The following is a 144,179-nucleotide window of genomic DNA, read 5'->3' as shown; positions in this document are numbered from 1 at the left end:
GGGAATTTTTCTCCCACTCCAAAGATTTTCCCATGTGTGGGTTGTTCCCGTGTGTGGGCAGACTTGAGGGGACTTCTCTTCTTTTATATCTCCTTATACATTACTATCATTTACTGCATGTTCTGTATGCAGACTATGTTGTGCTAAAATATTCTCCCCTAGCTCTCTGTAAATGGTGAGAGGGATTAGGTGTTGACGCTGACCATGTTCTGTTGCTCCCTTTCCTCTCAGCAGAAGCCTTGTGTATATTCTGTATAATGTACTTCTGTACAGACTTTCCCTTTCACTTCTTATGAAATGAAAATTTCAAAAACTTCAAAAGAAGAAAATAGAAAAACAGTTCAACAAAATCAACTCACAGGTCAATTGAATCTGACAGTACGCCATATTCCACACCCTATCTCTGCAATGAAGGGAGGAGGTTACATTTTCTCCTCTCAGGGGCCAGTGGGAACCTGTCTTATCTACATGGGGGAATGAAGATATCAGTGGATGACCCCATGACTTTGGGCATGTCACTTATCCTCTCTAGGTCTCATTTGCTAAAACAAGAAGAGGTGAATTAAAAAACCTTTGTGATCCCTTCTATGACTATGATATATCTGAGATTCAGTCAGTCAACTTGAAGCAAAATGACAACCAATTATAGTTGTTAAAAGCATTTAGCTCCTGTGATTTTCCCCCTACCCCCCAAAAAACCCCAACATTTTGGGGAAATTGGGGAAAAGGGACAGGGAAGGTACTAGAAATCATAAAGCTACTGAATACATCGTGACCAATGCTGGAAACTGGATAAATCATACTAGCTGAAAGTACTTCGAGTTCACTTAATGTGAAGCTAGAGTATCTGTTTCAAATCCACCCCCCACCCCCCCTCCCCCCGCTATTATGTCTGCAGGGCGCTTTACAAAGATCAAAGCTATTTTTGTGTTAGCTAGTGTTATGTACTCGCTCTGTGACCCTGGGAAAGCGGCTTCACCTCCGAGTTTGTTTTCTCCTCTGTAAAGTGGAGATGCTAACGCTCAGCACTACGGGCTAGGGAGAATGGAGAGGCGAGGGCTTCACGAATTGCCTAGGGCCCCGCTGAGGGCTCCGCTGACGACCCCGCATCTCCCCTCCACTCCAAACCCCGTTATGGAACCACACCTTGGGCCAGTGGAGCAAGGATAGGAGGAACGGGGAGGGAGGTTAGCATCCTCTATCCGGTCCCGGTGCAATTGCAGTTAAGCAAAGAGTGGCTGAGCCTCCGGTGCTACACCTGGTGGAGCCAAGGATTGAATCAACACACACACCCCAAACGCTGGGAGCCCCAATATCTATAGCACGTACGGTGCAGAATACATAATTATATTGTTTATGTCATAAAAGAAAAAGACAAAAGATGAACGAAAAGACAGGTAATTGACACAGGAAATGGGTAATTGTCTCTTGATAAAGATAAAACTGGAAGTAAACCTCATTTGAACGTGCTGCGATGGCCGAGTGGTTAAGGCGTTGGACTTGAAATCCAATGGGGTCTCCCCGCGCAGGTTCGAATCCTGCTCGCAGCGTTCAAGGAAGCAGCATTTTACATTCCCCCCAAGAATATAGGTCAGCGCGGAAACAGTTTGTCACTTTACTGTCAGACCTGCTCCCTATGCGGCCCTTTAGGTTCACAGGTGATTTCACAGAGACGAGCCGGCACCTCCTTCGCTCCACGGTTGGAGGACTTGGATGACAGCTTTGAGGTCGTACAATTTCCGTGTGTTGTCGTCGGCTGTTTGACACCCAGAAGATTCTGCAAGCCGGCGCAAGGACTCACTGGGTGTCTCCGCTTTTACATTGGTGGTGGCTGTTTAAAAAAAAAAAAAAAAAAAAAGTTTTGCCAAGCAGCAAAGACACTAGCTTTGAGGACAGAGGAAAGGAAGAAGTGGAGGTGGCAGCGCGGACACGGTAAGTCCAGCGCAAGTGGGAGGAGGAGAAAAGAAATGAAGGGGAGCAGTATCCCCGAGGCTGAAAGCAGCAAAGAAAAAGTTCTATGGGCTGCTCTTATTCTTTTTTTTTAGCAGGTGATATTGTGGAAAGCTCAGGGCTTGCAAAGAACCATAGTAACTTAACTAGTCTAGCCTCCGGTCACTTCTTTTGACCTCTAAACCCTTTAAATATATTTATTAGAGATTTCTCTATTAAAGAAAGATTTGCAAAGGCCTCACCCCCTCCCCCATCACAGCCTGTTTTCTCTTTCTTACCCTTCGAGTTTCGAATCCCAAGAGTGTGACCACTTTGCAAGTTAAGAATCGAAAGCTTGACTTCCTCAAGAGGATTTATGCGGTCATACACAAAGTCCCTGGGATTTTCTCCAGGATCGTGACAGTCTGTGTCTCAGACTTAACTGATAAATCTCAGACTTCGCATGAGGTACATCAAAGTGACTTGGCCTGGGTCATATAGCTAGCAAGTGTCAAGCCAGGCTTTGATATCTTCCAGGTTCAAAGCCCAGCACTGTATTCCTCCACACTAAGACACCGCTACATGCTATACCAACATTTAAAGCTAATAGTAACAAAAAAAAAAAAAAAAGGTAGGGAGGCAGTCCACAGTTAAACTAGTCTCTTCCATTTGTCTTATATGTCATTGTTACTATAGACACCCATTGGTAATGACTCACATTTTTATAATTGAGGGCTCTAAGGTTTACAAATTCATTTCCTCACAAAAAAACTCTGACATCGGTATCTCCATTTTACAGATAGCGAAGCAGATTCACGGAGATTCAATTCATTAGAAGGATTTATTGAGCACGTACTATGTGTCACACACTGTGCTAGACACTGGGAGAAACAGATAAAAATTAAACACCCCTCCACTCCTAACCCCTTTTTTTAGGAATTTATATTCTACTGGGCGAAAACAGCAAGTAAATAGGTAAGTACATGAATACTGATACATTTCTGAGGGTGGGAGGATCAGGAAAGGAGCATCTGAGCTGTGCTTTGAAGATAGTGAGGGGCTCTGAGAAGGAGTGGTGAGGAAGGCAGTGTATTTCAGCCCTGGAGGACAACCCATTCAAAGTCAAGGAGGCAGAAAATGGCAGGTTGAGTACAGGGAAGTGTTAGTAGATCAACTTGGCCTGAACATAGAGTGTGTAAAGAGAAGAAGGAATGTGAAAGAAGTCTGATGAGTTAGGTATAAACAAGATAATGGAGGGCCTAAATGCCAGGCTAAGAAATTTACATTTTATTCTAAAAGCAATAGGAAACCAGGAATCTTCTTGAGCAAAGAAGTAAACAAGGCCAGATCTGTGCTTCAGCAAGATTATTTTGGCAGCTGTGTAGAGGGTGGGTTGGAGATGGGAGACACTGGAAGCAAAGAGAGCAATTAGAAGGCTATTGCCATAATACAGTTGAAAAGAAATATGAGCCTGTAGGATATAGCAACTGTGTGAGTGGAGAGAAAGGGACTTGATGTCAGAGATGTAGAATCAACAAGATAAGAGAGGAGTAAGAGAGAAGACAAAAGTCCTGGAGACTCAGAGGTCACAAGCTTGGATGAGTAGAAGCAAGGGTGGTGCCTTCAACAGAGATAAGGAAAGCTGGAAGAGTGTTTGCAGGGAAATAGAATGAGTTCTATTTTGGACACACTGACTTTGAAATGATTGTCTATGTACCATCCAGGTGGAGATACGTCCAACGGGCAGCGGGCATCAGATAGAGTTAGATATATTGACTTGGGAGACTTCTATACATTTTATACTTGAGCCCATAGGGACTGATGAGTTCACCAAGGGAGAGAATATAGAGAGAAGACCCAGGTATACATTGAACACTCCCCAATATCTGAAAAAAAAAAATAATACCCTTGCCTACATGCCAAAGAGCCTGAAATACCACCATTGGAAACTCATATCTTTTGGGTTAAGTATTACATATCCAAGCTTCTTCTTTCAAAAGGATACATTCTCTAGGGAGGTATAAAACATTAAACCGTTCATTTAGCAAGTAGTTGCCAAGCCCCTGGTTTATAACAAGCTAGACTAGGTTCTGTGGAGAATAAAAAAAGAAGTATCTCAATTTTTAAAGAAGCATATAAATTTTTAAAAATCCTTTTAATAATGGATTTTTTCAATTAATAAGGATTTGCTTTCTCTCCTTCCCACCTCCCCCCTCCCAAAAAGAAAAAGAAAACCCTTGTAATAAATGTATATCATATATATATGTATATGTATATATGTATATGTGTATATATAGGCAAGCACAACAAATTCCCATATTGGCTGTTTCTAAAAATGTGTATCTAATTCGGCATCTTTAGTCTCTTACCTCTCTGTAAGGAAGTGGGTAGCATTCTTCATCATCATTGGTCTTGCCCAGTTTCATATTGCCTTTGAACTTTAGTATGATTAGAAACCAAATCTCTTAACTCCTACTCCAGTGTTATTGTCTGAGATCTCTAGCCTCAGGAATACTTTAGTGTGAATTAATTTCATTTTCTATCATCAGAGTCTAGTAAAGTGCTTTGTATATAGTAAAGACTTAAATATTTGTTGAATTGGAACAGAACACCTGGTAGCTGTAATCCTTTGCAAGCTTTAGACCCTTAACATTTTCCCCTTTATTTTTCCAGTTAGCCTGTTGTTGTTTAGTCATTTTTCAGTCATGTCCAACTCTTTGTGACCCCATTTTGGGGTTTTCTTGGCAAAGTACTGGAGTGGTTTGCCATTTCCTTCTCCAGCTCATTTTACAGATGAGGAAACTGAGCTAAACAGGATTAAATGATTTGCCCAAGGTCACACAGCTAGTAAGTATCTGAGGCTGGATTTGAACTCAGGTCTTCTTGACTCCAGACCCTGAATAGAAATTCAGGGAACTGGGAATTTAATTACCTGGAACTTTTCATCTAAAAAAGGAGTTATATAAGATCTTTTAATATTCCATTATAGTGGTATATTTAAAATGCAAAGAGCTGTCAGCCTAATGGAAAACACACCAGAAGACAGAAGAGGGAAAAACATCAGACATCTTTAAGTTGCATCATGGACACTGAGTTAGCAGCAGCAGAACAGAGCAGGATGATGGTTACTCTGCTTCTTGGAAAGGGGACTTCTTCTAACTCATTGGGACTAGAAGCCCCTTCCTTGCTACTTGGACACCAAGAAGACATGCTAGAGACCATGGGAGAAGACTAAGGTGGTTTCTGACCTTGGAACCTCCAGTGTCAATTCCACTGATCATCTAAATCCAAGAGTCACCAGGCAATTGGTCAAAAATCGAAGTCAAGGTAAATCACAACTGTCACATGAAATGATTCTCTACCCAGTTTGTGACTTGGGCCTCAAGGGATGCTGGATGGCTCTCCCCTCCAAACAGCTTCTGGATGTATCTGTTCCCTTGGTGAAAGTGAAGTTGATAACATAGATCTGAAGACATATGTGGCAGTCACAAGCATCAGAAAGTTGATATTTCAGATGCTTTCTGGGAATGGCTGCCTCTGCCACTCAGGAGTTTTAATGTTAAAACATGGTGCCACCTCTGATTGGCAAGTTTGTCCCTGGAACACCCATTTGAGGAAGTACTGTTGCCAGCCATGATGGCTCCAAACCAGGTTACTCCAGGTAGACACTTCCTCCCACTTTTCAGCTCCCTTGTATGTGTCGAATTCCTCTATTAGAATGTAAACTCCTTGAAGGCAGGGACTCTCTTTTTGAGAGCATTTGTACTTCCAGGCTTAGCAAAGTATCTTACACATAGTAAGCTCATAATCAATATTTTATCCATTTATCTAGTCCGTTTGAGTCAAGAGAATTCAAGGAGATAAAGACACTGTAGGAAAAGCAATATGGGCTTTTTTTGTTTGTTTAACTTTTATTTTGGGAGATTTAATAACATGGACAAGGAACTTAAGCAGAACCGGGAAACTATTGGAAGCCACATCTATGAAAGCCACAGGAACTTAGTAGGCAGCTGTGAGCTTGGATCGCCACCTGGTGGTTTATGAAGAGGTTGCACTCTGAGGAGCTCTGTATTCCAGTCCCTGCCCTCAGGAGGCACATGGGCTTTGACAACCTTTTCCTACCTGCCTTTTTCGTTCCAGTGACAATGTAGACTAGAGCAAGCGCTCCTGTAAAGAGAATGATCACTGTTGCCACAGAAATTAGAGCTCTAAGAGAATAGGAATGTTGATGAGGGAGGAAAGATAGGGATAAATGTAGGTAAGACAGTCATGTTGGTTAAGTTATGGGAAAATAGGCACTCTAATAAATTTTTGGTGGTATTCCTGAATTGTGCAAACATTTTGGAGAGCAATATGGCAGTTACAAGAATCAAAAAATTGACCATATGGTTTGATCTAGTAATTACATTACACATCATAAAAAGGATCACCCCACTTCATGTTATTTGACATCACTTCTATTCCTTAAAGGTATACTCTATTTAGACTCCACTGGACTTTCCTCTCTTTCCAAGCCTGAGCCTATAGTTAACTAGTTCAACATTACACCATTTCCTGTTGTGGTTTGTCCGTCATTCTTAAAGAGGATCATGACATCAGGAAGCTGATGCCATGACTTGCAAATCAGTTGGATTTAAGTGAGGGAAGGCTGTGCAAAGTCATCAGCCTCACTTTCTCCCCCAGAGCCATCTGGGTCCAGTAGCCAGATAACGGCCATCTCTCATGCCTAGAATATGCTATGTCCTCATCTTTGCCTCTTAGAAATGCCTTACTTTCTTCATGAGTTAAGCTCAAACAATGCTTTCAACACAAAACTTTTCCTGACCCCCAACCACAACTGCTAGTGAGATATTTACATGTTTATATATGTAATATTTACACATATATACTTACATACATGTGTACATACATAATTATATACAGAGAGAAAGAAAGAAAGAGAATCTCTCATCCTGATAGAATGTAATCTCATAGAGAGTAGGAGAAGTTTTGGCTTTTTACACTAGACCAGGGGTGGGGAACCTGCTCTAGACGATAAACAGATGCTCTTTGACTGTTGATTAAATCTCTTACTCCCTTTTCCTATGGCTATTCATGTCTTGCCATACCCCAACGCTGAATTATTCCCACAAACCACTTCCTCTACTCCTGATCACTGGAGGAAGTCACACCAAATACAAACTTATATTATCAAATCTCAGCTGCAGAAAGGCATTCCTTTTGTTCCTCTCTAATTGATTTCATTCCCCACAGCAGGTGTCCCAAACCTATTCTTTTCTCAAACCTCTCATACCACCATTTCCAAACCCTTTCACAAAGGACCTCCCCTCTTCTTTCTCTGAGAAAATAGGAGCTACTCGTTCACCATGAACTCCCTCTTCTCCCTTTCACTATGTCTCAAAAGCCCTTGACATCTCCCATTCTCACCTCATTTATTCCACTTTCTGATACAGAAAGATGGGCCTTCTCACCAAACTAACTCTTCTATATATATACCTGTTGTCAGAGAACAAGCTCTGGACTGAAAACATTAAGAAAGAAGTTTATTAACTCATCCAGTGGAGAAGGGGAGGGGGGGCAAAAAAGGGGTAGCCCACTCCCCACAAGTCTTTATAAGTTGTACATTGTACAGAGTTCAAAGGCACAAGGAAACAGTAGCTGATTGGCCAAGAAAGAGGCAGTTTCTAATAAGGAATGTAGGTTGCTTGAGATGTGTAATGGGAGGAAACTCCTTACATTCATTCCATCAGTCTTCAGCTCTGGCTCCCCTGGCAGGTTTTTATTTGTTCTGTTTTGCTTGAGGGGGAGGGTCAGCATAACCTGGAGTCCTGAGTTAAGCATTAAACCGGTCTGGTCTCTAAGCAATAAGTCTTGTCTCATAAGCAATTCAGGGCTAGGTTCAAACAGTGCAATAACATTTTCCCACATACCCTTAATCATATCCCCTCTGATCTCCACAACCTTTCTCTGTCTCATTTGGAATATTCTAGTTAGTTCCCTGCTGCTGACAAATCCATCTAGATCTCCCCAGTCTGTTCTTGACCCTACAATCCCTTCAAGCTATCACTCTACATATCTTCTCCTTTCCTCAACCAAACCCCTCAAAAAATGCTGTCTTCTCTTTGCTTCCATTTCCTCTCCTCTCATTCACATCTCAGTCCTTTGCCGAAAATGCAGCTTCCAACCTCATTATTCAAATCAAGGCCAGTCATCTTAACCTTTGTCTATCAGCCAGGGGCTCGAGGCCACACGTGGCCCTCCAGGTCCTCAAGTGTGGTCCTTTGATTGAATCCATACTTCACAGAACAAATCCCCTTAGAGATTACTCAGGCTGAACTTGAGGACCTAGAGGGCCTTATGTGGTCTCGAGGCTGCAGGTTCCCACGCCTGGTCTAGCCACTGGACTCGATGACTCTGGAGGAGATCCAGGCTGAAAACTTTGTGAAGCTCTGCCTCACTCAAATCCAACTCATGTGCAAATCAATGCATCATGTCTTCTAGGAGAAGGAAGGCTAATGGCCTTTTCTCAGTCTTCATCCTTATTGACATCCTTATTGACATCCTTACGGTATTAAACGCTGTTGACCATTCCTTCCTCTTGAATACGTTATCCTTTCTGGGTTTTTGTAGCACTGCTCACCCTTGATTCTCCTCCTTTGTAGCTGGCTGATCCTTCACAGCCTCCTTTCCTGAAATCATCATCTATATTATTACCCCCTAACTACTTTGGGTGTAGTCCAAGGCTCTAGCCTGGGTTTCTTCCCTCTTTCTCTCTTGGTTACCTCATCAAATCCTGTGAGTTTAGTGATCATATCTATGTATATCTATGATGACGACTCCCAGATCTATATATTCAGCCCCAGTCTCTCACCTGAACTCCAATCCCAGATCGACAACTTCCTATTAGACATTTTGAACTGGATGTCCCACAGGCATTTCAAACGCAACATGTCCAGAACAGAAGTCATTCTCTTTTCCCCAAAATCCACTCCTTTTCTGAACTTTCTTATTTTTGTTGAGGGTACTATCATCCTTTTAGATGTGTTAACTTGGAATTGCCCAATGACAGGATCAAATGATATAACATTATAAAGCATCTTGCAAAGTATTACATGTTGGATATTATTAATGCTATTATTATTATTATTATCCTTGATTCCTCATTCTCCCTTGTTCCACATAGTCAATTGCCAAATCTTGTCAATTCTGCTTCTATATCCTTCACACAGGTTACCTTTCTCTACTCAGGCTGCTATCACCCTAGTTCAGGCACTCATCACCTCTTAACCTGGAATATTTCAATTATCTCCTAATTAGTCTTCCTGCTCCAAGTTTCTCTCCACCCCTCACCTCCAATACACATCCAGGAAGCTTCCAAAGGGGCATTTCAACTATGTCACTCTCCTGCTCAGGAAACTCCATTGATTTCTTATTTCCTCTAAGATCAAATATTAGCTCCTGTCAGGCATTTATAGCCACTTCACAGTCAGCCTCTTATCTACCTTTCCAATCTTATCATACTTACTTCTCTTCACATATTCTATGGTCCCACCAAATGAACTTCTTGCTGTACAGGACGGGGTCGTCTGGAATGAATTCACAGACTCAAGCATTCTTTAAGCGAAGGTGGCAAAGACTTATTGTTACACTTTTCAGCAGGCAAGGATTCTTAAGGAACCTGTGAGAAGACTGAGGATGGAGCTAGGGTTTATATGGAAAAGGGCATGGTAAAGGAATGCCAGGGGTACTGATTAGGTAATCCAAAGGTCCAGGTGTCTTTGGGAGCTATGGATGGGAACGTACAGGGAGTATACCAGACAGGGAGGGAGATGACAGAGGTATAGATCTTGGGAGTCTGGCAGGAGGAAGAGTCCTTGAGCCAGCCAAGGACAAAATTCCTTGGGCTGGGCGAGGCATCCCTCTCTCTCTCTGTCTTGATGAGAGAATGCGCTGCAACAAGGGAAAGCTTTCTCACAAGACAGGAACTTACTAAGGAATTGGGAGGCTTCCAGAGACATGATCTGAGGGTTGGGGCCTGAGCAGCCCAGCACTCTCTCACTCAGCTTTGTGCAGCTGCAGCAGGGATAGAGATAAGGGTCTTGCTGGCGCCCACGCATGAGTAATCGCTAGGTACAGTGTCTTTGGGCTGGGGAGTGATTGTCAGAGACAGTGTTTCTAAGAGTAGGGAGAAATTAGGGTCCAAGTACAAGCACAAGCACCCCATCATTCCCCACATATAATACTCCATCTCCTACTCCATGCTGTTGTATAGACTGTCTCCCGTGCCTAGGATGTACTTCCTTTTTTTTATATCTTAGGGGATAGAGTTCTACAAATGTAATTATTGAGTCAAAAGGTACATTCAGTTTTGTAATTCTTATTGCATGTTGCCATATTGCTCTTCAAAATGTTTATGCAAGTCATAACTCTATCAAAAATGTGCTACAGTACCAGTTGTCCCACAGTCCAGCCAACAATGGACTTAGTATTTATAAACCAATCCAAGTAATGCTAGTTGGCATCATTTTTGCTGTTTCTGTCCCCTGTGTCAGAAACACCCTGATAAATTTTTAGTATTGGCTTAATATAGAATTTAACAAAGCAACAAAAGTTACTTCAGATAAATGTTAGTACAACCACCGAAAATTTCTGTCCATTATAATTAAGTACTGAAAGCAATATTTAATTAGATAAAATGTCTTCCTGGTCTTCAGAGAGCTCACAGTCTAGTATGGGGATAAATCATCAACAGAAACAGCTATAATACACGATTTCAATCAACAGATATTTTTTAAAATAAAGTTTTTTGATATCTTTTTTTTACATTGCTTAAATTTCCTTCTATATCCCTTCTCCCCTTCCTCCCAGAGACCACCCCAAATAACACAGAATATTTTTAAAAGAAAAAAGACAAAAAGAGAATCAGCAAAAATTATCAATATAATCAAAAAGCCCCTTAATAAAATACAATGAATGTTCTACACTTGCGCACCTCCTACCTCTACAGAGGACCACAGGAAGGCCTTTTCTCATATCTCTTCTTTGGGGCCACGATTTCAATAAGTATTTATTAAGTGCTTTCTATGTGCAGGGCGCTGGGCTAAGCACTAGGGGCAATAAGAAAAAACCAACCTCTTTATCCTCATGGAATTTGCATTCTAATGAGGAAGACACATGTACATAAATAGATATTTAGAAGATAAATATATAGTATTAATATAGTTAGCATTTACATAGCACTTGAAGGATTGCAAAGTACTTTACACATGATCTCTTATTCAATCCCCACAACAATACTACAATGTAGGTATGATTATCATCTCCATTTTACAGATGAAAACACTGAGGCTGAGAGGTCACACAGCTAGTGTCTGCGATAGTATTTGATCTATCCACTGCCCCACCTGACCACATCAATGCAGAGTACATACAAAGTAACCAAAGAAGGAAAAGCACTAATGTTGAGGATTAGAATTGGGAGAGCTGGTTCAGGTGTGAAAGAATTCACTTAGACCTTCTCTGTAACCATTGGGAGCTTTATTGATGCAAAAGCAGGGGGCTAGCTCTAGAAAGAGAGCTAGCAAATTTTACAGAGGGATAGGGGTCTACTTTATCTTACAAGATATCTTACATGACACAGAATGAGGAAGATGGATGGCAGAATAAGGACTCGGGATAAGGAAGATGGGAAATTTTATGACTCAGGATGAGGGAGACAAGGAAGTTTTATGGTCCAGGATAGGGGGGAAGTTTTATGGTATCTCAAGATAAGGGAAAGAGACTCTACGACGCCTTCAAGTTCCGGAGGGGTCTCACAAGGAGCTGGAAAAACAACTGTTAATTAAAATTTGTTTCTTTAAAAAGCTTTTAGCTTTTAGGGCACTATATGTCTTCTACTTCACTAACAGCTGGGGCCTCCAGGAAAGGCCTCCTCCTACAGGTGATTTTTGAGCTGAGTCTTGAAGAAAGCAAGGGAAATTGGAGGTGGAAGTGAGGAGAGAGAAAACTCCAGGCATGGGGACCACTGGTGAAAAAGAAGAGATGGAAGACATAGCATCATAGGTGAGGAACAGCAAGCAGACCGGTATGTCTGGACCACAGAGTGTATGGAGGGGAGAAACGTGTAAGAAATCTGGAAGAATAAGAAGAGACCATGTTGTGAAGAGCTTTAAATGCCAAATAGAGGAATTTGAGTTTATATTTGATTCTGGAGAAAATAAGGTTATTGAGCAGGGAATAACCCAGTATCACATGAAAAGTACATTAAGAGAGTTTTAAAATAGAGTGCTATGCGAGATGGGAGAGAGAACATTACTGCTAATATTCCAGGCACCAAGGGAAAGTTGGGGAAAATCATTGAGATGTGGCTGGTCAGGGAGGCAAGTGGGTAATTCAGCTTGGCTAGAACACACAACGCATGGAGGGAAGCAACAGGAGGTGAGGCTGAAAAGGGAAGGTAATAGTATAATGTGGAGGGTTTTGAATATTAGAAAGGGGAGTTTAAACTTCACTAGGGAGGAAATAGGGAGCCACTGAAGATTTTTGAGGAGAGTACATGACCAGATTATTCTAGCATTATGAGAAACCGACTGGAGGGGGAAAGGGTGGAGGTGGGAAAGCCTGACAGGAGGTAAAGGAAGTAAAGCAGCTCGAAGATAATGTGGGCTTGTGCTTGAGACGTGGCAGAGGAAATTGGGAGCATGAGTTGCATTAGAGGGATATGTTAAAGTTGCAATCAACTGGACCTGGTGACTGATTTGATAGGGGAGGAAAGAGTTGGGGGAAAAAGCTTGGAAAGCTACTTACTGCCTCCCAAGGCAGACCATCTCACTTTGGGACAACTCTTAATCATTAAGAATTTTTTTCCAACATCAAGCCTCAATTTGTCTCTTTACAAATTATACTCATTGCTTTTGACTCTCCAAGGCCAAATGGAACAATTTGACAACTTTAGAAGACAGTGCCACTATTATCTCCATTTTACAGATGAGGAACAGGCATAAAGAAGTGTGTGTAAGAATATTAAGGTCTATCAGGGACCATCATTTCCCAGTCTGCCCAACTTCTACATATTTATTAAATTTATTATGCAGCCCCCAAACCTTTTTATATACAAATGAGACTCCTGTTGACCTGCCTCCCTCCCTTGGCAGTACTAAGACTCAGTGCCCTCAATCCCTTGTCCCACCACACAGAGCTATGTGCTCCGTACTTGGAGCCCTTTGCACATGGTGGCATGAAAAAATCTGCTAGAGGTGGGCATGGTTCCTGAAGCCCATTGTCCAGTTATTCGTGACATGTTACTTGATTTCAGACTTCAATCCTCGTTCTATTCCATCTTACCCAGATGAAGAGTTTAGTGTGGAAGCCCAGTCTGGCCCTGATGAGGGGGGACCAAAATCATTTCAGTTACATTACAGCCTCCTGAGGTACCTCTCATCCTACCTGCTCCTTCTGTACTAATATCATCTGACCCCAGGCCCTGGACCAGTCCTCCCTTCCCAGACCACCCAAGTCCTATATTTGGTCTGGGTGTTGGGAGACTTTCCTCCTCCACATTTGGGACTGCAGGAATTGGAATAAGAGATTAGAAGAGAGGTCTGTGTTTTTATTGCTTTGTATTGTAATATACATGAGTTTTTATTGAATTTCAACAACTTTGGGGGAAATAATGCCGATGCCTTTTAGCTTTCAAATTCTACTTGTATGCAATACTGGAGTGCAATATTATCAGAATGTGTTGTAAAACTGGAAAAAATCTGGAAGCTACTTTGTTGCAGGAAATTTCTAGCTTCCTAATTTCGTTTACTTTTTCAGAGCAGTTGAAATGCATCCAGTACCGAGTAGCTAATATTACAATTTACAAATTCTTACTTTTCTTCCTGGGTGCCCACTATTTTGCGATTTTACTTTAAGAAGGCAAGAAGAGATAAAACTCAATTTTACTCTGACAAAAAAGTAAAACCTAAAGCTCAGTTAAAATCATGTTTTTAGATTACTTCAGCCACCCCAGTCAACCATGAATATATCTGAACTTTTAGTATTCATTATCATATTAATGGATTTATAAGTGGTTTTATATTCACAAAGTACTATCATAACAGCTATTTCTAGGTTCACAGAGATAACAGAACTCGAAATTCTTTCAAATCGTGAATCTGACACACAAAAGACCAAAGAGGGGAAAAAAGAGGTCTGAATTCAGTCCACTCAAGTTTTTTTTTCTTGGGAAAGTTATTCCAAATTGTATAGTTTTAAAATAAATATTTGCTTCATGATACTTTACTGATTAAATTTTTATGAATACAAACTACAAATAACTTGAAAAAACTTTACTCAAATTATGATTAAACTCACTTTAAAATTATTTAAATGTTAATTACAAACTCTAACATGCTATGGGGCATTTTCTCTGGCTCAAAATATAACCTTATTTGTGCATGTCCAACAAAAATAAAAATGAAAAGAAGAGAACTGATTGCAACCTAACTTAGATATATTTAGTTCTCTTCAGTAAAGTGTCAACTGCACTCTATTTTTAAAAAGTAAATCTGTGGATTCAGCTTAAGCCATTAGGCAACACTTCACCTGTTTTGTTCACTAGTTGTTAAGAACTTATGTTTGAAAAAAAAATTCCCACCTTATAAATGTATAAGGTCATGATCAGACAAATTTATATTTCTATACAAGTTTCAAGAGTATCAAGCAAGACAATGCCATACAATTTTTGGATACATAACCCCACCCCACCCCCAAAAGTTTGTACAACAAAATTTAAAAGACTTCATGGCCTTTCATTCATTTCATCAATTAAGATACACAAAGCAGCATCTTTCTCTATAATCTGGTCTCTTCTGTGACTAGAATTTTCTCGATGCTCATTTTGTCCAATACAATTTTTGCTGTCATCAGTATCCATTGGCTCAGTTTTTAACCTCATTCCTCCTTCTGTATGAGGCAAATCATCTGGTAAAGAAGCCAGGCAATTCTGGATCATTTCAATAACTCGTTCCAAGTGCTTCTGAAATCTTTCTGCTGTTTCAAGGCGCTGCCTTTTCTGTACCTCCATCATGACTCTGAGCGTCTCCCTTGCTTGGTGGGGTCGGTATTCATTTATAAGATGATGCACATGGACAAAAAGCAGCTTTAGGTCTTCTAGCTTTTCCTCTCGTTTTATGCTTCCAGGACTCCTAATCAAAATATCTAGAAGATCTAAAAAGTTAATAAGAATAGACATATTGAGTTTTCTTAGTTCTTTCTTATGATCAAACTGCATAGGGTGAAGTCGTTCAATGCCCTGACTTTCCAAAGGGCGGATGATAAGGTCATCACACTGGAACTGATTGCCAAACATCATATAACTGTCCTTTATTGGAGGTGGAGGCTTAGGAGCTAGACCTTTCCGGATGTTTTCATCTGTATATTCCTTGATGTACTGCATTGGTGGTGGAGGGAGTGCACTCACTTGCTGAGGTTCACCCATTTTGAAAGATCCAAGTACCTACGAATATGTAACAAAGATCAGATCAGAGTCACAAACTACTTACTGTCTCAACAGAGAAGAATAAAATGTGACAGAGATATCAATGCAAATAATTTCTTTTGGCCTTTTTTTTGGAAGCATGGGGACCAGAAGAAAGAATCTTTCATTACCAGATGTTCCTTGTGTACAAAAGGGAAGGAGTGGTTGAAAAAGTAGGGGCTTTCTTCCCGGGTTCCTTTTTTAACCAGCCATTCTTCGATGCTCAACACTCCTGGGCCAATTTTTTTTAACTCCACTACCCTGTCTAAAATAGTCCACTAAACAACTGAAATGGCAAGGATGGATTCAATTTGAAGTAGAATGACAGGCAAACTCTATCAACATTGACACAATCTTCTCCTTCATTTTCCCAAAGTATTTCTTAATCAAAAGGCTCCAAGGCCACAATTTAAGGTATTATTATATGAGTGAAAGAGTCGAGCAAGAGTCCCAATTAGGATTCATTCATTAAACACATATTGAGCCCCTTATTCTGAACAAGATAGCCCTTCTCCAATATGTACTTATTAGTACCTATAATATGTCAGACACATTGCTTGGTGCTAGGGGTACAGAGATATAATCTCTGCCCTCAAAGGGCTTATTTATACTTTCTAACAGGAAAATACAAGGTATATATAATTTAGGGATAGGTAAGAAGAGAGAAAAAGGTACTACCAGCTGCAGATACCAGGAAAGGTCTCATGTAGAAGATGGTGACTGAACTGAACTCTGAAGGAAACTAGGGATTCTATGAAGCAGAGTGAGAAGGCAGTACATTCCAGGTATGAAGACACAAGATGGAAGATGGAACAGAAAGTAAGCCAGTGTAGGGACTATAAAGTATGTAAACAGAGGTAATAAGTTTGGAAAGGTAGGCTGGAGTCAGATTACAAAGAGTTTTAAATTCCAAAGAGAGAAGTTTGGATTTGATCCTAGGGGCAATAAGGGGCCAAATGAAGCTTGAGCAGGGGAGTGATATGATCTCCACTTTAAGAATATCCCTTTGACAGTTGTGTAAAGAATGAATTGGAAAGGGGGAAGATATTTGAGGCAAGAAAACTAATTAGCAAGCTATTATAATCATTCAGGTAAGACAGAATGAACTGCTGAACTAATGATAGGCCAGATGAGAAAAGGGATGGATCTGAGAGATGTGTAAAGAGGGAAAAAACAAAGCAAAACAACTGACTAGATGCGAAAAGGCAACTCAGAATCATAGATTCATACATCTAGAACTGTAAGAGATTTGAGAGGCCATCTTCAGAGCCATCTAGGCCAATCTCCTCATTTTATAGATAGAATAAAGCCAAGAAAGTGAAGTGATTTATCAAAGAGCATATTGAGGCAATGAAGTGTTGAGAATAACTAAGAGGTTGTGAACCTTATGATTGGTGGTACCTTCAACAAAAATAGGGAAGCAAGTTAAGTTTGGGGAAAGATAAAGAATTCTGTTCTGGATATATTTAGTTTGAGGTGCCTATAGAATAATATCCAAGTTAGAAATGTCCGATAACCAGCTGGTAATTCTAGAATAAAGAATTCTAGAGAAGTTCCCTGACAGCAAAGGATTTTCTTTTTTTTTTTTTGTCTCTGTATCACACTAGCATCTGGTGATTAGTTCAGTGCTTCGAACATAAAAGGCTCTTAATGATCTCCTGTCAGGTATATTATAACGGGACTTCGGGGAATGAGTTGGACTAGATAGCCACTGAGGCCACCAGGTCCAAAGTTGAAATTTTCTTGAATCAAAATCAATCAAAATCCTAGTAATATATGAATTCGTATATGTGTATATGAAAAGGAAATAATGGAAGTTATGAAAAGAAGGAATCATTATTTTTTGTTTTTTTTTTTTTTTAGGATGGGGGAAAGGGATGAAGGTGGCTTTGAATGAGGATACAGAGGATAATATAGTGCTAGCTTGTGCTGGTTCAGCCTATGTAACTTGAAGAGTAGAGGCAGTGGACTCACTATTAGAATACACAGGTTCAAGGCCCTGGACTGCCACCTACCATTTGTGAGTCTTCACTCACCACAGCTCCTTATGACTACAAGGTAATGGCCTGAAAGCATCCTCAACCAGGATGATAAATTTTCTCACTGTCCCAAAAATAACATACCAATTCTAGTTCCCCTCATCTAGAATTCCTTGTCTCCTTACCAATTAGCCAAATAAATCCTATCTAGATAGAGTCTTACCTCTAAACGACAAGACAGGGCATAGTGGTAAAACCACTACCTTGCAAATTAAAAACAAACAAAAAACCTCCTAGGTTGTAATCCCAATTGTGCCTGTGTGATTTTAAAAAAAGTTGCTTTAAATATCACGAAGCTAAAGTTTCATACATAAAATAAGGGTTTTTGCAGTCAAGAGAATTAAACAGTTTTCATATCCTACAGCCACGGCTTTTCCAAAGACTGTCTCTCAAGGAGGGAGACACACACACACACACAACTATACATAAACAAGAGATGCACGGGGGGAAATGGTGCTGATCGGCAGCGGGAAAGCATTCGCATTAAAAGGCAGGGGGCAAGGCTCGCCGTGCAAGGTGGAGTTTAGATAGATCCGAGGGCCAGCACGCAAGGATGAGGAGGGGCAGCACTGCGGGCACGGGGAGTGAAAACGCACAAGATCACAAAACCTTCTAGGAGCCTCACTTTCCTCAGCTGGCCAGGAGAGACAAACCCCCAGGAAGGGGGGTGGGACACACCTCCCACGCACCGTCTACCGCTCCCAGAGGCCTCGGGGAGGCCGGCCTGCCTCCCACGGGGAGGGGCCGGGACCCCCGCCCCAGCAGGGGGCCGCGGAGGGGCGGGTAAACTGGCGGGAGGGGCGGGGATTTGTTTACAGGAGAGGGAAGGGGCGAGCACCCCGAGGGTCCTCCCAACAGCCAGGAGCCCGCGGCAAAACCGGTCCTTTCCCCGGCCGCCGCCCCTGGAAACCCAGCCGAGGAATCCCCCGGGAGAAAAAAAACGTGCCGAGATCCCACATCCCAAACCGAAATTGGCACTCACCTCCCACTACGCCAAGCAGTCTCTAGACCGTCGCGGATAAACCGCGTCTATGGCCGCCGACTTCCGGCCGCCTTAGCCAGGAAGAAGGGGGGGGCCCCTCCCCGTGCCCTTGATGGAGCGCCTTCTGATTGGCTGCCGGGGCCGTCCGTTAAAGCACTAACCCTCCCCACACACTTTCTGTTTAGGAGCGGGCTCTGCTCGCGGCTTGCCGCGCTCTTACGCTTGCGCATGCTCTCTGTGACTTTTGCGGGGCTTTGAGAGTTCTTTAGGGGCATTTTTCCAGTGAGAGGCGAATAAGAAACGTTCTGTCAAAAGTCACAGCTGATGTCGCTGCTCGTATTTAAAATCAGGAAGAAAAATAATTGGGGAATAATGGGAAGGTGATACTTTAAAAAAAATTCTCTAACAGTAATTGTTCATGTAGCTCTCAAGCTTGGTATGCACTTGACACACATCAAACTCCTTTGAATTCTATTGAGACCCGTGAGAGGCGGGTCCAGCAGCCACTATTCTCCCCATTTTATGGATGAGAGATCAAAGTCAGAAAAATTAAGTGAGTTGCCAGTGTTCACACATTTGGTGCCAAAGGCAGAATTAGACCGCAGCTTTTTGACTCAGAAATTCGACAGTCCTATGAATTAAAGTTATACTCAGCTCTCAGAATGGGCTCCTATAGATAGGTTGAGGTCTGAGAGGTTGAGACCCCTCAAAGACCAGAGTACAGGACAGGGTCGTCTGGAATGAATTCACAGACTCAAGCACTTCTTTAAGTCAAGTTGGCAAAAAAGTTTATTGTTACGCTTTTCAGTGGTCAAGGATTTTTAAGGAACCTGTGAAAAGACTGAGGATGGAGCTAGGGTTTATATGGAAAAGGGCATGGGAAAGGAATGCCAGGGGTACTGATTAGGTAATCCAAAGGTCCAGGTGTCTTTAGGAGTTATGGATGGGAAAGTGTAGGGAGTATACCAGACAGGGAGGGAGTTGTCAGAGGCTTGGATCTTGGGAGTCTGGCAGGAGGAAGAGTCCTTAAGCCAGCCAAGGATAAACCTCCTTGGACCAGACAAGACACCCCTCTCTTCTCTGTCCTGATTAGCAACAAGGAAAAGTTTTCTCATAAGACAGGAGCTTACTTAGGAATTGGGAGGCTTCCAGAGACATGATCTTAGGGCTGGGGGCAGTCCAGCACTCTCTCACCCAGCTTTGTGTAGCTGCACCAGGGAGAGAGATAAGGGTCTTGCTGGGACCCACTCATGAGTAATTGCTAGGCACAGTGTCCTTGGGCTGGGGAGAAATTGTCAGAGACAGTGTTTCTGAGACTAGAGAGAAATTGGGGTCCAAGTACAAGCACAAGCACCCAAACACAAGTACCCTATCAGATGCAGATTGTAATTCCTCATATATGTGGTCTCTGTCTTCAAGGCAGGGTGCAGTGGTTCAGTGGTTAAAGCAGGCCTGGAGTCAGGAAGATCTGGCTTCAGACACTAACTGGGCAACCCTGGGCAAGTCACTTAACCTCTATCTCAATTTCCTCATCTGTAAAATGAAGTTATTAATAGCATCTACCTACCTGGGTTGTTGTGAGGATCCAATGACGTACTTGTGGGGTACTTAGCACAGTGCCTGGCACATAGTAAACTATATAAATTTTAACTACTAATATTATACAATCCATTAGGTACCATTAGTGGTTTAAAAACCCACTGGTCCAGTGAGTAGTATATTAAGTTATCCTAGGGGGTCACAAAACATTTTTTTTTTGTTGTTCCTGTTGTAAAGGGTTCTCAGAATAAAAAAAAATGAGAACTACAATAGGAGAAGATGACTACAAAAATAAAATGCAATCAGATAATGGTGGTGGATCCAAAAAGATTGCACAGGCTAGAAAAACAGGGAAATTTAATAGGGGATAAAAATGTAGTACCCTAGGGGCAGTCAGTCAACAAAGCTGAGAGAAATGATTATCAATAACCAAGGATTTGGGGAGATCCCCTCTTTTTACTAAAGTCCTGATTTTAAAAGTCCAGTCTTTCAAAAGAGGTTACTGATAATGAGATTAGACTAACTTTCCCGTTCAAACCCCACCCAGTTGGACAAAAGCCATTTTTTACTGCTCAGGCTTAGGTGGGGAATAAATTCTTTGAATAGATTGCCCATCATTATGCCCTTAAGAAATAAATTATATAATCAAAGTTCCTGGGTGAGCCCCTCATTTAATCTTCATTCTCTCTTAAATTGTTAGCTAATCAAGAATTGACTGCTACCCTAGGAAACATTCCTGTTCCAATGGACATACAAGCTTGAACTGCAGCCATGATTATCTTTAGTCTAAGAGAAAGAGGCAAATGACCATCCTTTTGCTATAAATATGCTGGCATTATTAACAAAATGATTAAATTACCCAGAAATTATGTCTCTCAGACTTAGTCAATGCTAGGAACTATGCTACGCAGCAGACACACAAAGAAAGGCAAAAACCCCGTCCCTGCCCTCCAGGAGAGGATGGCACCACAGAAGTTTCAAGCTGAATTCCTAGGACTATGGCTAACAAACCCTCAACAATGTACTTACTTTCAATAGTCACCCAGAGTATACAATAAGCATTTGCTGAAATGTAATAAAAAAAAGTGGCAACTAAACATTTCCATAAATGAACAGGTCAAACTCTCCCACAAAGAGCCACTGACAATGGGAAAAAGAGGAAATACAAATAGAAATCACGAGTCAAAAAGTTCATGTAGGAAACATGTGTGAGACCAAGGCACCCATAGGGAAGTGAAGCCGAAGTACACACAAGGAAAGGAAATTTACCTCTCTAACAGCACGCTGCTCTGTTTGTTTCTGAGGTGCTCCTGCTGATGTTGGTCTTAAAGAAGTCTCTACTGGTTGCTGTTGGACTGTGCTAGATGCTGCTTTTCTGTGCCTTTTCCTACTGGTCACTGTTGAACACTGCTTAACTGCAACTTTCACCTTCTCCAGCCCCTGAATCAAAAAAGGAGGTACTTTGCAAACCTTAAATTGTTAGGTTAGTGCTATTGTTATCATTATTCTGGGCTCAAGTGAATGTGCTCTTAGAGAAAAAGCAGGAACCTTTGCCTGAGGATCAGCAAAAAGAATCCCCCGTGCTGCTCCCTTAGAAACCCAGGTCCAAGGCCTGCTATGTTCTGGGTAGGAGAACATAACCCCACATGCCAAGAACAAAGAACCCATGAAGCTAATGATAAGGGTTAGCACTTTGGGCCCCAAATTTTAGTGCCACAGGATTTAGTCCTTAATATTATCCTTATTAAGGCTGTTAATACACTAATATCAACCCCTCTAGAAACAAACCAACAACCTGACTCCGGGTCTTATGTCTCATCCCAGTGCTCATTGCAAGTTTCCTTCCCTCCCTTGATCCCGAGGAGGTGGCATTCTGGTGAGTTTCCATCAACCTGTAGTTTGAGCTGTTCTTGAGAGAGTCTGCAGACTGTCTTAGTTGAGACTCAAGAACAAGGTGAAGGCTAGGGTCTCTAGTGCTGCAGCTTTAATGGTTCTGGTGAAGGGGGTTCCCAAGTTATATCTATGTTCTGATTGGTCATTAGTTCCCCAAGCTGATGATGAAATTATCCATTATAGAACTGCCAATCAAAGCTTTAGTTTCCTAATGTCATTAGCAAGTGTTACCTTGGGACTTTTGGGAGATTTGGGACAGCATACTTAATGCCATTTGCAGGTACTTAACCATTGCTTACCAGATTTGGGGGATACACAGTCATTAATAATCATATAAGTTGTCGTTTGTCCTTTTCTGGAAGAGGACAATAACATCAAAAAGGTGATGCCATGACTTGCAAGTGAATTAGATTTAAATGAGGGAGAGCTGTGCAAGGTGACGAGCCTCACTTTCTCCTTCAGAGCCATCTGGGTCCAGTGGCAAGATGCAGATCAGAACTACTGGACATGGCCCCCAATCATTCAACAGATTTGTGGGCCAAGCTATATCACTCAAGTGGTATCTTATTACAGAGAGAACAAAACAGCTTACATATGAACTATTTAGTCGTAAAACAGAGGCTGAAAACCAAATGGAGTTGCTCATCCTAATATATTTATTCCTAATACATCAATATACTTTCAAAAATGTTTCTCTCAGCGAGTTAGGTTATATAAATCAGGTAATGGTTATTATTTGCCTAAAAGTCAATCAATCATTAAACATCTATTAAGCACCTACTATGTGCTTTTCACTGTGCTAATTTCTAGGGAGGAAAAGGAACAAAAGACAGTTCCTGCTTTCAAGGAGCTTACAATCTAATGGGGGAGGCAATATGCATACAAATATATATATATAAAAGCTATATATACAGGATAAATAGGAAATAATTAACAGAGGAAAGGCACTAGAATTAAGAGGTTTAGGAAAGGCTTCCAATAAAATAAAGGACTTTAGTTAAGACTTAAAGGAAGACAGGGAAGTCAATAGGTGAAGCTGAGGAGAGAGAGGTAGTCCCAGTGAAGACTTTAGAAGAAACTGAAGGTATGCAAAGTCTAAAAGACAAAGTCATGCCCCATCCTAGAAAGTGTAGGAGGTGTATGAATTCCTTAATTTAATTTGAAGAGTCTTCTCAGAAACAATGAGTGGGCCTTAGACTAGTTTCACTTTTATCCCTAGCTACTCATCCACTTAAGATTCCCGAAGGTATAGGGGAAGTGAAAATGACTGAAATGAAACTAATCATCATAAGGCTAAGCAGAGGAGTGGAAAGAGACATTTAAGTGTGGAAGAATTTGATCAAAGGTTAAGCTTTGGTGCCCTAACTGGAAGAGTTCAGTAAATTTCAAGAGTCTTCATGCCCTGGATCCAGATACCCTGCTCCCTCTTAGTTTCTTTTTGTGTGTCATCTTCCCCCTTTGGATTGTGAGCTCCTTAAGGGCAGGAATTGTCTTTTTCCTTTCTTTGTATCCTCCTCCATGCAAACACTTAGTCCAGTGCCTGGCACATAGTAGTTGCTTAATAAATGTTTATTGACTAACTGATAATGAGGAGCCGTCTTACTCAGCTGCATATAGTTCACAATACCACATCTATACTGCTAGCCATTTCTTTGCAGTCATCAATACTCATAGTCTCTCAGGGTACTGGCAGAAGCCTCAAGATGGAGAATTTATCTTCTTTTGAGCTCTGCACCTTTCGTCTTCTTTGTAGAATTCTCTGTGAGCTATTTATAGTCATGAACACACATGAATACACACAGTGCCTTATGAAAACATACATTTTTTGAAAATATACATTGCTGTGCATCCTGAGATTGTTTCACCTTATAGGGCAGGCTAGAGTTTCAAAGGTTTTTCTTTCTTTTTTTTTAATTGTTGCTGTTTTTAATTAAGGACAGGAATTAAGAAGTGAAGATTGGCAATGTGATTTTTTTTAAAAAGGCCATTGAAATATAGTTTAAAATGCACAAAAGAGAGCAGAAAGAACTTCAGAAGGAATCAGAAAAGTAAGATAGTTTGGAAACTAGTGTGGAATTTGTTATATACATTTGTGTATGTGTGTGTGTGTGTGTGTGTGTGTGTAATGCATTAAAATGCTTTATATCCTCTACTATGTGCTACAAATTGTATCAGGCATCAGGGATGCAAACATAAATTACGCGTACTTTAGAAACACCTCTAGTGGACAGGAATTGTAATGGAGGAGCACATTTACCTCAGGTCTGCATCTCTGTGCCTAACAGGTCCTCCAGATGGTGCTGTAAGTTGAGTCCTGGATGCTGCATGATATAATAGAAAGATCATTAGCCTTAGAATTAGAAAACAAGGAGTTCAAGTTTTGACTCTTCTACCTACTTGAAGGAACTAGAACAGCAAATGATAGTGGGAATTGGGTGAACCACACTGACTTCATCTTGTGACTCAATTCTGGATCTAGCTTCGTTCCCTTTCTCTTCAATTATGCTTCTAGTTCATTTTCTGTCCTGTGAGAAAACTGTTCAATTGTGGGAAGTGGGAGAAAACCTTATTGCATTGTTTGGACCTAGCCATGTGTGACTGGGAAGCTAGACCACCTTTACCTGCTGCTTAGAGATTCTTAACTAAGGACCTAGGTTATGCTGACAGGGCCATCTCCAGTTGTCCTGATCTATATCCGGCCACTGGACCCAGATGGCTCTGGAGGAGAAAGTGAGGCTGGTGACTTTGCTCAGCCCTCCCTCACTTAAATCCAGTTTATTTATATATCATTGGATCACCTCCTTGATGTCACGTTCCTCCTTGAGAACTAAAGAACAACAAGGTAATGCTGACCAAAAACTTAGTCAGGTCCAAAGATTGATGTGAGCAGTTTTCTCACAATTATACATCTCAAGCAACCCTTATGTCTTATGTGAAAACTGACCCTGTAGTGCTCAATCAATTATTGTTTCCATGTTCCTTTAAATGAAAACAGACACTTGAGGGAACTGGGATACCTCTTTTTCTGACTTCAGGGAATTGTACCTGTTCATTCTCCCCCTCTCAACTTGTAAAATCCCTAATCTTTCCTCCAATTAGAAATCAGATTACCTAATATTGTATCCTGGTTAATTGTTTTCTTTCAATTAATTGGTCTTATTTGATTAATTGTCTTTAATAAATAAAAATCTGTCTCCCCCTGTATTTGGCATCTCGTGCCAAGTTTGAGGGGCCTGGTCCCAATTTGTTGTGCAATTGGCATGCGTTGCTTAATATATCTACACACTCTGAAGCTCAGTCATTTCATCTTTCACTTGCCATACTACTAGCTGTGTGACTTTGGGCTGGTTACTTTTGCCTCCCTGAGTCTCTTTTCTCACCTATAAATGAGTGGAGTGACTGGTTGGTTTCCTTTTAAAAAATTATTGGTATCTTTTGTTTTTACATCACCCAAATTTCCCCGTGTGTCTTTGCCTTTCTCTCTTTCGGAGAGCTATCCCTTACAGCAAAGGTTCTCTCCAACTTTGATATTCTGTGACTCCATATATAAAATAATGCAAATTGGAAAACTTTGATAAAAAATTAGAATACAGGAACAGAACTATTTGTCACATTTTCATCAAGTCACTCAGTCCCTAAGAATTCTAGAGAAAAGAAAAAAGTGTTATAGCAGCTATGAGCAATATTCTCTGTGATAAGAAACAATGGCCCTTCAGGGGCAGGCAAATAATAATGACAGCTACTATTTGTGGAGCGCTGCAGAGTTTACAAAACACATAACTTACAGGATGTCATTGACCCTGACAACAATCCTCTGGGGTAAGTTCTACAGGTATTATTATCCCCATGTTGCAGATGAGGAAACTGAGGTATCAGAGAGCTTAAGTGATTTGGCCAGGGTCATTCAGGTAGTAATGTCAGAGGTTGGATTGGAATTCAGGTCTTCCTGAGTCCAAATCTAACCTCAGACTATGTCTATTATTCCTCGTTGATCAGTGCAAACACATTTGAAACAAACACATTAGATTTCTTATTTCCTGTTCTTTGGTTTTCATCTCATACTTGAATTAGCTCATTAATACCTTAGCATACTTTCATGACAAGGCCAGGGACATAGCTAATAGAATGTTCCCCATAGCGTGGAATTTGTTTTCCATTTTCAGTTACTATTCTTTTAATGCTTAATCAATATTAATGACATCACTAAGAACAACAACCTAGGTGGGAATGAAAGAAAGGCTAGCTATAGGAAATCACCTGTGGTTTTGGTTTTATTTGCTAAATTTCTCCTTAACAGTAGAGGGCAGCAGTGATCCTTTTTCCCCGCTTTTTCTGGAATGAGTTCTCTCTAGCCCGGGTTCATTTCAATTCAATTCAATAAGGATTTACTAAATTCTTAATCTGTGCCAGTCATTGTTCTAGGCCCCTAGTAATATAAAGTCAGCAATAAAACAAACAAGCAAAAAAACCAAAGTAAAAACAAAAACAATAACAAAAAAACCAGCCCTCATGGAATTTATATCTTTCTGGGAGAAATAATATGTACATACATAAGGAAAAAAAATTTTTTAATTGGAGCTAGTTTTGTGATTTCATCAGTCTACATATGTTCCAATGGTGAAACTCCCTCCGCTGATGAAGATTTGCAGCTCACCTGTAATTTTCAGTTTTAGAGTTAACTGGGGCACTGAGTGTTAATATATACAACATGCAGCCAGAATGTGTTCAAGGAGAGACTTGAAACCAGGTTTCCCAATTCTAAGGCCAGCCCTCTATATATTATGCCAGCATCGCTTTAAATACAAAATATTTAAAATAATTTAATATTTATTTTCATTTGTGGCTAGCAGTGACATAGAACTTTTTTTTTTTTAATATACAAATAGGCCATTGTGATGTCAGAAGGTATGGTAGAAAGCTCTGGAATCAAAGACTCTCATTTTAAATCTCTTTTCTGATAGTTCCTATGTGGTCTTGGCCAAGTCACCTAATTTCTCTAAGCCTCCATTTTTGCAGCTGTAAAATGAAGGAGTTGAATTAGATATCCTTCTTCCAGTTGTAGATCTATGATAGTATGATCATGACATTCCATGAATTCACAATTATGACTAGGACCAGGAGAATCTTGAGGTTAAAAAAAATCAACTTTTATGTTAGGGAGCAACTTAGGATCAATTAAAGTCCTGCACAATTTCCCAAATGTTATCTAGCATACTTTCTTCTCCAATTTTATTCTCAGGACAGTTCACTGTTCATCTGTAGTGCCTTAGAAAGCAACAGACAGCCTTTTCCAGACAATTTTATATAGCAAATTACATCTTCAACCATACAACTGATTGAAAGTTGTAAAGAATGTGAATCGAAGGGTGCTTGTTGTTTCTTGATTACTAGTGTTGTCTGCTTTAGATTGGCTTTTCTGGCAGCCCCATTTTGGGTTGTCAGTGGGCTGCTAGCTGCCTTTTTGTGCATTTCTTAGGAGGAAGAAGTCTAGTACTTTCTCACAGGCTTTCTTATTTGATATGTTTCAAATTTCAGATTTTTGCCTGAGTAGGTATGAGGAAGCTGGACAACTTTCTTCCATTCTTTCAGCCAATCTGGCTGGAAGTCTCTAACCAAAAATCCTAAACTACGCTTTAAAGAGCAAAAAGAATTTCTACAAAAGGCAATCCAGCATCAAGACAGTCTAATGACAGAGTTCAAAAAAATCTAGCCTAGTGGGAGAAGATTTTAGATGGGGAGATAAGGACTTCAGGCTCCAGTGTCCCATAGGGAGGTAGACCCTTGCTTCCATATTAGAAGGCTGAAAGATGGGGGGAAGGGTTGGAGAGGATGAAATCAGAGTAAGTATAACCTCTCCCACCCGTATTGACTATGTTATTGGAATGACTGGATTAGTAAAATGGCCATAATGTAGCTGGAAGCAAAGAAAGGAATAATGAAGACAAACATAGACATGGATACAGAAGTATAGACAGACAAGAGAGGAAGCAATTTCAGGAAGTGTGACTCCTCATGTTGGAGAAAATGCTAGCTATAGACTCCAGAAAGGCACTATCCTCCGTGCCCAGTAAAGTACTGTATCTAAGGTTTCTGTTTGTCCTTCATTCTCGAAGAGGACAATGACATCAGGGAGGTGATGCCATGACATGCAAGTAAACCAGCCTCACTTTCTTCCAGAGCCATCTGGGTATAGTGACAAAATATAGATCAGTGTGACTGGAGATGGCCCTGGATGTAGTGGGAGACCTTGGCCTTTTTAAGCTAAGGTCTTTAACAGCTCTGAGTCTGACTGAGGCAACGCCTAGGGAGAACTTCATGGGAACTCCAAAATGGGAGAAAGAGACTCCCAGTGCCTCTTTGCCACACATGTTCCTTGAATGTGTGTCTTGCTACTTTTGTCCTTTAAATTTAAGCCCAGTCTCTCTGGGGGACTTGTTTATTCAGGGGGAAAGTTGGCCTGTGATTTTCGGGAGAGGGGATTGTTTTTATACTAACTGTTCTTAAGATACCATCTTTGTTAAAAGTACACTAAAATGACTAGCTGACTATTAGTGGGAAGCTTACTTAGGGAGCTTTGTAATGATATCTCTCAGTACGACCCTCTAGCTCTAAGAGGGAAAGTCAGCAATTCACAAGATGTGAAAGTGAGTTCCTATTTGGGGGAATGGTCCCAGAAATGGTGCAACAGATTCAACTGCAGAGATAATTTCATTTAACAGTTTTCTGAGTGTCAGTTGTCAGGCTAGGCACAAAGTAGCTCTGTATGTGTTTATCAAAAAATGTTTCCATTCTCATGGAAATATCTTGTACAGCATAAAGAGGCAGCATGGTACGGTAGAAAGAGGGCCTAAGTCCTATCTGACACAAACTCTTGTGTGACTGGGCAGATCATTTACCTTTCAGAGCCCCAAGCAGTTTGCCAAGGCTCCAAGTCATGGAACAGTTGCTGATCTGCATGGATTAGACAGTTTCCTACACCAATGAAATAATAGGTCTGGATCCCACAAAATCATCCAGTATAGAATCAAAATGTGTTAGGGATTCACTGTAGACTGTGACATTCTCCATATTCTCTGTGGTTAACATTGTGCTGATTATGTACCTGGGATACAGCAGGATCTCCTCAATTAGATAAATGGACACTCAGAATAAATCATCATAGTAGTCTACTCTGGAAAAACTAAATAGATAATAATAATAACAACATCTGACATTTATATAACACCTACTATATGCCAGGCACTATGCTTAGCACTTTACAAATAATCTCGTTTTATCCTCACAACAACCTTTCAGTTAGGTACTGTTATTATTCCCACTTTACAGTTGAAGAAACGAAGGCAAATAGCAGTTAAGTGACTTGCCCAAGATCACAAAACTAGTACATCTCTAAGGCTAGATTTGAACTCAGGACTTCCTGATTCCAGGCTCAACACTCTACTGAATTCTAGGTGAAGAATATATATTGTCCGGGTTTATATTGTACCTGGATTGAGCAGAGAAATGAATTAGTCTGTTAGTTCATATTCTACCCCATAAGATATTTATTTTTATTCATCTCATATACTTCCAACTAAATAATTTCCTTGAGGGGATGGAACATATCATTTTCCATCTCTAGGGACCTAGCTAGGGATCTAGAACTGAGCACATTACACATAGTAGACATTTTAGAAATGTTTGTTGATTTTTAATTGATTCATCTTGCATTTACATTCATAGCTAAAGGTCTACTGGAAAGCAAAACTGACCATGCCCCTAGTTCAGATCCAAAAAAAAAAAATGTGATTGTTTAAAAATAAAACTTAGAGGAAGAAAAATATCCTTTATTAAAAGCGTGTGCCTCTGTGCAAATGTGGAAATCCCCTTCTGGCAATAACACTACTTTATCCTCTATGGCTTTCTTATCATTCATGACTGCCTTTTTCTTCCCATCCTTCCTTTGACATCATTTCCTTTGCCACAACGTGCATATTTTGGGGCTTCTTCCTGGAAGGCTGAAATTCAGGAAGAGATATCTTGATTAGCTCTCCTCAGCAATAGGGCATTGAAAGCAACATAGTGTAAGGCAGATTCTGCGAGTACCATGTAGGCTACTTTCCAATATATTTGGGAGCTTAGGGTATTGTCAGAGTTCTATGACCTCTGACTAGGAAGGTCCTTGATCTGTCTTGGGGCATGCCCAAAAGATTGGGAAAGACTGTTCCATTTTTATTTTTGTATTCTTAGGACCAGCATACTATTTTGTATATATTAGGTGCTTAATAAATTCGTTCAGTTCATCATCTTGTAAGGGTTTTCCACAATGAAGATACTGCTGACCTTGCAACACAGCATTATTGTTGCCTAAACCCTTTAATATATGTTGACTTTGGGCAGCTCATGGTTGAATCCGCTGTATCCAACAGGCAGTCCCTAGAGACTTGGTTATTGGTTGTTGTCCTTTTTTCTCAAAGAGGACCAAAAGGACGTCACTATGTCGGGGTCAAGGTACAGTGTGTGTGACTGTGGCTGATCAGACCAATACAAAATTGGAAGGCTCTACTACAGGTCAGGTACAAATAGTTTATGTGAAATTTGGAGTAGAGATGTCCCTAAATTTGCACATCTCACATCTTTTTTGAGCTAGATTATAGCCTACAGCAGTGGTGGGGAACCTGCGGCCTTGAAGCCACAGGTATGAAGTTTGGATCCAGTCAAAGGGTTGCACTTAAGGACTTAGAGGGCCACATGTGGCCTCAAGGCAGTAGGTTCCCCATCTCTGGCCTAGAGACATACATACAACATAGAGGCACATAGATATCAACAAACAGGGAAAGATCCCAGGTAAATTAGACTTTCCAGAGTTGCCAAGTCCAGCCATACTGAGATTTCATCTAGCTCTCCTTTCTGGCAATCAGCTTTGCAGCTATGGGGACCAGTTTAGAAACACAGAAAGCCCAAAAGTCTGTCCTAGCTTTGCATTTGTGTGATGGTTTCATTCAGCCTCAGTGGGGGCTAACATGCCAGTGCTCTCATCAGGTTTATTGGCAAAAGCTATCGGTAGCTATGCCTTTTAAAACCCAGTCTTCCTTCTTTGCTGCCCTGGGAAGATTTGTGTAACTTGGCCTCCTTTCATGTATCTGGATGAGAATTGATTTATATCAGATATGGGTCTAGACATTCTTTCTCTATCCTTTAGCATGATACATGGTTGCCAAGGTTTTTATAGCCACTGGTTGTTGGTTGGCCACCTTCCGCAGAGGTGACTGTTTCCTGTGACTAAGGACCACATAGCTCAGCATAATACAGCAGTCTGTTCTACTGCTTTTCTCTGGAAGGGTTGGTTTAGTACTAATGGTTACTCTATTTATTTCCTCTCTCCCTTTCATATTTTAAAGGCTCAGCCAGAAGGGTCAGACTGTGTCTTGCTTGCCTGAAGCAAGAACTTGAACTTAGAAGAGCTTCGTCAGCCCAGGCCTCCTTTCCTCCATTATAAACAAGATCAATTTAAAAATTAGAAGAGCCCTTAGAGATCATACAGTTGAATATCATTTTACATATGAGGAAACTAAGGCTAAAGAGGTTAAGTGACTTGCCCAAGGTTACACAGATAGTAAATGGCAATGGTGGACATAGAACTCAGGTCCTCTGGTTCCAGATTCATTGTTCTTTCCATTGGACCCTACTGCCTTTGGGGCAGTACAAATCCTGTCCTCCTTGCTGGGCAATTAAGTTTCTCTCATAGTCCCAACTATTACAGAGATCCTTGTGAAGTAATAGTAAGAGTGTTGTACTTAGTGTAAGGAGAGAACTAGGTTCAAATCCCACCTCTCCAACTGTATGATTGAATAACAACCTCTCAGCCTCAGTTTCCTTATCTGTAATATTGGAATAATAATTCCTGGATTTCCTACTTCACCAGGTTGTTGTGAGGATTAAATGAGATAATGTATGTAAAGTAGTGTTATGTAAATGCTAGGTCTTATTATTATTATTTGGGAGGATCTGAAACTTTATCCTTGTGAGCCAGATTTAGGGAAGGTTCATTAACTTGTGTTAGAATCAAGGCAGAGATGAACAGTTGTGGTCCAAACACTGGTTCCTGGGGTGATGGTGCTCAACTCCACCTCAAAATACCTTGTGTGAGTGACTACCTAATCCACCAAGGAATCATCCTTGACATATCGACTCTCCTCCCAAAGAAGATACTCTGGGGGCAGCTAGATGGCGCAGTGGATAGAACACTGGCCCTGAAGTCAGGAGGACCTGAGTTCGAATCCTGACTTCAGACCAAACACTTGACACATTCTGCAGATAGGCACATCTTACTACTTCAATAAACTGCAGGCAAGATACCTTGCTAAGGCAATATATCCCACCACCCTTATTCCTGTTCTGATATTAAATTATCTCCTTCACTCTTTTTATTTCTATTATAAATGAGGATCATGGGATAGTGGGATCACATAGTGAGAATTGGAAGATCCCTTAATGATTAAACCCATCCCCCACATTTTATATTATCGAAGACTTGTGTTATAGTTCGTTGAGTATTTGCCGTAATATTTCTTCTCCTCCCCTTGTTCCTATCAGAAATCAGGGTCTGTGATGGCTGGGACACGATCTTGTTTGATTTTTGAATCATCAGTCCCTAACAAAGTGACTCACACATCATAGACACACAACAAATACTTGTTAGATTGTAAGATCATTGAGGGCAAGGGACTGTCTTATGCCTCTTTTTGTATTCCCTGCACTTAGCCCAGTGCTTGGCATATAGTAGGCCCTTAATAAGTATTTATTGATTGGTTGTTGTTGAATTGAATGAAATGAATGACTCTCCAAAGCACCATTGGCAACCAAATGGACGTCAGCCATGTTGTGTCTGTGGTGTGCTTCGTACCCTCCTAGACAAATGTAGGCCATGAGTCAAGCATATCACCAATCCATCAGACTGCTGCCTTTGTGCCAGCAGAGCTGCTGCCATGGTGATGGAATCTGTTGTCACAAATATTGACTACAACTTGATAGGGCCTTCCCATCAGATGTTTCAGTTGATAGCCCAAAGGAAGAGGCAGCTGCTTGATGGAGAAACACTGGTACTTGTGCCTACATCTCTTGATGAATAGTCAAGATAGAAAAGGAAATGCAGAGAAAGTACATGACAGAGTTAATCCTGTGTACTTGGCATTTCCCACCTGTCACCTCCCTTGTTGACATAGTGGCCGTTATACAGGATGCCGAGTCGCTTAGCAAGCACCTTTTATTGATTGAATAAGTAGAATTTATGGTTAAAAAAAAAAAACAAAGAAAATATGCTTCATTGAGGCTTGGAGGAGAGAAAAATGGAGAAAGAGGGAATACTTTCCACGATTTTGAAATTTTACCATCTTGGAATAAATAATGAGTAAACAAATGAATGACTAGAACAATGAGAAATTTGGGGTCTCCAGAGCAAAGTTGGGCAACTCCTACCATGTGTACTCCTCCTTCTGACTGGTCACTCCCCCTCACCGGCTCACTAGTTAATGGCTCAGATTCCCAGATAGTTGTTTGGCTTATAACCCCCGAAAGCCATCTCAATCCCTCTCTGACTTGTTTCCTCTAATCTATCCAACCCCACCCAGCCTTGCCCTATAGAAACCACAAGGCAGGGTTCTGCAGCTACCCACCAGAGTCACTTCAGATTGTCCCCACCCCCCCTCCTCCCCAGCATCTCCCCTTCCCTTCCCCTCCAGATACCTCCACCCTTCTCTGCAACAGCTTGTTTCGTCATCAAAGTAGTTAGGCAGTGTTTTTTAAGCTCTTCTTCCCACCTTTGCTCTCCTCCCCCGTTAGAATGTAAGCTCCTTGACAGTAGGAACTCTGTTTTTGCTTTTATTCGTATCCCCAGGCTTAGTACGGCACTTAATAAATGGTTGTTGACTAACTGACTCAGCGACCCAGGCAGCTCTTTGAGACTAGAAGCTGTGGAACAGATGCTGATTGGCATTGGCTGAGGGAATTCCTTATACCAAGTCCTGTTTAAAAAAAAAAAATACCCAGGCAAGCGCTGATGATAGAAAGCTTAGAGAAGATCTGGTCTCCGACTTCATGGAGTGTTTCACACATACACACACACACATTGCTATAGGGCTAGGATCTGGTGATTTCACTGATTTAAGGAGCTCTGGATGGGGGACTTGACCAATACTTTACCAAAATATTGAGAAGTTAAGCAACTTGCCCAGGGTTACATGGCTACTGTGTGTTAAAGACTGGAGTTGAACCCAGGTCTTTCCTGGTTCTGAGATAGCTCTTCTTTTTTCACTACTCCACACTATCTATGAATCACACAAAAGAATTACAAAACAAAGAGCTACATGAAGTCAAGGGTTGTTACTAATATTGGTTTGACATGGCAGCAGTCAGGGCAAGCTTTGAAGAAGTTGTATTTGAGTTGAATAAATTCTTTGAGTTATGAAAAAGAAATATGTATATATGAAAGAGAGTAATTAGAGATAATCTTGGAAAGGTAGGCTGACACCCTATTGTGGAAAACCTTGAAAACTAGGGAAACATGAACTTTATTCAGTGGACAATTAGGAGTCACTGAAAACTTTTGAATAGAAGAGTTATATGATTAGATCCAGGTAATATGATCATGGCAGCAGTACACAGAAAGGAGAGAGATTGGGTAGGAAAACATATTATAAAGCTTTTGCAATAAGTTGGTAGTGATTAAGGGCTACGATTGAAAGTGACATCAGAGACTGCATGATACATGATTCTGCAATAATAGATGCAAATTTTCAGAAAGGAAAATGAAACAGTGAAGATATTTATTGTTGTTCAGTTGTTTCAGTCATGTCTGACTCTTGGTGACCTCATTTGGGGTTTTCTTAGCAGAGGTACTGGAGTGGTTTGCCATTTCCTTCTCAAGTACATTTTATAGATGAAGAAACTGAGGCAAACAGGGTTAAGTGACATGCCCAAGGTCACACAGCTAGTGTCTGAGGCCAGGTTTGAGCTCATGAAGACAAGTCTTCCTGACTCTAGGCCCTGCAATCTATCCACTGCATCACCTAGCTGCTCATCCCTCTTAGCTTCCTATATTAACCCAGCTTCTAATCATGATGATTAAAATAATTGACATTTTTATAGTAATTTAAAGTTTGTAAAATGTGTTTTATATGTAACAATCCTTTGGGATCATTCTCCCTAGCACTAACAGGTCAGGTCTCTAGAGGGGATGGCATTACTGCTTCTAGAGTTCTGTGAATTGCTATTACTAACACTTGTTCTCAAGTCTTTTAGAACAAAAAGAACAGTTAAGCCAAACCAAGCTAGATGGTGACCATGTCTGATAAGTTAATCAAGATTCCATATCCAGAGTCCCCACCTGTCTAAAAACAGGAGATTTATTTCCTCAGCTCTTCCTCTGGTCTAAGATAAGTCACTAAAAGTTACAGAGAATTCAGCTTTGTTTTAGCACTAATTTTATTTACGTTATGATAGCTGTTTTGTATATTGTTTTCCTGGTTCAGCTTATGTCACTGCATCAGTTCATACTAATTTTCCCATGTTTCCCTGAATTCCCTCGTATTTGTCATTTCTTATAGCACAATTACATTACATTGGTATGACATGATTTTTTTAGTCATTCCTCTATTGATGTTCATAGTTTTTTAGTTATCAAAAAAGTGTTGCTATGTATATTTTCTTATATCTTTCTTTCTGTCTCTTTCCTCCTTGGGTCATATGCTCAGCAGTGGTGATTAATGTTGGGGAAAACACACCAGAATACGTGATTGAGCTGATACCATTAAAAGAATCATCTTCATCTCTTGAGATTACCCTAAGAACCCAGGGGGGAAACACATAGCAACCACCCTTTGGAGACTCAATCTGACAGTGACATATAAGTTGGGAAAGTAAATCCAAAGTATAGCTACATATCCTTTGACTACTAGAGATAGATTGCTTTGTTGTTGTTCAGTCATGTCCAACTCTTTGTGACCCCATCTGGGGTTTTCTTGGCAAAGATGCTGAAATACTTGCTATTTCCTTCTCAGCTCATTTTACAGGCTCATTAAAGCAAACAGGGTTAACTGACTTGCCCAGAGTAGTTGTTGTTTGTCCTTCATTCTCAAAGAGGACCACGACATCAGGGAGGTGATTTCGTGATATGCAAGTGAATTGGATTTAAGTGAGGGAGGTTCTGTGCAGTCACCAGCCTCACTTTCTCCTTCGGAGCCAGCTGGGTCCAGTGACCAGATATAGATCAGGAAAACTGGAGATGGCCCAGGATGCATGGGGGGACCTTGGCCTTTTCAAGCTAAGGTCTTCAATAGGTCTCAGTTTGACTAATACCCAGAGTCACACAGCTAGTGTCATATTTGAACTCAGGTCTTCCTGACCCCAGTGCCAGAACTTTATCCACTACACCACCTTGCTGCCCAAGATTGCTATGACACAATTCTAGGCCCAAGAGGAGCTTATAGACTAATGAAAGAGATTTTTTTTTAAGAGTGAGAATCAAACCAATCAGAAGTCCACAGTTTGAGAAAAGATAACAGTTTGGAATTTTCAGGGCTTTCAGTCCGACTTCTGACCTCTAACCTTAAATTTCCTTTGAGACTCAGAATATAATTTAATGATCCATAACATATTTGGTATAAGTGAAAAGATTATGTTTTGCTCATTTTGTGGAAAAAATAAAATCAAAACAACCCATGGTGATTAAATTTGTGAATACTATATATAGCAGTGATGTATTAGTGTTAGGTTTGGCACCTGAGGACCTCGTTTTGAATTCTGGTTTTGGCATTGAGTGCTTTTGGGTCAATCATTAACCTCTTTTTTTTTTAAATAGGTATTTATTTATTTATTTATTAAGCAATTGGGGTTAAGTGACTTGCCCAGGGTCACACAGCTAGTAAGTGTCAAGTGTTTTGTCTGAGGCCGGATTTGAACTCAGGACCTCCTGACTTCAGGGCTGGTGCTCTATCCACTACATCACCTAGCTGCCCAGTGTCATCAACCTTTTTGAATGGAAGTGCCCTCATCTGTAAAGTGGAAGGCAATAGACAGACTAGATGACCTCTCCAAACTATTATTCTAAATCTATGATTTTATAATAATCCTATGTCAAATCTTACATTTTTTTTTCACTCTTCCTCGACCTCTGCTTTTCACATGCTGCTTACCAGAAGGATAGCCACTCAATAAATACTTGTTGATTAATTAATCGGCTTATAATTATATGGTTGGACTTTGAGGTGAGAAAAAATGGATTCCTCATTGACTGAGTGAATGAAAGAAAGAAATTTCTTCACCATTCATGAAGAAATGATTCAGGAGTCTGATTCTCACACACACGTCATCCCTACTCTGATATCTTTGTTTAGTTTTTTGGAAGGAGAAGAGGGAGCTTGCAATGTAGGGTTTCAGTTGGATCTGAAGCAATACTTTTGACTTTGCTTAAGAGGATGTTCCTACTTCCAAAGCTCCTGAACCATGCCTTAAATGATTCTGATTTTCTCAATGTGGGCAAGCTTTCTAGTGGTACAGATTAGACCGTATGCATACTTTCTCATCCTGTGTTATTCTCGTCCATGCCTTTTCATAAATCCTTCATAGAGAATTTGCCCAACCAAAGGGCTAGAGGCCCTTTCTCTGGTTTCTTTGATATTTTGTGGATTCCAGAGCAGAATCTGTTATCTTGTTATCTTTTATCTGTGAGAAGCAGCTATGTAGCACAGTAGATAGAGCACTAGGCCAGGAGTCAGGAAAATCCAAGTTCAAATCTAGCCTCAGACACTTCCTAGCTGTGGAATCCTCCACAAGCCACTGAACCCCTATCTGCTTCTGTTTCCTCATCTGTAAAATGGGGATAATAATGGTATCTACCTCCTAGACTTGCTGTAAGGATCAGATGGGATAAAAATTGTAAAATCCTTAGTGTAATCTCTGGCACATCATAAACATTATGTAAATGTTAGCTATTATTATTATTAAGTGCTTTGTAAACTTTAAAGTGCCATATAAATGTTATTATTATTATCCCTCAGTTTTACTATATGCTGGACCTACCTCCTTTTCCGCTGACGGATATGATGCCATTTCTTTGTTATGTATTTTTGTGAGGCAATTGGGGTTCAGTGACTTGCCCAGAGTCATGCAGCTAGTTAAGTGTCAAGTGTCTGAGGTCAAACTTGAACTCAGGTCCTCTTGACTCTAGGGCCTGTGCTCTATCCACTGCGCCACCTAGCTGTCCCAAAGCAAAGTCATCAAATGAGAGAACACTATGGTTTCAATAGAATCAAAATGTAGCTGAGCCAAAGGGCAATGGAAAACCACCTAGTAGTGGATCTAAGTCAGCTACTGCATCTCCATCGATCAGGTTTATTCCTGATGCTAACTTGTTAAATGAGAATACTAAGCCTTTTACTTATTTCTTTGGGGACAATTTAAAAGCAATGTCGGCAGTGCGCTGGAACAAAAATAGAGCCATAAGGTGAGTATGGGTTACTGCAACATGATCGATCTACCCAAATATACCCCCTTCAGAAGTCAGTAGTAAATCTGCAAGCATGTTTGGAATCTCAGGGGCTTCCCAGAAATTTTGAATCACCCTCTGCTTCCCACAGTGATAACACTTGTGACTTCATGTCTGTAACTCACATGATAAAGCTTTGACATTCTATTTCTTTGAAACACTTTTCATAGAAATTAGAGCAAGTGTACAAGATGGAGTTCTGTTCCTTGGCATAACATGATGACCCCAAATTTTCTCTGCTTCATTGAGAAAACTGTGCCACAAAAAATTAGATTTCGTTCACCACCACCATTCCCAATTGCCCCCCAAACATAGCCTGTTTCTTTATCACATATAAATGTCTCTTACCAGATAGAACTTAAGTGGTTCAGTTTCTATTTTAAAGGGATAATCAAGCACTAGAGATCAACAGTAAACATTAAACAATATTAAATTGTATAGTGGCAAAGTAGTTTTTGACCACACTTATTCTACATAGCTAGGTGGCACAGTAGATAGAGTGTAGGACTCAGAGTCAAGAAGACTGGAATTCAGATCCTGCCTCAGACACTTACTAGCTGTGTGACGTTAGGACAAGTCACTTAACCTCTCTGTGCTTCAGTTTCTTCTTTTGTAAAATGGAATTGATAATAACACTTACATCAAAGGCTCATTATGAGTTTCAAATGAATCATATGTAAAGCAGTTTGCAAACCTTAAAACACTATATACATGCTAACCATGATTTAAAAGCCTAGATTTTGTCTTCCTGGCAACTAGGTGGCACAATGGATAGATTGCTGGGCCTGGAATCAGGAAGACTCATCTCCCTGAGTTCAAATCTGGCCTCACACTTACTAGCTATGTGACCCTGGCCAAGTCACTTAACCCTGTTTGTCCTAGTTTCCTCATCTATAAAATGAGCTGGAGAGGGAAAAGGCAAACCACTCTAGTATCCTTGCCAAGAAAACCCCAAATGGAGTCATGAAGAGTTAGACATGACTGAACAACAACAATTTTGTCCTCCTGATTCCAGAATGCAGCATGGTATACTGGAAAGCACCCGGGACCAGGCATCAAGAGAGACCTGGGTTCAAATCCTGACCCTGGCACTTTCTAGAAATGTGATCATGGAGAAGTCATTGAACCTCTGAGCCTTATTTTCTATATTTGTAAAATTGAGATAATTATGTCTTCAGCACCTAGTTCACAAGGTTGTTGTAAGCATCAAATGAGATAATGTATGAAAAAGGCTCTGCAAACATGTTGTGGAAATATCCACTATTACATTTCCCCTCTGCAATCCGTGCTTCACTTTACATCAGAGTAATCTTCCCAAGACACTACTCTGATCACGCAACTTCATTATTCAAAAGCTTCGGTGGCTCTCTGTTATCAATTGAATGATCTATCTTTTGACTCTGCCATTCAAGGCCTTCTACAATCTGACTCCAACCTATTTGTCCAGCCTCATATCATGCCATTCCCTTTCATATATCTAATGTTCCAGTAAAACTGAACTTGTCTCCATGCCCTAGCTGAGTTTTGCTCTGTCCTGTCTTAGTGTCTTTTACTGCTTGTAATGGAATCCTCCTCCATTTCAATCTCCTTGAAAGCCTTCTTTTCTTGCAAGGTCATCTCAGATGTTATCTCCTTCATAAAACTTCCATGATTCCTACCAATCTCCCATTCTTCCCTTGCCCCCACCACACACACACACACACACACACACTCCAGATCAGAATGACCTCTCCTTTCTCAGATTTCTCATTTCTTATTGCACATTCTTGGTCTTCTCCTTTAATTATTTAAATTAAATTAAATTATATTCCCTGTCTTATCACTGCATCCTTTAGTTATTCCATCCCTCTCCTCTTTCTCCATCTATGAGCCCTACTCTGACCTTATTTTTCTTCCCTTTGAAATCTTGACATTATTGTTAAGCAGTTCAGCTTTATGTTGGCTTTTACCTTTAAATTCCTTGTCTTCTAGTCCTATCATGGTTCATCCCTTTCCAAACCCCAGCTCTGGATTATCTGCCTTCTCTGTCCTTACTCACAAGCTTTGAAACACTGTAAGGAGAAATCACACAACAGTTGCTGACTGGGTCCACTCTGAATTTGTTATCTGATCTCCACTGGTACTTCATTGCTGCTTGATGCCTAATCCAATTTCCCTCTCCACCAAGGGTCTGTCCACAACTTTCCCTTCCTTCCTCAAACCACCTTCTACCACTCTGTTACAGCAAATACTTTGCTGAGAGAATTGAGACTCTCCATTATAAGCCCCCTCTTCTCTCTATTTCTATATACCCCAAATGTCCTTAACATCATTCCCTCTGTTTTTGCTCCAGTCTGAGAGGAAGAGATGGTCCTATCCTTTCCAAGGCTAATTCCTCCATTTGTCTCACTTGGTCCCATCCTCCCCTATTTCTTTCTGAGGCTTAACTCTTCAATCATCTCCTTTTCCAATCTTACATCTCTATTTATCTAATAGCTCCTCTCCTTCTGCCTACAGACATGCCCAGGTCTCCCTCATCCTTTAAAAATTAAAAAAAAGTAAAAACCTTGATTTTACCCTCTCCTCCTCTCAGGTGATCATGATCTCTCCTCTCTTTCACTGCCAAACCCCTAGAAAAAAAACTGTCTATACTCATTGTCTCCGTTTCCTCACATCCCACTCACTTCTCAACCCCTTGCTGTCTGGCTCCCAACACCACCATTCAGCTGGAACTTCCCTCACTAAGGTTACCAATGATCTGTTCGTTACTAAATTCATTGGCCTTTTCCAGTCATTATCCTTCTTGACCTCTCTGTACTCTAATATCTGATGCTGTTAACCACCCCCTTTCTCCCGAATTCTCTCTTATCTCTGAGTTTTCATGACACTGCTGCCTCCTGGCACTCATACTGGTCTGGCTCTTCAATGCCCTTTGCTGGCTCATCATACAAGTCCCGCTCCATTTGTGTGGGTGGGTCTGAAGGTTCTATCCTGGGCTCTCTTCTTTCTCTATGCTATCTTGCTTTGTTATCTTCTAAGTTCCCATGCTTTACTTTTCTAAGTTGATGACTCCCAAATTTGACTGTCTGACCCTCCTTTCTCCTGAGCTCTAGTCTAGCATCACCAGTCACCCACTGGCAATGGGACACCTGGCTGTCCCATAGGCTCCTCAAACTCAATGCACCTAAAATGAAATCCATTATCTTCCCTCTAAACATTCCCCCCCCCATCTTTCTTCTTAACTTTTCTATTTTTGTAAAGGACATGAACATCATTCTAGTCATCCAGGTCCACAACCTTTTAATTCTCTCTTATCTCCCATGAACAATTAGTTGTAGAATCTTGTGCTTTCTACCTTCAAAATTCTCTCACATCTGTCCATTTCTCTCCACTCACATAAGCATCACTAGTTCAGGTATGTCCTCATAATCTATCACTTAAACTATTGGAATAACCTACCATATGATCCCCTTCACATTATTCTTTCCCCACCCTTCACACCATCCTGCATATGATTGCTAAATTTATACTCCTAAAGCACACATTTTCCATGTCACTCCTATGCTCAAAAAGTTTCCATGACTCCCAATTGCCTCTAGGATAAAATATAAACACCTCTGTTTGGTATTTAAGACCCTTCACAATCTGTCGCAAGTTTATCTTTCCAGATTGATTTCTTAACAATTCCCTTCAGATACTCTTTGCTCCCACCAAACTGGGCTATTTGCTATTCTCAGGCATGACGTTCCATCCCTCTTCTCCATGTTTTTGCACAGGCTGTCCTCATACCTGGAATACTCTCTCTCATACCCCTTAGAATTCCTAGCATGCTTCAAGGCTCAGCTCCAATCCACACAAGGTCTTTCCTGATCCCCACAATTGTTAATGCTCCTTTCCCTCCCCAAATTATTTTGTATTTAATTTGAACATTTTAAAAATTACATATCCATGTAGAGTTGTTTCTCTCTGATAGAATGTAAGCACTTTAAGGGCAGGGAATGCTTCTGTTTTTATGTTTGTACCATCAGTGCCTAACATAATACCTGACACCTGGTAGGAGCTTAATAAACCCTTGTTCAACTGAATTCAATTCATTTGTTGTTCCCCCATTAATTGATAAACTACTTGAGATCAGGGCCCTTGAACTTTGCCTTTCAAGACGTAGACACTTAATGCCTGTTAAATTGAATGACCAGAATTATGATGCCTTAATAATGCGTTTCATTGGCAAAACAAATTCAAGACTGACTGTAAAAAGGCCCTCTAAAATCCAACCAAAGAACAAAAACAGAAGAAAAACTGGAGAGTGGTCATCCACATTGATGATTTCTTGCTCCATTTTCTCAACTCCCCCTTTTCCCTTCTAGATTTCTAAAATACCCTGATATGAAAATAAAGTAAATGCAAGTCATCCAGGGCAAATCCTCTACCTTTTCTTCTTCCCTTAGCAACTTTCTGAAAATGTATCTTTTCTCTTACTCCCAAATTGCCAGAAGTGACAGATATTCAGGACACTCATTCTATTTCAGATTTCATACCTCTGATTTGATCAATATATATATTGAGTACCTGTTACATATCCAGCATTGCAGAGGATTCAAAAGCATAACAACAATAATAATTATAAGTAGCATTCATTAAGTGCCTCCTATATTCTAGGCAGTGTGCTAAGTGCTTTACAAATATTATCTCATTTGATCTTCATAACAACTCTTAGAGGTAGATACTATTATGACCCCCATTTTGCAGTTGAGGAAACAGGAGACAAATAGAAGGTAAGTAATTTACTGAAGGTCACACAGCAAGTGAATATCTGAGGCTGGATTTGAACTCAGGTCTCTCTAACTCCAGGTTCTATCTCTTGCTCTATCCATTGTGAATAATATATGGTCTCTTCCCTCAGAGAATTTATAATCTAGTTAAAAAGACAAAACAGTCATATTAAACAATCATCAAGCCGAACAGTGTGTGTGTATGTATGTGTTTAAAACATGCTTTATTGATATCCTTTTTACATCTTAATTATTTTCAGATATAGTCTTACCATCAGTTAGGCCTATCTTGTAACAAAGAAAAACAGTTAAGAAAAACCAGCTGATAATGTCCATATCTGTTGGGTTATACAGCATTCAGAACCTATAATCTTCACTCCTCAAGCAAAAGAAGGGAAGAATATTTCAACCACTGTTCTTCCAGACTAAGACTAAGATAGTATATAATTAAGTCTTCAGTGTGTGGTCTGTGAATGTTAAATAAATGAAGCCCTTCAACCTTTGCCATCATATTTAAAAGCTACTTGAAAATCCAAGGGTCAGAACATAGAAACCTTACATTAAATGAAAATGAAAATATTGGACAGAAGAGACTTCCCAGCTCTGGAATTCTATGACATCTATTGGGAAAAAAAATTACCTTTGTTAGAAAAGTCCACAAAACCACAGACCTAAAGATATTCTTAAATGGTCTGAGGCTAGAGAAATCAGCTCCAGAGAATGAAATATAAACTAACCCAGATAAACCTCAAGTGTATGTCAACATACATGATTAGAGATGATCAAAGTCCAGATTTTGTGGGCACAAATTATAAATCAACAGATTTTGCTGGAAGAACATTTTATGGGGAGAACTTTTTCTCTGGCTGTCTCTAATAGCTTTTGCTACCTTCCTGTCTTTTATTTAAAAGAAAGAAAAGGGAGAGCAAAAGAGAACATGTAGCTATTTATAACTTTTTCAGTGACTGCACATCAGGACGGCTTTTGAGCTGAGCAGGATGTGAGGGTGGGGAGATTTCCATCCTCTACACAGTAAGTACCTGCTGGGTAAATCCCCAGTTTATAACCAGGAGAGACAGGACTCTTGTATCAGTGTTGTACAGCGGAGGTGGCAGGGGCCAAGCTGTGGTTAGGCATCAGTCTATTAAGAAACCTGGCAGGGACTTCAAGAAGTAATTCTGATTTAAATCTTGAGTTGAGAATGACCACAGTCACCTAGATACTTCCCTTTTTAAAAAATCAGCTTGGGCCAACCTGCCTTGAGTCTCAAAGAAGCAAGCCAAAGATTGTGATAAACTCTTCATCTTCCCACTTGTTCTCTATTCTCCTTCTCTCCTTCCCTTCTTCTTTACTCTGATCCTTTCTGTTCTTCTTATTTGTCCCAACAAAATGACCTTTGACCTCCCCCCAGTACTCTGAGCTATATTGTGAATATGATCCATTAATTTTCCTATCTCAGTTCTCAGTTCCTTTTACTGACTTCTCTCTCACATTATTTCTATGTAGCAAACAGAGGAATACTTTTAATTTTTTGTATTTGCTAAGATATTAATATACCTCCAGCTAGTTCTAGCTTTGGGGAGACTTGAGTGAGGCAACAAGATGACACCCAGAACAGGATTTTGATGTCTGGTATCCATGGACAAAAAACACTAATAACTAGCTTTATGTGGAACTTTAAAGTCAGCAAAGCACTTTATACATGTATTATCTCATTTGGTCCTCACAACCCTGACAGGTAGGTGTTATTATTATCTCCATTTTACAGCTGAAGAAACTGAAGCTGTGAAGAGTCATTGTCTTGCCCAGGGTCACGGAACTAGCAAATAGCTGGAGCAGGATTTGGACTCAGGTCTTTCTGACTCCAAGTCTGGTACTCTATCCATTACTCATCTAGTGACTATATCTAACCATTCTTTCATTCATCCAAAGGTTATTTATTGAGTACCTAAAAGGCAGGTAGGTGGCAAAGTGGATAGAGGCAGGCATGGAGTCCGGAAGACCTGAGTTCAAATCTGACCTCAGACGCTTATAACCTGTGTTACCCTGGACAAGTTACTTAACTCCATTTGCCTCAGTTTCCTCATCTATAAAATAAACTGGAGAAAGAAATGGCAAATCACTTCAGTTTCTTTGCCGAATAGGGTCACGAAGAGTCAGACGTGACTGAAATAACTGAACAACAACAACGAAAGGCACAGTACTAAGAATAATTGTAGGGGATACAAGAATGAATAAGACATAGTTCCTGCCCACAAAGAGCTTATAGTTTAGTAAGGTAGATAAGATGGATATAAAAACTATAATACAAAGTATAAAATGAAAGTACAATAGAAGAGGGACAAATCATGGGCCATGGATGTTCAGAGGAAGGAGACCTTTAGCTAGGCTGCGGACGGGGCAGCTTCACAGAGGATGTAATGTTGAAGTTGGGCTTTGAAGAATGTGCTGATCAGTTGAACCAGTTGTTAAGGGGAGGAACATTTTCAGGTCACAAAGTGAACGAAGAGATGGAAAGGGGAAAGTTGACGACCTGGGAATATAGGAGAGTAGAGTGGGAAGGGAGGAAATTCTGAGTTTAGCTGGAACGTGAGGTACATAAAGCAAAGTAGTGACAGATAAATCTGCCTAGGTAGGTGAGGCCAAACATTGGACGTTTTTGTTCCCAAGGTTAAGGAGTCCGGGCTTTATTCAGGGGGCAGTGAGGAGTCGTTGAAAGCGTTTTAGGGGCAGGTTAAGGGGCGATATGATCAGATCTGTGTTTAAAGACTATTAATCTATATAGGATCTGTATAGGATTGGAGAAGGGAAAGGCTGGAGGTAAATAGGCCATACCAAGCTAAGCCATATGCCCCAAACCATAGAATTTACAGTGGATAGGGACCTTAGTCAGGAAGTATTTATTGAGCACTTATTATGTTCTAGACGCTATGCTAAACACTAGGGATAGAAAGAAATGCAAAAATAGTCCCTGTTTACATTTTATTGGGGGAGAAAGCATTCAAATAATTAGCTATATACAAGATACATATAGAAAGAACAAAGTTCATCTCAAAAGGGAAGGCATTTGCAGTTGGAGGGACCAGAAAAGGCCTTTTGCAGAAGGTTGGATTTGAGCTGAGTCTTGTAAGGAAGCCAGGAAAGTTAAGAAGCAGAGTTGCGAGCAGGGAGCAGGGCATTCCAGGCCTGAGACAATCAGGACAAAGGCAAGGAGGTGGAGATAGGGTATCAAGTAGACTAATATAAATATGTTTATTGTAGAGATTGAGGAGAGGAGTAAAAGGGAAAGATAGGAAGGGGTCAGGTTATGAAGAGCCTTAAAAGGAAAACCAAAGATTTTTGTATTTGAACATGAAGATAATAGAGAGTCATTGACCCTTAATGAGCAAAAGACAGCCATAATCAGACCTATCCTTTAAAATAATCACTTTGCGTTCTTCTTTCTCGTGGTTTTCTCCTTAGGTTCTAATTCTTCTGTACAACATGACTAATGTGGAAATACATTTAAAAAAAATAATCACCTTGGCTGCTGAGTGGAGATTGACCTGGAGTAGGGAGAGACTTGAGGCAGGGAGACCAGTGAGCAGGCTCTTGCAAAAGTCCGGATGAGAGGTGACGAGGACCTGACCCAGGGTGACCGCTATGATTCTATGACTCTTTACCTTGGCAATTGGCCAATGCCTCCCTTTTCCTCATCCCTCATATTTGAAGGAGACTAGCATTTCAAGCTGCAATGATTGGCTTAATTGTGGTACTATGAACACAAATCAGGAAATTAGGAGTAATGGCTGGTTTCAGGTGAAAAAGAATGAATTTAGCTTTAGGCACATTAAGTCTAAAATGATGACAAGACCATCACCTCAAGTTTTTGTCAAGCAGAAATATTTATCAAGTATAGTAAATGGGATATCCAATAGATAGTATGAAATTAAGCACTGTGGCTTCATGATTTAAATCAAAATAATAAACTTTTAAAGAATTATTTCACTATATCAGAGACTGACAATTTTTTTCTTCCTTTATTCATCCTATCCAGAACACACCTTCTCTGGTTCTCTAGCACCATCTGGTTTGCTGAAGCCAGGTTGAAATATAGCACCATGAGGTATTATATGTGACACATGGACAGCAAAAGGTATGTCCCACTTTTTTTTTTTTGGTTGGACAAGGGAGGTTAAGTAACTTGCCTAGGGTCACACAGCTAGTAAGTGTTATGTATCCGAGGTCAGATTTGAACTCAGGTCCTCCTGAATCCAGGGCCAGTGCTCTATCCACTGCTCAACCTAGATGCCTCCAGGTATGTCCCACTTTTGCCAGATCAATTGTATTAAGTTACCAATGTGTAGATCAGCAGCCATCTACTTTTGAAATACATTAACTTTATTAATTAAATGGCCCATGGATTAGCTAAGCTATGAAAAAAATGGACAGCCATTTACTTTTTTTAAAAAAATAAAGAACTAAATCCTTAGGATTGCTGTCCCCTTCAAAAATAATTTTCCAAAACATACGGTAAAGGGTATTTTTTTTCAGTCCATGGTGCCTCGTTTGGTGAATTTTGAAAGGATGTGGTTATGGCTTTTGACATCAGAAAGGAAGCCAAGCGATGCTGACTGAATGTAGATAGAAAGATAAAAACTGGAGGTACTTAGGCTGCCTTTCAATAGTGCGTTGAGAATTAACCGTCTCCCCTTCGCAGGCTTTTTCCTAAACTTGCTTCCTCCAGCTGTGCAGAGGGGTTATGTCCAAGGTGGTAGACTTTTTCAGAGCTGGACCATGAATAACTGCATCCTTCTGGAAGAACAACTGATCAAAAAATCCCAACAAAAGAGAAGGACTTCCCCCTCCAACTTCAAAGTGCGCTTCTTTGTTTTAACCAAAGCCAACTTAGCATATTTTGAAGACCGCCATGGGGTATGTAACTACTAATTTTTCCCCCCAATTAATGCTTTAAATAGAATGTATCCTAGAGAGGATGAACTAATACTCTGAAAATGTAAAATGCACTTAAGTTTTTATAAATTATCTATTCTGTTTTTGCCAGAGTCCTTGGGAATGTATCACTTAGTTATTGTCAAATTCAGGTGCCCCAAACTTTGCCTGTAGATTGGCAAAACAAAAAAAATAGTGGGAGACATCGATAATGGGTTACCCAGAGCAAAGTGAAGAGCATGAGGCAGCTATTATCTATTCCAGAACATCACAGTTACCTAGGGATTCATCGTCAATATGATTTCCATCTCTCTTTCTAGTTCCAGTGAAAAGTTTCAGCCATCAGGTTGTTTCCATTTACCAAAAGGGCTGAAAACCATGATATTAGGTTATTATTATTTTTATTTACTGTAGGGGAGAGTACTGGAGTATCAGTATGCCTGGGGTCTAGTTCAAACTTTGTCATCTCAGTCATTAATTTTCTAGCAGGGCATTTGTTTTTAGAGTGCTTTCCAGCTTAAAGCTGCAATGGTTTTGTGAATTGTCCCTTATATGGTACTTTTTATTTTTTCAAAGGGTTTGTCATCTATAATTCTATATCTTTATTGACTCCATAATGTGGATAGACACAAGTTTTAGCTTCATTTTTATAAAAGGATATGTGTTATCATAGAATGTTAGAGTTGCAAATGGCCTTGCAGCATCATCTTGTCTAAGCCCTTTATTATACAAATGAGAAAACAAAGGCCTAGAGATGTTATATGACTTGTGAAAGGTCATGAAGATAATTAGTGGCCTCACTGGAATGGTTGGATGTCCTCCCTTCCAATCCTGTCCTCTTTTTGTTATAACATGATGGCTCCCCACGTGCTTGATGCATAACTGTCAAAAATAATGAGATGATTTTATTTAGGATCTAAACTGAAGGTTGTTAGTGTAAGGTCAAGTCCTTTGAAGTACTAGGCCCACTCCTCAATTCTCCCCAATACTGAGACAAAATCTCTAATGTAAAGTAGACAAGAGTTTTGAATGAAACCTAGCACAACAAAGCATCTGTGACTTACTGGTTGTTAGTCAACATATACATTTTACGTTAAAATTATGTGGTCTATTTTTCCAAGAGGTATACATATATGTATGTTTATATGTGTGTATGTGTATGTATGTGTGTGTGTGTGTACATATATATATATATATATATGTTCCTTAAAAAGAGAGAAAGAAATCTGCAATAATTGAAGACAAACATTGGGATTAAAGCATTGTGATGGGTACTGTAGAAGATCATAGCCAGGTTCTCAGTCTACATGATAAGATCTTAACCTTTTTTTGGTTTTTATTGTATTTTGATAACTTTGTTTCAATGTAATTAATTTTCTTTGAAACCCTATGTATTATATTTTATGCATTTAAAAATATTATCCTGAGAAGGAATCTGTAAGTTTCACAGACTGCCAAATGAATCCTTGCCCCCCCACAAAAAATTGAGAAACCAGGTACAAATAGTTTATTCAACTGAGCTAAGAAATAACATAATATAGCTATGTTTTTATTTATTATAAATGGTACCTTTTATTTAAATTCTTGTTTCAAATTACAACAGTAGTTCTTGGCTCTTAAACATGGTTTATATTTTATACTCATTACTTCTTGTTTGCTCCATATAACATTGCCTTATTGAGCAATGAAGTTAGACATTATTGCATTAATCAGGCATAAAAAGTGCCTTGAGGTTACAATTTCTAAATAATAGCCCATCCTAATGGTCTTGAATCAGGCTTTACTCCTTAGAAAACATTTTCTAAAGGCAAAACTTAATTATGTAGAAAATTCTTTAGTACACAAGGACAATTTGTCAGTCCTGGGAAAGAAATGTGCCAGCTAAATAAAGACTCCTTGTCGAATACCAAGAACATATTGTCATTACTCCAAAAGTTTATTGTTTTCTTGTGCTTATAATACACGAATGTAAATAAGGTAACTTATTTTTTCTTAAAAATATACAGTAAAATACAGAGTAATTTGTCTGAGATCACAGTGGGATGGTTAGGGTAAGTTAATTATGGTTTCCTCTTACCCTTCTCAGTTCTTAATGCTAAAGCTACTGTCTCCCACACAACCTACTCACTGTGGACCACGTAACATTAATAGCAACATTGTCATTAGGAGCATTCTCAAGATTTCATTACATATGATCACTCAAATTCTCCTTGAAGTCACAGAATCATAGATTTAGAGCTGGAAGGGACCTTAGAAGTAATCTTGTCCAGTCCCTTCATTTTATACCTGAGGAAACTGATGCCCAGAGAGTCACAAAGAGGGTAAGTAGAAGAGGTAGAATGTGAAACAATATTCTCTGCTGCTAAATTTAATACACTTACCACGATGTCATACTAGGAAATGATCTGAACTTGTAAATTTTTAAGTGAAAGAAAATGAAAGCCAAAAGTTAAATGGCTCCTCACAGTCGCAGCCTAGTGACACCAAGAGTCACTAGGAAAGTTGATCTCAATTCTTTCCATTAATATAGCTTAAATATAGCTTTGTGTGTGTGTGTTGTGTGTGTGTGTGTAATTTACAAAGTTAAATAGCCACTTTCATAGAACCATAAAATTATCAGCTGTAAGGGTCCTTAGAGCATTAAATATCCGAGATGGAGAGGATCTTCAAAAATAGAACATTGCATGTCAAAACTGGAAGGGTTCTTTGAATGTAGTATTCATGCTAAGAGAGACCTTAGAACATGGCATGTCAGAGCTAGGAGGAATATTCACTTATGCTGATCCTTCTTGTCCTTTTAGAAGAGCATTCTATATGGAAAACCAATACCTCATAACCCTCTACATAGTTTAAAAATTTTAATGAGTTTTATAATTTATTTTGTTATTGTTCAATCATTTTTCAGTCATTTTCAACTCTTTGTGACCCCTTCTTGAGGTTCTCTTGGCAAAGATATTGGAGTGTTTCGCCAATTCCTTCTCCAGCTCATTTTATAAGTGAGGAAAACTAAGGCAAATGGGGTTAAGTGACTTGCCCAGGGTCACACAGCTAGTGTCTGAGGCCAAATTTGAACTCAGTTCCCTGATTCTAGGCCTGGTGCTTTATCCACTGAGCAATCTGGCTGCCCCATTTTATTTATAGAGGTCTTTATATCAAATAGGGAATTTAAACAATGGGTATATCATGGGTTGCACTAGACTGAGACTCAGGAGACCTGGGTTATAGTCCCAAAACTACTATTAACTAGTCAAGTGATCTTAGGCAAATCACTTCCTCTTTGTCACCCTCATTTTCCTTCTCTGTAAAATAAAGGAGTTTATCTGGATGAGATCTACCATTCCTTGACAAATCTACTATTCTTTGGTTCTATCTAGAATCCTAGAACAAAATCACTTTAAAGGATGACTGCCTTTCCTCAGAGGTTATTTTGGTGAAGGGAGCAGGAAGATCCCATGATGCCTGAAGAAAAGGGGATCCAGAGAGGGAGAAAAGGGATACGGTGAGGGGGGGTTGGCCCACCAAAAACAAATTTCTGAAGTTCACAAGTACACAATCCTAAGTTTTCTTCAGAACTACTTCTTCTGGAAGACCAAAACTAGCCTTAAAAAAGTGTTGTTTTTTTTTCCCTTTAATGTTCTTTCCCTTTTGCACTGGAGTTGTCAGGTGATGAATTGTGTCCCCTTGCACAAACAGGAGTTTAAACACCAACACCAAATAGCATGAGCATTTAAGTTGAGCTTTGAAAGGACCACAATTTTGATTACAGTCAACTCAGGGATAGCAACATTACTCTGAGACTCATAGAATTTTAGAACTAGAGTCCAACCCACTTATTTAGCAGGTGAGGAAACTGAGGCCAACAAATCTAAAATTAATTACCCAAGGCAGTGTTAAGATATCTTGGACTAGGGAATGAAAAATTTCCCTTGAATAATATCAGGAGGTTTGGGTTCTAATTCCAACTCATTGGATGATCTCTGAAGTCCCCTCCAGCTCAGACACTCTCTAGTTTATTAATTTCTACTACTACAGCCTGCTTGGAAAAAGCACTGACTCTTTCCTGGGTTACAATCCCATCTCTGAGACTTTCTATTTGTATGACTTTAGGCAAGACACTTAAACTCCTGGGCCTCGGTTTCCTCATCTTTAAAATGAGGGAGTTGAGCTAGATGGCTTCTGAGGTCCTTTCTTAGATCTATGATCCTTAAGAATTTATACTATTTTATCTTTCCCCAGCTCCTACCACACAGTAGGCACTTCATAAATGTTCATTAATTGATTCTATCACCTCATAGATTTACCATCTAATCCAATATCCTCATTTTATGGATGATGAATGACAAAATGACCTGCCCAAAGTTACCTAGTCAATAAATGACAGAACCAGGACCCAAACCCTGGTCCTCCAACTCCAAATCCAGTGCTCTCCCCAACCATGTTTCACAGGAAAGTTTTTTTATTAAATTATTTATTTTATTAAACCCAAAGCCTAGAGAAGCATGAGCTAATACATAATGGAGATTTGCAGTTTTGTGCATAATCCTTTTTTTTCTGTTTTACTATTCATATGGAAACAGATTTCATTTGGAGTTTGCTAAGTTGATGATTAAAAAATTTTTTAATGGTAAAAAAATGTGAGCTAATTCCAATTATTGTGTATGCAGAGATTTCTCCACTGCCTCTCTCTGAGAGAGAACTTGTGTGTAATAGTAGTAGTAGTAATTATAATATTAATAATAACTAGAATTTGTATAATGCTTACTGTGTACCAGGTACTGTGCTGAGTGCTTTATAAATATTATTTCATTTGATCCTCACACCAATCCTGAGAGGTAGGTGCTATTGTTATCCCCACTTTACAGATGAGGAAATGGGTAAAGGTTAAGACCTTGTACCCAGGGTCACACAACTTGTAACTATTTGAGGTCAGATTTTAACTCAGGTTTTCCTGACTCTAAGCTTAGCCCTCTATCCACTGTGCCACTTGGCAGAAAAACTTTGTTAAACTTGCTCCTAATGTTAAAATGAATACTGGTAGCACATTCCACTCAGCATGTAGTTGTTAAATGCTACTGTGATAGGTTTTGAGAGAGGAACATGGCCTGTATAATACTCCTGACCTCATGAGCACCAGTGGAAGAGTTTCTGGAAGTAATGGTTCAAGTGTTTTCTGGGTTATGCTGTGTAATCAATCAGTGATTCAGAGAATATTAGCTCTGCTGGTATGAGCTCACAACTCCTCTGTGCTTTATTGGACCATCGGCACGGCTTGCTGTGGCTTTTTAGCGATGGGGGCATCTTCAGACTTACCTAAGATCTTGGTCAGTTAACAGACGCATTACTGGGCCAGTACTTGACCACTTTCCAGTTCAATAGGGCCTGCTGGATGTTTTGTCTCAATGTCATCTCCTTAGAGGACCCAATGGGGTTCCGCAACCTACTGTATGATCTTGGACAGGTCACATCCTCTCAACACTCAGGTTTCTCATCGGTAAAATGAGGTGGTTGGATAATGATCTCTTAGGTCCTATCCTATGATCTTATCATGTATCTGATTCATTAAAATGGGATGATAATACCTGCCCTAATTACCTACCTCCCTGGACCATTCAATTCAACAAATATTTATTAGATGCCCACTATTTATGAGGCATTATACTAAGTATATTAAGTTCTGGGGATATAAGGATAAAAATGACAGTGTCCCTACCCTTAAGTAGCTTACATTCCCTAGGAAGGACTTGGGGCAAGAATGCATAAACACAGGTAAGTATAAAGTAGGGAATGATGGGGACAAAGAAGAAATAAAGACAAAGTGCTTAAGGAAAAATGTAGGTGAGACAGAGAGAGACAATACTTTCAGGTGGGAGGATTGAGTAAGGCTTGACAAAGAAGTTGATTCCTACACTGAAAATTGAGTAAAGATGGGGATTCTTAAAGGTTGAGATAAGGAAACAGGAGTCCATTCCGAGAATGGGAAATGGTTCACATGAATTCACAGAGGTGGAAGATGGTAGTACAATTTGGCTGGAATATATATGACTACATGAAGGGGAATAATGGAAAATAAGGTCGTATAAGGTAGGTTGGGGCCAGATTGTAGGATACTTTGAATGGCCAGGCTAAGGTGTTTATATTTTGTCTCCTGGACAACAGAGAATAGCTTTAATTTTTGAGCAAAGAAATGACAAGGAAAGACCTACCCATGCCTTAGAAAGATAACCTCATAGGGTCTTCCAGGCTCATGAAGACAAAGAAATTAATGAAAGGCTTTTATTTTTTAATGGAAAGTACATGAAAAATGTTAGTTCATAGTCAATTAATCAAGCAAGCTAGTATTTATTAAACCTACTATGTGCCAGGAACTGTGCTAGGTGTTCTGGATACAAATACAAAGAATGAAACTCCCTACTATCAATGAGTTTATATTCTATTTAGAAGGAAAAAAGTACATGTGATAGAAAGTGAAGATGTAGCTAAAATTTCTATTTTCCTAAAAGTTTCGTGTTTTTTTATGGTGGGAGGAAACACAGAGAACACCTAATCCAACAGCCTCTTTTATAGATGAGGAAAGTAAGGTGCACAGAAGGCCAATGGTATGCACAGGGGTCATATAGTTAGGGAGCCAGTCACATGACCAGAGCTAGAACCCCAGTCTCTTGATGTTCAGTCCAGTGTTTTTCTCACATTGTTATCATCATCCTCATTATTATAATTGTCACTACCCACTGCACTAGCTCTTTCTTGTGGATGAAATCTTTAATTGGAAATCAAAGGTCTGAAGAATTAGGGCTTTCTCTAATATCCTCTGGAGAATTTTGAACTGGGATTTTGTGCAACGTATATGGTGAGCTCTTTTGTTCCAGTACCATCTTACTGAATAGCTGTGATTGTGAGTGAAAGGAGAAAAAGAGGACCTTCCCTTATGGAGTTTATGAAAAGCTCTCTCATTTCAACAAGTATCTATTCTCTATCAGGAGCTATTCTCTGCTTCTGGTTTGCATTTGAAGAAGAAAAAAGTAGTTGATCTGAAAGGTAGTGATCTAACTGCTAAGATTACCTTTCATCTACTCTGTTTTTATCCTATATTTTCTGATTTGCACATGCTGTTTTTCCATCAGATTATAAGCTTCTTGAGGGTATCTACTCTCCTCCTCCTCCATTCCCCAGAGTTTAGCGCAATGCCTGGCAGTTAATAAGTGCTTGTTGATTAATCTATAGGTATGAAATGAGGCATCCATTTTCAATCAGAAACAATACTCTGATTTGTTTCACTTGGCTGTGCTTACTTGTTTTAAGAGAAAGTTCTATTGCTGGGGGAGTTTTGGAGAAGTGACAGGAATATATAAAAAGAGCATCAATAAGTTCCTTATGAGCAGGTGTTTCATTTTTCGACCTTATATCCCTGCCATCCAGCACAGTGCTTGGCACTTAGTATACACTTAATAAATGTGTGTTGATTGATTGACTGGAAAAAAACATTTAAAAAGAAAAAAAATGGGAGATTAATAGACATTGGCCTGAATATAAATGAAAATTCAGGGATCTGACATTTTGTTTCTGCTTGTTTTTAAGAATAGTATACTCTTAATAGCTCCAATTCTCTTTGTAGTAACTGATCTCATTTAAGTAACCATTAATCTGCATTTTTCTTCCTTATAAGAGATTTTCTTTTTCTTTTTTGTTCCATTCAAAAACCTGGCATTAAATGACATGTAACAGCATAAGAATGATCTCAAATAAGGCCTACCAGGTGTTCACTCGAAACACGCTCTTTCCCCTTTCATTCTTCCTCTGTTGGAGAGATAATAAGTTATTTTTGATTATTGCTTTTTTTTTCAGCTAAGCATAGGACCACAGACATAGAATTAGAAGGGACTTCAGATGCCAAGTCCAACTCTTTCCTTTTAGAAATGAAGAAACTGAGGGTCAAGGATAAGTGATTTGCTGAAGGCCACATAGGTAATAATTTTTGTTAATATTTGGTCAATCTTTCTCAGGTACATAATTCCTTCTTAAAGGAAATAGTTAACATTTCTATAATCCTTTATAGTTTACAAGTCTTTTTTTTTTCACAACAGCTTTGTGAAGTATATAATACAATTATTATCATTCCCATTCTTCAGAGTAGGAAGCTGACACTCAGAACATCAAAGTGACTTGGCCAAGGTTAGAGTTTAATGGAAGAGCTGGGATTTGAATCCATGGCTCATTCTAAGTTGAACACTTTCTACTTCACCTTGATGTCTCTCAGCTGATCTATAAAACAAAGAATGGAAAAATTCAGGTTTGCTCAGTTTTGTCAAATCCTTGAATTTAAATTAGATTACCTGGTTGTGTTACAAGGGAGATTTACTCTCATTCAATCCGTGTGAGTGATATATTTCAGACCTTGACCAATTTTCTGGAAAGGTATTTAGCCTTTTTTTTTTTTTTTTAGCTTAGTTTGAATTAGCCCTTTTACTTCCAGGAAGGGCCAATTTCTAACTGCCCCATCATGCAGTTCCACTGTATAAGTCTTATGGAAACAAACAAAGAAAAGTCCATGAGGGAAATGTCTGGTTCATGGTTCCCATTTTTTCCATGTCTCTAAAATAGGGTGGCCAAGCTTTCCAAGTTGTGACACTGTTTGGTTGTTCAGGTATTTTGTACTTATCCTCCCTTCAAAAAGTGTTACATGGAATTATTTTTTTAAAAAAAAGACTAAGAAAGGAATCATAAGTAATTCTGTTTTGAAATGCATTGAGAATTTTACACCACACCTTAAGATAAGTGGAGACATCTTAAGGAGTTGTAAAATCATGGTTGGTAATCATAGCTCTTCAGAGGGGATGAAAGTGAGAAAGAAAAGAAGGACCAGTCAGGCAATGAACAGATACTATCAAGCAAGGCATTGTGCTAGGCCAGGGGTGGGGAACTTGCAGCCTTGAGGCCATATGTGGCCTTCTAGGTTCTTGGGTTCAGCCTTTTGACTGAGTCCAAGTTTTACAGAACAAATCCTTTTATTAAGGGGATTTGTTCTGTGAAATTTGGATTCAGTCAAAGGGCTGTACTTAAGAACCTAGAGGGCCACATGTGGCCTCGGGGCCACAGGTTCCCCATCCCTGTGTTAGGTTATCTGGAAGAATGCAAATGAGACTTGAAAGGAAAGAATCATGCTTGAAATGATAAATTTTTAAAGGCTTACAAAGCATTTCCCTCCAAATAGCTATATGAAGTACGTGGTATGCGTATTATTCTTCCCATTTTACAGATGAGGAAACTGAGGTTCAGAATGGTAAAATAGGGGCAGCTGGGTGGCACAGTGGATAGAGCACTGGTCTTGAAGTGAGGAGGACCTGAGTTCAAATCCGGCCTCAGACCAAACACTTGACACTTACTAGCTGTGTGACCCTGGGCAAGTCACTTAACCCCAACTGCCTAAAAAATCAAAACAAAACAAAAAAACCAGAATGGTAAAATGAATTAACTGTGCTCACATAAGTAGGAAGTGAAGGAGACAGAATTCAAATCCAAGTTTCCTAACTCCAAACCCAAGGCTCTTTACTTTATACTGAAAATATGTATCCATATTAAAAGTTAAATAATAATAGATGGAAAGCATATGATAAATGCCAAATCTGTGATACAGATAGTCAATGCTATGAGACCAGAGGGAGAGCCCACTATGGGCCTCAATGGTCAAAGAAGTCAAGGGTGGAACATTAGCTGGGTCTTTGAAGGACAGGATTCAGTAAGCATTGAAAGGATTTCACTACTAAACTCAACTTACAAAAACTCAGGAGAAAAGAGGAAGGCAAGCAGGGAAGTTTGGGCCTCTTGTTAGGACCACATTCTCCATCCCACACTTTTGAGACTTGTACTTTTGCCAGCTTCCCATTCCATTTTGATGGGAAAGCATTTATAGAAGCTTCTAGGAGCACAGGATTAATGATGAATCAATCAACAAGCATTTATTTATTTATTTATTTATTTATGGCGAGGTAATCAGGGTTAAGTGACTTGCCTAGGGTCACACAGCTAGTGAGTATCATGTGTCTGAGGTCAGATTTGAACTCAGGTTCTCCTGACTGCAGGTCCAGTGCCGTATCTATTGCACCACCTACCTGCCCCTCAACAAGTATTTATTCAGCACCTACTATGCACCAGACACTGTGCTAAGAATTGGGCATATAAGTACAAAGAATAAAATGATCCCTACCCACAAGGAACTTGCATCCTAGTGAGGAGACAAGAAGTACCTAAATAAATGCTTACAGAATAAATATAAAGATAATAAATGGAACTAAATAAAAAGTAATTAAATGAAAGATTTAATTTTTTTAATTTTTAATTTTAATTTAAATTAAATTAGAGTAGGTCATTAGAGAGGGAGGGAATTAGTGGTTGGCAGGATCAGGAGAGACTTCACACAGGAGGTAGCACTTCAGCCGCACCTTCAAAGAAGAGGAAGATTCTCTGAGGTCCAGGTAAGGACAAAGAGCATTCAGCATGGCAGAACATCATCACAAGAGCATGGAGGTGGGAAACAAGGGAGTTGCATGTATGAGGAACAGAGAGGAGGCCATCTGCAAAGGACCTTGGAAGATATCTAGGTCAACCCCTGTATTTTACCAAAACTGAGGTCTAGAAATAGGAAGTAACATGTTCAAGATCACATAATTAGTAAGCAGCAGATCAAAGATCTGAATCCTAGATTCGTTAGTTCCAACTCTAGTGTTTTTTGCCCCCCCATTATACCACACATAGAGCTTGGATAGTCAACAGTAAAGATTGTAAATGAGTTAGTGTTAAATTAATAAAATAAGGCTTGGGATCAAATTCAGACCAAAAACGAACTTTAGAGACCACCTATAGTATAACCACTTTGTTTACGGTTAGGAGACTGAGGAAAGGTTTCATAAGGAAAGTTGCATCTGACTGGTTTTAAAGGAAGACTTTGACATCAATGGAAACAAGTGAGAAGTTAATTCCAGGCACGGGGAACATTGTGAGTAAAGACATGAAGCCTAAAGAAGGCAGGACAATAATTAGGGATGGAGAATATTCCAGTTTGACTGGAATGCAGAGTTGTTGTCATCCTTGTTGTTCAGTCATTTCAGTCGTGTCCAACTCTTCATGACCCCACTTAGGTTTTTTTGGCAAAAATACTGGAGTGGTTTGCCATTTATTCTCCAGTTCATTTTATAGATGAGGAACTGAGGCAAACAGGGCAGGATCAGGAATTCAAACTTTATTCAGTAGGCAATGGGAAGCCATGCGAAGGTATTTGAGCAGAGAAGTAACATGATCATAGCAGTCTTTTGCCTGGTCATTGGTGAAGAAGAGAGACCAGATTAGGGAAAGACTAGAGGCAAAAGAAAATGGAGTCAAGGACATTTATAGATAATTCCAGCTACCCATACTTCCATTGGGATATTGTAGGAAAAGAGATTTATTTGGCCCAAATTTTCACTTTGGATGTTTGCATTATTCATATAATAAATATAAATATTTAACTAATTGCTTCCTGATCTACTTCACTTGACTATGCCAGCTATAGGAAGAGTCTTAATGGCCCCAAGCAATTTCATTCTGAAAGCCAATAAACACACATTAACAATAGATTCTGGTGAAAATTCTTCCCTTCTGATCAGCAAGTAACACTTTTGCTCAGGGAATAGACCCACATCACTTCAATTTCTGCACTCAAAATAGATCTGAGGTGAGAGAATGACGTACATAAAAACACAAGACGCAGGAGCTTTTGAAAACTAGAAAACACAAAGGCCTATTTTCTTATGTTACGAGATGAATATAAAATAAAATACACTTATGTCTAGCCCATCAAAATGAACCCACAGAAATCAAACAACTTTTTAAGCCCTTCCAAAGACCTCATAGACCAACTGCTAAAATTCCCTCCCTCTACCTTCTGGAACCTGCTCATAATCAATTACACTATTCATCCATTAGTTATTGGAATTGGACCTGTTGCACAGTTATTTTCACTCAAGCCCAATGTTCATGTTTGACTTCATGACACTCTAGGGCCACTGAAAAGGTGAGAGCAGAAACTCTTAAGTAGTTTCCCATGCATATAAAATTCCCCCTTAGATCAAATTTCTCTCCAGTTCCTTGAAATCCAGTAAAAGTAGGCTATACTCCATAGGCTAATAATATGGCCCAAGGGCTTTGAGTTACCATATAACTTCCATGAAGCCAGAATAATTTATATAGAGGCTCCCTGATGTGTTTAATTGCTTACCATTCTAATTTTCTCTCTGTCACCCTCTTTCTAAGTGAACTTTAACTAGGTCCTTATTCCATTTCAATAAGAAAGCATTTAAAGTGACATTCATGAGACATATCAAGTCTGAGCACTAATTAGGCAGTGAAGATGGTTGGCAGCATTAAGTTAAACTATGTGTTCACTCTAAAGAACAATTGACCACAAAATATCCCATTTTGATCTTCAAGTTATTACATTTTTAGGGAAGATTATGTTTCTAATGGGAAGCTCTAAGTATTGAAGAATACTATTACAGTGCTGGCATTCAGAAGGGCTCTTTGTCAAATTTAATCCTCAAAGAGACATTTGAGTTCCCCTTAATAAGGCAATATTCTCACCATGTTACTCCCCTGCTCAAAAACCATTAAGGGTTCCCTACTGCCCAAGGATAAAATACAAATTCTTTAGCCTGGCATTTAGGGCCCCCATAATCTGGTTTTAACTTACATTTCTAGTCTTATTCATAGCTACTTTTCTTCCTGAAGTCTACATGCCAGACAAACTAGACTATGAGCTGGTCACTAGAATTGACGTGCCATTTTTCTCCTAGACCTCATGCCATCCAATCCACCTTACCTCAGATGTTCTCTCTACATCTCTTCCTCTTAATATCCTGAACATCCTTCAAGACTCAACTAGTGTCAACTCATGAAGCTTTCCCCGATTCCCTATTTATTTGTGGTCTTTTTATCCTCATATTTTCCTAAATCACTTCAATTTTTTTTTTACCACTAATGCTCTAACTTTGTATTATATTAATCTATGCATATGCATTTACACTCTACAAACCTGCATATGCACATGCATGCACACACACACACACACACACACAGATGCTTTTGTGGTATGATTTAGAGAATGAGTTGCAAAAACAAAAATGCTGCTCCAAAATACCTCCCCCAAGGGTAGTGTCAAGATGCCTAAAATTTCCCCATTAATTGAAAAGGCAAATATTACCTGGTAGAGAGAACATATAAGTCATTTTTAGCTGGCACTATCAAATTAGCAGGTAGCCACCTAGCAGGATCCTGAGGGAATTCAACACACAGCAAACAGAGGGAGGGTCCAAAAAATGACTAAGTTAAAAGTGCTGGCTAGAGAGAAGAAAAGGAGGGAACTGGGCCCTGGAGGGATGGGGAGATTTTTGCCAACAGGAAAAATGGGCCAGCCAGTTAGATGAAGAATCAACAAAAATATGTTCAGGCTTTTCTCACAAAGCTTCCTCAAACTGGCCCTATGCTGGATAACCCAATCCCCAGACAGCTTTATATTGAGGTTTTAAATATAGCATTTTATATTGCATGCTCTCACAATCGCTCAACCACGGCTCAGAAGTGCTGTTTTGTTTCCGTAACAGTTCAGAGAGTGAACTATTATTGCCTCCATTTTACAGGAAGAAGTTTGATATGAGGACAAGCTGGAAGTTGAGAAGCTTGGGTTCAGTCCTGTTTATTCTACTAACAATATAATACATTTACATAGATCTGTCTTAGGAAGTACTTTTCATGTAGAGTAGGGAGAATTTAGTTTTGTGTTGGTCAAAATACAGCAGCAATGCCTGATTGTTATATTTTGGCCAGTAAAAAAAGTCTTTCTACACATACAACCATTACCTCTTTCCGTTTTTTACAACTACATTATAACGTGTGTGTGTGTGTGTGGGTGGGGGGTGTTTTGTTTGTTTGTTTTTGTTTTGTCTGGACCTCCGATTTTATTTATATATGGAAACTCCCAGTGAGGGAATTCCTTCCACAATGCATATCAGCACCTAATCTGCAATTTACAGTCTTAGAAAGTTAGTTGTCTGTGGCACTGTCAGGTTAAGGGACTCCTCACTCAGGGTCACAAATCCAGTATATGTCAGGTAGATATTAATATGACTGTTTTTCAAATGAAGAGCCGGAGGCAAAGAGAAGTGATTTTCTCAAGGTTTCCAGGTCATAAATGGTAGCGTTAGGAATCTAAACCCAGGCCTTCATTCTCACATTTCAGGCTGCTTTCTTTTACCTTTTCTGGGACTGAGTTTCTTCGTCTATAGAATGGATAGGTCAGAATTAATGATTCCAAAGATCCTTTCCATAATAAAGTAGAAGGAGAACCGAGGATGTGAGCTTGTACACTCATCATGAGCTCAAACAAAAGACTAGTCGTGTCTCAGGTCTACAATTATTCCTTCCCTCGGATCATAATAGTTGATTTACTACAGTGAATGAACTTTTTCTAAATCGGAAAGCTCTGTGACTCCCAGCTTGGAAATAATCTCCTCTGTTCAACATTTAAAGCCCTTCACCACTTAGTTCCAACCCATCCATCAAGACTCATTATACATTACTCCCCTCCATTCATTCTCCATTTCAGTCCAACTGGCCTTCTTGCTGTTCCCCAACAGTGACACAACGTCTCCGGTCTCCATGGCTTCACAAAGGCTGTCCACCGTGCCTAGAATTCACCCTCTCCTTACCCCCACCTCTTATGATCCCTAACCTCCTCCAAAGCTTAGCTCAAATTTGACACCCTTTCCCCAATCCCCTCAGCTACTAATGTCCATGGAAATTTCTTGTATTCCGTGGGTTTCCGTATGTGTTTGTGCACGTTATTTTGTCCTAGTAGAATGTAACCTTGAAGGCAGAGACAGTTTTTATCTTTATATCCTCTGTGCCTCGCACGTCTAGTGCTGTACCTGACGCATGGTGTATTAAGTTCTTAACAGATGTTTGCCTATTGATTGATTGAAGAATGGTACATTTGAATGATATGACGACAAATCTGCTTCACTGTGCTTATCAACTTTTCTCTAAATTGATAAAATCCCCATCACAAAGCAGATTTTGCCTAACAAATGTTAGTGATCACTAGGAAAACAGAAAATGGACCACTGTAGAACTATGCCTGACTGTCCTTCACAGTGTATTTTCTTTTGTCTTTGGGGAGTAAAAACTCTATAACATGCAGACAAGCTTTATATAATCATATGGAAATTAGGAGGCTTATGACTGACCATCACCCTCAAATTGTTGGAAAGGACCTCTGAGGCTTCTAGTCCAATTTTGTTGTTGTTCAGTCATTTCAGTCATGTCTGACTCTTCGTTACCCCATTTGGGGTTTTCTTGGCAACTAGTAGAGTGATTTGTCATTTCCTTCTCTAGCTCATTTTACAGATGAGGAAACTGAGGTCAACAGGGTTAAGTGACCTATTCAGGATCACACAACTAGGAAGTGTCTGAGGCCAGATTTGAACTCAGAAAGATGAGTCTTCCTGACTCCAGGCTCAGTACTCTATCCACTGTGCTACCTAACTACCTCTCCCCCAGTCCAAACTACACCTTTTACCCTAAATAGGAAAACTCTCTATAATAACCTCAAGAAATGGATGCCCAGCCTTCACCAGAAGACCTCCAGAGATGAACAGTTCATTGTAGTTCATTCTATTCCATAGTAGTATTTCTCAGAATCAATTGAATGTAAGCTCTTTGAGGGCATGACTAAAATCATAGACATGTATCTAATATATGCAAAGCATGCCCAGACATGTAACAATGTGTGAGTACCCTCTTATCACCACAGGGGGGCTAGCTGGGATCCAGACCCCACGAGAGTTAAGGGAGGCTTTCCCAGTCTCACTGTTGCTGCAGCTGCCACCTCTGCTACTCCTGCTTCCCACTTCTATTTCCCACTAACTTCCCTTCAGAAGAAGTAGGAATGTCTATTGGCCTGGTTGCATCACAGTCAAAGGCTATATCGCTCTGGGCTCTAATGTTTCCTTGCTGCTCTGGTAGGGCTTCTGCTTGGCAGAGCCCAGTTCCTATGGGGGAGGAAGGTAGGTGACTAGCTACTCACCCCAGAAGGTTGAAGTCCTGCTCTCATCATTCCAATCAGCTATAGCTGGGTCAAGGAAACTCATCTAGACCTTATTTCCCCATTTGACTCCCCTGACCATTTTGTTTTCTAAGGCTCTAGTTGATAATGTTAAAGGAGGCAAAAAAGTTAAAACTTTAAAAGGATGTACCTTTGGTCACCAATCTTTAAACTCCACCATGGTCTTCGTGGCAAAGTGTGGAGGTAGGGGAATAGAGTATCACTGCAAAGATACTTCTTTTCCTTTTTTTTTAAATCCAAGAAGATAAGGGTGAAAAGGTTGTTATCTATTGAAGGGGAAGAGGTTGACTTAAAGGAGTCATTTGCAGAGTTTATTTTAAAGTAAAGTTTAATTCTGACTTTTTTAAGCTTAGTTTTAGATTCTTTTGTTTGATGAATAATATCCTTTGTGATTGCATAGTCAATAAATGTTTGCCTTAAAAATATAAATAAAATTCCCTGGGGGAACATCCTCATGAAATGTGCTAACATCCACTAATGCCTAGAATGCACTCCCTCCTCATCTCTGACTCTAAGAATCCCTAGTTTCCTTCAGAGCCCAGTTCAAATACTCTACTTTTACAGAGAATTTTCCTAATTTCTCCATCTATTGGTGTCCCTCTCTCCCCCAATTAATTTGTATTTACATTGCATATATAGTTTGTATTTGCTTATATGTATATTTGTTGCTTACATCAATAAACTGTAAAGTCCCTGAGGGTAAGGATTGTTTTTTTTGTCTTTGTATCTCAAATGCCTAGCATATAGTAGGCACTTAATACATTTTTTTTAAATGAATGAATGAAGAGGATCTATAACCTTCTTTCTCTGAGGTCCATCTTATCTCATTTGTCCCTTTTTCCCACTTAATTCATTTAGATTCAAAAATATTTATTAAGCCCATACAGTGAATAAAAGAAATATGCTAGTACCTAGGATACAAAGATAAAAAGTCTCTCTGTCATGGAACTTACTTTTCATTAGTAATATCCCTTGCTAATACTCAGGCCAATCAATTAACAATTATTTACCAGGCTTTTAAGTATATATAAGGAATGAATTCTTACACAGAACTGAATTTGAGGCTAATGCTGAAACTTCACTCTGGACCAATGAGAGAAACCACAATGTGTTGAAAGAGCCACACAAAAGCATTTTAAACTTGCCTTTCAAATTACTTAGCGCTAAAATAATTAGTGGTTTGAAAAAGTATTTGCAGATTGGAGCAGAAGCAAAGAGATAGCTGTGCCAGATAATCTAGGTGGACCCTTCACTTGGGCTCTAAGTATCTGGGTAAAAATCTCAACACTGCTTTATTCTGATGAACTATGTCACGTAAGACTCATGATTAGTATTTTTTTACACCTAACAGGTTTCTTTTATACACCTAATAGGTTTCTTTTACAGAATCTCTTAACACATAGGGAACTCTTAACACCCATAGAAGACAGAGGCAAAGCGGCTAATATTCCAAGGGAATGTGACTGACTGAAAGACTCTGAGTAGCTCCATGTGTACACGCAGAAGTATTGGAGTCAGATTCGCTAAATACTCTTCACTGTAATGGGTTGTATGGTTGCCACAGTAGTCATCCAGATCCCTTAATGTTTGAAAGAAAATTTACATATGGGGACAATTCTGCTGCCATCTTCTGCTGTCAAAGTCACAATGTGATGGGCCTATGCCAAATATTGTTCTTTCTTTTGGTGGTAATCAGGGTATGATCTTTGATAAAATGGCCCAATTGTAAGATGATCTGGATGGTCTTCTCCATACCATAATCAGCCTTGTGGCACTTCATGCCACCAGAGAAGGAGGAAAATTATGTGTCTGTGATGTCTATGGAAGGTCTTATAGAAAAGAAGAAAGGACAAAGTCACAGGTTGATTAGAGTTTTCTATGTTTTAACTGTCCACTCAAACCTTCAACTCTGCCAAATGCAAATCTCATTAGTTTAGCATCTAGGATTTAGGTGAGAACCTTCAGGAAACACCCAACCATGGCTGGATGAGAACTGCGCTTGTGTTTCTATTAAAAGTACTTCTTGCTTTGAGTCAGTACTGACATTGTATCCTAGGAAAGAAGGGGAAGGCTCGGGGTAAAGTGTATAAAATAAAGACCTAAGGAGGTGAGTGAATGCATGATTCATCCTCGGTACTTTTCACATAGGCAATGTTAGAATCTTCAGGGAGATCCCTGGAGTTTTGTTTTGGTTTTTTTTTCAGTAACTCATAGAATCATAGAACCTCAGAATCTGAATGAGACCTTTGACATTTTCTAGTCCAACCATTTGATTTTACATAGGAGAAAACTAAGGACCAGAGAAGGCAGAGACTTTCCCAAGGTCACTTGGATAGTTAGCAGCAGGTACAGAAGCAGGATCCAGATTTCCTGACTGTTAATTCACCAGTATATCTATTATAACAAGTGATCTTTTTTTTTTAAACAAGCCACCACCACCACCAAAACCAAATCCCCCTAAATCCTGTATAGTGCTGGCCTTATGTATGGGTGAAATAGACAACTGCTTTCATGGTGTTATCCCAGGTGCCAAGAAAGTCCCAGGACTAAGGGTTGGGGAATTTAAGAGAAGAGCATGGTTATAATGAAAAGAGTAGGAGACTTGGGATCAGAAGATCTGGGTTTTAGTGCAGATTCTACAACTTATTAGCTGTGTAACTTTGGACAAGTTACTTAACCTCTCTCATCTCAGTTCCTTCATCTGTTCTGTGGGGATAATAATATTTTCCTTCTTCCCTTCCTTGGGCTTGTTTTGAGGATCAAATTAGATGATGTACCTAAAGTACTTCATAAAACACATGTACATAAAAGCCATCCACATATAGATACCATATATATATGTACATATGTATGTATGTATATGTGTATGTGTGTGTGTAAATGTGAGTCATCATTATCCCTGGGAAAATGGCAATACAATTTAAAAATTACCTGAAGTAACAGGCCAATGACACGACTATGGCAGTGAGTCTAGAGTGACAAATCAGGGCCATGGAATTGAATCCAGCCCATGGACTGTAAGGAAGAGTTTGATTTCACTGATGAGGGGAACTCTTGGTATAGAAACATCTTCCATCAATGCATATTGACCACTCATCTGTACCTCATAGTCTTTAAATCTGTTTTTAAATTTAATTTTTTTAAATTAACAAAAATCTATTTTCTCCTCCTACCCTTGAAAAAAAGAAAAAGGAAAAAGAAAATGGTTGTAACAAACATGCATAGTTAAGAAAAAAAAATTCCCAAATTGGCAATTACCCAAAAATGTATGTCTCATTTGGCACCTTGATTCCATCACATTTCTGGTGGGAGGTAGGTACCATGCTCCATCCATTTCTGTGTACCTTAATAGTCTTAGAGAACTTCTTGGGGCATGAAGAGGTTATGTCTAAGTATCACAGCTAGTATATGTTGGAAGCACAATTTAAACCCAGGACTTCCTGCTCTCAAGGCTGGACCTCTATCTACTGAGCCACGCAACCATAAAATGTACTCTTTTTAAAGGATGATTAAAAAGGCGTGTTTTTTATGGAGTGTGCATTTTTTGCATGTGTATGGACATAAATAGTTTGTCCCTTTGAATTATGATGTACATATGCCAAGTATCCTACATGAAGCCCTGATGTTTCCAAATATCTTCTGACTCTGTACCCAGCTGATGAAAGAGATGAGACCAAAAGACAATATAATTCTGAGCTAGGCAGACAGAATAACAAACAGAAAACCAAGGGCAGGTTTTCCTTGGGCTCGCTCTGGCTTATGGGAGTGACCTTTTACTGTTTTTCTTGGACTATTTTACCCTGGTATTTTCAGAAATAGCACAGTTGTTTGGGGGAGATTATAGGGCAATAGACACTTCCCAGACACAGGATTGTGTTTAACCTCCTGACCTGTGTTTCATCCAGGCACAGCTTGGCTAGTTGTTTCTTAGGACTGATGTTGCATCAGGAGAGGAGGCCATCAGGAAAATTGTGCCTGAGGACGAAGAGGGAGTAGAATGGCTTCTGAAGGCAAACATGGATAGTCAGATGATAATGAAAAAGGACTGCAAGGCTGCTGTGTTAAGCCTATTCAAACACATGAGCAATGGGTTCATCAGGAAGGCAAGTTTTATAAGACAGGTTGGTTTGAGTCTTAGGGACCACCACAGTCTTGGTTCAGCTTCCCACTTAAAAATATTGAAAACTCCTTGGGGCAAGTTTTGTCTCCAAAGATAGATATTTTGAATTTGAACTGAGGGGACTTCACCTGAAATTTTAGAGCTTCCCATACAGACTTTTCTTCTAATCCAGATCCTCAACCACAATTTAGCTTTATTGTCCATATTTCAAGCCTTGTTTACATAACTCCTGAAAGTGCCCAGGCTGGTATCATCATAGTCTTTTAGACATGGGAGGATCCTATCATCACAGATTTGAAGTATCTAGTCCAGACCCAGCTTTCCAGTTTTACAGATGTGGAAAATGAGGCCACAAAAGGGCAAATTACTTGCCCAGGGTCACACAGACTTGTGACAGAGCTGGGACAAGAACCAAACCCTATTAATTACTTGCCCTCACTTACTCTTTCTACTGAGACCTGGAAAAGACCTTAATTCAGAAAGGCCAAGGTCACCCACTTTATCCTGGGCCATCTCCAGTCATCTTGACCTTTGTCTTGTCACTGAACATTAATGGCTCTGGAGGAAAGAGTGAGCTCAGCTGATGACTTTACACAGCTCTGCCCCATTCATGTCCAATTCATATACAAGTCAAGACATCATCCTTGCGATGTCATTGGTCCTCTTTAAGAATGAAGAATGAACAACTACCACCCCAGGGCTCACAGAATTATAGAATCACAGAAATTGAGAGTTGGAGGGGACTTCAGTGTCCATCTAATCCAATCTATTCATGAAAGGAATCCCCACTGTAATATACCCAACACCCGGTCATCTAGCCAAAGTTAGAAGATCTCCAAGGATGGAGAACCCACCACCAGTGGAATGGCAGCCCATTCCACTTTTGGAGAGCTCTCATTTACAGCAAGTTTCCCTGAGATCAAGAATAAATTGGTCTCTTTATTATTTTCACTCATTACTCTTAGTTCTGCCCTCTAGGACCAAAGAGAACAAGTCTAATCCCTTAAGACAGCCCTTCAAATATTTGAGACAACTGTCATGTCCCTCCCACCCCGACCCCTCCCCAAATCATTTCTTCTCTAGGAAAAACATCTCCTGACCTCATATATAACTGACCAATCCTTATAAATATCCTCATATATCACTGACTCAAAGAATCATATGCTTCCTATATGTTATACATTGGGGAGGTTATGGCATTGAGAATTTAAATGATGAAAGGTCAGATGAAGAACATTAACAAATAAGGAAGATAGAGACAGTGTGATATAGTGGCTAAAGCGAGATTAAAGAGACCTAGGTTCAAATCTAGCTCCTGTCATACACAACCAATGTGATCCTGGGCAAGTCCCCTAACTTCTCAGTTTCCTCAGCAGATCTCTAAGATAATTTGCTAAGCAGGTGCTGCCAATACGTATTAGTAAAGACATCTTCCTCACTGGGAATTCTTTTTTTCTTTTCTTTCTTTCTTTCTTTCTTTCTTTTTTTTTTTTTTAGCTCACTGGGAGTTCTAATGAAATTACCTAACTTATTCTCCCCTCATTTTTCTTCTCTTCCCCACCCCCATTAAATAAAAATAAAAATAAAGAAATAAAAGATGACAAGGAGAAAGCAATAAGTCATTAATCAGAAGGAACATGGAAGCATCCACATTAGTTTTTCAGTTTGGCAAAGATTTAAAAGATATCTTTTAACTTGTCCCTAAATACAGAAACATCAGCAAAGAGATAACAAGATTGCTGTCACTTTCTTTACTTTCATTGCATCAGATATACCATCAAGCACACAACAGAGATGTAGAACTGGAAGCCTTGTAACCTCTGTAACTCAAAAATCGATGCACCATGTTTCTGGGCAGTTGCTGATGGATACAAGAAAACAATCTTTTGTACTCAGCCTGTTTTGCAAGCTACTCAGATGGGCTAAAGAGCTATGATTATGGCAAGAGCTACAGTGTTTAATCCCAGCTGGTACAGACTCAAAAGAGAAGCTAGCTTGTGTTTGAGGAGACAGTGTGCTCATAGAGGTTCCTACAGGCAGCCGTTACTAATCCTCCATGTAAGGTCGATAGGCTTTTAGGATGAGAAAGGACTTCAGCAACTACCTAGCATCTATCATTTTACAAATGGGGAAACAGTCCCAGAGACAAAAAGTGACTTGTGGAAAGTCATAAAATAAGTTGATGACAGGTGCTACTTTTTGTATCCTGGTTTACTTTCATTTTAAGAAGTTACAGTCATAGAATGATAGAGTTTTAGGTTTGAACACTATCTCAGATTTCATCTAATTCAACTTGTAGCTAAACTAGAACTTCCATTACAGTATCCTCAACAAATAGGTATCTAGTCTCCGCCTAAAGACTTCTTTAAAAATACTTTATTTTCCCCCAATTACATGTAAAAACAATTTTTAACATTAGTTTTTTTAATAAGTTTTGAGTTCCAAATTCTATCACTCCCTCCTTCCCCTCCACCCTCCCTGAGATAGTAAGCAATCTGATATAGGATATACACATGCAATGTAAAACACTTCCATATTAGTCATTTTGTGGAAAAAAATCTCAAACAAAAAAAAAGGAAGAAAGAAAGAAAGTGAAAAATAGTATGCTTCAGTCTATTTCTGAAGATTTCTAATGAGGGGGAATTCACTATCTTCCAAAGCAGTCTGTCTCACTGTGGGCAATACTAAACAACTTTTTTTTTAATGTGTCCCCATTGGTGATTTCTCAGGGCCAAGAATATAGAAGTCAGGTTGTTTCTACAAACACTCATGCAATTTTTTTTATTATAGGGGCTGCTTTATACTGTAAATGTACTGTGGTTTGCCCATGGGTTATTTGAGGTTCCTGCCCTATAGATGATCGATCCAAATCTATGGATAAGATCTGTTTTTACAATAGACTTCCACGGGTGATCCTAAGGAAGTCATAAACATCTTACCATGGATTACTTTTTCAGGCTAGCACAGGAAGACCCCTGGGATGGGCAAGTTTTCATGGGACTATAACAAAGGGAAAGGTATAGAATGTGATGTATAGTAAAAACAATTCCAATTACAACACCACAATGGTACCATAATTAGCCAAAGGAAAGTAAACGGTACTTGGTGGTTATAGAAAGTGATGAGAAGGGGGTCCTGAATGTCAATTTTGTCTAACTCATAGTGTTGTTATTTAGGACTACAGGTTTAAATTATTGAACTAATGAGGCAGTGGGTTAGAACTATAGATAAACCTGTTAGCTGTGCTGTGCTTATGACCATAGATTTTACTTAACCTAAACTTCAACTGCCTGCCTCTCAAATGTGTCATTAGTCATTGTAAAATACTGTGTACTTTGCAGTGGAAAGAATGCTGAACTTGGAGTCACAGGACCCGAGTTAAAATGCTGGCTCTCATACTTACTGCCTGTGTTACCTTGGACAAGATATTTCTCCTCTCTGGGTTAGTTTCTTCATCTGTAAAATGAGAGGGTTGAATTAAACACCTTTTAAGGTCACTTCCAGCTTTATATCTATGATTATATGACCCATACAAACCTATCATTTCTAATGGGGAAAACAACTCAGAGCATGTCCTATTGATGGTGAGTTAGCAGCAGCATCTGTATCTGTTGTGGAGATCAAGCAATCATTCTCACTAAAGGATGGAGATAGACCAACTCAGTCATTTTGGCAGGGGAGGATTTGTGAAGGAGAACTAAGGATTGAGGAAGGAAAGGGGAAAAGCTGATGGATTTTTTAATCATAGGATCATAAATTTAAAACTGAAAGGAATTTTAGAAGTCATCAAGGCCAACCTTTTCATTTTACAGATGAGGAAACCGATTTGCCTAGAGTCACATAGCTGGTAAGTATCTAAGGCTAGATTCAAACTCAGGTCTCCCTGATTTTGGGTATGATGCTTTATCTACTGCACCACCTCTCTGCTTCTGGTAGGCAAGATAGCAAACAAAAGAGCTGATATTTGAACCCAGGTCCCCTGACTCCAAATTCAGAATTTTTCTCTATATCACCACTTCTGTCATTCAGAATCACTCTGGACAGAACTCTTGAGAACACTTGCTGAATTAGAGTTGTGATTTTCTCTCCACAGAAAAAGCGAACTTTGAAGGGTTCCATTGAACTTTCCAGAATCAAATGTGTGGAGATTGTGAAGAGTGACATCAGCATACCTTGCCACTATAAATACCCCTTCCAGGTAAGTCAACTAAGCCATATGGTGGTCAGCCTCTAATTCCTAGTGCCACAGCGACTAGTCTTGGTCATGAGAGGATGCAGGCAGGTGGATATTGACTTTAGTTTTTTTTGTTGTTTCTTTTATTTGTTTGTTTGTTTTTGTTGGGTTTGGGTTTTTTTGTTGTTATTGTTTAGTCGTTTTTTAGTTGTGTCTGACTCCATGACCCCATTTGGGGTTTCCTTGGTAAAGATATTGGAATAGTTTGTCATTTCCTTCTCTAGCTCATTTTACAAATGAAGAAACTCAGGCAAAGAGGGTTCACTGCTAATAAATGTCCGAGGCCAGATTTGAACTCAGAAAGATGAATCTTCCTGACTCCAGGCCCAGTACTCTATCCACTGTGCCACCTAGACTCTGGAATACTGGTTCACAATTTAGAAAGGGCCCCTAAGATGTCTGTGTTTTCTTTTTCACTGATAGATCACAAGTAGAGGTGTCAGTTTCAATTTCAGAAGTCATGAGCAAAATGTGGTTAAGGGTGCTGTCCCCACAACTTTCAGCCTATCACCCCTAGGAATTTCTTTACAATTCTATAGAAAGGGGTCCCTCCTTCAATGGGGCCCCAAGTTCAACAGTGGCAAATCAGGTGGTCCCTCTCCAATGACTTTGAGATAGACATTAACTGAAGGTAGAAAGGAAAAGTAAAAACAGACGCTGACCTTAAGGAGCCTGCATTCTTAAAGATTATATAAGAAACTGGAAAGGAAAGATTATAGAAGAAACTGTGAGCTTCTATTATTTAGTCTTTTTTTAAAAGAAATATGCACACTAAGTTTAATAAGACTAACAAAATCACTCTATTTTAGTCTCCATCTGCTCCTCCTTTTTCTTCTGTTCTTTAAAAAAAGGGTTTTATTGATGTTCCTTTTTCCTCCTATCTCTCCCTGTACACAATTCTTCCTTCCCTGCCCCCAGTAGAAGCCTTCTCTTCTAGCCTTGTCTGAGAATGCACGCCTGGTTCTCTACTTCTAGTCTGGCACCTCTTTGCATAGAGGTGGGAAGTATATTTCATCATGAATTTTTTGAAGTTGGGATTAATTCCTTGTTTCCTTCAGAGCTCAGCTCAAATATCAGGTACTTACATGAGGCCTCTCCAGATCCCCTTACCTGCTACCCATCTTCCCCCATTCCTTTGTACTTCTCTTATATGTATTTTATTCACATTTCTGTGTACTTAGAAGTGTACTATCGTCTCTCAGAAGGGCAGCTAGGTAGTACACCTGAGGTCACATCTGGCCTCAGACATTTACTGGCTATGTGACCCTGGGCATGCCACTTAACCCTCTTTGCTTCAGTTTCCTCTGCATAAAATAAGCTGGAGAAGAAAATGGTAAATCACTCCAATATCTTCGCCAAGAAAACCCCAAATGGGATCACAAAGAGAAAATGTTAATAATGGAGATTAAACTTAAAAGTGTGTTGTGTGGAAAGCCAGTTGTTAAACATGACAAACCCAACTGTGCCAAAGCCTTTCTTTGCTTCTCCAAGTTGTACTCGTGAGCCATCTTTCCATTCAGCTGCACCTTCCATCTTTTGTTTTCAGCAAGGACGTCAAGATCGATGTGGTTCAGTTCCTAAAATGAGGCAATCATGGGCAAATAGGTGGGCAATAAATATGATAATTCTATAAAAAAGCATGATTCAGGATAAAGGGATGAGAGAGGCCAAAAACTTGTAGATTATACATGAGCAATTTCTTCAAGACCAGAATTGGTAAGCTCTGGACCTTGTCAAGCAACAAATACCATCATAAAATGAAATTGGTTATATCTTAACATAGAAGAAAAGGCCTTTAAAAATCAATGTGGGAATTATACCAGAGTAATTATACCAGAGTAAGTATACAGTCAGTCCACTGATGTGTCAAGGAAAAGACCATATTTTTCCAAAGTAAGAGGAAAAACAATCATAATGAGAAAAAGATAAGGAGTACAGAAACAACTCAGTCCTGAACTACTTAAACAAGCAATTAGCAATAAAAAGAGGAGTGTGGTACAGTGAGGGAAGAGATAACTGACCTCAGTTTCAGGAAGACCTAGAGTTCAACTCCTGACTCTGACACATGTTGGCCGCAGGACCCTGAGCAAGACACAACCTCTCAGCATCCCAGGCAACTCTCTAAAACTATCCTTCACAGAGATAATGATCATCTACATCGGTTGAAGGAATTTCTTCAATGAGAGTATCCTGGGTCCGTGAAATCCTGGTCTTATCTTAGCTATGGGAAATGGATGTCGGAAACAACATTGACACAGTTTTACATTATAAATCACATTGACACAGTTTTTATACAGAAATTTAAATGCTTTAAATCGATTGCCACAACAAAGAGACAAAAAGAGCCCAGAAAGAGCCATAGTCAGCAACATTTGACTTACTTCTTGAGCAGAGAGATGGTAGCTAAAGGCAATACTGGTTTACAATATAGATTCATTTGTAAAATTTCATGAAGAATGATAGTGTTGATTATGAGCAGTATTTTTTTCATAAAGTAGCATCTTTCCTAAGAGTAGAAAATAAGACCAGTTTAAAGAAGGCTTGGCAAAAGATTCAACTAAGCAAAGTCATACCAAGGTGAATTAAAAACAAAAATGGTAGAATAAGAAGTAGAAGAAATGGAAAGCATCTGTAGTAATTACCAAAATAAATTTTTGCCCCTAGTAAGGATAGTGGAACCACTGCATTTGGACTCTAATATCACAGTCTCAAATGTGCTTATAGGAGAGATAGAAATGGCAATAAAGAGAAGAAAAACTAGGAAAGCAGTAGATTATATATATTTTATATGATATGTATATATACAATAAATAATATCATATATACATATATGTATATGTATCCTAGAGGACACAATTGTGAGAGTTTTGAGAGATTGATATGCAAAGAATCTGAAGGAGAGGAAGATAACAAAGACATAGTAGGAAAAAAAACCTCAAACCTTATTACTAAAAAATAGACAGCTGAGAAAACATGAACAAATAGTGATCTATATGCTTACCCCCCAACCTATACAAAATCTTTATGAAAGTCATCTGTATATGAATCAATGACACCCTAGATGAGGGTAGTAGTAGGGGGTCATAGGGCTTTCACAAGGAATATTCAACAATGAATGACATCCTTATCATTTAGCAATTGACTGAAAGATATAAAGAAGATAAGATCCTATTTTGTTTATCATTTTTTGATTATAAAAAAACATTTGAATTGGCAGAGCAAAATATTGCCTCAAAGGCTCTTTCCCAATGTTGTAGTTCCCATCCAGATATAAAAATCATTCCCTGAGAGACAGAAATCACAACAGAAATGATTTTGTTTGACAACTCTCTGATCATAAACATCAGGCAAGGCCTATACCAGGGAGAAGTACGCTTGTGCAAAGTCTACCCTTTGCTACTCTGATAAGAGAGATCTAGCATGGAGTACAAGTCACAGAGGGTTTCTCTATGGATGGTGAGATCCTACAGGTATTCTTGTTATGGATGGCACTGTACTTCTTACATCAAACCTAGGGTCGGTGCAGAACTTCCTAGAAGAGATGTGTAACCACTCAAAAAATTTGGCTTGACCATCCCTACAGGAAAGACCTGGAAGATGAAGAGTATCTATTGCCCAAATCATGGCATAAATTTGGAAGGAAAACCCTTAGAACTTGTTTATCACTTTGTATATCCGGGAAGAGAGAATACTGATAGACAACAAAGTAGGTTCAAAGTTGAACAAAAGGAAGAGATGAGGTTGGATTTCCTTTGAGAAATTACAGAACTCCTCTAATGACCCTAAGCTTCCCATGAAGCAAAAAAGCTTACTTTTTTCAAAAATTAATTTATTTTGAATTGTCAATCACTTTCATAAGCTTTTGAGTTTTAAATTTTTCCCCCTCCCTCCCACCTCCCTTCCCAAGACAGCATGCAATCTGATATACGCTATACATATACATTCCTATTAAACATATTTTCACATTAGTGATGTCGTAAGTAAGAATTAGAATAGGAGGAACCACCAGAAAGAGGAAACAAAATGCAACAGAAGAAAAAAATAGCAAATAGTATGAAAAGCTTACCTTTTTAATACTGACATTCTACTGGTGTTTCTTTATGGCAATAAGACCTGTAATACAACTGTCTCCGAAGAATTAAAATGCATATCACACAAAGGACAATGGAGAGGCACAGTGGGTTTGAGCAGGCTGTACCATATAACCAACAAAGAAGTAGGAAGAATAATAGGAGTAAAAGATGCCATCGTGGAAGAAAGGATGGGCTGGTCATGTGTCATGGGGGAAGGGCAGTTGGTAGATAGACAGAGAGATTCACTGGTGTTTTCATAATGTGAGATGAAGTCAGGAAGTCCCCCGGGTAGTCCTGGGTAGATCTCCTGTGGCACACTTATGAGCAGGCGTGGACAAAGGGTGAACAGAAGGGGAAAGCGTGGATGGGTTGCAATTTGCAACATTGAAGGGAACTCCTAAACTGATGAGATCACAGATCATTTGAGTATCTCCAACACCTAACACAATGCCTGGCACTTATTACTGCTTAATAAATGCTTGCTGATTGATTGATTGATTGCTTTGGTATGACTCGATGAGAGTCATGTAGTTGGAAAGGTAGATAATTATACTCTTATTGGAGGGTCTCCCAAACCGAAACTTTGAACATTCATTACAAGCCTGGCATGGGGAGAGAATCTCTCTCCTATGGAAAAAGGCCCTTATGTTATGACTTTTGTAGGAAAAAAAAATGAAAGACTTGAAATGAAAGAAATTACTTCAGTGCCTAGTGATTGAAAATCTGATTGTATATTTTCCATCTAATATCTTTATATCACATATGCCAGAAAGAGCAATCAAAAATTGTCACAGAATTGTAGCCTGAGAAATAAATGTGCTTTCTTAGTAAGAAGAAATTTGTCTCCTGATAGAGTCAAAATGCTATTTCCTGTAAGTCAAAGTTATTTTATAAGGACAATGACCTAATCTGCCTAACATTTGTTATTCAGTTGTGTGTCCAACTCTTTGTGACCCCCTTTTGGGGTTTTCTTGGAAAAGATACTGGAGTGGTTTGCCATTTCCTTCTCCAGCTCATTTTACAGATGAGTAAACTGAGGCAAACAGAGTTATACAACTTACTCAGGGTCACACAGCTAGGAAGTTTGTGAGACCAGATTTGAACTCAGGAAGACTCATCTTCCTGATGCCAAGCCCAGTGCTTTATTGGATCATCTAGCTGCCCACCTAATGTTTACTCTTAGACTAAATTAACCAACCACCAAAATATCTGCATTACTTTAATCATTTGGAGCAGCTGTCATGTTAAGAGTGCTTGGTAACTCTATAGTATTTTAAAGTTTGCTGAGCATTTTTACATACATTATCTCATTTGAGCTTCACAATAACCCTGTGAGATAGCTCTACTGCTCTGATTACCTCAGTTATACAGATAAGAAAATAAGGAAAGTTATAGAAGTCAAGTGCTTTTCCCACAGTCATATAGCTTATCGGTATCAGAGGCAGATTTGAAGCCAGGCCTGCCTGACTCCAACTCCAGCAAACTAGTCCCTATAAGATGATGCCTCAAGATTCAAATGTTTTATCTATTCAGTGCAAAACTGATACAGTAGCAGTTCTCAAAGTGTGGTCTGAGATCCCTGGGGTCCTGAGTCCTTTACAGGGAGCCTACAAAGTCAAAACTATTTTCACAATAATACTAAGAAGTTTTAATTTCTAATACAGTAAATATTTGATAGGTATAACCCACATAAACAAAAGCTGTTTGACATCTTCAATAATTTTTTAAGAATATAAAGGGATCCTGAGACCAAAAAGTTTAAGCCACAGATCTGAAGAACCAGCCAAAATTCCATAAAGCAAAATAGCATCTTGTTGTCAGCCAACAGGTTTGTGTTGCATTTACTAATTCTGTTGCATGTCTCCCACTCCAGGTGGTACATGATAATTATCTTCTATATGTATTCGCTCCTGATCGAGAGAGCCGACAGAGATGGGTGTTGGCCCTTAAAGAAGGTAACCAGACTTTTGCCTATGATTAAAACAATGAATAGCAGTGACAAAAAATTCATGAAAGCTCTGTGATTTTTTTTCCAATGAGGGAAACTTCATTTACCAACCAGATTGAAGCAAATCTATAATTTCATAGAATAATCTTAGAGATTGGCCAGCAGTCACACAGCTAGTGTCAGATGTAGAACTCCAAGAACCAGGTGTTCTTGACATCAACTCCAGCCCTCTAGCTGCTAGGTTTCACTGCCTCTCTAATAAACCAATTTTGTTGTTATCTAGTGTTTCAATTGTGTCCAACTCTTCGTGACCCCACTTGGAGTTTTCTTAGCAAAGGTACTGGAATGGTTTGCCATTTCCTACCCCACCTCATTTTACAGATGAGGAAACTGAGACAAACAGGGTTAAGTGACTTGCCCAAATTCACACAGCTAGAAGTGTCTGAAGCTGGATTTGAACTCGTTAAGATGAGTCTTCCTGTGTCCTGCCCCAGCACTCTATCCACTGCACCACCTAGCTGCCAATAAACCAATAAATAGTTTGTTTTAATTTAAATAAGACCCTACCATTAATAATGTGCTTTCTTGCCTAAGATTACCATGTTCAACCACAACTTATTACACTGAGAAGTTTTACTAGAGAAGAGCATATAATTTTCAGGAAGCACCTGAGCAGTGTTCTTTGGTTTTGGTTTTTAAGAAAAATCTCTTTTACTTCTACTTCTATCTTACTCTCTTTGAGTTCTGTTTACTCTACAAGATCTACAGTTAATCATTTAGAATTGGGTACCCTCAGACTACCTGTAGGTACATTTATTAAGTTCTATTCTGGATGTGTGCTAAATGGAATCAATGCTATTTCTGCCTATTAGAAGCTGCCAATCTGAATTAGATTCACAAAATGTTACAAGTGTAAAGGACCTTAGAAGTCATCTGCCCCCTCATTTCACCAATGAGGAGACTGAAGCCCAGAGAGCTAAGGTGATTTTCCCAATCTTACCCAAAGGTAGTCCCAGAGCCAAGACTAGATACCAGCTCTCCTAACGTTGTGCTCTTTCCACTGTGACACACTCCTTAAACAACATTGGCACAAATTGAGATCACTGATTGTTCTGCTATTGCCCTCAATATAGGGATCATAGAATCACAGATTGAGAGGAGGAAGGGAACTTTGAGGCCATCTTGTCCCCTCCCCCATTTACAGAGAAAACCGGGGTCTAGAGATGTAAAATCACTTACTAGGTCGCACAAATAGTAAGTGGTTCTATACTCAGGTCCTCTGACATCAAATCCAGCATCCTTTCTGTTGTACTACTTGTTACCCATGAGAATTTTTCTTGGTTATTCTGAGTGATATTCAGTGTCATGGTTCATAAGATTTATAATTAGAAGGAACTTTAGAGATCATCTAGTCCGTAAGGATCTAATTCAATGCAAGTAGGACACATGCCTCCGAAAAACTACCAAGTGTGAATGTAATTGAGAGTGTTTAACAAAATACAACATAGATAATGTTAATTTGTGGTTTTCTAATTCAATATTGGGGCAGTTGGATGGTGCAGTAGATAAGTCTTCCTGGCTCTAGGCCCGGTGCTCTATCTTCCCGAGTTCAAATCTGGCCTTAGATACTTACTAGCTATATGACCCTGAGCAAGTCACTTAACCCAGTTTTCTCATCTTTAAATGAGTGAAATGAAGGAAACGGCAAACCACTCCAATATCTACACCAAGAAAACCCCAAATGGGGTCACAAAGATTTGGACTCAACTGAAAAACAACTGAACAACAAAAAACCAGTATCAGCCTAAAGCAATCCATTTCTATTTGAGTTTGATTATCACTCCTCCTTCCTTTCATTTTACAAGTAAGGAAACTGAGGCCCATAGAGGTTAAGACTTTCTGAGATGACAAAAGTAATAAATAGCTGATCCAGGATTTGGATCTAGGTCTTCTGATTCTAAGTTCAACATTCTTGTCTTCCAACAATGAGGTGAGGTAGGCAGTGTAATTATTATTTACATTTTACAAAGAAAATGACAATGAGAGAGATTTGGTGAAACATAGCAAGTGTCTGAGCTGGAAATGGAAATAGGCCTTTTGATTTCAAGTTTAACATTTTTTGCAGTAAAGCGAAGAGATTGTTATTGTTAACATTAGGGATTCAAGTTATTCCATTTGTCTTCAAAACAGCTCAGCTGCCTTTCCTTACCTAAATATTTATCAAACTCTTTCAGAAACCAAGAATAACAACAGTTTGGTGCCTAAGTACCACCCCAATTTCTGGATGGATGGGAGGTGGAGATGCTGCGCCCAGACTGAAAAGCTTGCATCTGGCTGTGCTGAGTATGATCCAACCAAGAATGGTAAGACCATGTTCCCCTTTTGAACCTCTTATACCATCATACATGTGGGGATGGTAAGCCCTCTGCCTTTCCAGTAGTACCAGCTAATTTCACACATTTATCCATCATCTTGGGGGTTCCCCATTGGCAATCTATATTTTCTCATGTGACAAATTTTGTTGAAGCCTTGAGGACTAGGAAGGGAGGAAAACCACCCATTTGAATGAACATAATGATACTTTAATGAGAAAATATGCAAATATTCTCATGTCCCACACTGATTACGCTTTCTTTCCAGGTCTATTTATGTATTTGTTACCTCCCCCCATTAAAGTGGGAGCTCCTTGAGGGCAGCAACTGTTTTTACTTTTTCATATCCACAGCAATTAGGCACAATTAGTGCCAGGCACATTATTATGTGCTTACTAGCACTTAATAAGTGCTTATTGATTGATTCCTTCCTCCTGCCACTTTCTCTTTTGCCCACTGTGAGCTTTATTCATAGTTGTTCTCAGCATGTGGGTTGGCAAAGTATGGGATGATTGCTGCCATCACTTGCCTGTTTCTTTACCATTTATGAGTTACCACAACCACCCACAATTTTGAGTATCTGCAATGCCACAGTTTTTTCCCCTGTTCAGCACTTGCAAGAGTGAGCACTGGACTTAATTCCACCTTCTCTCCCCTGGAACACCACAATAACAGAATATGCCAATGTGGCACACTGATTTCAAAATGTTGCTGACCCCAGTGTTAGTATCTGGTGCTCAGGGCACTGACAGGCCTCAAACCTGTCCATGAGTTAAGGGGATGTCTACCTCAAGCATCTAAAGACTTCCCCCAGCAGAATGGGTGGATGAGAACAATTTGTTCCAATGGCCATGAAAGCAGCTGAAGCAGAACTTAGCCAGACATCAAAGACTTCAAGGTCATCCACTGCATTCTGGGCCATAGACAGTCATCTTGACTTTTGTCCTGCCACTGGACTTTGATGACTCTGGAAGAAAGAATGAGGCTGAAAACTTTGTGCAACTCTGCCTCACTTCAATCCAATTGATGCACAAATTAAGACGTCACCCCTTGACGTCATTAATCCTCTTTGAAAACCTAAGGAAGAACAATACCTGAAGCTCATCTCCTGGTCTAAGAATGGGCTAATTTTTCTTTGTTGAGCTCATCTGGGTAACAGGGCTCTTTAGCAATGACCCACATCATAAGAAGGAAGTTAAATACAAGAAGACAGTGTCACCTCCACCCATGCATGTGGAGACTGATTGCATGACTTCAGGCAACTTACTTCAACTCTGAGCTTTAGTTGACTCATCTGTAAAATGAGGAAGTTGCCTTAGCTCATGGGTTACTAATCTGGAGTTCAGGGAGCTCTAAGGGGTTCATATATTCTGGGGGTCTGTGAAATTGGGTAGGAAAAAAGTCATCTGTTTATTTTCTAACCTCAGAATTTCCTTCAATTATGAATTAAAAAAAAAAAACCAACCTCACTATTATTTTGAAATGGAGTCCATAGCCCTCACCAGACTGCTGAAGTTGACCATGGCACAAAGAAGGTTAAGAACTCCTAACCTTTCAGCTCTAACACAATTAAACTCAAGAGCATTAGATTTTGACTTGGAGGACTGACCTAGGTTCAAATACCAGCTCTGCCACTTACTACCTATGTAACCCTGGGTAATTCATTCAATCTCTCTAGCCTTCTATTTCCTCATCTATAAAACAAAGACATCAAATTAGGTCCCTGCCAGCCAGAAATCTATGGTCCTATATACAAGTCAATGATCACCAATTCAACCAATCTTTTAAGTGGTGCAATTTCCACGAAGAGGAATACAAGCTTCCAGGAAGAGACAGTTGAAAGCCAAACTCGAGGTATTCTGCCCTCATCAGACTATGTTCAGGTCTCGTCATCGTGACTTAAGGAAGACATTGATAAGTTGGAGAATATCCAGAGAAGGGTTAGTAGGATGGTGAGAGGCCTTGAATTCCTGCCAGATGAGGATCAGTTGAAGAAACTGGAGGGTATTTAGCCTAGAGAAGACTGGGTTGGGGTGGGTGGAGGAGGAGAGAGAATGATAACTGCTTTTTAGTATTTTTAGTACAGAAGGATTAGATTTGTTCCGTTTAGCCTCAAAGGGCCCAACAAATAGCAATGGTCACTACGTTGCCAATTTAGATTCTATGTCAAGAAAAACTTCCTAATTGTCCAAGAGTGGAATGGGCTGCCTTGGAAGGTGGTGGGTTTCTCTTCCATAGAGGTCTGCATGCAGAGGCTGGACTAGTTGGGTATATCTCAAAGAGGATTCCTTTCGTATATGAGTTGGACTAGATGGCTGCTGAGATCTCTTCCAACTCTCAAATTCTGCCATGATTCTGGGATTCTGAACAACGTACCAGGTTCAGAGCCAAGGATGTAAAGACAAAAAGAGAGACTTCTTGTTCTCAAGGGACTAATGTTGTCCAAGGCCCCCAAAATCTTGTCTACAGATCAACTTAATCTAAGGCAATTTAAACTGGGAGAGAGAACAAACAAGAGGGGCATGGAGAAGGCAGCGAGTGAGCTAAGGATTCCTAGAGGAGATAAAAAGGAAATACACTCCAAGCATAGGGGGAAACACGTTGGAAGATGATGGAGAAGAGATGGCCAGTTTAATCGGAATATACAGTGTGTGTGTTTGTGTTTGTGTGTGTGTGTGTGTGTGTGTGTGTGTGTGTGTGTGAGAGAGAGAGAGAGAGAGAGAGAGAGAGAGAGAGAGAGAGAGAGAGAGAGAGAGAGAGAGAGAGAATCATTAAATGTCTAAAAAAGGAAGGCTGAAGCCAAAATATGGAAAACTGGAATTGCTGGACTGAGACAGTTTGTTCTAGAGATTTTATCCTAGAGACAAAAAAGGAGCTACTGAAGATTTTTGAGCAGGGAAGTTACATAGTCAGACCTAAGCCTTACAACAATAATTTTGGCAACTGTGTGGTGGGTGGATAGGAGAAGGAGAGTGGGAGAAACTGGAATCATGGAGACTAATTAAGAGACTATTATAATAATCTAGGTGACTGGTGATGAGGGTCCAAACCAAGGTAGAGGCCATATCAATAGAAAGAGGGAGGCAGATATTAGAGTTATTGTAGAGACTGAATCAACAAGACTTGGCAGTTAATTGGGATTAGATAGTGTTGGGGTAGGATGATGAAAAGGAAAGAGTTAAAAATGACTCAGAGTTTCTGAACTTGAGTGACTGGGAAGATGTTAACACCCTCACTAGAAATAGAAAAGTTTAAAGGAAGGGTGGGTTTAGGGGAAAATATAATAAATTATCTTTTGGACATGATGAATTTGAAGTGCCAGGTGGAGCTATCCAGCAGTCAGACATGCAGAAAAGGGATAAGGACAGCATGTATAGATTTGTAATTCGAGTGGAAAGAGATAATGATTGAAGCCATGAGAGTGGATAAGATCTCCAAGAGGGAGATAGTATAGAAAGAGAATAGAAGAAGGGGACACCCACACTTAGGGGACAGGAAGAAGAATGATGAGTAAGTAATGAGGTTGGAGGAGTGATCATACCAGATGAGAGCCTTGTTATGGAAGCCAAATGTATCTGGTTACTAAGGAGGGGGTGGACAATGGTATCAAAAGCTAGACAGGTCAAGTAAAAAGAGGATGGAGAAAAGGCCATCAGATTAGTAATTAAAAGGTAATTAATGACCTTGGAGAGAGCTCTTGAAGTAAAAGAGGGGAGTCAGAAACCAAATTGCAATGTTTTGAGAAGTACACAGTGGGTGAGGAAGTGGAGGCAGTGAATACAGAGATGTATCATTGGAGGGAACTTCCAAATCAATGTGATCACAGCTCCTTTTGAGTATTTGAGTATAAGAACTTCATAAATACTTACTGATTGACTGTCTAACCAGCCCTACCTCCTCTGATGAGAATCATACGTCTGGAGAGGTGGATAACTTGTTCACTAATGGAAGAATGTCCCAAATCAGACAATAAATATTCTATATGATCCAGTCATGGGGAAAGAAACACACTCCCCAATTCAATAATTTCCACACTAACCTTGGTGCAGGGCTGTACACTGTTCTTTCTTGTGAGGTAACTCATGAAATCCTCAACACCATGTGGCTGAACATGATGCCATCTCTGTTTCATGGTCAGAGAAGCTGAGTGTTGGTAACTGAAGGCAAGAAAACAAAGAAGCCGTCATGGTCTGGGCAAGAGGAAGACCTGAGTTCAAATATGGTCTCAGACACTTACCGGCCCTGGGCCAGTCATTTACCCCTGTTTGCCTCAGTTTCCTTATCTGTAAAATGAGCTGGAGAAGGAAATGGCAAACCACTCCAGTATCTCTGCCAAGAAAACCCCAAACAGGGTCATGAACAGTCAGATGACTGAAAACTACTGAACAAGGTCTACAAAGCTGGACTATTTCACTTGATCCCCCTAACAACCTTATGAGGTCAGTGCTATATCACTAGTGACAGAATAGCCAGTGGAAAGGGCCCTGGCTATGGAGTCAGATTCTCTCTGACAGTTACAACTTGTATGACATTGGGTAAGACATTTAACCTTCTTGGGCCTCAGTTTTCTCATTTACAAAATGAGAGGGTTAGAATAGATAGCCCTTTAGGTTCCTTCTACCTCTAGATCTATTATCCTCCGGTCCACCACTTTACACATGAGGAAACTGAGGCTCATATGCTTAAGTAGCTTGAGACACTTAAGTAAGTGTCTGAATCAGGATTTCACCTCAAAACTTCCTGACCCAAAATAATGCAAAGCAAGTCAATATTATTCAATAGCACCTATAAGCATCTGTGCTAAGGCAATGTTCTCCCTCAATCTTCTCTTCCCCATGTTGAACATCCCCAGGTCCTTCAGCTGATGACATGGCATGGCATGGTTTCAGGTCACCTCCCCCACCCCAGTCATTTTCCTCTAGAATGAGCCCGAGCATCATTAGACGCCAACAGCTCGGATAAAGAGGAGAAGTAAGGAGAAGTAATAAGGATGAAGAAAGAGGAAGAAAAAGATGGAAAGCTAATATGTGGATGCTTGGAAACCACAGCTTGTAGATCTGGTCCTAAAAACAAAAGCAACCCAGTAGCAACCCACCTTATCCACCCCCAGCTCAAGTCTGTTCAGAAATGATGTGCAGGAGGTGACAAGGAGCCAACAGTAATGTCAGGAAATCAGTGATTCACTAGTTCCCCTGAGTCACTAATTCCCACTTTTAGACCATAATTCTTCATCATTATATAATATAAAGAGCAAATTACCTATTCTGCTTTGTGAATTCGCACATGTCCACATGCTTCAGTCTTAAATGAATTGGAGTAAATCATTCATCTTCCCTGTTTCTTTTGCCTTAGGTTTCCCAAGGAATCTAGGGGTGGGGAAGCCAGAGTGCTGGCTTCAGGCAATGGCTAGCATCTCTTAGTCAGGTAAAGTGGGGTCAGCAGGAAGAAGAGGGCTAGACATGGTGAGCAGACATATGAGCAGAGGAGAGCTTTCAGACTGCTGAAAACATTGGTGGGCCCCAAAGTTGAGAGTAACTTAGCAGAGAGATTTTAGGTATTTGACTTTTTTTCCTCTATTATCCTTTTGTTCTCTATGATGCCCTTTTTCGGTGAAAAGCCCCCACATCTCTTGGGTGTTTGTCTCTGGGGTTTGCCCACCTTGCTTTTATGTTTATTTTGTTTTTCTGATTGTTCATTTCAGCTTCAAAGAAGCCTCTTCCTCCCACTCCCGAAGACAACCGGGTGAGTAAAACTTTAGGGTTCCTGCCATGGTTTGAGACTCGCCCCAAGGTTCAGGATGCATGTTTCCCCTCTATGTTTTCTTTCTCTACTCCTTTTTCTTGGAAACTGACTAAAAGTAGCAATAAGCCTCAATTCAACTCAGGCCACCTAAGTGGATTTCTTGGGTTCATATTACTTGGTGTAGTAAAAAGAACATTGGACTAGGCTTAGAATTAGAACTTAATCTTGAAGACTATTCCCACCACTTAATTTGCTCTGTGATTCGGGGCGAGTCCCTTTACCTCTTTATGCCTCAATTTCCTCATCTATAAAATGGTGATAATACTTTCCCTGCTTCACAGTAAGGATCAAATAAAAATAATTAATGATAAAGGATTGTCATTACACACTGCTTTATAAGCATGAGCTGTTATATCATCAAATTAAAGTAAAACCCCACCTCACTGTGCAACACATGCTCAATACGCATTTATTGATCCCAGTGCACACTCTGAGCAGATAACATTCCATTTCATTCACATAGCTCTAGTCAAATCTTTCAGTTGTTGCTACTGATTCTGACACAGAATCTCTTTCCCACTCTGTTCTCAAGCTCGTCACTTAGCAGCAGACCTCCTCCTTGACCTTTGCCAGTCATTCAATTGGGGACAGTCCAATCCCACATATAAAATATGAGTTGGGAAGATAAAACCCACACAAGCAAATGGGCAACAATGAACAGGCAACAAATGAAAAGCACCTAGTCCCTCATAACTTAACTCTGAAAGGGGATATCGTGTAGATATCTCAAACTCAATGTCCCCAAAATAACTCACTATCTTTCTCCCAAGTCCTCCACTCTTCCCAACTACCTTATCACAGTTGAGGGTTCCGCCATCCTCTCAGGCATCCAATATTACAACTTCAGAGAAATCTTCAACTTCTCACTCTCACTCATGATACCCAATCCATTATCAAATTTTGTCATTTGTACCTTTACAACCTCTCTTCTATATGCCCCCTTCTCTCCACTCAAACAGTAACCACTCTAGTTCAGACTCCCACTCCCTCTTGTTTGGACTATTGAAAATAGCCTTTTAATTGGTCTCTGTTCCAATCCATCCACCACTCAGCTGCACTTCTTGAAGTGCAGGTCTGACTCTGCCATGCACCTACTCAATAAAGTGGGTCCCAATTACCTCCAGGATCAAATATAAAGGCTTCTGTATGGCATTTAAAAGTTCTTTACAACCTGACCCCTTCCTACCTTTCCAGTCTTCGTAATACTTTACTCCCCTTCCCGAACTCTAGCTAACTGGTTTGTTTGCCATTTCTCTAACCCAAAACCCCCTCTCCTGCATATGCCTTCAGAATAGCTATCTCCTATGCCTCTACCTATAATTCTTTCCTTCCTCACCTCAGTTACTTACTTTCCCTGCCTTTCTCCAAGAATCAGCTCAAACCCTGTCTTCTAAAGAAGGCTTTTCCTAGGTCTCTTACCCCATTTCTCAGCTGTTCTTGCTTTCCCCTCTGAAATCCCCTTCCGCATCAATAATAGGTCCCAGCACAAGCCCTAGTTGGTCATTTTTTTGGGCCCTGATTGGCTTAGAGTGAAAATAAATAGCAATTGTTTCTGTTTTGACCAGAAATCCTGAGGGTCTTCCCTCTTTAGATTGATTTTTTTTAAACTAGGTAAAAGAGGCCATTCTTTGCCTCTTTTCTTACCTAGCCTTAATCACTGAATCACTGTCTCAGTCAAATTGTAGACCTGTTAAAGATCTTAACTTAAAAGAGCTAAGGTCTCCCACTGCATCCTGAGCCATCCATCTCCAGTTGTCCTGATCTATATATTGCCACTGGACCTAGATGTCTCTGGAGAAGAAAAGTGAGGTTAATGACTTTTTGAAGCCCTTCCTCACTTAAATCCTTGCAAGTCATCCTTCCTAATGTCATGGTCCTCCTGGAGAACAAAGGACAATCAACAACCTTCTCACCTACTCTGCATATATCTTGTGTGTGCCTTGTTATTTAGGTGTTTTCTGCCCCATTAGATGATGAGCTTCTTGAGAACTGATTTCTGCCTTTCTCGCTATCCTCAGAATTCAGCACAATACCTAGCATATAATAAGTTCTTTAAAATGATTTTTGATGTATTTTTGATACTTTGATATATAGGATGATGAGATAAGCATATACCAAAGCTAAGTTTCTTGATATAGACTTGTTCTAGGTTTTTTTTTTCCTCACTGAGGACAGTGAAGATGTTTGTAATACCAGATAGCTTCTCTAACACCACATCAAGAAATCATCTCCCATTGTTTCAGCTCAAGCTGATTGTGCTTCCTTATGCTTCCTGAGGCAAGAGGATTTTCTACCCATTTTTCTCCAAGCAGAAGAGTGACATTATAAAATTGGCATGTCCCCAGGTGAACAAACCCTGAATCACTGCACTGGAAGTAGAAGCCCATCTCCTTGGCAAGAACTGTACTTAAGTTATTCTGGAAAATAGCTATCTACTCTTCCCTCTAAATGCCACATACAAAGTTTCACAACCTTCTTGGCAACACATTGCAGAGACTCACCCCACCCCTTCCCTCTTAGTTTGGCACAGTGGAAAATGCAATGGATTTAGACTCAGAACACCTGGGTTTAAATCCTTGCTCTTCCTCTATTTTGGCAAGACACTTTACTCTCTGGGACTCAGTTTCCAAATACATATATATATATATATATATATATATACATATATACACACACACACACACACACACACACACACATATCTTGCTAACTTGTCTCTGCCTGTTATACCTCCAGACATTTTTATTAAGAATTTTTTCAAGAACAGAATAGATGTAGCTTTGCATAGTCTGACCACGGGAGTTTGGAATCATAACTAAATTAGAGGTTTAGAGTAGATGATCTCTAAAGCTTCATCTAGCTCTGATAGTTTTCCTTGCCTCTCTTCCCTTCATTCTCTTTCTCTCCCCTCCTCCCTTTCCCTCTTCTCCCCTACTCTCCCCAACCTTTCCTTCCCCTTACTTTCCTTTCCCTACTTTCTTTTTCCTTCCCTTCCCTCTCCTTCGCTTCCATCTCCTCTCCTTTTCTTAGTCATTTTCATCATCTCTTTGACTTTGAACCCTGGAATCAGTGAATCTCTTCATAGCTTTCTCTGTCCTATCTGCTCACCACTAGGACTAGCATTTTTTATGTGTTTTTAAACACACACACACACACACACAAATAATCTTTTGAGTTAAATAAACATTGTCACCTTTTCTATGGGAGAAATTACAGTATTGAAGAGCAATGTCTGCAAAATATGATCAGGAACCCAATGTGTCAGGATACAATGTAACTGAGAACGTGACTGCCTTTCAATTTGTCAGCAATTTAGCTTCATGCAAATAAATGTTTCAGTGCATCCAGCCAGTTCCCAATGTTCTCTATTAATAGAAAACAATAATAATAGGGAGGGGAAAAGGGAAATCACCTCAAATTCCCTCATCTCATTTTTGCAGGTTTTTTTAACCTCTTTCCCCGCTAAACTCCTTCTCTCATTCTGTCACTCAATGACAAACATGGCTAGTTTGATTTACACCTCAATATAAACTTTTTGAGTTTTGTCTCCCTTTCTTTGGCCCTAACCTGTCTCCTTCTAAGAAAGCTATTCTGGGGCAGTGAATTGAATAAATGACAGTCTGCAAGAAGGAAAAGGAATCAGAGAAAAAGGTAGAACTGGGGGAAAAAAATCTTAGAAATTAGAATATTAGGAGTAGGAACAAGGTGTTGGAGCTGGGAAGAATCTTAAAATAGAAATGTCATGGCCAGCGTGGAAATTTGTTTAATTGATTGTGTTTATTTGTTACCAGGATTTTGTTTTCCTCTTTTCTTTCTTATTGGGTCATAGGTAGAAAGGAGAAAGAAAATTACTAAAAGCTCAATAATTAAAAAAGATAAAATTTAGTTTAAAAAAATCTCACAGGGCAAGGGACATGAGAACAAAGACCATGAAGTGTTAGTGTCAGAAGGAGCTTATAGGATCACAGAATCACAGATTTGGAGCTAGAAGGGACTTTGAAGGTCATCTGTTCCCCATCATTTTACAAGTGAGGAAACTGAGGTCTAGAGAGGTTGCAAGACTTACCCAAGGTAACACAGGTTGTAGTTGACAGAACTGAGATTTAAATCTAGATCCTCAGACTTCAATACCCATGCACTCTTTCTACTGGATCATGATGCCTTAGAACGTAGAGCAGAGGATGTCACATCTGGAAGGGGATCTGAGAACATTTTTAAAGCCTTCCCAGGTCTCTCTGAAACCATCTCCTTCACCATTTCTTACAGGATATTAGTATTCCATCACATTCATGTACCACAATTTGTTCAGCCATTCCCCAATTGATGGCTGTCCCCCTCAATTTCCAATTCTTGGCCACCACAAAAGCCACTATAAGTGTTTCTGTACACATGGGTCTTTTTCCTCTTTCTCTTATTTCTTTGGAGTATAGACGTAATAGTAATATTGCTGGGCCAAAAGGTATGCACAGTTTCATAGCTTTTTGGTCATAGGAACATAGATTGTTAAAGCTACAAGTTGCCTTGGAACACAGTTGTCAAATCTGAGGACTTTGTGCAAGCCTGCAAACTCCCCAGAGTGGCCCAATCATATTGAAATATAAATGGGAGATGTTTAACAAAATAAATAAAAATGTAATACTACATAGATGGTGTTAATTTGTGGTTAATCCCACAAGGATGCATTTCTATTTGAGTATGACACCATGGCTTTAATTGTTTTTTCTTTGATTATAAAAATGAGGCTTTAGATTAGAACATACAAAAAGTGTCAGAGCTGGAGGGAACATTAGAACACAGGCTGTGAGAATTGAAAATAACCTGAGAAAATCTAATGGTAGGGCAGGAAGGACAGCTGGAAAGGACCCTGGAGCACAGTGTTAGAAGAGGCCTTAAACTGTCAGAACTGGTAGGCATCTTAGAACATAGAATGTTAGAACCTCACAGGGCTTTTGAGACCATCTAGAGCAGGCTAGGGAATCTGTGGCATCGAGGCAACATGTGGCCCTCTAGGTCTTTGAGTGTGGCCTTTTGACTGAGTCCAAGTTTTACAGAACAAATCCTTTTGTTAAGGGGATTTGTTCTGTGAAGTTTGGATTCAGTCAAAGGGCCAAACGTGAAGATCTAGAGGGCCACATGTGGCCTCGAGGATGCAGGTTCCCCACCCCTGATCTATACTAACTCCCTCATTTTATGATTGAGGAACTGAAGGCCCAAGAAGAAGTGATTTGCCCAAGGTCACATGGTTAGTTAGGGGCACTGCTAGTACTGAAACCCAGGTCTTCTTATTCCAATCTGGTGCCTTTTTTTTTTTATAACCTCACTAAACAGCTAGGACTATGGATAAATGACTAAGAGAATCAGCAATCCACTGAGAGATCTAGAATTGAATATTAGCCTTTCTAAAGATCATGATATTTCAGAGACAGTGAACATTACTTGATTCATAATCCAGTATAGACTTAACTACCAGCATATAACTAACTGCCTGGGATTGGCTGTTAGCACAAATCACAGGGAGAAGGGTAGCAAGCCCCAGTTATTTGACTTTTAGGTGTATGGTACTCTCCTGAGCCTCCTGCTACTGTCAAACTTCTCCACATCTTTCAGATCTGTCCTGCTCCTGAACTAGCTCCTCATTCCCCACTTTCACTTCTTGTTCAAAGTCCATACTGCTGACCAGCTGTTCCCTTGCTGTCGTTTGCCACCACTCACCCTTCTACCCAGGTTCTTTGTTTTCAGACCCAGACAGTGGAAAGGATCACAGGTTTCCAAGTTCCTCCCTACCTTGGTGTCTATGAAAACATCAACCATCTCCTTTAGGTTTTCATTGTTAGTCATTTCCAGCTTCATGTTTTCACAACTAGTAACTAAAGGTATTGAGTCAGAAGTGTTAAATAACAAAACAGGGAAAAGTTTTAAAATTTAATTCACTTTGATTCACAAATACTTAATTACTTATTCAATGCCTGGCTCTTTATGAACTATAGATCATAGATAGGATGTAGTTTTTGCTCTCAAGGAGATTTCAGTCTGATGCAGGGGAAAGCCATGTTTACAAAAAAAAAAATAAAAACATAAGATAAAGGAGGAGAGCAAGATTAAAGAAAAGAAACCCAGGCAAAGTGCTGAGAGGAATTTGAAGTAGGCATCTTAGTCTATATGCAGCCAGGGATGGCTTCATTTAGAAGGTGGCTACTGAATTTAACCACAAAGATTAGAGGGATTTCAACTAATGGAGAGAGGGTTGGGGTTCATTCCAAACTGTGAGAGAGGAAGCTTGAGGAAAGGCACGGAGACAGAAAGGAGTCTTGGCTTAGCTCTGCTCTTTATCTTTTTCATTCTTGTACCTGGAATGCGCCCTGCCCAAGTCCTTTATCTTTTTTTTTTCCCAGTCCTAAGGTTTTCTGTAAATTCCAATCCCCTCACCTCTTTTTTTAAATTTAATTTTATTGTATTTTCATCTCTAAATTCTTTCCCTCCCACCTCCTCCTCCTTCATTGAGGAAACCAGAAAAACAAGAACTGTTACAAACAAGTCCCTCACCTCTTTCCTTTGATCAAGATAGAGAATTCTGGAAATCCCCATTTGGTCCCACTACAGACCCCAGCATGGAACCATGGGTATTAAATGAGGACCCACAAACTCAGTATAGTTTGTTTCCATCTTAGATGTTGGACATGATAATTTCCAATACTGAGGTTCTATGATCTCAGAGGAAACTCCATGCTGGTATAGCAGCCACAGTGTATCCATTTCTTCAAGAAGAAAGTAAAAAGCCAATTACCTTCAAAGTGCCCCTTGGTTCTGAATATGATGTTAAACCAACCAGAGCATTTGCGGTGGTTTTAGCTGATGTCCAAATGTATTATACAAATTTTGTTACTCTCATGTTGTCAGAAGATGGGTCTAAGTTCCAATTCAGGGACTGGATGACCACATTCAAAATTTGATCCTCCTGACCCTATCTTTCTTTTGTTCTGCCTTCCTGACAGCGATCACTGAGAGAACCTGAAGAAGCCCTTGTCATTGCCTTGTATGACTACAATACAAACGATCCCCAGGAGCTTGCGCTACAAAGCAATGAAGAGTATTACTTGCTCGACAACTCAGAGATTCATTGGTGGAGAGTCCAAGATAAGAACGGGTAGAGTATCTTCTCTATCTGATTTCCAGGACTTGAAGTAGTGGAAGGGGAAGTTGGAACACTTCCTCTATTCCTACTAACTTTGATGACCACTTTGGATGTAGGGAAGAAGAGGGGAAAGTAGAGGAGAAAGGGGGAAAGGAAAGAGAAAGCAAGAGAGCAGAGTTATAACTAGGGTGGGGCCACTGAGACTTTAACCAGAAAATTTAAAGGGCACTGACAGAATTTCATCCTCCACATAGGCAGTCTTGAAACCTCATACATAACCTCATCCTAGTTATCCTAGGATGTTTCCTCATCCCAGCCCAGACCTGCCTTCCCAGCAGACATTAGCTCTTCAGCAGCCTAAAAACCTTTCAATGTTCCATCCTCCTTCCTCTCGCTAAACCCCAGAAGAGAAGAGCTCCCTCCATCTTTACTTGCCTATAGGGCAAAAATTGCTAATTAGGGCTCTGTAAGAAGGGAAGAGGTTTGTTTCTTTCTCAGAAGTAGAAAAGCCCACCTTAAGCACTGAGTTGGCCCCTGACCAGGCTGAAAGTTCCCTGGGTTTTTCCATTGACAACCGCAGTTTAGGGGCTTTGAAATTTGTAACAGCCTTATTGAAGCTGGCTATGTAAGTATTTAAGGTTGAAGGTACACCACACAGAAGGGCGTTTGTTCTGGTAGAAAGAAAAAGGAATAGTGTACTGTGTATACTAGTGTGCTCTTCTTAATGTAGTCATCAAAGGTATACTTCTGTTAATGTCTTCTTCTGAGGCTTTGTGGCATGGAGATGACAGTTCTTGGAAACTATGCTGATGGAGCACAAGTTCTGAGAGGTCCTACCAAGCTGGGAAGGCTTAGAAAACAGGCCAGATAATTGGGGCCATCTGAAGATCAGCCTATATGCAGAGAAATTCATAACCTCCAGCTTCCTCCCATGTTGACTTCAATACTTAGTGCTCTTCTGTTATTGGTTGGAGTACAGAGGTCCTGGGAGGCTCCTACAAGCCTACCAGTCTCTTGGTTCTGGCAATGTCCAGTGTGAGGAGAGAGCAGGATGCCTGGGGGGGGGGGGCTTCTCCCTCTCTTACCCTAACCACTTCCAGTGATCCCAATTATGAACCATTCGTATGCCTGCCCATCCTGTGCAACCAGAGTTTGCCACAGAGGATAGTGAGGAGTGGGGGTTCCCTCACCTTCTTTTGACATTACAAGGATAAGAAGAAGGCACATTGGTTGTCCAGCAGATATTAGAATTTTGGCTTTAAAATACCAGAAAACCTCACATAAGTCCTTCTCTCAAATATAAATAAATGACTAAAATTTGAAAATGGTATAAATTTGGGGATGTATGTAACTCAGATTTTAGTCCCTAGTTGACTTATATCAAATGCCAACTAGCATGCATTTGGAAATTTGTCTAAACTCTGGTTGTCATTATTCTAGACTTTTGTAGAGCTTAAAGCTGTATCAGAGGTCATCAAGTAAAAGTCCCTTATTTTATAGATTAGGAAACTGGGGCCAGAGATGTGCACAGAGTCACATTATTAGTATCGAAGAGCTCAAAGCCAGATCTCCTGACTCTTCACGAAGTGTTCATTCCTTACTTCATAAACTTCTCTCCAGACTCTCCTGGGTGAGACATTCTGTGCATATTCTACAGAAGCAATTCAAGATAGTGGGAAAAACAAGGGTGGGAGGGTGGTGCCAAAAGGCCTGAGGTCAAGGCCTAGCTCACAGCAGCTATGTCACTATGAGCAAACCTCTTAAAGTCTTGGAGCCTCAACTTCCTCATCTGTCTAATGGGGATAATAATTGTTGCCAGATTGACCTCATTAACTATTTAAGAGCCCGCCAGTTGTTAGCTTTTATGAACACCTGCTGTGCACTTAAATTGTTAATGAGGCCAACCTGATACCAGCTGGCTTTGCTATTATTTGGACATTTGGCTGAAATACTTTATGCATTATGAGTATTCTTTGGTTCTGTCAGGAGGCTTTCACCCAAACAGAGGAAATTTGACATCAAAGAATGTCTCTTTGTACAAAACGGCAAATTCTTGTTTATTTTTGTTTTGAGTTTTAGGAATGACAATCCACTTGCTTTTTTATTTTATTGACTCTATTATTGTTGCCAACTCTGATCCTGATGCAAACTTTAAAAAATATTCATGATATTGTATATGTAACTAAAACCAAGTGCCACGAATCTATTCTCCAGTGTACTTTTTTTTACAGTGGGCCAATTGTATTTTTTAAGGACTTATTTTCTACAGTTAATTTTTGTCCTTCTTTTTCCAAGCTATTGACTTTCTCTTGCATACCTCTCATTTCTTTTCACATTTTTTCTTCTACCTCTCTCATTTGACTTTTAAAATCCTTCTTGAGCTCTTCTAAGAAGGCTTTTTGGGCTTCAGACAAGTTCATATTCCCTTTTGAGGTTCCAGATGTGGGTTTGTTAACAACATTGTCCTGTTCAGAATTTCTGCCTTGATCTTCACTCTTCCCATAATAAGAATCTATCATATCTTTCTTTTTGCTCATGGTGTTTGCTTATTTCCTGGCCTTTAAAGAGACTGAGCTCTCCTGCTGGGGAGCAGAGGGCACTGACCCAAGCTTCTTGTGTTGGGAGCCTAGGGCCTGGTCACTGGCTTTGTGTGCTGGGACCTCCAATGTTGGCAGTTAGAGGCTGTGGGATTCTGGAAGCTTACCTGGTGTTGGGCTGGAATCAGCAACACTGGAACTCTAAAGGTGGGATTGGGTAGTGTGGCTCCTGGAGATTTCCTGCTCACCTAGGTCTTTCCTTCCTTTTGCTTTCTTCAGCTCCTTTCAGATGGATATCATAGGGAATTTATCTGCCTGGGGCCCCTTGGAGTGCTGCTTCCCTTAGTTTTGCTGAGGCACTGGGAGAGCCAGTTGCTGTAGAACGCTGAGGCACCTGGTGGTTTTCTGAGCTGGTTTCCACCAGTTCTCCCGCCCTCAATGAGGCACTGGGGGTCCAGGTGTTGGTGTTTCCCTGTTCTACCACCTGGGCTTCAGGATCTCCTCCTGGTATGCTGAGGTGGGGCTTTCAGCTAGCTTGCTGGGATGTCACCCGTTCTGTACTGCTCCCTTTCCCCCAGGGTAACAGCGGCCTTTCCAGTTAATCCCTCAAGCTACCTGGGCTACTGGACTGCTGCACCCCGTCTTTCTTCTGGTTCAGCTGTTCCAAGGTTTTTCCTGGGGTGATATTTTCTGGGCTTTCAGGGGTTGATAAGGGAGGGTAAGAGAGACTCACCTCTTACTCCGCCATCTTGGCTCCCAGAAGCAGAAGTCACGAATCTATTCTCCTGCATAACTATTTATGACACTGATCATTTAAGCTCTACTTTTTTTTCAGCAAAGTCAGCATCAAGAAAATACCAGTGGTGTGTAACCTACTATTTGCTGGGAATGTTGTAGAGGCAAAGGGAAGGGAATAAGCATTTATAGAGCACCAATTATGTTCCAAGTGCTGTGCTAAGAACTTTTACAAATATTATTATTTCATTTTATCCTCACAACAACTCTTTGAAGTGAGTGCTATTATCATCCCTATTTTATAGTCAAAAAAACTGAGGTAAACAAAAGTTAAGGGACTTAGCTGGGGTCATATTTGAACCCAAATCTTCTAAGGCCAGATTTGAATTCAAGTTTTAATGACATTGGGTCCAGTGCTCTATCCACTGTACTGCCAGCTGCCTGATGGGATTCATTCACTGGGGCAAGGGGCAGTTATGTGATCTTCTAAGGTCACTTCCAACTCTAACGTTCTATAGTTCTTTGACTATGAAAGGATGGAAGATAAAAATATACCAGTATATTGAGAGCCATGCCTAGCATGAAAACCCTCTATTTCATTAGTGATTCCTTTCTATCCTGTCTTCCTCCAACAGATTACCCCTTCTGTTATCTCTATCACTCATCTTCAATCTCTCCCTGTCTACTAGCTTCTTCTTTATCACCTACAAACATACTCATGTCTTCCCCATCCTCAAAGAACTATCACTTGATCCTTCCATCCCTGCTGATAATCATCCTATATCTATTATGTCCTTCATAGCTAAACTCCTTGAGCAGGTTGTACTAGGAAACATGGATGACTGAAAGAATTTGCCTTTTCATCATGTTGTCTGATATTACTAGTCAGTAAAAAAAATTTATTAAATGCTTTGTATCAGGCACTATACAATCCCTGCCCTCAAGAAACTCACATTGTAATGGGGGAAACATATAAGTAAGTAGATACAGACATATATGATATATTACAGAGAAGATGGAATATAATCTCAGAGGGGAAGGAGCTATAAGCTTAGGGAACAGGCTTTGAAGATAACACTTTCTTCCCCATATATTCAAATCATCGAAGGAAAGATGTTGGTTTTTTTGGTTTATTTTTTGCCTAAATGACCTGAATAACAGTCTCTGTTCCTCTGTGTATAGCACATAATAAATGCTTATTGACTGACTCAATATTTAAAGAGCTTGGGTTGTAAGGTCGGACAAATACTTTCATCACAACAAGCCTGACAGGTTGGTGGTGAAAGTAAATATATCAAATGATATTAATCAGCTCACCCAGGATCACACAGCTTTAAGTGTCAGAGACAGAATTCAAACTCAGATCTGATTTAGGTCTAGAGCTTTCTTTTATACTCCTCACTCCTCCTCCCTTTCCCCTTTCTTTTTCTTTTTCCTTCTCTTTCCTTCCTTCTCTTTCCACCCCCTCTCCCCTTTTCCTCTCTGTCTCTCCCCTCCTCCTTTCCCTCCCCTTTAGCTTTCCCTTTCTTTTCCTTTTTCGACTTCCCTCACTCCCTCTGCACAACCTATTTAAAAAATTAATGTCTTTTGTCATTACATAAATCATTTCCACCCCCTCCCAAGCTTGTAACATCTTGTAAGAAAGAAAAATGTTTAAGCAAAACCAACACAGCTCCATGTTTGACAGGTTATGTAACATTCTGCACTCACAGTTCCCCACCTCTATATTTACTGAAATGCTAATGCTGAATTCCTTCTTTCTTGTAAAATACTTTAAGTATAGGAATTTCTGTGCCAAAACAAAGCCTTCCTATGGTGGAAGCAAGCTTTATCTCTGGCTCTAGCCATTCTGCAAGAGGCAGCTACATGGTGCAGTGGATAGGGTGCTGGATCTGGAGTCAGGAAGACTTAGGTTCAAATGTGACCTCAAACATTTACTAGCTGTGTGACCCTGCAAAGGTCACTTAACCTCCATCTTCCTCAACTGTAAAATGGGGATGATAGAACCAACCTCCCAGTGTTGTTGTGAGGATCCAATGAAAAATATCTGTGAAGTGGTTAGCATAATACCTGGCACATAGTAGGCACTTAATAAATTTATATTCCCTTATGTATATATCATCACCTTTGGTAGAATGTAAACTTCTAGAATGTAATGCTGTATGCTGTTTGTCTCTCTGAAAGCTCTTTAAAACCAGGAAATGCATTTTGTACTTTTATGGTTCAAATCCAGCCTTATTTACTAGCTATGTGACCCTACACAAGTTACTTAACCTCTGCCTACCTCAGTTTCCTCAACTGTAAAATGGAAGTAATAATAGCAGCTATCTTGCAGGGTTGTGGTGAAGATCAAATGAAATAATATTTGTAATACATTTAGTACAGTGCCTGGTACATAGTAGGCACTTAATAAATGCTTGTTTCCTTCCTACAAGGTTATTTTTAGTTTTTTAACAAAATTAAAAGAAAGCAAAACTAGTCCCCCAACAGGCAGATGAAACCATCTTATCTCTCAAAAGTCTTCTATATAGAGATCTGACATTTTCTGCTAAGCACATTTAAAACACATCGTTTAAAAAAAAAAAGGAACTCAAGATGTGTTTTCCCTTTGCGGAGTGTAATCAAGGTAGGGGAATGAGACTTCCGGTGGAAAAAAGGTCAGATTCAGAGTCAAAGGACCTGGGGTTCTAATCTCAGGTAGTAACCTATATGAGCTTATAAGCGTGTTATAACAGAAAATATTGGCCAAGAGGTCAGGCAAGGTGGGCTCTGCCACTGGCTGTAAAACGAATGGTTTCCCCTCTTTGTGCCTCAGTGTCCTTATTTGTAAAATGAGGGGTTGGACTAGGTAATTCTTTCTAGCTCTATCATTCAATAAAAAGGATACTAGCAGGGGCAGCTAGGTTGCAGTGGATAGAACAGCAGTCCCTGGAGTCAAGAGGACCCGAGCTCAAATTGGCCTCAGACACTTGACACTTACTACCTGTGTGACCCTGAGTAAGTCACTTAACTCTGAATGCCTCACCAAAAAAAAAAAAATAAAAAATAAAAAAATAAATAAGGATACTAAAGACAGCTACATTGTACAGTGAATGTGAATAGAGAGCTGGGCCTAGAGTCAGGAAGATGGCAGAAATGCATTAGCTGTGTGACCCTGGTAAAGTTAACTTTGTCTGCCTCAGTTTCCTCTTTTATAAAATGGAAATAATAACAACATTTACCTCCCAGGGTTATTGAAAGGATCAAATGAGATATTAGTGAAGTGCTTAGCACAATACCTGACACAGAGTAGATGTTTAATAAATGCTTCTTGCCTTCTCCCTAGCTGGTTTCCTTCTCCATAGAAGGCTTTGGAGAGCCAGGCTATTTCTGTTGTATTCTTCAAGTGATTGTTCTCCATCTTATGCACACACTCAGCTAATTCTACCTTTACCCAGCAGAGATTTTCTGATTCAGGATAAGCTGCATTCATTTCTCACCGTCAAGATTAGGGAGAGCTTTGAATCAGGGCTCACAATCATTGACTTATATCTTCTGTGAACTGTGGTTGGAAAGTCACTTTTTTTAATGTTTTAATTCTGTTTCCTGAATGAAGACTTTTGGCACTGATGTGGAAAAAACAATTATCACAAAAAATTTCCATAAGGAAAAAGGAAACTAATTAAGTTTTTTTTTTTTCCTATAGAAGAAATTTCACAGTGAGCAGGAAGAAGGGCTATCTGAATAAAATGTCAAATTCCTATTTATTCTCGTTTAGATGCTAGCAGTGGCAATCCCACTTTCCTTTAACTTCAAGAACCTTTTATTGCTGCCATTTCTGATGATGATGTAAAGCTCTCTCATATTCAGGATGATATGTACATGGCGAACATCAATATAATAAATCTATATCTATGTATATATGTATATGTGTTTATATATAAATATATATGAATATATATATATATTTTAAGCCCACCTTTCCCTTATAGAATCCATGAATTTTAAAATTTCTTTCAGTGCAATACTATTCAGGCATGGACTACAGTTAATGACTTCTGAGGTCTCTTCCGATCTGTGATGTGAATTTGTGATGATGCTGTTCTTAGGGTAGAATTTCAAGCATCAGTCAGAAAATGAGAGGATATTTAGGGACCAGAGGGCCTCTTTGAAATCACAGCCCTGCTTATGGAGGAAACCAACAGCCCACATCTGATCTGTTATAAGCTAGGGTTGCCCAGGCTCAGAGACATGGGAAATTTCAAGGGCAAGGGCTCTCAAATGAGCCCCTCCCACCAGTCTCCCTTCTACCTTTTGTGAGAGGTCAATCTGTATTCGTCATACCCACATTCCAATACCCCAATATTAGGTAACACTACCCCAGACTGGCAATATGGTCTTAGACAAATCAGTCCAGTTCTCTAGATCTCAGCTTCCTCATTTGTAAAATATAGGAGTCACTGGATCATCTCTAAGCTATTTTCCAGCTCTATGATTCTAAAATTAGTTAGAGACAGGCATTTCTGTAATAGTCTAACCACAATTCATGTTTTAACAGGCATGAAGGATACGTTCCAAGCAGTTACCTGGTAGAGAAATCACCAAATAACCTGGAAACATATGAGTAAGATGATAATTATTTGATTCTTGTGACTTTGTAATCTGATACATGCAGGTTACCTTCCTAAGTGCTTGTGGGTGGTGGGAGGGAGGTAGGGCAATACCTAGAAGGTTCTTCCACTCAACCCTCAAATGTATGTCTAAATGAATTTAGTTTAAAATGAACTGTCAGCTTTGAAGGGGAAAAGGAGTCATAGTAAAGGACGATGAGGCATTTGTGTGAAAGGCAGGACCAACCCTTTGCCCTGGTGATGGGGGAAGAGGAGCAGGGCAGAGCCAGGTACAAGGTGTAAGAGGAAGATCATGTACTGACTGTATAAATTATTTCTGCTCCCCACTCCATGTCCCAAGCCACTCTCAATTCAGCCTCTAGAAATGTGAGTCCTTCTCAGTCTCATCACTCTGATTCCTCATATTTAAGGGATGGCCCTGCTTAAATGAATGTATTGTGCTATGTTTCTGTAGAAAGGGAAGAGGACATGTTGGATGGGCCAGAATTATTGGTTGCCCTGGAGAAGGCAAGAAGAAAATTATAGAAAAAAATCCATAAAAGCAGACCCTTGACACAGCTCAGATTCCAGGCAGTCCCCATGCAGTGTTTTCAAAGTGAAAAATCATTTCTGTCTAGTGTGCCTAGATTGTAGAAGAAATAGCAAGAATATTCTTTCCTAACTAGAAGACTATACATGGAAATTAATTCAGGGGCAACAATGACTACCTTCCCCCACCCTCCATCGCCAGCTGAATGTTTCACATTATACAGTTGCGAGGTACAAAGTACTTGCCTTCTGAAAGAGACTGGGAACGTCAGTAGAATGCGGACTAATGAGAACTGCCATTAAATCATTATGGCTCTTGACAACCCAGATATGCATGTTATTTGTTGCTGAAATTCTGATAGCATGAGCAGTGAAGTATAGTAATGAGAAAATATGGGTATCATTTCCTGAAGGGTCTCTTACCCTTGGACCTATTATTATACTGATTGGCAGTGGTGTGTGTGTGTGTGTGTGTGTGTGTGTGTGTGTGTGTGTGTGTGTATGAGAGAGAGAGAGAGAGAGAGAGAGAGAGAACATATCCTATTAACATGACTGGTAGGGCCATTGGCTGCAAGGATATCTGGAGTTTAAGCGGAGCAAACATTTGGCATATTTGAGTAAAATAACAATATTCTGTTTGCCACCAAATACCTCCAAGAGGTCTGATAAGGCCAAGGGAGTTGTTCCAACTCTAAATCCTGTCAGCCTTTTATTTTCCTCTTTGTCCATGATCAAAAAATCTTAAAGGAAAGTGAGAAATTCCATCAATCACTCAAGTGCTATGTCTGTACAAAGACAGACACTCCAAGACTTAGAAACATCTATATCTTTTCATCCTCATGCTTGACCTTATGTTGGCAGGGTCTGTTTCTACACAATAAACATAGAAGTAGACACCATGATAACCTTGGGGACCACCAGGTCATTAAGATGTCCCAAATAATGAGATTCAACCTTCACTGAATCCACCATGCTTTGTTGAAAGCCACATTCAGATAGACTTGATCAATTTGAAGAGTTTTTGTTGTTTTGTTTTGCATTTTTTTTAGCCTAAGCATCCAGACTTGTTACCTGAGTGACAGCTGTAGTCCCATGTACACTCTAATGTATAAGTTCTTTGTAAATAGAATTTCTGCCTATATTAGCACTCCTGTTTGACTATGAAATATTTCATGTTAAATGACTGTCCCTGCCCCAAATTCCTCCTTCCATGCCACCATAGCTTACTCGAGAGAACAAACTTTATGGCTACTGAATCAGATGTGTTTTCATTTTTGGTCCAGACTTGTAATTTCATCAGTGTAGGGAACTCCCAGTGAATATAGGTTCTTTCTACCAAAGCAAACCAAAGAGGTCCCTGGAAGCGCTGAAAGGTTAAGTGACTTGACCGGAGTCTCAGAGTCAGTATGTGTCAAAGATGACATTTGTACCCCAGGCTTTCTGGCTCTCTATCCTCTACTCCTGTTGCCTCTCCCACCTGTGTTTTCATAGCTAGAAATTCTACCCTATTTCCATCCCCGATTTCTCTGTTTTCTTCTTTTGGTTGTTGCTCTTTAAAAGAATATACTAAGACACAAACAAATATTTTTATCAGTATTTGAGTCAGTGGTAGACCCAGTCTGAGTCTCTAAGTAAAAAAACATGATTAGTGAGATTTTAAAAGGCTATTTTATAGCCATTTAATTTGCATTAATGTTTTGAGCAGCCACAGGAATCATCCCACATATAACCACCCACGGTGTTTTGAAATGAAAAGTAACATAAGAAAAATTAAATATTGTATTATATGTGAAGGTATTATATATTTTATCTGTTGTGTTTGGGAAAACTGATAAAAGAATAAGAACATATTATTTTTCTGTCCTGATCCTTTTTTATAGTTATATAGTTAAGTTTTGCACAATTCAGATGACAAGGACTTTTTAAACTACTTTTAGGTGGTACAACAAGAGCATCAGTAGAGACAAAGCAGAAAAACTCCTTTTAGACGAGGTAAGTGCAGTGACCTTGGCATTGGACTTGGGCAAAAAGGGGGGATTGGTTTCCTTCTGCCTTGTAATCGACTTGAAAGGAATAATTTGATTCCCTGGATTAATGCAATCATTTCCCTTCATGGTAAGTATTATGTGTGCTTACATGCTATAGTAAAAAGGGAACACTAGACATGTAACTGGAGGAGCTGTGTTCAAATATCACTGTTGTTGCTTACTTGTTATATGACTTTGGGTAAGTCACTTAACCTCCTGGAGTCTCAGTTTCCTCATCTGTAAAAAGAGGCGGGGGGTGGCCTAGATGATCTCTGAGGTTCCTTTCAACTCTAGCTTTATGACCCTATGAAAATCAATGGGGCTGGTCTTCTGTGTTGCACCTATATGGATTAGTGGCCAATCACTATGGCTGTGACTGGCATGACCAACTGCAGATGGGCCAGAGTGAGCTGCAAATGATTTTGCTGAGTAATAGATTTTTTTCTGACTACCATCATAGCTATATCCATATCTAAGTGGCCATTTCTCAAATCCTGGCTGACAGCCCAGTAAAGAAATGTTGACTGGCTTCAGGCTATTGGGAGAGAATTCAGTATGCTTGCTGAAGTGAGAGTCAGGAGACACCAGGTGTCAGGAGACATTAACTCTATTCCCAGGCAGTGGTGTAGTGGAAAGAATAATGGATTTGGAGTCAGAGGGCCTGGGTTCAAATTCTGACTTTGCTGCTTACTATGTGACATTGGAGATACTTAATCTCTCTGGGACTCAGTTTCTGTAAAATAAAGAGATTAGATTAGAGACAGCTAGGAGACACTGTGAATAAAACAGGACCTGGAGTCAGGAAGTTCAAATCCTGTCTCAGACACTTACCAGCTGTGTGATCCTGGGCAAGTCATTTAACCTCTGTTTACTCAGTTTCCTCAGCCATGAAATGGAGATAATAATAGCAGCTACACCCCAAGGATGCTATGAGGATAAAGTGAGATGTATTTGTAAAGCATTTGGCAAATTTTAAAGTACTATAGAAATGCTAGCTATCATTATTAGATGACCTCTAACGTAATTTCCAGCTCTAGCATTCCATGTTCTTCACTAGAATCAAGGAACTTTCAAGAATGACTAGCAGGATCCTGGACTAGAATTACGGAAGTATGTGTAGACTAAGGATAAGGAGGGAGGCTGCAATGTTGTTCCACCAGCACCAAAACCATCACTGCCCTCAGACCACAGTGGAAATAGGTGAGGACTCTGAGTCCAAGAGGGAAAGCAAGGGAAGGAGGGAAAGGTGAAAGGGAGGGGAGGGAGGGGAAGAGAGGCAGTGGGAAAGGGAGGGGAGACAAGGGAAAATTCCTAAGGTCCTTTTACTATGCTAAAGCTCTAAGACTATATGGTATATAGAACAGTAATTCTCAAAATGTGGCCCACTGGCCCCTGGGTATCCCTAAAATCTTTTCATTGGGTCTGTGAGGTCAAAACTATTTACATAATAATACTAAGATGTTTTCATTTCTGATAGGGTAAGTGACAATAGATATAACTCACATAAACAAAAGACCTTTGGGGTCCTTAATAATTTTTGAGTGTAAAGGGATCCTAAAACTAAAACATCTGAGAACCCCAGGTGTAGACTATAAGACTCTTAGCTATTTATACTTTTAATTATAAAAATTCAGAGAAGGAAAGAATCCAGGTGGGCCGGAGTAGTTCTGAAAGGTTTCAAAGAAGGCTAGAATTTACACTGGGCTTTTGATTATGTGGAAGGAGACCTAATCTTTCCTTTAGGTCACCTGTGCTCAGAACTTGTACACACAATTTCTACCGTAGTGAAACCTCACAAATTAGAACTAATTAGGAGGAAGACAAAATTAGTAACAAATCTGAACTATGAGTATTAGCTGAAAGGATTGCATGTGTTTAGCCTGGAGAAAAGAAGCTCTATCATGTCTACTCTAGTATTTAAAGGGCTATCATGTGGAATGAGGGATTATGTTTATTCTGCTTAGACAGTCCCAAAGGGCAGAGTAATGAGGAAAAGTTACAGAGAGTCTGATTTCATCTTGAAGTAACAGCAATCCTCATTGCCCAAGGTAACACAGGTAGCAAGTAGTAGGGATGACATTTGATCTTCCAACTCCACAGCCAATGTTATTTCCTCTGCACCAAATTACCTCCCTAGACCTGAGGTTTCCGAGCCTCAGTTTGCTCATCTATAAAATGGGAATAACAGTACCTATAGTGGGGTGGCTGGGAGACTTGAATGAGATTGTGTATGTAAAGCACTTTGCAAACATGAAAGTACCATATAAATGTAAATCATTTTTAGAAGAATAAGTATTAATACTATTGATAATTGCTTTAGCCAATCCTTTTTTCAAACATCCATAGAAAGTGCAAACCTCAGTCTGACCCCTTCTGGGATTAACAACAATTCTACAATAGTGGAAACTGAACCAGTATATTCATTCTTAAAAAGCAAATACTTCTTTGTAATTATTCTTGGTTTGTTTACTGTCCCTTTAATATTTAATACCTTTGTTTAATTAATTAATATTTAATATCTTCTAAAAGAGACTATACAATGAGGCCAGAGAGTAGTTCTTTTATTTCTTTTTCTTTTTTAACTTACCAGAGCTTTTAGTATAAATAGGCCCAATGATGATCATACAGGAAGAACCTAGTAAGTGCCTGAGTAACTGGTAACAAGTTCTGAGCCATTAGAAGCAGTCACAATGATCTCTTCAGAAGAATAGAAGGGGCACAGGCACAGAACACAGTATGCAACTGCTGGACTAGGGGAAGGGGAAAGAATGTAAATCAGTCATTTCTATCATACCCATGCTTAATAATAACTAAGTCACCTTCAAATCCAAAGGACAGTGAAAAGTCAATATGTGTGTAAATACATACCCCAGCACTAGGCTTTTCCTAAGCTGAGGAAAAACAGTGAAAGAAATGATTAACTTTGAAAGGCAGGGTTCCACATAGTTCGACATGCATCCTAGAACCACAGAGTTGGAAACAAACTTAGAGGGCATCTCATCTAAGCCCACCCCTCACTTTATAAATAGGAAACTGAGACCCAGAGAGGTTAAATGTCTTAATCAAGGTTACACTGGTGGTAAATGGTAGAAATAAGATTCAAACTCTCATTCCAAAATAACATGGAAAAATAGGTAACAAATGAATCAAATGAAAAAAGTGAAAAAATGAAGTAACAATGGAGAGAAATTGGTAGAAACTTATTCCAGAAAGAACAAGAAACAATGGCTAGAAGACGAGTGGGGATAGTTGGAGCAATTTTGGCTTAACAAGTAAAAGAACCTCCTGTCAATTGGAGTTGCCTGTGGAGGATGACTAGTGAAACTGGGTTCTTCATCTTTAGAACATTTTACACAGAGGCCGGATGACCACTAGTGGAGTACATTGTAGCAGGCTTTCCTTTATTGAATAAGAGTCAGGGCTAATTAATCTGATTATTATTTAGTTGTTTCAGTTGTATCTGACTCTTTGTGACCCTATTTAGGGTTTTCTTGACACAGATACTGGAGTGGCTTGCCATTTCCTTCTCCAGTTCGTTTTACAGATGGGGAAACTGAGCCAAACAGGGTTAAGTGACTTGCTCAGGGGCCCACAGCTAGTAAGTATCTGAGGCCAGATTTGGACTCAGAAAAATGAGTCTTCCTGACTCCAGGCTCAACACTGTATCCACCACCCCACCTAGCTGCCCCTCTGCCTATATATACTCTGGTAATCGAGGCCCTCTCTGTGTGGCAGTCCCGAGTGAGGGCTCTTTTTGAGGTCATGAAATCCGAGTGGTTTAGACTTCTTCTGAACTCCTTGAAGGAAGTACACAGGTTTGTCATAGTTTAGCTCACTCATCTTCCCCAGAACTGTGGCTCTATCTGCTGCCTTTACCCTCTGACCAACATTTCCTGTCTTTAAGACTGAAGGTTGCTCAGAGCAGCAACCAGGAGGATACACAGCGGCAGGTTCTATCAGGTACAAAGCACCAATCTCAGCAGTCTAAGCTGATGTGATTTAAGCCTTCAGCTGCTGACCAAGAAATGACCAGCCTTTTCTATATTGGTAGGACCAAACAACTCACCTATTGACCAAGACCAACATGTCTTCAGGGAAACAACAGCTTCTTTTTAAAAAACAATCTCCACAGCGTTGTAAAAGTAATTTCTGCGTCCCTCTGTGCCTGTATTAGGCTCATAATCTTCCAGTTTGTTAAACTGATGGTTCACAAACTTCACAGACAGCTAGATGACAAGTTAAAACCAAAGTGTAGACGCATCTGTTACTGTTTTCCCTGCTGGAGAGTCTATGCTGCCCCTTAGTAACTTAGTAACTCCACCTGGGCATTTAATAAGGGGGGATGGGGAACCCCCCCACCACCACCTTGGATGGGATCCAATTATCCATCTAGTTCTCCCTTGCTAACATAGAAGGACTGATTCTAGGCAAAATTTTAAAGGTCAGTTTTGTCTACTGGTGAATCTTCTTTCTCTCTCTTTCTCCCCAGCCTGGAGTCCATAGTCCTAAACTCCTCTTTACTTCTCTACTATCAAAGCTTACTCCAAAGAAAGATTCTGATGGAGGCATTTGGGGAAGGGGGAATAAACATTTATTAAGTGACTACTATGCACTAGAAACTTTTACAAATATTATCTTATTCATTCCTCACATTCACCCTGTGAGGTAGGTGCTATTTTTATCCCTACTTCATAGCTGAGGAAACTGAGGTTAAGTGACTTGACCAGGGTCTCACAGCTAGTAAGTGTCTAAGTCTGGATTTGAACTCAGTTCTTCTAGACTTGAGGCTCAGCTATTCTATCCATTGTGCCACCTGGCTGCCTATTTACACTGAGGTTTACATAAGTGATAGGTTTTAAGGTATGATACCCTCATGCAGAGAACTATGAAATTTCCTCAAGAACAAACCAAAATGTAGCACTAGTAGATGAAAAATTAAAAATCTTTGAACATATCCATATGATTTGCATAGAACCACTCAGAATCCCAGAGTTGTATGGTTCCTAAGCCATCACACAGCCTAACACAGAACTGGTTAAGAATTTCCTCTACCACCTCCCCAACAAAGAAATCCAGTCTTCACTTGAAAACTCTAAATAATGGGAAGCCTATCCCCCCAAAGTAGCTCATTCTACTTAAGGGGAGCCCAAATTGTTAGGTAGTTTTTCTTTATATGGAGCTGAAATCTATATTTCTGCTACTACTTCTGCTTTCTCCTAGTCTTTCCCTCCAGAGCAAGGGTTCTTAACATGAGATCTGAGCACTTGGGTTTTTTTTTCCATTTTAATAACTGCATTTGAATAAAATTATTTTACTTCATAAGCCTATGTATTTACAAATATTATTTTGAGAAGGGGTCCAGAGGTTTCACTTAGTGCCAAAGGGAGCCAGGACAGAAAGTAAGCATAATACCTTTCCTTTTTCTTTGCTCCATTCTAAACATCCCCATGTCCTTTAATTAGTTCTTATATGACATGGCTTCCAGTGCCCTCACCATGCCAGGTCCCTTCCTTTGGACAGGTTTCAGCTTGTTAATATTTTTCCAAAAATGTGACACCCAGAAAAGAACTCTAGATGTGGTCTGCTGGGCCAGAGTTCATCTCCCTTATTCTAGACACTGCCTCTCTGAATACAGCTTAAGATAGTATCCAGTTTTTTGACTGCCAGGTCACACCTACATTTTGAATTGCAATTCACTAAAACCCCTAGATCTTTTTTCATGCGAATCATTGTCTGGCCATACCCTCTCCATCATATACTTAAGTTGACCTCTGGAACACAAATGTAGAACTCTCCATTTTAACCATTAAATCTCATCTCCTTAGATTCACCCCATAGGCCTGACCTCTGGCGGTGTTTTTGGTCTCTTACTGTAACATCCATTCCATTAGAGCTGGTCTGCCTCTCCCGACTTTGTGACACCTGCAGATTGGAAAACCTTGCCATCTGTGCCAGCATCTGATAAAATGTTGAACATCCCAGGAAGACAGTGGACCCTCGTATTTCTATAATACTTTCCTTACAAGGTCCTGGGAGGTGGTAGATATGCCAACTGTTATACCCATTTAAAACAGATACGAAGGGGCAGTGAAGTGGTGCAGTGGATAGAGCTCCAGCCTTGGAGTCAGGAGGGCCTGAGTTCAAATGCAGCCTCAGACCCTTCACACTTACTAGCTGTGTGACCCTGGGCAAGTCACTTAACACCAATTGCCTCACCAAAAAAAAAAAAAAAGATAAAAAAAAACTGAGTCTCAGAGAGAGGAAGTAATTTTTCTGAGGTCATACAATTAATAAGTAGCCTAGCCTGGACTCATTCCAGGTCTCTAGAGTTCAAATCTCTTTACTTTTAACATTTGTTGTGTCATTGGCCCTTTGAAGCCTCTCAGAATAATGTTTTTAAATGCATAAAGTTAAAACAAATTGAATAGCAAAAGAAAGCAATTACTCATGTTGAAATAGTTATCAAAATACTTTTTAAAAAAGTTCCCTGACTGCAAGTTATGAACACCTCCAAGTTAAGCTCTATACCATGCTGTCTCTTAATAATTAGAACATCCCATTCAGAAATTTTATAAAATGCTATGTTCACCTCTGTATGTTTTCTCCAGTTGTCCAGGCAACTAGGTGATGGAGTGGATACAGGTCTAGAATCAGGAAGACCTGAACACTCTCAGATACTTACTGGCTGTGTGACCCTGGACAAGTCCCTTTAACCTCTGTTTGCCTCAGTTTCCTCACCTGTAAAACAGGAATAATAATAGGACCTACCTCCCAGAATAAGGATAAAGTGAATTAATATTTTTAAAGCACTCTGCAAACCTTAAAGTGCTATAATAATGTTTATAATAACATATTACAATAATTATAATATATAACACATAATACTGATATATAATTATATTAATATATCACATATAATTATATTTATATAATAATACTATGCATAATGTTATCATAATAATATAATGCTATGATAATATTATTATAATAGTAGTCATTATCATTATTCCCACTATAAAGGATAGGGTTCAGGCAAAATTTGAAAGTAGGTAAACTTTGTCTTTTGTTGGGACCCTGTTCTCACTCCCTTCCCAATCTGGCCCCTGGAGTCCTTACTCTCCTCCTACTTTCTCCACCATTAAAATCTGCTCCAGACAAAGGACCTGATATACCCATATATCCAGAAGTATAAATAGATGCTATAACCTAAGATATAATACCCCATTCCAGGTGTGTGTGCATCTGCCTGGTACCAGACACCTTAAGAAATGAATAGCTAATCGTAGAATGTCAGAAATCTATGAGCCGGTGGAAGCAACATTGAGGGAGTTACCTTTCTGGTACCCATAAAGGCAAAAATGTTCCAATCAATCTCACAACCCCCTTTCAATATGCAGGGCTCTGTGTCAGATTGCAGGAGTACAAAGTTGAAAGACAATCCATTTCCTAGCATGTCACCCAGGCAGTGTGAGACAGTATAAAGAAGCATTAAGAGCCAGAAAGCTGGAATGCAAATCCCAGCTCTTTGTCTTACTCTTTTTTTTCTTTGTCTTATTCTTGGCTTGCTTTTGGAGAGATATTACGAATTACAATTGGACTTAGGAAGACTCAGGGAAATTGCTTAACCCCTCTGAGCCTCAGTTTCTTTATCTGTAAAATAAGGATAAAAATACCAGCAATATCTACTTCTCAGAGTTATTGTGAGGTTCAAATGAGATAAAGTTTGGAAAATACTTTGTAAACTGTAAAGTGTAATGTAAATATTAGTTATATTATTAATCTTATGACTTTGAGGCTTTTAACTTTTCATAGCTTCAGTTTCCCCATATGATAAAAAAGGATGAATGAACAAGTATTTATTAAATGTTTACTATGTGCCAAGTGCTGTGAATTCAAGCACAGATAGAAAAAGTGAAATAGTCCCTGCTCTCAAAGGGCTCACACTTGACTTTGGGGAAATAACACATAAAAGAAAGTTCAGCTGGGGGCAGATAGAAAGGCCTGGGAGCCCTAAGGGAACACCAGGAAGGTGGATGACAAAGCCCAAGGGTTTTTCGGTTACAATAATAAGTCATATGACAATGCCCAGGTTCTGGAGGTTGGTAGAAGAAGGACCAATAAGGCCTGGTGGTCCTCTGTCTCGCTAAAAGGAATAGAGTTGATGATTCCTGTCTCATCCAAGTGGAGTCACCAATCAAACAGCCTGATTAGGCACTGGGCATCGGGGAAGGGGAAGAAGGGAAGCCAGACAGCAAGGGCACCCTGAGTGGAGGAAGATCTTTCTTCCACTTAACAACCCAAATGGGTTCTGGTCAGCAAAGGATGAGGGGCAGGGGCAGAAGGAAAGCAAGGAGTGAGGGACTGAATTAGAAGATCTCTAAGGGTCCTTTCTAGCTTGCACTACCCGCTTCACAGAGTTGTGGTGGGAATCAAACGAGATAAAGCATATAAAATGCCTTATGGATTTTAAAGCCCTGCATCAATTATTCTGCCTCTGTATAATATCAGTGTGGAGCAGCAGTAACCTGCCTCAAGCTTTGTTTTAGTTCCTATGACAGTTATGGCTTCTCCAGAGTGTCTGAAGGCAAGGCTGCACATGAAGCTAATTGGTTTCCAGTGATTGATGGCTGATCTCTGTTTCTTCTGCAATTCTTACAGGGCAAAGAAGGAGCCTTCATGGTGAGGGACTCTAGGACGCCAGGAACATACACTCTTTCCGTTTTCACCAAGGCAATCTTAAGGTACAGTATGCACAGCTGCAGTTAGGCATTCTTGTCCTTGGTAGCCAATTCAGTTTTTGGAGGGGAGGACAGTGTGCTTTTGGTGCAGATATGTTGGGAGAGGGGCTGGCCCATTTCCCAGAGAATACAGCCCATATCCCTGGTGCAAAGCTGATACTCCTCACCCTCAACCCCCCTGGGATGAGGTGGCAGGCAGAGGGGTGGAGCAAATGTCCAGCCATGCTGATGGGCTGAGTTCTCCAAAAAGTAGATGCAGACTGCAAGACCGATGTGGGGAGGAAGAGACCCCTCTCTCCACCCCCACCTCCTCATGCACCTCCTCCCACCCTCCCTAGCCAGTGGCAGCAGCCTGGGGGAACAGCTCTAGTCCTGGAATAGTCCCGATCTGATCTGACAGCACACCAGGCTATTTCAGATCAACACCTCAGCCAGAGACAAGTCTGAGATGCGTGATAGTTGTAGGAGGGGTGAAAGGGAGGGAGAAAAGAAAACAAAGTTCATAGAAAGTATAATCTCTAGTCTGGAGTTTATAATCTCCCGTGTCTGCTCCAGTGTGGTCCTTGGTCTTCCCTAGCCATAAGTAACAGGAATATTATTACCTGGGCCACTCCTGCTTGAAGCATGGATTCTGGGTAAGGCTGAAACTAAAGTCAAACGTAGGTAGAAATTTGAAATAAGGGGTACAAAAATTGAAAGTCTTTACCACTCTATTTTCTCATTCTCTTTAAAATTCTTCATCAACCTACTTCAAAAAAAAATGTGTTAAACTCTGCTGATGTTTCTCCTCCGAGATGACTCTAAGCAGATTGATTGCCTTCTGGAAACAGAAACCAAGGGAACTGGGATGGTGTGAAGAGGCCTGTGTTAGGCCTTGTGGGAGATACAGGGGAAAGGAAGGGAATAAGTGTTTGTTCAATACCTACGAAAAGTTGGCACTATGTTCTAAGCGCTTTACAAATAGCATCTCACTTGATCCTCACAACTCTGGGAGGTAGGTGCTATTATCATCCCTATTTTACAGTTGAGGAAATTGAGGCAAACAGAGGTTTAAATGACAGGGTCACATAGCTAGTAAGTGTCTGATGCCAGATTTGAACTACAGAAGTACAAAATATGTTCCCTGCTGCTGAAGACCTTTTGATCTAGTTAGAAAGACATGGGTCAGCTAGGTGGTGTAGTGGATAGAGCTCCAGCCTTGGAGTCAAGAGGACCTGAGTTCAAATTTGACCTCAGACGCTTGACACTTATTAGCTGTGTGACCCTGGGCAAGTCACTTAACCCCAATTGCCTCACCAAAAAGAAAAAAAAAAGAAAGACAAACAACACACAGAATTAGGTGCTGACTAGCAGTATAGGAGGATTTCAGAGAAGGACCACAGGATCATGGAGGTTGAGCTAGAAGCGATCCCTTCGTTCAGCTCCCCTTATTTTACAGAGGAGGAGGCTGAGGCTTAACAAGAGGGAGCTTCATATGAGCTAAATTAGTCTGAAAAGACCTCTTGAGGAGGTGGGACTGGTGCTGTGAGGGTAGGACTGAGACTCCTAAATAGCGGAAGGAGGGTTTTCCAGGCATGAGAAACTGTACCAGCACAAAGAAGGGAATAAACATGGCACGTGCAGGGAAGGATGAGGAGACTGACCTGCTTGGGGCAGGGTGCCAGCCTGTGTCATGGAGCTATGGGTTTGAGTCCAGACCCAAACTCTTGATGAGAGAATCACCTTGATGAGAGAAACACACATCAACAACTGCTCTAAAACTAGTCTTAGAGAGTTGCTTGGGGAATTGAAAAGTTAAATGATGCGTCTGGTGTCACATAATCAGTACCTGTCAGAGACAAGGCACAAACCGAGGTCTTTCTTCTTGGAGGTATTCAGGTGTCACAATGGATAGCTCTGGGCCTGGAGTCAGTAAGACCTGAGTTGAAATCCTACCCCAGATATGTCTTAGCTGTGTCACCCTGGACAAGTCACTTAACTTGTCTCTTTCAGTTTCCTCGACTGTCAAATGGGGATAATAACAGCACCTACCTCCCAGGGTTATTGTGAGGATAAGATAAATTAATATTTATAAAGTACTTAGTACAGTGCCTGGTACATAGTAGGCACTGAATAAATGCTTATTTCATTTCTGACTCTGAGGTTGGCTCTCTAACCATTACTCTATGCTATGCTGCCTCTATGTTTCGAAGTAGTAGTAGTTAAGAATGAACACGTAGATGTGGTTGGGATCACGCCTTGTTTTCTGCTACCTGAAGCTAAGGATTAATTTGTACTCTGCAACAGTTTAGTGAGAAAATCATAAGGACTTTGGGCTCACCTGTACTTAACAGATGTGTTCGTTGTTCTTAGAAACACCATACGCTGTTTTTTTTTAGTGAGAACAATCCTTGTATCAAGCACTATCACATCAAAGAGACCAATGACCATCCCAAACGGTACTACGTGGCAGAAAAATTTGTGTTTGATTCCATTCCCAACCTGATCAAATATCACCAGCACAATGGAGGAGGTGAGTCTTGGAGGGCAGGCTCAGAGAGGGATGGTTTACATAGAGAATCTCAGCAAAAAGTGGTGAAGAATAAGCTGAAAGTCAAGAAAGCAGGCAGATCCTTGAGCCTACTATGTGACATCACTGGGGCTGTTCTGATTTTAAAAACCATGACCTTGATGGAGAGGTGACTTGTCACCAAACATCAGCACCTCCCAACCAGGGCCTGTATGAACATTTACGCATTTTTTTCTACTTGTTTTTCAAAATGAAAAGGAATTTCCGCACCAAAGAAGACTCCCTAATTTTAATCTGAAACCTCCTTGTGACAGAATGATCACCCTAGCCACTCTCTTTTCTTCTGTATGCAGGTCTTGTTACACGTTTACGGTACCCCGTTTGTTCCTGGAGAAAAAAGGCCCCTATCACAGCTGGGTTAAGATATGGTAAGTGATTTGTGTTGAGATGCCATTTCTATGCTGGGTCAGTAATTGAAACACCATTCTTACATGCTAGATGTAGATAATGCTTATTCCAGAATTCCCTGTAACTAAAATTGGCTTTCAACGTAAAGGTTTAGGACAAGATTGAAATGCACTTGGAGTGTGCATGGAATTTGCATGTATATGTAGGCATGTCTAAAGCATCTGGGTGGATTATAGATATATGTGTAAATGAACATATACATAAGTAGCACAGGTCACTATTTGTTTGAATTAACAATGCATCTGTTCAACATTTATCCAATACCTAATATACAGACAGTCAGTCAACAGGTATATTTTTGTATTTTTTAAATATTTTATTTTTTACAATTACACGTAAAAACCATTTTTGACATTCTTTTTAAAATATGTTTTGCGTGTCTGCATATGTATAACCTACATCAAATTGCTTATCTTCTCAATGAGAGAGGAAGGGAGGGAGGGAGAGAGAGAATTTGGAACTCAAAGTTTTAAAAAACAAACGTTAAAAATTGTTCTTACATGTAATTGGAGAAAAAATAAAATATTAAATAGGCATTCTTTTTTTTTATTTTGGGTTCCAAATTCTCTCTCTTCCTCCCTCCCTGAGAAGGCAAGCAATTTTATATAGTCTAAACATGTGCAGTCATATAAAACTATTACTAAATTAGCCATTCAGTAAGTACATAATGTGTGGTAAGTTCTGGGAATATAAATAACATGTAGAAAGAAAGACAGTTCCAGCCCTCAAGGAGCTTGCCTTCTAATGAGGGAAGACAGCACATAAAAGGAAGATGAGAAGTGCTTGTGTAGAGACAACAAAAGTCCCCAGAGCAGAGACACGTAGAGGAAGTCTGGAGTGCAGTCTAGAGAGGAATAGGACAGGGTTCCCCTGGCCGCTAGCTCTCCTTAAATGGAGGTTCTAGAAAGAGGCTACAGAGGCAAAGGGTATTTATAATGTGTGGATTCCCAGGCTGGAGTGAAGCTTCAGATTGAGGAGCTAGGGCATGGTAGACTAGGTCTCGAGTATAGACTGGAGAAGAATGAGAAATGTCCCACAGAGCACAGATGATAGAAACAGAAGACATAGACCCTCTTCTCAAGGAGCTCAGCCTAGGTATTTCTAGGTATTATATGAAGGACCCTTCACCCCAGCCTCTCTCCAAGGTTAGTTTCATCATGTTCTGCAGGGGAACCTGGGTTCTTTCAAAGACTGTACTACCAGAAGACCCAGGTCCTATCACAATGGAAAAGTTTTAAATGTAGCCCCCTTGATAGATTCTGTACCTACCACTGGAGGGCCAGCCTAGCTAAGGTATGAAAAGGTTCCTCCAAAGAGGCTGGCCACCAGGCAATGATTTTTTAAATTAGTAGATAAAAATCACCTAATCAGGTATGGAAAGTCAATAATAGTCCATTTAGAGCAGCTACGTCATAAGGTGAATAGAGCACTGGATTTGGAGTTAAGAAGACCTGAGTTTAAATCTGGTCTCAGACACTTACAAGCTATGTGACCCTAGGCAAATCAAGTCACCTTGTCTGCCTCAGTTTCCTCAGCATTATTTTTCTATTTTATTTCCTTATTTATTTATTTTTGTGAGGCAATTGGGGTTAAGTGACTTGCCCTGAGTCACACAGCTAGTCAGTGTTATGTGTCTGAGGGTGGATTTGAACTCAGGTCCTCCTGACTCCAGGGCTGGTGCTCTATCCACTGTGCCACCTAGCTTCTCTCTCCTCAGCTTTAAAATGGGGATAATAATAGCATCTACCTCCAAGGGTTGTTGTGAGGGTAATATGAGGTAATATTTGTAAAATGCTTTGCAAACTTTAAAGGGTTATAAAATTACTAGCTACTATTATTATTGAGTGATTTGGGAGTAAGTCATTTAATTTATCTAGGCCTCAGATGCCTCATCTGAAAGCTAAGAGAGTTAGACTTCTATCGAAGGGTTTCTTCTAGATCTCAATCCTGTGGTTTTACAAATATGGTACAAGTGGTAGTTTCTATGACAAAGTTCCACATGGAGCCTGATTGTAATAAAAATAATCTGTGTTAAAAGTACCAAACCATTTTTGCTTCATAATAATATAAATACATATTTATAATAGAATAATATAACATAAGAATTATATTATCATTATATATTATCATAATGTGTAATAATATATAACATGTTTATAATAAATATATATGAATAATATAATGATATTTTGGCATTAAAAAAATAATATGTGCTTCGAAAAATCACCTTAGATCTCACTCCTCCCTGACATCAACTCTCTAGTTTCCCATTTCCCTGAACATGCCATTTGTACCTGTGATTCTGAAGCTTATTTGTGCAATGTCCACCCTCTTCCATCTTGTGTATACAGATCTTAGCTGCCTTCAAGCCCTCCTTTGCTAATAATCTCTGTCTGCTCCCTAAAACCAGGCTTCCATCTAAGGTCCTCTGACTCCAAACTCAGCATTCTCTCCCTATACCACATTGCTTCCTGTCTTTCCAATTGTACTGTGAGTTCTTGAGGACAAAAATTGTGCCTTACATTTCTTGTTATCCTCACAGCATCAAGAAAAATCCTGAAAACGTGTCAGATATTCATCAAATGTTTATTGAATGGGTGTCAATGAATGAACCAAAAATGATTGTATTGAGCATTATCTATTATGAAAACTGCTATTTCAGTACCCAAATAGACACTATACCATATTGTTGGGGTCTTATTAGAATATTTTAAGTTACATTTTTTTCAAAGTACCTTGATTGATACTTCCTTCCATGCCCCTACTCCACATTTGTCTAAGGTTTCATAATATGAGGGGAGAAAAGGACTTAAGCCCTTTCCCATCTCTTGAGTTAGCAATAACAATTACCAAAAAAAGATTTATTACTGCTATCTCTTGACAGATGAGAAGTAAAAAACAGAAGTTAACTGAGCATTGAAATCTTCCCTCTCTCTTCTTCCTCTGCCTCCTACAGGCAAATGGGTGATCAAACCCTCAGAACTCACTTTTGTGCAGGAGATTGGCAGTGGGCAGTTTGGCCTGGTGCATCTTGGCTACTGGATGGGGAAGAACAAGGTTGCCATCAAGACCATTCAGGAAGGGGCCATGTCAGAAGAGGATTTCATAGAGGAGGCTGAAGTCATGATGTAAGTAACCAGTGCTAGGGTGGATAACACACTGAAATGACCTGCTCTGGGGTCGGTCCTTCAGTGGAGGGGGTCCAAGTGGGGCACAGAAGGGACACATAGTCTGACCAACAGCACCAGGTCAGAAAATTTGAGTCTAGGTTTTAAAAAAAAGATTTTTTTAGACACAGTGCTCAAGATATTGTTGGTTTGGTTGTTAAGTCTTTTTGCCTGTTTAATCTAACCCTGTGATTTTGTTGGTAAGCGAACCCTCCTAGTGTGGAAATTCACTCTCCAGTGCAGATCTCCAATTCAGCTTAGGGCCTTGGAAAGTTGATTGGGAGCACTGAGAGAGGAACTTGCCCATGGTCACACAGTTAGTGTGTGTCAGAAGCTAGCTTTGGACCTAGGTCTTCTTGACCATCCAACTCCGTTGGGAGTGGGGAGAAAATCAGTCTAACAGATCATTTTATAGTGTCTTTCCAAAACAGCCAGTTAGATGCTGTGCTGTTACACAAACAAAGCCTCAAGTTTTTCAGAGCATGAGATTGCCCTTGGAAAGATACACAGGACATTCAATACTACATACACAGTACAGTGGAGCTTTCCTGCTTCTTTGTCAGCGGAATTACATGTTACTTCTAAAAGGATTCATAAAGCCTCCAAATTAAGAGGGATCTCAGAGGTCATTTGGTGTGAACCATGCCTGATGCATAAATCCCTTCTCCAAGACAACATGGCAAGCAGACAGTTTCAGAAAGCTTTATGGAAGTTTTATTTCATATAACGATCATAGTGTGGAGAGCTGGAGGGAACCGTAGAGATCACCTCATTGTTCAAACCCCTCATTTTACAGGTGAGGAAACTGAGGCTCAGAAGAGGGATTTACCCAAAGTCACCCAGAGGCTAAGTTGCAAAACCCAGAACCATGCTGGCTATCTTCTGCTTGAACATCCCCCAGCGATGGGAAACTCACTGCCTCCTATTCAGTTTTGGGAATCAATGATTGTTAGAAAGTTTTCCCTCATATTGAGCCAAAACCTGATTCCCTGTATCTTTCCTGTTGCCCCTCCCCCATTCTCTAGTAACTCAAATATATGGTAGATGGGGACCCACTCCAAACATATAACCTAAAGCTGGACCAATTTGGGATGAGGGATTTTCCTGGGGAAAGAAGGAAAGGGATAAGGGAGAGGGACTTGATTTGATCATCTATGTAAGCAAGCAGCATCACAGTCCCACCACTGGGGGAAGTTTAAAAGGAAGAAAAGCAATACTCTAGGGTCAAGCCAAAAACATCTAATCCTTTCCCTGTATGACAACCCTTCAAATATTTGGAGACATTTATCACTGTTATATGTCCTACTCTAACCCCTACTGGGCAAGTCTTCCTATGACACGATCTCCAGTACTCTGCTGGCTACCCTATTCGGTATACTGTGCAGATTTTCAGCGTCCTTCCTAAAATGTGGCATCTAATATTGAATATAATACTCCTGTTCCCTAGCTAGGAGAGTACAGTGGGCCACCTCTGACCTACCTCCTGCCTTATTCTGGATCCCAGACTTTTATTAATTCAGCTAAATGTACCACATGGGATAGTGGACAGAGGGCCAGCCTTGGAGTCAAGAAGTGACTGTTCATTTTTCAGTCATGTCCAACTCTTCTTATCCCCTTTTAGAGTTTTCTTGGCACATACATGAAGTGGTTTGCCATTTTTTTTTCTCCAGCTCATTTTACAGATGAGGAAACTGAGGCAAACAAGGTGAAGTGACTTGCCCAGGATTACACAGTCAGTAAGTATCTGAGGCCAGATTTGAACTCAGGAAGAGTCTTCCTGACTCTAGGCCCAGCAGTCTATCCACTGTGCCACCTAGCTGCTGGAGTCAGGAAGACATGGGTTTAAGTCTTGCTTCTTACTCATATGAGCTGTGTGGTCCTGGGTGAGTCCACTTAAAACTCTCGGTATTTCAAGGAGCTTTCCAAGATATTAAGTTACAGATTTATTTACTGATCTGCATGGGGGAGGGAGTTTCCATATGAACAGATCCCTGCATTGATGAATCACAGATCAAGACATTCTCTCCCTCTCCCTGAAACTACCCTAGCAAAAGACAATGCATACAGTGATACACCTTGGGATTTGTCGAAGGTAGTATTGTTTTGTCTTAGTATGGGGTGGGACACAAATACATATATATATATATATATGTGTACATATATACACACATATATATGTGTGTGTGTTTGTGTGTGTGTATAAAACACATATATACATATACACACACGCAAACTCAGTTGGGTACAGAAATCTATCTTACCCAAAAGGGAAATAGGAGGGGAAGGGGATAAGAGAAAAGGGGGCATTGATAAGAGTAGGTGGATTAAGGGAGGCAGTGGTCAAAAACAAAATAGACTTTTGAGGAAGGATGAGTTAAAGAGAGGTGGGGGAGGGAGAAAAGAAGGAGGAGGAGGAAGAAGAGGAGGAGAAGGAGGAGGATAAAGAGAGAGAGAGAGAGAGAAAGAAAATAGAATGGAGGGAAATACATAGTAATCATAACTGTGAATGTGAATGGGATGAAATCACCCATAAAACAGAAGTGGATAGCAGAATGGATTAGAAAACAGAATCCAACAATATGTTGTTTACAAGAAACAGACTTGAAATAGAAAGACACACACAGAGAATTAAAATAGGGATTGGAGCAGAATCTATTATGCTTCAGCTGAAGTAAAAATGCAGGGGTAACAATCATGATCTCAGGCAAAGCAAAAGCAAAAATCGGCCTAATTAAAAGAGATAATCAGGGAAACTACATCCTGCTAAAAGGTACCATAAATAATGAAGTGATATCAATACTAAACATACATGTACCTAACAGCATAGCATCAGAATTCTTAAAGGAATAGTTAAATGAGTTATAGGAGGAAATAGACAGTAAAACTATACTAGTGGGGGATCTCAACTTTCCCCTTTCAGAACTAGATAAATCTAACCATAAAACAAATATGAAAGAAATTAAGGAGATGAATAGAATTTTAGAAAAGTTAAATATGATAGACCTCTGAAAAAAATTGAATTTTTCTCAGCTGTACATAACACCTTCACAAAAACTGACCATGTATTAATTTCACAAACACATGCAGAAGAGCAGAAATATTCAATGCATCCTTTTCAGGATAATGCAATAAAAAATTACATTCAATAAAGGGCCTTGGAAGCATAGATTAAAATTAATTATCATATATAATTATGTACTTATTAATTAATATAAAATATAAATGTATAATATAATTATTATATTTTATCATGTGTTATATATTATTTATTTATTATATATAATTATTATTATAAAAATAAACAATCTAATCCTAAAGGATGAATAGATCAAAGAACAAATCATAGAAACAATAATTTCATTAACTATAATGACAACAATGAGATAACTTGCCAAAATTTGTTGAATGCAGCCAAAGCAGTACTTAGGTGAAAAAATATATATCTAAACACTTACACCAATGAAAAAGAGAAAGAGCAGATGAATGAATTGGGTGTACAACTAAAACAAAAAAAAGAATAAATTAAAAATCTCTAATTTAAATACCAAAATAGAAATTCTGAAAATCAGAGGAAAGATTAATAAAATTGGAAGTATGGAATGGGACAAACAGGAGAACATGTTGCTGTGCACTGTCTCAAACTCATCCCTAGGACAGTGATGCTCTGTGTTTACTTGGCTAATTGAGTCCTTATCTCTCATCCTTTTTCTTCTTCCCCCAGGAAACTCTCTCATCCTAAACTGGTCCAGCTCTACGGAGTCTGTGTGGAGCAGGCCCCTATTTGCCTGGTGTTTGAATTCATGGAGCACGGCTGCCTGTCCGATTACCTCCGGAACCAACGGGGGCTCTTTTCTGCAGAGAGTCTCCTGGGCATGTGCCAGGATGTGTGTGAGGGGATGGCTTACTTGGAAGAAGCTTGTGTCATTCACAGAGACCTGGTAAGTTATTACTGAAGCCAACCGGCCAACCCAAAGATGGAAATCAATGCCTCTGGCATTCAGCCTTGGTCAAAGCGGCATATATTTCTGCAATGAGCAGCCAAGTGGTCTCACGGTTGGGCAGCTGTTTAAGTAAATGGCATTCATGTAGTACTTGAAGGTTTGCAAAAATGCTTTACAAACATCCTCTCATTTGACCCTTCCTAACAACCTTAGGAAGTAGCTGATATTATTATCTCCATTTTACAGATAGGGAAACTGAGACACAGGGGCAAAGTGACTTGCCAGGGTCACATGGCTAGGAAATGTTTGAGGCCAGATTTGAACTCAGGTCTTCCTAGCTCACTAACCACTGTCCCAACTGCCCAGCTACCTATCATAGATAAGAGATAACAGAATGGCTGAGCTGGAGTGCAGGATAATGAGGAAAATCCCTTCCCCTCTCCTCCTTTTCTGAAAATGAAGGGATTGAATTAGATATAGTTTTTTTAAATAACATTTTTTGGAGAGCAATTGGGTTAAGTGACTTGCCCAGGGTCTCACAGCTAGTAAGTGTCTGAGGCTAGATTTGAACTCAGGTCCTCCTGACTCCAGGGTCAGCACTCTATCCACTGTGCCACCTAGCTTCTCCTAGACATGATCTTAATGACCCCTTCTCGCTCTAAAATTCTGTACCCACTGATAAGAGAACAAAACTCACTCACCTGATTAGTGGCAGAGCAGTCAGAACTTGACCCCAGGACTTTCTGACTCCGAGTCCACCTTTGCACCCCATTATCTCTTCTGATTGAGAGATGTTTTCAGTTTAATTATTCAAGAAATGAGAGGCAATTCTCATGAAGTAGAAGAGAGAAGGCCAACTTTGACATCGAAAAGACCTGGGGTTCAAGTCCTGCTTCTGACACAGTCCAGCTGTGTGACCTTGAGTATGTAATCTGACTTCTCAATATCCCCACCTCCCCAACCCCTCTCCAAGTTACAGAGGAGCTGCTAATCTTCATTGTCAAAGGGGGCTTCCATACTGCTCCCCCACCGCCACAACACAAACAAATCATTTATTGAGCAACTGCTATGGACAAAACACTTTTCTTATTTCTGGTGACTGTGGCAAGAGGAGAAGATGTAAAGACAAATGAATTATAGACCCAGGTCTCTGGACACTTAGAATATAGTTGGGAAGATGAGGGGTATACAAAATAGAGGGCAGCTAGATGGCATATTGGATAGAGCACTGACCTAGAATCAGGAGGACCTGAACTCAGAAACTCACCAGCTGTGTGACCCTGGGCAAGTTATTTAACCTTTGTTGGCCTCAGTTTCCTCAACTGTAAAATGGGAATAATAAGAGCACCTCCCTCCCAGGGTTTTTGTGAGGATCAAATGAAATATTTGCAAAGCACAGTGCCTAGCACACAGTAAGTGTCATATAAATGTTAGCTATAATAATAGCTATTGTAATTCCTATTAATTACAATACAAATCTGAAGGCAGTCAGTATATAAAAGGAGCAGTACTAATTGCTCCAAGAGATCTAAGGAAGGAGAGATGATTTATCTGGTCCCTGATGCTATAATTTCCTCTCATACCAGACTGCATCAGTCAGAGCTCATCCCTGGTAATGAGATCGCTGCAGATTTCTCATAATGGGGATCTCAGGCAGGACCTATTGCAGCAAACCCAGGCAGCCTGAGAGCTGGATACCTTCTAACTAACATCCAGCGGGGGTGTTGGGAGGCTTAATTAATGTTTGTAAAGCTCCCTTGATGTCCTTGCACAACAAATAACACAGGCAAAATACTATGATTATAAGAGACTCTTTAATTACTGATTACTTGCCAACCATTTCCCTTTCCTTCTGCCTCGACTCCAGGCCGCCCGGAACTGTTTGGTGGGAGAAAACCAGGTCATCAAAGTGTCAGACTTTGGCATGACAAGGTAACCAACCAGCCCATGTGGTGCTGGCCTGACTTCGGGGGGATGCGTCTCCTCTGAAGATGGCTTTCTGAGCTCCATTCTCTTTTCTAGGTTTGTTCTCGATGACCAATATACGAGCTCCACCGGTACAAAGTTCCCCGTGAAGTGGGCCTCCCCAGAAGTTTTCTCTTTCAGTCGTTACAGTAGCAAATCTGATGTGTGGTCTTTTGGTAAGTTTCTGTGCAGCTTCCCCACTGACCTACTGTGTGACCTTGGGCAAGTTGTGTCTCTGTGGGCCTTAGGTTCCTCAACTGTAAAAAAAAAAATTCACCCTAATAGGTTGAAGCAGGTTACCTCCAAAGCCCTCCGCAACTCTAATTGTCTGTGTTTCTTATTTATGTTCCTTTAAATGCTTGTGAATAATAGATGAGGAGCTTTTTTTAGATGAGCCCTCCTCAGGGAAGTTTTCTTGACAATTCAACACACTAATACATTACTGTTTATTGGACACTAACCATGTGCCTAGCACTGGGTACCTACTGTGGGGAATATGAGGAAAATAGAAGACAATCTCTCAATGATTTCCTTCATGACTTGCTCTAGATGAAAAATCCATCGCCAATATAACAAACCCTTGGAGTTGGAAGGAACCTCAGTGGTCTAGATGTAGCCCAGTATCTTCTTGAATGAGAATCTCCTCCACTCTATTTGTGATAGCGTAGTGTAACACATAGAGCAAAAGACTTAGAGTCCAGGAAGTCTTGGTTCAAATCCCGCCCCAGATACTTACTAGCTATTTGACCTTAAGCAAGTTGCTTTACATCTCTAAGCCCTAGCTTCCTCACCTGTAAAATGGACTCTGAGATATCTTCCAGCTCTAAACCTTTAAACCCATGATGAGTAGTTAGCCACCCTTTCCTCGAAAATCTGCAGGGAAAGGGAACCCAACCCTCTAAAGAGAGCCAGTTATGCTTTGGGAGCTGACCTGGTGCTGGGTGGTTCAATGTATAGGGAGCTGAACTTGGAGTCAGGAAGACCTGGGTTCAGATATGACTTCAGACATTTACTAGGTGTGTGACCTTGGGCAAGTCTCTGTTATCGTTATACTCTGTGATCTCTATTGGTAGATAAGATGAGATAAAGATGAGATCATAGTTCCTTGAAGTAAAGAGAGGGGATATGTCTCCTATTTGCCTCGTATTTTCCATAGTAACCTTAATTTCTTTATCCTAAAGTGGGTTCATCCACCTTTGGTGTTCACCTACCACCCAACTCTCACCTATGGCTCCAAGAAGCCATAGCATGTGCAGTGGCCACACCCCAGTAAAACCATCTTGGCAGATGGGTTAAACCAGGATGAGGGTAACCACCAGGCCTCAAAACCATCAGTGAGTTAGGGGGATATCTAACCCAAGCATGTGAAGACTTCTCCCAGTGGAACGGGCAGATAAGAACAATTTGTTCTAACAGCCACGAAGTTGGCTGAAGTAGACTGCTTAGAGCTTGGTCAGGCATTGAAGATGCCAATGTTATCCACTGCATCCCAGGCTGTCATCAGTCATCTTGACTTTTGTCCTGCCTTTGGACAGAGAGAGAGTGAGGTTGGTGACTTGGCATAACTCTGCCTCACTTAAATCCAATTCACAAGCAAGTCAAGACATCACCCAAGCAAGACACTGATCCTCTTCAAAAATGAAGGATAAACAACAAAGTGAGGGGTAATAATAGCACCTACTTTATACAGTTGGTGTGAGGATCAAATTAATTAGTATATGTAAAACAAACCATAGAAACGTTACCTTTGTTGTCATGAACTTTCCCAAACTTAACTACACTGATCCTCAGATGACAAACATACACTCTGACACCAAGGCCAGAATCAAAGCCTTTGTAGTCTGGAAGGATTATGCCCCTCTAGCACTGCCTTTGAGAACCCAGCATCACAATCAGGTCATAGGGACATATCAGATTGGGATTCAGTGGAGGGACTCCTCCTAAAAGAACAAGAGTATAATTTTGTTTCAAGAGATGACATATAGCACAGAGGAATAACAAAATGTTAAGTGTTCATTTATATGATGTAGGCAGTGTCACCTGCATTCATATAAGAGAGAGGTCAGTGTAGTAGAAATCCTTCTCTTCTCATATTGGAGTGCCAGGTTGGCTGTCTGTGCCATTAGATGATGATGATAGGGATTATTGGGGGAAGAGGGGTCTCTGTCCCTTTACCACTGCTCTCCTTTGGTGACCCATCTGTTCTAGTCATTGTTTTGTCATATATCCAGCCCAAGTTTCATGGCATTGAGACACATGGTGTCTCTAGATTCTGGTGCCTTCTTGTCCTTCGATTCAAACCTGACCAGGTGAAGTTCTTTTCACCTGGTAGTTACAAGGTTTCTCAGTGCCTCCCAAATGCATGATCTCTGCCTCCAGACTCTTCCCCTCTCAAATCAATCCTACGCTCCGCTGCCAGATTAATCTTTTTAAAACACTACTGTGCACATGTCACCACCCAGGTCAAAAACTTTTAGCAGCTCCCCATTACCTCCAGAGCTACCCCCTTAGCCTTGAAGTCAAGGTCCACCAATATGGCTCCAATCTTCCTCCCCATCATTTTCTCCTACTCATGCTTTATACAACACCTGCACTGTCATCATACCTTTCTATTGAATGGTCCCTGAATCCTTCCCATTTCTAAATCTTTGCTCATAATACTCCCTTTGCCTGAAGTACCTCCCTCCTCCACCCCTCTCTCTTCATGTCTAAGTTTTAGCCTTGAACCCAGCTCAAGTTATGGCATCTCACTTTTGGTGCTGGATGTTCACTTTGCCCTCTGACCTTTGCAATACTTATTATCTATACCATAAACAGACCCAGGGGCCAGAATTGACCCATGGACTATAGTTTGCCAACCATGGACTATAGTTAGCCATGGACTATAGTTTACCATTCATGTGCTACTTAGAATCGTAGATTTAGAGCTGGAAGTAACTTTTAAAGGTCTAATTTACAGGTGGGCTAACTGAGGACCAGAGAAGTTACACTGTCATATAGTTAGTAAGTGAATTAGGATTATAAGGTAGATTCTCTGATTTCTACATCCTTTGATTACAAATCTAGCACTTTCCTCATTAGCTGTCTCTACCTAATTACCTTGTATTATATATGTATATATTATATATAAAAATACATATATATGCATACACACACTTATATGTGTATATACACATAATATATATCTGCATATACATATATATCTCCTATTTTCCCAACTCCATGTAATAGTCTGGAGTGCAAGAAGAAGATCTTCTTTTCTTTTGATCTCTAATAGTAAGTAATCAATAAATATGTCAGTGATATGCCACCTATTTGCATGATACTTACTCTTCTATTATATCAAAAAGACAGCATTAGGATAGTTTCACCAACCTAGATAACCTTAGAGGGTCAGGGCCATGTCTAAGCTCAAACATCTGCAATTTGCAGAGGATTTGAAGAAAAGATCAGATAATAGAAGGAACAACAAGAAAATGATCAGAGGCAATAGGTTTATCAATTTGGAGCTGGAAGACACCTTAAAAGATGATTAAGTCCAATTCCCCCCATTTTTCAGATGAGGAAACAGAGGTCCAGAGAGGCTAAGTGATTTCTCCAATGTTACAGAGGAATTAAGTGGCAAAGTTGGGATTTGAACTCAGTCCCTGTGACTCCAAATTCAGCATCTTTTCCATCATAACAGGCTGGCTAGGCCTAAGAGACAGTATGATGCAGTTTAGAAAAAAAAAGGCACTATACTTACTCTGATCCAGGAAACCTAGTTTGAATCTCACTTCTGACCCTTATCTGCCATATAGTCATGGTCAAGTCACTTACCCTCTCCAAACCTGTTTCCACATCTGTAAAATAAGTGAAATACAAAAAAAAATGATCTTTACAATATCTTCCTAACAAAGCTAGTGTGACCTGAAGTACTATACAAAAGGGCAATCACAGCATTATCATAAGGGAAGAAAGGTTAAGAGAATTGGGGCCAGGAGGGGACACGGGCCGAAATGCAGGCTACTTCCAAATGCTTTTCTTCAAATCAATGAAACATCATCAAACATGCAACCCTAAAAGAAAAAAAAGTTTAATTGATGCTTTTTGCCTTTATATCACATTTATTTCTGAATACACTGCTCTATTCTGAACCCCTATTCATCAAGTCTCTTCTAGTAACAAATATTTTTTTAACATAGTTTAATCAAAATGACCAACACATCAGCTAGGTCTGAAAGCATCTATAACGTTCCACACCCCACAGGTCTCCACCTCTTCAATGAAAGGATGAAGGTGAACTTTTCTCACCTTAAAACATGCTCCATTTATGTGGATTGAAAAAAATGAGCTTCAATCCTAGCAGGAGCTACTGTGATTAGACATGAGGAAGGACATCCTAGGAGACAATAAGTCCTGGGTCTTTGTTAAAAGTCAGATTAATCAGTTCAAGCTGGCAGAAGCCCAGATTGTGTGATTTTTATGTCTTTTTGGTGGATATTATTAGTGTTTTGTTTTGGAGACAGTCTCCCTATGTCTCTTGGGCTTTAAGTGCAGCAGTTAGTTACTCCTGGGCTCACTCCATTGCAATATTGATTGGCCTGGAATCTTTGTCTTGATCCATTTCACCCCTCCTTAGGCAACCTGGGGGGCCTTTTGCTCCTGGGGGCTCACTATGATGGTTCTAAGTAAGACACTTGATCAGCTTTGGCCTCACTGCTGCTCAGAACCCTCAAGCTGCCCACCAGCCCCAACCTCTCCAGTAGTAAGGATTATAAGCATCTGCTTGGTTGTTATTGTTAATAACAATATTCTTGTCCCTTTATGCAGGAGTCCTAATGTGGGAAGTCTTCAGCGAGGGCAAAATCCCTTATGAAAACAGTAGCAACACCAAGGTGGTGGAAGATATCAGCACTGGATACCGGTTGTATAAACCTAGACTATCCTCCCCTCTCATCTACCAGATCATGAATGATTGCTGGAAAGAGGTCAGTATAAGAGGATCCTCCATCATCAACCCCTTGTCATTTTGTAGTTCTTTCCTAGAAAAAGTACCTTCATTTGAAGGAATGAGATAACAAAGGGGACTGGGTGATACCAAATTTGAGCAGGAAACTCACTCCCTGATTGGGAGTGAGGTGGTAGTTCAGAGCATGGGAAAGGAATAGTAGATATAGATGACTGATGTCAATTGATTGGGCACCTGTCATTGGCATACCAGTTGAAATAAATTCAGAAGGGGTCGTCACTAGACTGACTTTAGGATCTTCAGTTTTTTTTGGCCACATGAGTTTGTAGAGACCCTAGGCATTGAGTAGCTGTGATCTGCCACAGTGGAGGAGGCCCCATCATGATAAAATTACAAATCCTTGAAAATTTGAAATATCTATCACACATGCATGTATGTAGCAATCAAACATTTATTAAATGCCTACCATGTGCCAGGCTCTGTGCTAAGTGCTAATGATACTAATACATACAAAGAGTGAAACAAAGAGTGAAACTCAAGGAATTTACATTCTAATAGAGGAGACATAGAAACATATATAAGTAAATTAAATACAAAGTAATGAAATACTAGATAGTTTGAAAAGGAAGGTCTTTCTCTCTTTCTCTTCTTTCTCTCTCTCTCCCTCCCTCCCTCTTTCCCTCCATTACTCTGAATGCATAGAATGTGGTTAGTTGAATTTTCTGATTAATTTGAATTTCCTTTTTTTGCTTTAGCCCTCACTTTTGTAAATCTTTCTAAAAGGTCTGAGTTGACTTTTCTGCCATAGTAGTGTAGAATAGATGCAAAATATAAGAAACGAATCTTTTTTTTCTGATAGAAAATCTTTCAGAATCTGTTCGTTATTACTTTGAATACTGAGGATTACTGTAGGCACTAAGGATGCAGACACAGCATTTCTAACTTATTTGGCTAAATAACTACTGACCTCAAGAATTTGTTGTTGTTTTAAAAGTAAACCTCTAGTGCTAGTTTCTTTCCTTTAAATCAATTCAGTTCAATTAAATAAACATTTATGAAGCACCTACTATGTACCAGGCATTACACCAAGTGCTAGTGATACAAATAAAAAGATAGTCCTTGCCCTCAAGGAGCTTACAATCTAACAGAGGAAGACATTACACATAAGGAGGCAGGAAGGGGAAGGGGGGTGGGCAGGGTCACCAGGAGCATCTTATTTTATGGATTTAAAACCAGGAAGAGCAGCAACGTAAAGTGCCCTCTATAAAGGAAGGCATTGAGAGGAGTTTGGTGCTCCACTCTTGAGCCTTCCCAGCAGAGGGAAGAGGAGACTGAGGGAGGTGGTGTCCAAGGCTTGAAGCAGCAGCATGGTGATAGATCAGAAGTGATGAGTTTATCATAGGAAGAACATCTTGTTCTGTGGAGATGAAACCAAGCAGAGCAGTAGATGATGCTGGAATGTGGAAAAAGTAGAGGGAATAGAGAGGAAGAGACTCCAATTAATTATAGGTTCAAAAAAGTTAAATTATGATCGAGGGGCTTTTACGTACATACACACACATTCCTTGTTTATTTGTAATGGTTGAGAGCACGCTGGCAAATTGTGACTTGAACTGATACGAGATGAGAAACATTGCCTTAGGGCTGTCGGATTTGTCCCCTGGGAAGATTCACACTACTGTGCTTTCCTCCCTCTCTCTAGAAACCAGAAGACAGACCATCTTTCGCTAGCCTGCTGTGTCAGCTGGCTGAAATCGCTGAATCTGCACTTTAAGCCAGGGTCTCTGGGGACTGCTGAATCCGAGCTCCAACCAGGGGTCTCTGTGGCTCCGTGGGCAGCAAGCGTCTAAGTGGGGATGGGGAATTCCTACTTCCACATAGCATTAAGGACAGCCTCCATCCCAATCCTTTCTAAAGGCCATGAGACCTGGGTGAGCCAAGCCCCAAAGCTGCTAAGGAAGCAGTGATTTGAAAGTTGCCTGGAGAATAGGGGGAGCCAGACTGGAATCCAGAAAAGGTGGCAAAGGGCATTACTATCCTGAAGCCCACTACTCGACTAACCTCACGCACAGAGGTTGAGACTCAATCCGGAAGCTTTTTGTGGGATATCTCTTGATTATGAAACTGGGGGGTAGGGGAGTGAAGTTGCACTCTAACGCTATGGACTGACCTTTCCTTAGACTCAACAGCTCCACGTCGCAGAATTTTCAAAGGCTTCCAGGCCCACATGCTTTGCAGCAGGCCAAGCATGCAGTTTCCTACCCGCCCCCACAAGGAAACAGGGAGCTGCATCAGCTGTGCCAGCTATATTGACCAAACAATGTGGACCACAGCTTCCTGCCCATATGCAGGGGAGGTTGAAACAACTCCATGGCACTGATGGGCTCTGTAGCAGCTGGCTGGAGTTGCAGCTAGCCGCACTGGCACCTGTCTGCTCAGAGGAGATGGTGTGGGGCTGCCGCCTCTCCTACTGAGCAGGGGAAGAAACTGTTCATTTAAAAATTGGTCACCAACAGCTTTAATGGAGTTTTCTGCATTGCTCTGTTCCTAACATCAGGGGAAGCCAAGTCATTGTATGAGTCTTGTGTTTCTAGAAGGCTGGGGTAGGGAGAAGACGAAAGGAAAGGTTTAAAGTTAGGGTTAAGTTCCAAGGAGAAACGAGGAGTCAGTGCATTCTCTCTCAAACACAGGTGGGGGGAAACTGTTAGGTGGGTAAGAAATTCCTCAATCTGTTACCTAGGTAGGAGGCAAGAGTGAAAAGGTAAGGCTAAGAACCAGTGAGAAGAACAAGTCAGCGGAGTCTTTGAAATCCTGAAATCACTCCCAGGCTGATTACCATGGGCGCTGATCCTATCTCTGTGAACCAGAATGAAATTCCCATTCCTCTACTCTATATTGTTTACTTCTACCTTCAATTTAGTTCAACATGGGAACAAGGAAAGAAGGAAATCAGCATTCATTAAGCACCTACTATGTGTCAGGCCCTGCGCAGGGTGCTTTATGAATATTATCTCATTTGATCCCCAACTTTGCGAGGTTGGTACTATTTTTTCCCCATTTTACAGTTAAGGAAATTCAGGTAAAGAGAAGTTAGATGACTTGTCCAGAATCTCAAAGCCAGTAAGTGCATGAGGTCATATTTGAACTGATTCCAGGCCCAGTCTTCTAGCTGCCTCAACACACATTATTAAGCACCAAGGGGATACAGAGACTACAAAGACAATATTTGCCAACAATTTTTATGTTCGGCTTTTTAGAAATGATTACACTCTGATCATTTGGAAAATAATAGTGTTTGATAGGCTAATGGCCTGACCCCCTAAAATTGCATGCCCAGCAGTATTATTATAAGAATCCATTTACTGTATAAGCTATGACATTGCTCTTCCTAATTCTATAGTGAAGCCGAAAAATATAAAATTCTAGATTTCCTGTTATTGGCTTTTTATTGATAGTGGTTGGTTTATTTTTAGGTGGACTTTGATGAAAAGCCTCTGCACTCTTTTTTGGACACCTTGTAGCCTGATACAAGACAAGTTCAATTTTCTATCTTATTCAGATAAAGTTATTTGAGAAATTACTGAACTAAGTCATAATATGCTCTTGGTAAACTATGGAATAATTTGCTAATTTGTGATTTAGATGCCTTAATAGCTATAAGGGGAGCAGATAATTTCACTCACCCAACCAAAATAACTTCTATGTATGTGGTTTGTTTTGTTTTATTGGTGGGGCTGAGAGTCAGACTCCCTTTTTGAAGTCTCTAAGACCTCCTAGAATAGAAGCATCTGGACTGATTGATTCCAGAGGTCTTACTGTTTTCTGTAATATTCTCTATGTTATATCATTTGCTTGTTTGCTTTTTCAAGCAGATTTATTGTGAGTTTGACAGGACATGTGGATACATTTCATTCTTCAGCTATCCAGTGCTTCAAATCCATTTTTTCTAGTTGGCTCTTTTCTCTGAAAATGGTGTCTGAAAATGATCTCTCAGTAAGACAGATTCCCCTTTTAATCAGTTTTCAATTCTAGTTGTATTTTGCATTTATCTGCAATATTCCTTTGAGAATATATATTTATATTTGAATGAGTTATAGTATTTATGAGTAGACAATTGTATCTAGTGATGGGGGCAGGGTAATGTACAATAAATGTGATACTTTTTCTTATTGCACAAATCATAAAGTCAGTCATGTTCAATAAATACAATTCTTCCCACTGCAGTTATGGTGTGAGATTTCAGTCCAAATCTCAAACATAACAGATTAACCAAAATTTTCATGCCTTTAAAAAATTCTCACCTAGATTTCACTTAAAGAGATAAACAAACACCTAAACTTTTACTTAGGCTCAAAATTGACTAATTAACTGCACCCAAAGGATCAGTAAATGAATTGAAACCAATGAAGAGGAAGATTTCCAATGCAGTATCTGAGACCTTTGTCCTTACCCCTATACTGCTTAATATTTTTAACAGAGATGAAGATGAAGGCATAGATGCCCTACTCAATCAAATTGGAAAACGTAAAGCTTGCAAGGATAGATAACATGTTGGATGCCAGAATTGAGATAAAGTGGTGTCTTGACAGACTGAAACAAGGGACTGAATCTAATAAAATAAAGTTTAATAAGGCCAAGTGTAAAAATCAATTCCAAGAACATGGAAAGATATATCTAGAAAAAGTGTGAAGAAGGTTTGGTGGCTTTCAAACAGCAGTGTGAGATAGCAGCCTTCTAAACCCCAATAAACTAGAAGAATTTTAGGCCACATTAGGATAGTATCCAGAAGGAGCAACAGTGATAGTTCTGCTATCCTCTTCGTTGGCTAGATCACATCTCTGAGTACCGTGCCTAGTTCTGGGTTCTACCTTTAGGAGGTACATTTAACAACCTAGAGCCTATTCAGAGGAGGATGCTCATGGACACTGAGGGAACCTGAAGTCCTATAGTAATTGGGGATATTTAACCTGAAGAAGAGAAGACTTAAGGCCAAGTGACCATCACCTTCAACATTTTTGAAAGAAGATGTTCAAAAGAGATTAAACTGGTTGGCTTAACTTCATGGGGCAAAACTAAGGCTAATGTGTAACAGTTAAACTACATTAATTTCCAAACTACACTATATTTCTAATATAATGAAAAATTCTTAATAATTAGAGGTGAAATGGATTGCCTCAGGGAGCCGTGAGTTCTCCATCACTGGAAGACCGTAAGTAGATGCTAGGTGTCCACTTATGGGGAAATCATAGGCATCTTGCTTTGGGTATAGGTTGGATTAGATTCCCTCTGAAGTACCTTTCCCAACTCTGGGATTTACCTTCTCTCAGAATCCCTAGCTTTATTCAAGGATAAGCTCAGGCACGCTTTTTGATGCCTTTCCTGGCCCTCACCACCCTCCACCCTCAGCTACTAGTCCCACCCCAAAATCACCTGAATCTATTTTGCAGCAGCCATGCCCTAGTAAAACCATCTCTGCAGATAAGCTAAACCAGGCTGAGGGTAACCAACGGGCCTCAAACCCTTCGCTGAGTTAGGAGGATACTATTTGCTCTCTTTGTTTTGTTTTATTTTGTTTCTTCTTTCTTGTAGTTCCTCCCATTGGTTCTAATTCTTCTTTACAACATGACTAATGTGAAAATATATTTAATACAAATGACCTACCCCAAGCATGTGAAGACCTTCCCGTGGCTGGAATGGGCAAATGAGAACATTTTATTCCAATAGCCATGAAGTCAGCTGAAGCAGGCACTGTTGAGCACTAGAGCTTGGTCAGACATGGAAGATGGCAAGGTCATCCACTGCATCCTGGTCAAAACTTTTTGTCTTGCCATTGGACTTTGATGATTCTGGAAGAGAGAATGTGACTGATGACTTTGTACAACTCTGCCTCATTTAAATCCAATTCATTTGCAAGTCAAGACATCACCCTGTGATGTCATTGGTCCTTTTCAAAAACAAAGGATGAACAACAACCACAATTTTGTATAGGTTTTAAATATACCTATATATGTACATGTTGTCTACTCCAACTAGATTGTAAACTCCTTAAGTACAGGGATTCTTTTTACTTGTGTTTTTGTATCCCAGAGTCTGGCATAATGCCTGACATAGAGCAGCTGCTTGGCAAATGCCTGTCAATTGATATAATAAATGGGATCCAATTTTTAAAATACCCTTTAGGATTGTATACTTAGAGATAGATAGTACCTTTGAAGTCATCCGGTCCAACACTCTCATTTTACAAATAAGGAGCACTGAGAGGTTAAGGAGGACTCTGATTCCATCACTCTTTCCATCATCCCTTGTTACTGGTCTAGGTTCATCATTTTTAATAATTCATTTTCACCTGCTGTGTGATAAAGCAATGAAGTTATTGTAAGCATCACTAGTCAGAACTGAGACCCCCTGAGGAAAAAGAACAATTGAACTTAAACACAGTCATGTTGGTTTGTCAGAAACTAACTAGCTTCTGAGTACTTAATGGCCTGAAACAATTTAGAGCCTAAAGAGAAGAGGTTAGTAGCCTGTAAGGTTGTGAGCTAGGAATGGTTTTTACATTTTTGAAATAAAACTTTGTTATATTTAAAAATGTAAGAAATATTCTTAGCTTAATGGCCTGGATTTGGCCATTGGCCCATAGTTTGCAGACCCATACTATAGAAGGAAAGGTAAGTGTACTTTTTTTCTAATAAATGTTTAGAATTCAGCTGCACCGAAGATGAGGGGGAAAGCACTTCAGAGACGTTGAAAGAAACAACCTGAGCCACTAATAAGTTATGACTCCATAGGAGACACTTAATTAACCAGAGGACCACTAGCTGTGGGTGAGAAAGCATCTGCTTTCCACACATGTTGTAATAATAATAGCTGGCAGGTAGATACTTAACTCATATGATCTTCACAACAACCCTGTGAAGTAGGAACTGCAGGTATTATTATCCTCATTTTACAGATAGGGAAACTGAGTCTCAGAGATATTAAGTGACTTGTCCACAACTAAAAACATTTGGAGACAGAATTTATTTATTTTTTTGTTAAATTTATTTATTTTTAGTTTTCAACATTCACTTCCATAAGATTTTGAGTTTTAAATTTTTCCCCCTCCCTTACCTCCTCTCTACCCAAGACGGTGGGCAATCTGATATAGGCTTTACATATACATTAATATTAAACATATTTTCACATTAGTCAAGTTGTAAAGAAGAATTAGAACCAATGGAAGGAACCACAAGAAAGAAGAAACAAAATAAAACAAAACAAAGAGAGCAAATAGTATGCTTCCATCTGCATTCAGACTCCACAGTTCTTTCTCTGGATATAGACAGCATGTTCCATCGTGAATCTTTTGGAGTTGTCTTAGATCCTTGCATTGCTGAGAAGAGCTAAGTCTATCAAAGTTAGTCATCACAAAATGTGGCTGTTCCTGTGTACAATGTCTTCCTGGTTCTGCTCACTTCACTCAGCATCAGTTCATACAAGTCTTTCCAGGTTTTTCTGAAGTCTGCCTGCTCATCATTTCTTATAGCACAATAGTATTCCATTACATTCATATACCATTCAACCATTCCCCAATTGATGGGCATCCCCTCAATTTCCAATTCTTAGCCAACACAAAAAGAGCTGGCATAAATATTTTTTGTACATGTGGGTCCTTTTCCCATTTTTATGATCTCTTTGGGATATAGACCTAGAAGTGATATTGCTGGGTCAAAAGGTATGCACATTTTTATAGCCCTTTGGGCATAGTTCCAAATTGCTCTCCAGAATGGTTGGATCAGTTCACAACTCCACCAACAATGCAATAGTGTTCCAATTTTCCCACATCTTCTCCAATATTTATCATGTTCCTGTTTTGTCATGTTAACCAATTTGATAGGTGTGATGTGGTACCTCAAAGTTATTTTGATTTGCATTTCTCTAATCAATAGTGATTTAGAGCATTTTTTCATATGACTATAGATAACTTTAATTTCTTCATCTGAAAATTGCCTGTTCATATCCTTCGATCATTTATCAATTGGGGAATGACTTGTATTCTTATAAATTTGACTCGGTTCTCTATATATTTTAGAAGTGAGGCCTTTATCAAAGACATTAGCTATAAAAATTGTTTCCCAGCTTTCTACTTCCCTTCTAATCTTGGTTGCATTAGCTTTGTTTGTACAACAACTTTTCAATTTAATGGAAGCAGAATTTTACCCTACTTCCCTACTGTCTTCAAATCCCACATTGCTACTACACCACACTACTTTTCTAGTAAGTCAGTCAATAGACACTCATTAAGTGCCTACTATGTGCCAGGCACTGTGTTAAACTCTGGGGATAGATACAAAGAAAGGTAAAAGACAGAGTCTGCTCTCAAGGAGCTCACAGTCTAATGGGAGAGACAACATGCAAACAACTGTGTACAAACAAGCTATAGACTTCATCACTGGAGATAAACAACAGAGGGAGGGGACAAGAATTAAGTGGGACCAGGAGAGTCATCCTGCAGAAAGTAGGATTATACCGGGAATTCTAGGAAGCCAGAGAAACTAGGAGGTAGAGATAAGGAGAAAGAGAATTCCTGGCATGGGACGTCTGTGGAATTCCTGTGGAAATGCCTGGAATCTTGTATGCTGTTATACCTACAGCTTACTTGGGCATATGTTTTTCAACTGGGTTCTTGATGAATGAATGATCTGGAAGAAATCTTGGAGTGGGGCAAAATAATAATAACTAATAATAATCTTAGGTAGCTTTAATATAATGCTTTAAGGTTTGCAAAGCTCTTTGCAAATATTATCTCATTTTATTCTCACAACAGCCCTAGAAGTTAGGTACTATTATTATCCCCATTTTGCAGACAAGGAAACTGAGGTAGGCAGAAGTTAAATGACTTGCCCAGGGTCCCATAACTAGTAGGTGACTAAGGTTGCATTCACACTCTGGTCTTCCTGACTCCAGATCTAGCGCACTACCCACTTGGGCCACTGAGCTGCTTATGGATGGATTTATTTAATTTTCACAGAATCTCAGAATTGCAAAGGACCTCAGATCTCATGTAGTCCAGCCTGGACCTGAACAAGAATTCTCTCTACAACATTCTCTATAAGTGGTATCAATCAATTAACAAGCATTCATTAAGCACTTATTGTATACCAGGCACAGTGCTGAACACCAAGAATACAAAGAAAGGCAAAAATAGTCGTGAGCCAACCATTGCTTGAAAATAGTTGATGAAGGGGGAACCTGAGCCCCTGAGGCTGCTTATCTCACTTTTGTACAGCTTTGATTTCAGTATTTTCTGAGATCAAACTGAAATCTGCCTCTTTGCAACTGCTCCTCATACTTCCTAGTTCTACCCGTTGGAGCTAAGCAGAGCAAAGGTAATCCCCCTTCCATATGCTAGCCTTTCAAAGACTGAAGAACAGCTGTCATGCCCTCTTAAATCAGGCATTCTTAAGCCGGGGTCTGGGAACTTTTAAAAAATGATAACTATATTTTAATATAATTGGTTTCCTTTGCAATCCTATGTATTTTATTTTATGAAATTAAAAACCTCATTCTGAGAAAGGGCCCATAGACTTTACTGGGTGACCAAAAGGGTCCATGACACAAACAAGGTTAGGAAGCCTTGCTTACATCTTTCTTTTTTCCAGGCCAAACATCCCTGGTCCCTTCAACTGATTATCACTCTCATTGCCCTTCATTGGATGCTCTGCGGCTAAACCAGTGACTGTCTCAAAATGTGGTTCCATGTACTGATTATCATAGGCCAGCAGTGGACTGCATAGCGCAGGCAGAATATGTTGGCCTTGGGATCACCTCCCAAGATCAGGATACCGTACCTTTCTTAATGCACCAAAGGCAAAGAGGGATATCTAGTTTTAGTCCACAGTGGCTCTCTGCCAGAGAGCCATAGGCTACTACCCTTACAAACTGTCTGGGTCTTGATACTGCTCAGAAAAAGAACACACAATACATCCATTTGTACATGTCCTCGATGAACTTTGGGGCTCAAGGGCTTCTTCCTAGGGCTCTAGGTTAACATAGCACAGGGCAATGAGTAACAGCCATAATCACATTTTTAAAAAAATCAGTGAAGGTACAGAAGCAGGAAACAGCCTGGTCAGAACTACAGAATTTAAGAGTCTGAAGGTTCCGAGATCCTGGTTTTATTCCACTCACCAAATTGCCTTTTAAACTTTAAAACTGGGATGAGGAGGTAACATATTCTGGGTCAGCTACGTGACTTTGCAGAGGATAGAGTGCTGGGCCTAGAGTCAGAAAGACTCATCTTTCTGAGTTCAAATCTGGCCTTGGACACTTAGTAGCTGCGTGACTCTGAGCAAGTCACTTTACCCTGTTTGCCTCTGTTTCCTCATCTGCAAAATGAATCAGAGAAGAAGAAGGCAAACCACTCCATTATCTTTGCCAAGAAATCCCTAAGTGGGGTCATGAAGAGTCAGATGTGACAAAGGGAACATAGTCCTTCTTCATAATATCATCAAACTTTAAAATAGAGCCAGGCCAAAGGACTATAAAATCATGCATACCCTTTGACCTAGCAATTCTACTACTAGGTCTGTATCCCAAAAGAGATAAAAAACAAAAAGGAAAAGTACCTATGTGTACAAAAATATTTACAGCACCTCTTTTCTGAGGGTAAAGACTTAGAAATTGAGGGGATGCCCATCAGTTGGGGAATGGCTGAACAGGTTGTGGTATGTGATTATGATGGAATGCTATTGTACCATAAGAAATGATGAGCAGAATGTTCTCAGAAAAACCTGGAAAGGCTTGCGTGAACTGATGCAAAGCAAAATGAACTGTGTCCAAAATCATAGCAATATTGTAAGATGATCAGCTGTGAATGACTTAGTTATTCTCAGCAATACAATGATCCAAGACAACTCTGAAGGACTTATGATGAAAAATGCTATCCATCCCCAGAGAAAGAAATGCTGGTATCTGAATAAAACTGAAGCATACTTTTTTAACTTTATTTTTCTTGAGTTTATTTTTTCATGTTTATGTTTTCTTTCACAACATGACTATTATGGATATGTTTTGCATGACTATACGTGTATAACCTATATGGAATTGCTTGCCGTCTCAATGGGGATAGGGGTGGGGAGGGAAGAAGGGAGAGAATTTGGAACTCAAAGTTTTAAAAATGAATGTTAAAAATTATTTTTACATGTAACTGGGGAAAAAATAAAAGACTAAATAAAAGCTTAAAAAAAATAGAGCTGGAGGGCAGCTAGGTGGCGCCCTGGTGTAGAGCACAGACCCTGGAGTCAAGGCACTTAATAACCTGAGTTCAAATCTGGCCTCAGACATATAATACTCACTAGCCACGTGACTCTGGGCAAGTCACTTAACCCCAATTGCTTCACCCAAAAAAAAAAAAAATAGAGCTGAATAGAGAAGGTATTATTGTTCCCATTTGACAGATGAAGACATTGAATAAGTGACTTCCCTACGACTATTAGGGACAGATCTCAGACTAGAACCCAGATCTCCTGAATCCCAGCCCATGCCCATGTTCTTTACATTGTCATTCAAACTTTTTGGGTAGCTGGGAAGAACACTTAAACTGTCTGTGCCTTGTAGTGAGGCAAGTAGGTGGTGCAATGGATAGAGTGCTGGCCTTGGAGAGGGGAAGACCAGAGTTCAAATCCTGTCTCAGATACTTACTAGCTCTGTGACCCTACCATAAGTCACATAGTCTCTTTCAACCTTAGCTTCCTTATTTGTAAAACAGAGACAATAACATTTGGCATTTACCTCCCAGGGTTGTTATGAGGATCACATGAGATAACATATATAAAAGTACTTTGCAAAAGTTAAAGTACCATACCTAACACTTTGGGGGGTACCTTGTGTAAATGCTAGCTATCATTATTGTTATTGTTAAAACCAACAATTGCTTACTGCATCTCAGCTACTGTAATATACCCTAAAAGGGTGCATTAACCAACCTCATATATGCAAACTAACGTCATACCATCAAAGACTATTCTAAATATATTCTAAGACCTATTGTTTAATCATTTTATCATTTTGTCAAATGCTCCTACAAGGCAGCAATCAGGAGTCCCTAATTCACCTGTAATGGGGCTTTGTTGTACAAAATGGCCTAAGATGGGGCCACCATATGGGGCATAGCAAGGATCTGCTTCTTGTAGAAGATGTCATGTGTTATCCTACCACAGGGTCGGGAGGAGACTTCTTTGCATTGACTAGGTAGCTGAAACAAATACCATCTGTAAAATTACCAGACTGGGACAGTCTCTCTCTCTCTCTCTCTCTCTCTCTCTCTCCCCCCCCCCTTCTGGCAGGTCTTGTTTGCTATGCACTGAACCACCTTCCCCTTCTCCTTTTTAGTTCTAGCGGCCCTAAGAATTAGGTTTGGGGCTTTGCTCTAGGAATCGCCAGATCTGATGACCTTGGAGCCTGGATTCCAGGCTTGATGTTGCTGCCAACCCAGCAGGAAAGTCCTAGGAAACCAGGGTCCTGGGACTGGGGGATTTTGGACTTGCAACTTGGTGGGCTATATAAAAACTAAATTAAGCTGTGAACCTAATCCCCTTCCTCCCCCCAGAGACTGAGTTGGTATAAAGAGGGATTATGTTCTCCCCCTTCTTTGTTTGAGTCTGGAGAATATTTGGATGTTTGTTCTTGCTATACCTTTGAAATAAATATTACTTTGTATAAGCTACTCTGTTACATGGTTAAACAGAACTGGGTTTCATGGGACTCCTAAAATTGAGGGAACACGGTTGGTGGGGATGACAATGGCAGAGACTAGTCACCCTCTTCTGAGTCTCTTCAGATTGTTGGAGAACCCCGGGGGAAAGATGAAATGTAACATAGCTGGTCTTCAGGCAGTGGGCGCCAGGGTTGGCACTCTTACACACCCTCCTTATATTCTTGACAAAACATCATCAAGGTTTAATGTTTTTAAGGGATACATCTTGGTTTCAATTCTAATGGGCAGCTAGGTAGCATATTGGATAGAGCACCAGGCCTAGAGTCAAGAAGACCTAAGTTAAAATTTGATCTCAGACCCTTACTAGCTATGTGACCCTGGGCAAGTCACTTCTTGTTTGCTTCAATTTCCTCATCTGTAAAATGAGCTGGAGAAGGAAATGGCAAACCACTCCAATATCTTTGCCAAGAAAACCCCAAATGGGATCACGAAGAGTTGGACACTAATGAAAAATGACTGAACAACTTCAACCCTAATGCTGAACAACTTAAGTCTCCAACAAAGGCTAAAAGGTAACTGTTTTTCACTGTGTGAAATAAACAAATAATTCTTTTGTAGTGGCAATAGGGATGGAAGATGGAGAGATGGCAGACAAGAGAGGTTAATTCACATACCCAAGGTGACACAGCCCATAAGCAGTAGAGCCAAACATTCAAACCTAGCTATGCTCATTCCATAGAATCTCAGAATTTCAGAGTTGTAAGAATCTCTGTGGCCATCTGGCCCAACCTATACCCTAGAAGAATCTCTCCTATTGATTAACACATATAAGATAAGCTCTCCATTCGTGCCTTCATTTCCCCCGGATTTTTGCTTACTTTGTTTATTTTACACTGAAGGCAGCCGTAGTCTTGTCCTTAATCATTTTGTATGGTGTAGCGGACAGTTCATTGGACAGTGAGTCAGAAAAGCCTGGATTCTAGTCCCATTCTAGACCCTTTGCTCTTTTTACCATACCAAATCTGCCATGTGTTTAGCAGATCTATAACTAGGACAAAGTAGTGGGGACTTTACCCCAATGCACTGGAATTTATAGGGCACAAAAAATTACTTTTTAAAGAAAGATTGTTCGATTTTAAAAGTTATGCTTATGTTTTGACAGCCTTGCTCTGTTTATCGGTGTTGAAGAAACTGAGTTTAGCACCTAGTTAGCAAGAGCAATTAGTCAGATTAAGAAGCTACCAGGCTGCTTCTCCTAGGCTGCTGAAGCCCAGGTGACCTTCTCCAAAGAATGTTATACTTTGCTCCTTTCTCCCATCTCTCTAGCAAACAACTTCATGGTTTCCCAGGTTCTCCCTCCCAATGCCAG

General features: G+C 40.0%; 2 protein-coding genes and 1 non-coding gene across 3 annotated transcripts; 2 read left to right on the top strand and 1 right to left on the bottom strand.

The window, feature by feature from the left end:
* The first annotated feature begins 1,468 nt into the window (after positions 1-1,468).
* On the top strand, positions 1,469-1,550 carry TRNAS-UGA. Its single transcript has one exon. It is a non-coding gene; the product is annotated as a tRNA-Ser (tRNA).
* A 9,899-nt stretch (positions 1,551-11,449) lies between these two features.
* MED7 (mediator complex subunit 7) lies at positions 11,450-18,550 on the bottom strand. Its single transcript, XM_027842011.1, has 2 exons — positions 18,473-18,550; positions 11,450-15,430 (listed from the first exon to the last, which is right to left on the bottom strand). Exon 2 carries the CDS (start codon positions 15,410-15,412, stop codon positions 14,714-14,716), a length of 699 nt encoding a protein of 232 aa, XP_027697812.1. The 5' UTR covers positions 15,413-15,430; positions 18,473-18,550; the 3' UTR covers positions 11,450-14,713.
* A 29,278-nt stretch (positions 18,551-47,828) lies between these two features.
* On the top strand, positions 47,829-133,122 carry ITK (IL2 inducible T cell kinase). Its single transcript, XM_027841931.1, has 17 exons — positions 47,829-48,091; positions 72,470-72,574; positions 78,557-78,638; positions 80,866-80,994; positions 86,705-86,745; positions 93,798-93,949; positions 101,747-101,812; positions 104,285-104,339; positions 113,033-113,115; positions 115,491-115,624; positions 115,975-116,049; positions 119,046-119,217; positions 122,978-123,194; positions 125,065-125,129; positions 125,220-125,338; positions 129,975-130,132; positions 131,816-133,122. The coding sequence occupies exons 1-17, from the start codon at positions 47,954-47,956 to the stop codon at positions 131,885-131,887; spliced, it is 1,863 nt and encodes a 620-aa protein (XP_027697732.1). The 5' UTR covers positions 47,829-47,953; the 3' UTR covers positions 131,888-133,122.
* Positions 133,123-144,179: the final 11,057 nt, after the last annotated feature.

This window comes from Vombatus ursinus, unplaced genomic scaffold, assembly GCF_900497805.2.
Source record: "Vombatus ursinus unplaced genomic scaffold, bare-nosed wombat genome assembly UNPS02014863.1, whole genome shotgun sequence".
NCBI lineage: Eukaryota > Metazoa > Chordata > Mammalia > Diprotodontia > Vombatidae > Vombatus > Vombatus ursinus.
Note: the sequence above shows the minus strand (reverse complement) of the source record. Positions and strands in the feature narration are given on the sequence as shown.

Excerpts from the sequence above, each read along its gene's own strand:
- MED7 (XM_027842011.1), bottom strand. The coding sequence starts at position 15,412 with ATGGGTGAACCTCAGCAAGTGAGTGCACTCCCTCCACCACCAATGCAG.
- ITK (XM_027841931.1), top strand. The coding sequence starts at position 47,954 with ATGAATAACTGCATCCTTCTGGAAGAACAACTGATCAAAAAATCCCAA. Across the intron at positions 72,575-78,556 it reads ACTATAAATACCCCTTCCAG|GTGGTACATGATAATTATCT; the intron begins GTAAGTCAACTA and ends CTCCCACTCCAG. Across the intron at positions 80,995-86,704 it reads GTATGATCCAACCAAGAATG|CTTCAAAGAAGCCTCTTCCT; the intron begins GTAAGACCATGT and ends TGTTCATTTCAG.